The 144,179-nt window shown below is 45.3% G+C and overlaps 4 protein-coding genes and 1 long non-coding RNA gene across 5 annotated transcripts in view; 4 read left to right on the forward strand and 1 right to left on the reverse strand.

The window, feature by feature from the left end:
• Positions 1-1,626: 1,626 nt before the first annotated feature.
• LOC142774404 (uncharacterized) lies at positions 1,627-4,612 on the reverse strand. The gene is made up of 4 exons (XR_012886384.1): positions 4,501-4,612; positions 3,322-3,393; positions 3,211-3,234; positions 1,627-1,653 (listed from the first exon to the last, which is right to left on the reverse strand). It is a non-coding gene; the product is annotated as an uncharacterized LOC142774404 (long non-coding RNA).
• Positions 4,613-24,473: 19,861 nt separating this feature from the next.
• On the forward strand, positions 24,474-48,270 carry LOC142774249 (uncharacterized). Its single transcript, XM_075874637.1, has 7 exons — positions 24,474-24,649; positions 26,538-26,691; positions 31,175-31,296; positions 34,642-34,789; positions 39,324-39,500; positions 43,939-44,040; positions 48,094-48,270. The coding sequence occupies exons 1-7, from the start codon at positions 24,474-24,476 to the stop codon at positions 48,268-48,270; spliced, it is 1,056 nt and encodes a 351-aa protein (XP_075730752.1).
• Positions 48,271-54,938: 6,668 nt separating this feature from the next.
• LOC142774250 (uncharacterized) lies at positions 54,939-89,123 on the forward strand. The gene is made up of 5 exons (XM_075874638.1): positions 54,939-54,942; positions 55,024-55,083; positions 69,352-69,477; positions 85,937-86,188; positions 88,897-89,123. Exons 1-5 carry the CDS (start codon positions 54,939-54,941, stop codon positions 89,121-89,123), a joined length of 669 nt encoding a protein of 222 aa, XP_075730753.1.
• A 7,481-nt stretch (positions 89,124-96,604) lies between these two features.
• On the forward strand, positions 96,605-104,411 carry LOC142774251 (uncharacterized). The gene is made up of 4 exons (XM_075874639.1): positions 96,605-96,772; positions 98,183-98,356; positions 100,663-100,764; positions 104,138-104,411. The coding sequence occupies exons 1-4, from the start codon at positions 96,605-96,607 to the stop codon at positions 104,312-104,314; spliced, it is 621 nt and encodes a 206-aa protein (XP_075730754.1). The 3' UTR covers positions 104,315-104,411.
• Positions 104,412-109,999: 5,588 nt separating this feature from the next.
• The window catches only part of LOC142774252 (uncharacterized), a 73,301-nt gene continuing 39,121 nt past the window's right edge, over positions 110,000-144,179 (forward strand). Inside the window, exons 1-4 of the mRNA XM_075874640.1 lie at positions 110,000-110,032; positions 115,347-115,519; positions 139,650-139,756; positions 142,291-142,434. Of these exons, the coding sequence (XP_075730755.1) occupies positions 110,000-110,032; positions 115,347-115,519; positions 139,650-139,756; positions 142,291-142,434 (457 nt within the window). The remainder of the gene's footprint in view (positions 110,033-115,346; positions 115,520-139,649; positions 139,757-142,290; positions 142,435-144,179) is intronic.

The following is a 144,179-nucleotide window of genomic DNA, read 5'->3' on the forward strand; positions in this document are numbered from 1 at the left end:
GATTATTGCGTTCAAAATAACATGTAATTCATTAGGTATCGTTAAAAAAGATCTAAACAGCGCGCAGAGCTTTTAGGCGCCTTTAGAGAAGATATGCCGACACGAAGTATTGATGCGAATACTTTGCTCAAGTTCGTACATGCACCTTCCCATTTGTATGCTGGGCTTTTGTGCTGGCAACGTCACGGTGTGACGCGGGGATCGTGAACTCTTAGAAACGAGTGCCTACGTTGGCAAATAGCGACGAACCGAGGGCTGATTTCAGGTTAAATGTGAGGGTGAAGGATGACGCTGTGCTTGTTGGTGTGAATAATATAGAACTATGGAAGATAAGTAAATATCAACAGTAGCGAAAAATTCGGATCAATGTCTCTTATGATTTTTTAGCGTTCCTGAAAAGGGCATGCAAATCTTTATGACCACCACGGAAAAGAAGTAGATTTTCAGAGTATGATAATTGTGAGCGTCATCCAATTGGTAATTGAACGCTGACGTCACACCTATCAACTGCAGTGTGAAGGGCTCTCGCAGTGATCTCAAGATTACCTTGTGTTGGCTTAGATAGTGTTTTATTCCAGGAAATCGTTTAAGTTCATCATCGCACTCAACCATGTTCTCTCTTCATCTGCATTTACCATCTTTGATATTCATCCGAATTCTCTCATTGAAGGTTGGATATCTATGGGTGTTATGTGTTACGTGAGCTACTGAGGTCAATTTATCTATCTGGAATATTCGCTGAGCCTGTGTGTTTTTTTTATCCATAGTGGTTGTTCCTTTATATCAAGCCCATCAATTATCGCTTCATTGCACACAGCGTAGTTGAAGTTCTGGAGTCTCTATGCGATCCTCCAGGTTTCTTTTCTGTGGGGAAGAGAAACTGTGAAAAATGAAGTGCTCGTATACTTTACACTTTAGGGATACCGGCAAGATGATATGGTGACAATCTGGCAGTGGTTGGCGCATGCGCTTTAGCCCATGTACTATTCTTCTTGATCGTTTTTTTAATGAGTGGGCTTATTTGCAGTTAATTGAACTATAGTAAGAAATGCTCTCGTGCGGAACCGGAAGTATAGTTCCTGTCTTCATTCTCTTGTGTGGTTGCCACATCATGGCGCTCTTCAACGCTTGCTTATCTGGCGGAACGCATCGAAGAATAGGAGCGTCTGCGCAGCGGCCGAATTTAAGCAGGCTTAGAAGGATGTTGTGACTAAGATGTGTGCCTTCCTGCGAATGGTTCTACGTTTCTGCTATGTCGTAATTTGATTGTGGACTTTGGCCAGCGGAAACAAGCATGCACCTACAAACCTATATTTCATGTTTGTAAACAGGAGTAGGTGCCGTCTACATGGTGAAGCCCTTGTAGTGACGTCAAGGCACGTAGGCCCCGCCCAGCCTAGAGCTCACCACCGCCCTCTACGATCACGTGATAACTGGCCTGCAGCAGCTTCAAGACTGCCTCCGAGCACAGCGCGTTCGGAGAGCGCACGGAAGGCTCCCCTAACACGTTGTTTACAAACCCGAACCCTTGTTTACAAACATAGATTGAATATGTTTGTAGGTCACTGCTTACACAGTGCGCCTAAATAAATAAAACTGAATGTCGCTTTTGCCAGCAGTGCTTACCCGATGACTGAAATTGCGATGACATGCCTGTAACGTAGAACGGAAATAATCCCGAGAACAAGTTTGTTGAAAAGTTACGGAAATCACAAAAAAAATGACACGTGCCAGGAATGAATGTGCTGCATCTGAATTTTCAAATGCAACACATTCGTTGCTGGAACGAGCAATTTTTCGGCCACCTCTTCAATATTTTCAGTCGGCTACCCCAAAATCTGGCCTTCAATCTATTATCATGCACAACGGGGAATAATACTAAACCAAGTTTTGTTAATGCCGGTGATGTGATGCTCAGCAAACTCCACATCTACTACACCAAGCGAATAGTAGCAAAGCACATTGACTCTTCAAGCGCGTTTGCCTTTGCGATTCACGTAACGGTGGACGGTATGGTTGACAGACAGTTAAGTCGTAGGATTTAATTTGGCGCCACGATTTATACGAAACGAATGTGTTAGTAAGCAGTCAAGGTGAATTTTTTCCCACTGAGTGCTAAATGGAAAGTGCAACAGCTGTTTCAAATTATTCGGCAACAATGACCCTACCTATATTTAGTTGACAATGAACAATTTTGTGTATATATACTATACTTAGCGATTACCATACAGTCGACGTCAAAAGTTCGGAGACCACTATGTCTGGCAAATAGTCAAAATATTCAGAAAGATGTGTCTGCATTCGGTTGAACTGCCGAGTAAATTTTGCTAGCGCGCTTTGAAACAAGGTGGTACAATAAGTTTAAGGCTCGCTGCTGAAGCAGTATTTGTTAAAGGCCAACTCCGGCGATTTTTTGAGGTCAATGAATCTTCATGAAATTCGCTGGAGACGTTTCTTTGCACATTTTCATCATTTATGACAAAGTACAGGTTTTAGGGATGCACTGATCGTTTGCAAAGAAATTTTAAATATTGCCTCTAAAAGCTCACCTCACTTGCCAGAATTATTGGCAACACTGGCTGTGTGACGTCATGTTTGACATGTCAACGGAAGTGACGCAGCCGATAGTATCGCTATTTTTGCCGTTACAGCATTTATTGTGCTGTCCACAAGGTGACGGCGGCGGTGTCGGGCACGGGTATAGCACGGGAATGCTTTCTTCTTTCTTTTGTAGTGTTCAGGTGATGCTTTACTGGACTGGCTTTCACAGTTTTTATACTCCGTGCCGGTGGAACCAGTATACGGCCTCCGGCTCTACCAAATAGTACGTCATACGCAGACAGGGCGCTCGGTTGGGTTTCGGTTTCAATATTGCACATTTTTGCTTATTAAAATCATTTTCAAATTTCCTGAGCATTTCAGCTGTTGGGCTCGTGAGAAGAGTGTCTAAGGAACACAGAGACATCATAAGCTTGACGTGGTAAAAAAATCGCCAGAGTTGGCCTTTAAGCTTTACTTTTGTTTTGTGCTGTTTAAAATTTCTGACGCGGACTGCACATGCAGCATGTATGTATGGCTCATGCGTGCATGCGTGTAAAAGCTCATATTAGCTTTCAAGATTAGAGCAAATAATCGAATTCACGACTGAAAAATTTTGCGTTAAACGAGTGTAAGCGGCAGAGGAGCAATTCGGTTTCTGAAATAACTTACCTGATTGCATCGTTGACATCTGAGCTGTAGTGCAAGAAGTTCATGAATTAGATACCTTGTAGATTGTATTTGGTTGAAGTTAATTATTCGACAGGGGCTGCCGGTACTTACACATGTTGAAGCCGGTTTACTTGATCAATGTCGGTGAAGAGTCAATAAGTTCACACAGAGTTGCCGGGCACTCTGCGTGCGTTGAAAGTTGGAAACAAAATTTTAAACAAATACTGGAGCGCCCGACAATCAGCGGCTAGGGCATTGTCTGGAAATTATTGAGTATGTGTCAAGTTGCGTAGATGATTGATTAGAACATGGGGTCTACATGCGATCCCCCCCTCTCCCCACACTCACACACATGCACACGCGCACAGAATCGCTAGCACAGCTTCGATTCTCAATGCCTAAATAAACTCTTACCCTCAATAACTAAACTGTGCGTGCTCACAGGCTCACAGTTCTAGCCATTACTTTTGTAAAATGGTGACGGGTTACAATGAACGAATTCACATAATTTGTAGTAATCAATCTAACAACTCATTCGCCCTTATTTGAAATAAACGGATGCTCCCATGTCGTGTGAATGGAATGTAACTTTTTACTCTAACCAGAACCGCCGACTTCATGCCAGTTTCGTATTTTAGAAGAGTTTTTTTTTGTTATTATTGCGAGAGCCGGAAGTTAGTGCTAAACCGAAAGTGCTTGTAAGAGCACTTCCGGTTTCAGCGTCATTTGCTTCTCGTGCGAATAAAAAGATGACACAAGGTGATGAAAAACGAGGATGCTATCATGCTCTGCTTTGACAGCTTTGCTTAGTCAAATAGACCTGAAAGCGAACAGTAAAACTTGAAAAGTGAGGGGTGGCCTCGCCCAGATGACCGAAGCGCGACTTCAGCGAATAACGAAATAATCCCACTCTTGCTCTCGGCACGTCCTCCGTAGGCGAGGCGAACGGCCATCCTGGTCATGAAGCCAGTGTGATGTACACACCCATTGGCGCCAGGCTTGTCTGCATCCGCGTTTGAGGAGGACATGTTTCCGACTGTTAAAATACTAAGCGACTCCCCTTGCTCCGGTTTTTGTGTAGTAAAGTACATTAAAAGTGACCATGTAGATTATGGCTGCGACCACACTTAGGCGGTGGGCCCAACTGGACGTCGCAATACACCGCCCGATACGACAACAACAGGATGCGACCTGTGAAACAAGATACCTAACTCACAGTCCAGTGCTCACTAGAGCACTGGCATGAAAGAGAAGAAATGATTGGTTTCGGATTGATGAAGCGATGCTCACAGTTACAGGCCGACGCTTTCGAAGTGGGGGTGGGGTGGAGGAGTCCTCGAGTCGAGACCAGTATACCGTCGCGGTTGACAGAAGCTCAAGGAACGAGATCCAACGGTCGCAAGAGGTGCGTGCTCCGCGAGGCTCACGAGCGGTGGCTGTTGCTGTCGTTGTTTACCCCTAGACATGACTAATATCCAATAGAGGGGATTGACTCATTGGTGGGTGAAATCGTTCAATGATATCTGTACTTTACTATACGTAGACGCTATATAGATAACAAGTTCACTTGAAGTGGTAGTTATTGATAACGAAAAGTTCAAAGCAAGAATTCAGTTAGGTACCCTTTTAGTCTCGCTTCCACAATGGCGAAGAAAACATTCCCATGGCTTTATTCCGCAGCAATGACCCCCAACGATAAAATATTTGATTCTGAAACTTCCAGGTTCAGCTTGCGAAGAGGAGGTAATATTGTTTTTTTCCAGAATGGCGCATTCCGGTGACAGAATAAAAAGATATGGCCGATAGTTTCCTCCAAAAGGTGGTTGGTGTGGTTGTTGTCGCGTGGTGAAATGTGGTTTTTACCAACAATGGGAGATCGACTAGACTGTAGTTTCTAACGAAATATTAGTAATGGTCGGGAGAGTTTGCCCCGCAGTGACAAGATATGATAGTAAGAGTCTTTGTATGGGAGGGTTCTGAAAATTCTGACCATCTATTGTTTTTGATCGTGCGCCCAAATACAAGTGCAGGGGCCTTTAGCATTTCTCGTCGAGCAAAATGCGCTAGTCGTTATCTACGAGTCAACAGTTTAGCGCAGGAACCATTAGAGCTCCGTCGCGGAAAGTGTATAAATAAAAGGCCTGACATTATAAGATTAGAAGCCCTTGTTTTGCGGCTGAAAGAGGGAACTAGTGAAGCTCGGCGCATGGGTGACTAGTAAACAAATTTTGATTTCTTGGTTTCCTTTTTTCTTTCTTTCTTTCCTTACTTCTTTCTAGTTTTCCGTATTTTGTTCGTTCGCTCTTTCTTCTTTCACTATTTCGCTGTTTTTTAGGGTATGACTTTGTTCGTGTTAATTTAACGCTTCCAGCCTGTGACCTGCAGGGTGAGAGGCATACATGAGTGAGTGTGTGAAACAAGTTTATTTGATAAGCAACAGACGTGAGTTAACTCGTACTTCTTAAATTTTCCTTTGACCACTGCTGGTTACTGCGTGAAATAGAAAGTAGAGTTATTGACCAGAAACCGGGCCCGCCGACCTCCCCCGACATATCGCAACCAGTCTCTTCTTTTTGTTCTTGTTGCCCTTTACTTGTGGCTCATACCTACTGCAGGGGATCCCCCCGCTGGTCGCGGGATCGAATCCCGGCTGCGGTGGCTGAATTTCGACGGAGATGTTGTAGGCCCGTGTGCTAAGATTTGGGTGCACGTTAAAGAACCCCAGGTGGTCAAAATTTCCGGAGCCCTTCACTACGGCGTGTCTCATAATCATATGGTGTTTTTTGGGACATTAAACCCCACATATCAATCAATCACTGTGGGGGATCGGCCAATAATTGAGTGGTCGTACAAACTATTATTTGATTTTAGAGTGTGAGAACTTACCAATTTTTTTTCCCTTTTGTTCTGTGAGAAATAAAAATACCATCGCAGGCTGTAGATGAAGAGGAAGAAGAATGTCTCTGTTACAGAATCGATACTTGGCCGATACCCCTGAGTGGGTATGAGCCATGTTTGTGGAATCATCATTATCCTAATCTGGGTTCACCAGTGTGAAAGCTTGCGTGGCTGTGCGGAATTATCTTAATGAATTCAGCCAAAGGACTAACAGACTAATCTATAAAATTATAACTTTCTATGAAGACTCATGCATAAATTTTATTTTATTTGCCTTTTAAATGGGGTTTTAATTTGTCCAATGTATAACTGATAAAAAAAACAATTTTTTGTATATTTGAGTGAGCATCGATATTTCATTCCTAAATTTCTAATATCTTCACTCTGCCCCCCCCCCCCCCCTCTTACTGAAAGTTCCGTACCATTTTTATAAGGCCGCTCAGCTCTTGGCCATTCCAGGACAGTGGGTATGAGCCACAAGAGAAGGCGAACAAATACAAGAACAAGAGCAGCAGCAGCGCGCGTGACACTCGCGCAATCGTTCGCTACCCCGACCTTAGGACCTCGTACCTTTGTTTCTCTGGACACCAGAGCGGACACCTACTCCCACTTTGTCACTTTTCCGACAAGGACACGTCCCACCTTCCACTGTGAGTGTTTCACATTGGCATCGGTTACTTTGTAGAGTTCTGGGTGCGGCAGTTAGGACTCTGTCTTAACCCGATGCATGCTTTCATATCTTGTTTGTTTTGGGAATTAGAATCTAGTGTTGCACCAGCACCGTATGCTCTCACGACGCTCCAACAGCAGCTCTGCGTAACGCCAAGAGCTTGCGAAGGCACAGCGCTAGAAAAACGTGTTAAGGTCGAAAACTTCGTTGTTTAAATATGGCGAACCCTCTGAACGGCCAAGAAATCTGGTAATTCCAGATCACGTACCAACGTCACTCCTTATGTATGCGCTTTTATGGCAGCTATGCTAATTCCCTTCAGCTTAGGGGTGTACGTACACATATGACAGGTTATTCAGCCAACGTTAACAAAACTTGGGGTGTAAAAAAATTTTCAGTCTTTGAGTCTGTTTAGAAAAATTATTGTATTATTTCAACAGCTAGATTTACGTCAGCTCAAAGTGTCTGGCTATGTATGTATGTATGTATGTATGTATGTATGTATGTATGTATGTATGTATGTATGTATGTATGTATGTATGTATGTATGTATGTATGTATGTATGTATGTATGTATGTATGTATGTATGTATGTATGTATGTATGTATGTATGTATGTATGTATGTATGTATGTATGTATGTATGTATGTATGTATGTATGTATGTATGTATGCATGCATGCATGCATGCATGCATGCATGTATGTATGTATGCATGTATGTATGTATGTATGTATGTATGTATGTATGTATGTATGTATGTATGTATGTATGTATGTATGTATGTATGTATGTATGTATGTATGTATGTATGTATGTATGTATGTATGTATGTATGTATGTATGTATGTATGTATGTATGTATGTATGTGCATTCAGCCGCGAAAGTTTGCGGACCACGTGAGAGCGTGCCTGTTTGCGGTGGTCCTAAACGGCCCGTTTGAATTACGTATCAGCATGCCAACCACAGTCGACCGCGATTCCGGGCAGTAAATATCGTCATCATGATGTATCGATTTCCTAGTGTCACCCAGTGCACTGTAAGTTCTTCGTTTTTGTAATGACGTGTAACCTCGTTTTGTTAAGGCGTAACCGTGGAGTTTCATCTGGTAGGTCATAACATTGGTATTGTTGCAAAAGAAACCAGGCCTACTGACTCCCAGTGGTGTGCCGTTGTTTACAGGTAACTGTATGCGAAGAATATCAGCAAAAACTACGCTCTGATGTGTGTCGAACTGTTACCGGGTTTGTTCGAACGGTTTCGGTACGAACTGCGCCCCATACGCGTACGTTGATGCACTGCTCTAAAAGTGCGTAGCCATGGCTGCCGATGAGCAGGTCGCGTTAACCAGAGCAGCGAACATTTGGGCCCAGTTGTAAAACATACTGGCCGTCGGTGTGAGGAATTGCGGCGGTCTTTGGTCGCTGACGTAGCGGAAATCTCGCTTGCGTAATTTCCGCTACTCCAATGTGTCCCCACGTGTCATGGCCCCGCGTTAGCGTGATACGTGAGCTTTCGCGGTGGACGGTACCGATTGATTGATATGTGGGGCTTAACGTACTAAAACCACCCTATGATTATGAGAAACGCCATAGTGGAGGGATCCGGTAAATTTCGACCACCTGGGGTTCTTTAACGTGCACCCAAATCTGAGCACACGGGCCTACATTTCCGCCTCCATCGGAAATGCAGCCGCCGCAGCTGGGATTTGATCCCGCGACCTGCGGGTCAGCAGCCGAGTACCTTAGCCACTAGACCACCGCGGCGGGGCAGGTGGACGGTACCGTGGCACTGGCCTAATTATTGGAATACAAAGCATCGTGAGTGGCGCATCGAAATAGCCCAACTGCGGTGGTCTAGTTGTTAAGGTACTCGGCTGCTGACCCGCAGGTCGCGGGATAGAGTCCCGGCTGCAGCGGCTGCATTTCCGATGGAGACGGAAGTGTTGTAGGCCCGTGCGTTCAGATATGGGTGCACGTTGAAGAACCCCAGGTGCTCGAAATTTCCGGAGCCCTCCACTATGCGGCGTCTCTCATAATCATATGGTGATTTTGGTACGTCAAATCCAACATATCAATAAAGGCACAACAAAATAGGACACACAAAAAGGAACAGACTACCTTTGCTGTTGCGTGGCGCGTCCGACGCGACGCGACGGAGGGCTAGGGCCTAGCGCCCGGAGTTCTGAAATGTCGCAGAAAGCTTACTTTTGTTTGTGTTTTTATTTTTCATGCGCACAGTGTACGCCTCCGCGGGCTATACTCTTCAGCTGTTGACTGCTTTCACTTAAGCAGTACTGCTTGACCATGGGTAAGTTTCAGCTGCCTGATTTTGTCATGCATGCCAGAAAATTAGTTTTCTTTGTTTTTTTTTGAGGGAGACAATGAAACGCTTCTCACGTCCGGTTACATTTTTACTGCAGGTGACTATGGGGCATCACCCGAGGAGCCTAGTAGGTTCAGTCACTGAAGACGTGGCTTCTTTTTTATCCATTCTTTTTTTTTATCTGTACCTTTGGCTTTGGGTCTCGGCGTGTTTTTTGAGACAGCGTCGCGCTAGGATTTCATAACCCAGTCACTTTACTCAGATGACCACATTAACAGTGAATACTGGCACGCATCCTGAAAGAGTCGCGAGCTTATTTCTCAGTTTCTGCCAAAGACGTGCGTTGATAGTGAAAGAAACGTAACTAACTTGTTTGGCAAGGTATTGGTTGTATTGTTATTAGCCCTACATTTTTTAGTAAGCATTTGCGTAATCGTTGATTATCTAGCAAGTTGACATGCGCGTGCAAAATAAAAGTAGATATTGAAGAACGCGAATACAGACTTTCACTATACGCTTTTCTGATGAACATATGATTACAATACGTGATAACGTGGAAATGGGCGCGGCTTCTTAGGGGCTTTAATATTTCAATAAATTTCATGGATCAACGCATTGTGCTAGACGTAAAAACATTCATGAATATCGCTAAATTCCTTTTTTCAGTCAGTGTATATACAGCCGAGTCGACAGGTAAGGAATGCTTCAAAAACTTTCTTTTTTGGTTTACTTAAAGTGAACTTTGAATATCGCACTATCTATGGATGCAAGTTTCCGGGAGAAAAATTCGCTCGTTCAGGCAAATAATTGAAATTTGCAAAGGTGCATTCAGAAGCCAGGCGAGCGATGTAATATTTACTCAATCTGCACACTCATATGTCTGTTGCTCCATTAGATTTGTCAAGTGCTGACAGTGTGCATTAGACTTGATATCTCTATATTGTTTTGTTCTTCAGCCGGGTTATCTGGAACCGAGTCTACGGGTAAGAAATGCTTGAAAAGCGAGGTCCTTTTTTTTTTGCTTCCTTTGGGGAAAGGGGATGCATGTTTCCGGAAATGTTTAGACTCGTTCAGGTGGTAAAGATAACTTGCAAAGGAGTATGGAAAAGCGAAGCAAGAGTGGCAGAATTCATGCAAGTTTCACACTTTTCTAGAATGCACGCACGCACCTGGTTCTCTGTTGTATTTGTCAAGCACTGATAGTGTGAAGCCCACACTGATTTATATAACCTGGTTAAGCCTCTTGTACCGTTTTAACTATAAGAAGCACCCTGACGCCTTTGCAAGCAGGAGTCAGGAACGGCGCTGTCTTAACCCGTGTGGTCACCTCATATGTCCACAATGTCATATGTGCACTTATATTGTCACCTTATATGTCCACGTTACAATGCCATCCACTGAAGCACGATACAGGACTTTCACTGATGTAACTGCAAGCGCTCGCTTGGTGTACCAACATGATGTGACGTGAAACCATCTAACGTCACGTCAATGTTATTCTTACATCGCATGAGTATAAAAAAAATGTGCCAGGAGCGATTTTTTCACATTTATTACGTTAACAGAGACGCGATTACGCTGCCTTGAAGCCATCAACTACACCGATTCGGAGTATCATAACACAAAAACCATTCGTCCCCAGTGTTCCAGGCTACGCTACCTAATAAGGCAATATGTTTCATTTGTGAGCCATCATTTACAAGCAACGCCCATATTAAAGACGGTGTAGTTTTTACTGGCGCTTTTATAGTTCTATTTCACTGCTGAGTAGTGTGCCTCGATGCATCAATGCATGCGCAAGACAAAGCGCGAATCAAGGCACACTACAGCAGAGAGAAGATTAAAGGGCCGCCCTGTCTACTCGTGTCTCGCGCTGACGACACGCAACTTTGAGGTTTGAAGCATTAAGCCGAGTAGGTTGCACGTTTGCAAGGCGAGTGCGCTTGGCTGTGATCGCCAGCGTCGCCCCAAGGCCTGACCACACGTATACCCGTTGCATCGCGTCAGCGGGTGGCTTGCTAACGTAGTGTCATGTCTTCTCGTAGGGATAGAGCTCCATTGTGGCACCACGCCCTTTCTCTTCATCACGTCAGAAGCCCACCCGCTGACGCCATCTGAACCAGCGAAAAGACAGCAAACTGTGGGTGTCGGAAGCTGTAGACAGAAGACTTTCGAAGGGAGAAGCGTAGGCGATATTTCTGCGTCTAGGAGTTTGATATACTACGCTAGGAGCTGCAAACTGTTAAAAGCGAAGCATGCAGTATAGAAACAAGTCCGCAGGACAGGAAATAAAAAATCACAAAATAAATCTGATAATATCGAGAAAAGAACTGAAAAGGATGTAGAGTAGTAATTCATAATCACGCGAAAAGAACGGAATATAACATAAAAAAAGAATTCAACACACGAAAACAATTTAAAAACAGAAAAGAGCAGTTACGCAGCACAAACACAACGGAGACACAGGCGAAATGATGCTTCGCAGCTCATTAAGCCGGGAGCAAAAGACCCAACATTTTTTCTCCCTGTGTGACTGATCCCATCGTGTTTACATGTGCGTCTTTTTAACCTATCACAAATTAGGTTTTCTTATCAGTTGAAATATCATGGTGAGTAATACATGATTCTCATTAGCATTGTGTTTGCAATAATTTATTGGCAAGCGCAAATTACGGCTCCGAAAGATGTACTCGTGAATATTGTTATCCATTTGATTTCGACCTAATTCGTATCACTCGCGTGCCGAATAATTGCATTTAAAAAAGATTTGCTCATAACACCTCATTAACGTGAGTGTTCCCGGCATGTCGAAAGTGTAGCCTGGCAGGCCATGCCACATATATAGGCCATCCCAGATATAGACTTTAACTAAGATCAGTGCGCTGCTGCTAAACTTTTGTTTTGCATCTCTGTAACACCATGTGCAAGTGCGCAAGTTCCATTGATGCCGGAACATTTGGAGTGAGTCCCTCGTTTCATACGTTTTGCTGCGTCGTGGCCCTGTCTGTACCACTACCATTGGTATGTTGATTGGTTGGATGGGCACGCAGACGGAAGTTCGCTACGGTGGTCTAGTCGCTATGGTACTCAAATGCTGGCACGAAGGTCACGGGAACGAATCTCGGCCGTGGTGCCCTCACACTTCCGATGGGCGTGTTGATGATACTTGAGGCCTATGTACTTAGATTTAATAGGGCGTTAAAGAACCCTAGGTGGTGTAAATGCCTGGAACCGTGCATTACTGCGTCCCGTATACGTAATCATATCGCGGTCTTCGGGCGCTAAAACCCAAAAATAATTAAGGGAGGCAGAATTGGAATGGATAATTGGCCGATGGAAAACTTATGTTCATCCTTTTTTTTCGCTTGCAGTCGTCGTTAGCACATCATACGGTAAGTACAACCGCTGAGCTTTTCTAATAGTCGGATAAGAAGTCAGGAGAGAGGCTCCGGCCAGTCGACTGAAGCAAAAATGGCCGACCGCCTCCACGGCTGAACAAATAGAGCTCACCCACTCAGCAACAAGGGGCTTTCAGTGTGTACCGCATTTCGGTAACCCAAAGATGGGGCATATTACATTACCAGATAACGTGTCCCTCAGCTGTCTCACCACGTCAAGTAGCGTTATCTATTGAACATAAAAGACAACCAACAAACACGCATTCTACGGCTTCCGAGATTCCAGGAGATCCACTTACTTAGCATATACACATTTCCACAGGAAAGAAAAAACACCGCCATGATGGGCTGCGCGCGGCAGTACAAAGGCTAAAGGCGCAGTGTTTTCAGTGCATTTATGAGGGGTCACGCCAATTTGCGCAGCCCATGGAGGACTATGGCGGCGCCCAGGGAGGCATTTTTGAAAAGGTGAATACACCATTGATTATTTGGTTATTTCGAAAACAGTGCCGAATGGACAGAAGTACTTTTCTTACAAAGGTTAGAGGACATGAATCTCGAGCGAATAATACCATCTATCCGAAGCAAGCGAGCTACAGAGCGTGCACGACAGCCACTTGATATATTCTACTTGAAAGGCAACCGTTTTCAGTTACGCGGTCATGTTTACCGGGCGTGCGCATCCACATTTCACTACTAATATTCCGGTACACGCAAAATATTTTGCGTATTGCGGTGTGCCGGACAGAGTGACAACTTCTAGTGTTGTCCACATGAGCGTGTCTGTTGGCGTAATATAAAGCCTTGGTGGCCTTATCAGCAGCACTAAAAGGGAAGCAAAATGCGAACAACAGCAAAAGTTTTCACATAGTGTTCGTGATATTCCCACAAAGTCTATGCACTAACTTGCCCAACAAGCCACCGTAATAGTAATATATCGGTGGCGCCCCCGTTGGCATACGATTGTGTGTGCATCCTCCTTTTAGCAGAAAGTACCGCAGACTTCTAAACGTGTATCCGACTAAACGCGCACTTCAATTCGTTGTGGTAAATACGCAGGGTCTTATATAAGAGGCAACGTTGAGAGAAGACCAAATACTTACCTGAAGATGGCTCTTTATTCCGACGACGCGTGCCAATGTTACGTGAGAAGTACACTTGCAAGTTACACGAGAACTGCACTCTCAAAACTACGCGTGTTGCTTCTCGCCAATGTCACAGTACGTGAGAAATGAATTTCTAAGCACATCACGCAAGGTACAGAAGCTATAGGAAAGTGTTGGGAGCTGTAGAACAAACCGTCGTCGCTGCTTTGCAATACAGTATAGATATGGCGTTGGGGTATTTTGTAGAAGTGATTCAGTAAGCGTAACTGAGCGTGTTAGCTTTGCATAATGATTGATCAAGTGATCATGACAGTGATGGGTGAAACGTAAGCGCTGGATATCGTTTAGGAAAGCGCAAATCGAAAGACAGCCTCGACGAGACACCAAAAGCGAGTACACTCATATGTCTTTCTAGCACCACGAGCGTTATATTTACTGCATAGATGGAGCTTTAGGATTTAATAATTCAATTCACGCGGCTAGCCTGAAAGTTTCCTGCTTGAAAAACTTTACTACTGATGCTTTCATTCTTTCCAGACGGTCAAAAGTAAGTCCTTATGCGTGGTGTTCAGGCATTGCCGCGCATAAATATCGTTTTCTAGTTACTTTTGTGAGCAAGAGCACTATATAAAATATGCATTGTTTTCGGCGTCTATTTATAGCACCACAGTTTGTATCTGTGCTAGGTGAAATTTCTAAACGAAGTTTATGTTCGATGGCAAATGGTGCCGATATGCAACCTCACACAAAATGTCTAAAACTATCTTCGTAATTCCGTGAAGTTTGCATGAAAGCTTACTAAAGTCGTTGCGCTAAAATAATTCTACACGTGAACAACTGTCGCGAATGCAGTTCTAGAATAACCGGACACATTTCACGCGGCGTTGCAGCTGGTAATCTTTGCTGATAATTAGAGAATGCATGGAAACATTGATTCTAGGTTGTTTGTGGCTTTACCGAGGATCAAAAGAAGATTATTTTTGGAGGTAGAACATCCTTCAACGAGATGCGTGCTGTCTGTGTAGAGCACTAAAATGAGATCTACCGCGTCAACACTTAGCGTTTAGGTGTGAGCCGTTCTTCACCTCAGCCTAAAAATAATCGGAATTTCGTACATTGTTCTTTTCAAGTACCCTGAGCGTAAATAATATGTATAAATAAGTTATAGTAATCTTTCATTCATTTGACGTTTGCAATGACAACATGAATATGGCGCAAAGAAAAAGAAAGCTCCGTAGTTATAGTTGCAGAGACTGTACATGCAAGGTGTGAAACATAAATAAGTTTTTGCTTTACATCTTCACTGTGTTTAAGTCTACCAGCTCTGAGAATATATGGGCAGCATATCGCGCATAAATACAATAAATGCACAAAATACATGTAGACTCGAATCAGTATAATAAGCGACTCTCAGAACTATTTAGAAAAAAATGCAAAAAATATCAGTTCATGACACTCACGTCTTCCTTTTCAATTCACGAAGAACGATTTTTTTCATTAGCATTTGTGTATCTATATTTCGCGCACCGTATTGGTTGATTGTTAATGGCCTAGTGTGGATAACACAATTTTTGCAGTATAAATATGTACGAAAAAACAACATTGAATGCTCCGAGTTTTGTCCTTTCTTTGTTTTGTTTTCGATTTTCCTGAGCTCAGGCCCGTATTCATTATGTAGAATCACATGGCTGCCTTTTTTTCTCATGGAAAATAAAGTTGAATCATGTTCGCCATTATGCGTAGACATGAAAATCAGTGGTGTAAGCCGTTGACAGTAATTAAGGAAAGTCATCTGAAGGAACGACCCCAAACTGGTTGGCCTGGCCTTTAATGGACAGAATGAGGCGCAGGATAACGTCTATTGATGAAAAGCAGCCGTACCATCGGCTCGCCGGGAAAGATATTCGCACGTAGCTACGAACCCGTAACATGCGGTTTCAATGATGGGTTGAACAGGCGACTGCACTGTGTGTGCTAGTTCACTGAAAGAAGGCATATTTCGCTCTTTTGCATATTCCAGGGACGATTCCGACGCAACGATGGCCATCTTCGCCGTCTGCGCCGTCTGCGGCTTACTTTTGCTAATGGGACTTGTCGCATTCGTGTTAGCTGGATCAGAAGACCGTAAGAAAATGCATCTGACCTCTTATAGTACCATTCGTTCTTCATGTGTTAAAAAAAAATTGTTCGATAGCCCTTCTACTGTTGACCAGTTTGAGATGACAATCGAGGTTGCATTGCTTTTCAGGAATTTGGTAGCGAAAACATTGCGGTCTCCCCTGCGCATGCGCCATGCGCAACCTCCCATGTTTTTTCGTGCTCGAGCCCGTGTTTTTCAAAAATATGCGTAATCGAGATGTCTTTGAGGTTTACCGTTGAGCCAGAGAGAAAACTAACGTTCCGTCGATTCAGTTTACACCACCGACTGATAGAGAAGAGGAAATGAGGGAGCAGCATTTTAATGGCATGATGCGTTGTTCGTGGTAATTATATTTTGTTAGTTCAGTTTTTTACAAATATAGAGAGCAAGAGAAGGCTGAGGTCGTTCAGACTGAGCATGGCCGGAGGCCCCATTCGCTTGAAGGCATGACTCAGACACGTATATCTAATATATGTCAGACAGCCGATTGAGGCCCTTGCAAAGTTCGCAATCCTCGGGTCTTCCAGCTGAGGTCTGCGCTTTGGATGAGTTAAAAAAGCCACGCGGGCAGTCGCACACAGCCAAAGCAGGATCATTAGTGAAGAGAGATAGCAATTGGAGCACCAGGTACACTTCAGCAGTGCATGCTAGAATCAGTTTAACGCTTACTTCAAACAGGTGTTACGACAGTGCGAGATGTATACGACACGCCTTAACCTTATTCTGATGTTAACCATAAACCATATATCTGTGCAGTGGACGAAGCTGGTGGTGCCGGAGGCGGTGGTGGTGGCGGGGGTAGTGGTCCCTACGGCAGCGGAGGTGGTGGTGGAGGTGGTGGTGGAGGTGGTGGCGGAGGTGGTGGACCCCCTGGTGAGTACATCTCAAGTTGGCAGGCGCATCGTCTGTAAAGGCAGTATGCTAGACTATGATATAGCGTCTAGTGTCATTATACACTGCCCCCTCGCTACGTTTGTGAGAAATGAAAGCAGCGAAGTCAAATTTATTCAGGGAAGCTTCCACATGACTAAGTACAGCTGCTACATTGTCGGGACAGTTACGTATCAACAACTTTCTGCCATGGATGGCTTTGGGAACGACTGGATCCTTTTCATTAACTCTAAATCCATAAAGAAATCGCCATGGTTACCTTTTTAAGTGCGTAAACTAGCGAAAACACTACGTATGTAACAACGAAGTCAACGAGGCGTAACGCTGGTAGCATGCTATGTGTTTTGAGCTTCGTCGGTATATAGCATTTGTCGAAATGCTTCTTCTTGCTCCGACAGAAACAACTCCACCTTTAGAGAAACCCACAGTTTCGCTACCTACTGTGCCGCAACCTCCTACGGGAATGATTACGCGAATCCCAGGGAAGCCTACAACAGTCCAGACGATTCAGACACCTCCCACTCAACCGACAAGGCCTCTGCCAAGACCTCCGTCAAGGCCCACGCCTACTACACAGCGGTATACGAGTCCTCCAGCGCCGCCTGGGACCACAAGGCGGCCTGCACCATCTACAAGGACGCCTTCGACTTCTACAAAGCGGTCTGCACCTACTAGAGCACCGCCTGTGCCTACTACAGCGCGGTCTGCTCCTACTATAGCGCCGCCTGTGCCTACTAAAGTGCGGCCTTCACCTAGTACAGCTCGGCCTTCACCTAGTACAGCGCGGCCTGCAGCTACTACAGCGCCGCCTGCTCCTACTATAGCGCCACCTATGCCTACTACAGTGCGACCTTCCCCTACTACAGCGCGGCCTGCACCTACTACAGCACGGCCTGCACCTACTACAGCGCGGCCTGCACCTACTACAGCGCGGCCTGCACCTACTACAGCGCGGCCTACGCCTACTACAGCACGGCCTACGCCTACTACAGCGCGGCCTACGCCTACTACAAAGCGGCCGATTACTACTACTACAAGGCAGACTTCGACAAAGCTAACTGCGGCGACATCAACCACTACATCCACCACCACTTTAACCACTGCGTTAGCCACTGGATCAACAACCCCAGGGCCATGTAAGTAAAAGTCGTTTTATACTACGAATGCTAAGATAAACTAATGAATAATCATATAATTAATTAAAGGTTAATATTTATTTGCAAAATAACAATTGATTTGCGCCTTCTGATAAATCGAATGAATTGAATGAAACTTTTTGATTATTTGATAACAGCAACTGCTCCTGTGCGAATAAGTGCGAGACGAGTGATGTCGAGATTCAGAAGTGGAGCATACCTAACCTTTTTCACTAAAGCGCACATTTGTAGGCTAGTGTACAGAGCCCAACGCCGTCCGCGGCCCAACCTCAAGAGAGAGAGAGAAACGAAAAATAAGGAAGGCAGGGAGGTTAACCAGATGCTAGTATCCGGTATGCTACCCTACACAGGAGTTGGGGAATAGGGGGTTGAAAGAGAAACGGAGAGTAAAAAATAAATAAGAGAAAAACACCGACACATACGCACACACAAAATCAGTCCACTCAGAGGCGTTTCGACAGGCCAGTAGTTCGTATGAAGCCCAGTAGCACTTGCACGGCTTTCTTCAGTGACGATGAGTCATGACGATGGCGCAGTATACTTTCTTCTGACAGCGGCTGGTCATCTAACCTGTTTAATTTATCAGAAAGGTTTTGTCTTTCCAGGTTGTATTTCGGGCAGTCACACAGGATATGTCGAATTGTTCTTCATCTTCGCAGTGTGCACAGCCGGCAGTGTCGGCCATACCTATGCGGAACGCGTACGCACGGGTAAACGCGACTCCCAACCATAGTCTGCACACAGCAGTAGCGTCGCCTCGTCGAATTTTTGTTGGAAGCTGCGTGCTTAACGTTGGATCGAGGGATCGTAATTTTGCATGCGTAAAGAGAGGCTCATTCCAAAGAGCCAGGGAGCGTTGGCGAGCAAGCATGCGGAGCCTCCTTAGCAGCGTCCGTCCTTGAGAGAGGTATTGACTGGTCGTTGTCTTCTGTATGGGCTGAACGGGCAGCTTGATCAGCTCGTTCGTTACCGATATTTCCACAGTGGCTTGGCCACCACTGAAATATAACGTGGTGCCCTTTCTCTGTTATATGGTGTAGCATTTCTGCTGTTTCAAATACCAACTGATCGTGTGGACCACGGCGTAGATTTGACAGAAGTGACTGCAGTGCCGGCTCGCAGTCGCAGAAAATCGTCCACCGTTGCGTGCTCTGGTCGTTAATGAAACGCAGCGCAGCGCGAAGCGCTGCAAGCTCGGCTGCCGTTGTTGTGGTTGCATGAGCTGTCCTGAATTTGATGGTTGTGGCGTGCGTTGGAATAACGACCGCCGCTGTTGAGCTGTTTGGCAGGATGGAGCCGTCAGTGTAGACGTGGGTGCAGTCTTGGTACTTCTCGTACAGCAGAAGTAAGGCGAGCTGCTTGAGGGCTGGTATTGAGAAATCTCGTTTTTTCTAGATGCCTGGTATTGTCAGGTTGATTACTGGCTGTTTGAGGCACCATGGAGGAATTGAAGGTCTCGCCGCGGGCGTAAACCCAGTTGGTAGGGAGTCACCATGTGTAGTTGTTGTTCGACAAAATGACGTATGAGGTCTATCTACTGGCAGAGAGGCTAGGTGGTGATGGGGAGTCCGGCCCACATGCCTTATGTGTGTTCTCAAAGCTTCAATTTCAATATGGGTCTGCATGAGGTGGTCTTTGGCTATAGCTATAGTCGCCTTTGTTGAGGCACCCTGAGGCAGACCTAGACATATTCGAAGCGCCTGTGCTTGAACGCTTTGTATCATGCGCCAACTTGTTTTGCTGGCGTTTGATAATGCAGGCAGACTGTATCGTAAAAAGCCAAGGAAAAGCACCCTATACAGTCGTAACATAGCATTAGGCTGCATTTCCCAAGTCTTTCCAGCGAGAAACTTGAAAAGATGGCATATGCCTGTCAATAGCTTTTTCAAATACGACACATGAGGGCTCCATGATATGTCTATGTCGACTATGACACCCAGAAATTTGTGAGATCGACGATACGGAATATTTTGACCATTAATTGACACTCTGTAATTCGACATGGGTTTGCGCGTAAATGCAAGAAGAGCGCACTTTACGGAGGAAATTTCCAGGCCTCGATTGCGTAAATACAAAGTAGTTGCAGTAGCAGCTCTCTGTATTCTCGCTCGTAACTGCAGGCGAATTACCGCAGATGTCCAGATGCAGATGTCGTCAGCGTATGTTGATAGATAAATATTGTTTGGTAGGTGCGTATGGAGAGCGATTAGTGTTATATTGAAAAGCACAGGGCTCCGCACACCACCCTGAGGGACGCCACGACAATTGAAATGTGTAGACGTGTTCCCGGTCTCTGTACACACAAAATAGGATCGCATTTCGAGATAACAGCGTATCCACTTAAACATTCGGCCACCCACTCCAATCTCTTCTAGTGCGGTAAGGACGGCTTCATGTGTAACGTTATCATAGACTCCTTTGACGTCAAGGAACAGAGAGGCGCAAAGACGCTTATGGCCTTTCTCGTGTTCAACGTACGTGATTAGGTCGATGACGCTATCGATCGATGATCGACCACGTCGAAAGCCAGCCATAGCATTTGGGTAGATCTCATGATACTCCAAGTACCACTTGAGTCGCGCGAGAATCATTCTCTCCATCACTTTACCAACGCAACTGGCTAGTGCGATCGGGCGATAGAAGGAGAGTTCCAATGGTGATTTGCCAGGTTTTAGTAATGGTACTAGACGACTAGTTTCCCAACTTGAGGGGACAGTGCCCTCTAGCCAACAATCATTATATAGCTGAAGTAGAGCTATTCTCGCGCCCTCAACCAGATGACACAGGGCTCTGTAGGATATTCCGTCAGGTCCTGGTGCGGAGGTCTGTTTGCATGAAGCGAGTGCTGCTTTGAGCTCCTGAATGGTGAACTGGAAGTCCATACAGGAGTCATGTGGTGGCGGACAACTGCTCGAAAGTGGTGAGCTGCTGATGGCTGTAGTTTGTCCTGATAATCCGGCACAGAACTCTTCAGCAACGTCCACATCTGGTCGATTTTGGTGAAGGGCTAAGGCCTTGAATGGTGACTTCTGAATGAGCGATAACCGCAAACCTCTAACCGTTCTCCATATCTGCGATAAAGGCTTACGAGGGTCAAGTGACTCGCAGAAAGTAATCCAGCGTTGGAATTCTAGCTTGTCCAACCGACGTTTGATCTTTTTCTGCATACGTCTAGCAGTCCGTAAATCTTCTAAGTCCTTCGTGCGCCGGTACCTTCTTTCAGCTCGTCGTCACAAGGCTCGAAGCCGCTCCAGCTCTATGTCAATGTCCATGATTCTTACAGGGCATGGGATCGTACACACAGTCTCTTTTACAGTGCTCTTGATGACCTTTTGTAAATCGGATATGTGTTCTTGGCATTGGTCTTCCATACGGGACTGACATTTTTTCCAGTCCACTCTTTTAACGATGTCGCGCACTTTAGGAGGCGAAAATCCTCTGATCTTGACGTATGTTGGAATGTGATCACTCCCGTGCGTTTCTATATCCGTGAACCATTCAGTATGTTTCACTAGGCTTTGCGAAACAAAAGCGAAGTCGAGACAGCTACTGTATGTGGAGCCACGTAAAAATGTGGGACTGCCATCATTCAGTAACCAAAGTTGGTTGTCGGAGGCAAAAGACACCAAGCTTGTGCCATTCATGTTGGTATTCTGACTTTTCCATAATGTATGATGGGCGTTAAAATCCCCAATGATAACACACGGGTCAGGAGTTAACGTTATGATGTCTCGTAATCTTTTTTGGTCGAAACGGCTTGATGGTGATAGGATAGGTATGCGCCAACCACAGTGATGTTGAGCCTCCTCTTTTTCACTCTTAAACATACGTATTGGTTTCCGTCATGAGGTGGTACAGGTTGAAGGATGTAAGTGAGGTCTCGGCGAATGTACACCAGAACCTTGCTGCTTTCAGTAACAGTAGACGACATAAAAGGTTCGTATCCCGACAATCATATTGCACTGGATAAGTTCGGCTCACAAATGACGATTACGGGAAACATATTGACGTACACAAATCGACGAAAGTCACGAATGCGCGATCTCAGTCCCCTGGCATTCCACTGCAGTATTGCTGCTTTACGAACCTCATCCCGGAAAGACAGTGGTGGGTTAGCCATGGTCTACTCTAGGGCTGCTAGCACTGGACTAAGCGCGTCCAGTACTTGAAGGGCACTTTTGGCTGACGGTGTATTCATGTCGCTTAAAAACATGCGAATGGTGTCCACTAATGATCTTAGCATCACCATCACGCGATGATCTGGCTTCCCGGCCGATGCAACAATTTGTGCTTGTTCTTGAGACGGCTTCTGTTGAGGCTCGACAGGTCGTGTAGGCGGCTTCTGTTGAGGCTCAAAAGATCGTCTAGGCTGAAGGGGTGACCATTCTTTTGGAGAGAGAGATCTTCCAGCATCTTCTCTTTCAGCGGAGATGTTTGCCGTGCTAGGAGCCGCGCCTGTCGATTTCACTTGAGCTTCTGACTTTCTCGTCAGATTTTGCACTGTCCTTCGTGAGGACCTTCGACAATGACGGCGCCTTCGCCTTACTTTTTGCGCAGCTTCTCTGTGAGTCGAGTTGTCTCGCACCATTTGCCTCAGAATATAAATCTCTTTCTTAATCTGAAGACAGTCCTTGGAGGAAGCACTGTGAGCTCCTTGGCAGTTGGGGCATTTCAACGTAGTTGCATTACAGTCGTCTTCTGAGTGGTGTTCAGCGCATCGGGGGCACACTGCGGAATTTCTGCAAACGCCCTTCACGTGGCCAATCTTCTGGCACTTGAAACACTGCATAGGCTTCGGAATAAATGGGCGAACCTGGTGACGGAAATGGCCCACCTTCACGTAAGAGGGAAGACAAGTGTTAGTCGCACACAACGAGAGTTGCCTAGGCGACCAGAATGCACAATAACGTTGTTTTCACTCACTGGTTTTATCAGTACAGAAAGATCTTCATTGGCGATCAGTGTCTATGTCATAGATAACTCCTGTCACGGTGTCACCATTCGCTGGTATGATGGATCGGACTTTGATGTTTCCCAGCTCTGACACATGCTGTAGCGTGTTCAGTGCACTTGGGTTCCTCACGTCGATTGCCAAAATATTCTTCCTCGTGTTAATCCTGATGTCCTTAATCTCGTGAGGCACAATGTTTTCAAGGTACAAGGACAGTGCTTGCCTGTTGAGGAAGTGTAGATTGGCAGCAGTAGTCTGCGGCACAAACAGAATGGAGTGAGGCCATCGCTGAGGCGCTGTACTCACAGTGGCTGTACTTGATGCCGATGATGCGTTCATGATTCTTCGTTTGGCCTTGCGGTAGAGTACAGGTTCGAAGTCGTCTTCCTCGTAGTCTGATGCAGAGTACAGCTCGGTGTCCTCGCTCTCACTAGATGGATTACTAAGCTTTCTTGAAGCAATGCCCGTGGATGAACTGGTACTGGGCGGGATCTCCGGGTATTGTACATTCATGACCACGATGTAGGGGGCTGGAGACCCCGCTGTTGCACTGTGGAACGCAGAAAAAACAGCACAGACCGCAAGATGTGTTCCACAAGAGAATCACTTCTTGTTCCTCCCCGCCCAACCTCAAAGTGGCAGAAATGAAGTAGCCCTTGTGTCCTTGTTCTACGGCGTCAAGCTCAAAGCCATCCCCAAAGCTTATAGTGCTGGCAGGAGCTAGAATGCGCGGACATTCACTTCGTCGAGTGAAAGCAACAAGGCAATGCATCAATGTTCAACATGGACGTTCGTTGTTCTCTGTACATTTCAGAGGTGAAGCGCACCTCTAGCTGTTCATTTTATTTGTGTTCGTTTTCGGCTCCGCACTCTTTTATCTTATTTAATCACACAGATTCAGCTCTTCTTGACTTTGAAGATTAACAGTCAATTAACAAGACACGCTAGCAAAATAAAAAAAATGGGGGAGGCAATCGGACCCACACCCTCAGAACCTCTCTTTAGTTTCTGTCCCTTTTTATATGTGTATGCAGATAATAATAATAATAATAATAATAATAATAATAATAATAATAATAATAATAATAATAATAATAATAATAATAATAATAAAGACTTCAACCAGTGTAGTCGCCGAAAACGCCTGTGATGTCTGTGCATTCGAGTAGGTTGGCCTCGAGGAAATACGACGTGCCGCCGAATCCTCTAATTGACGATGGCCATAGCCCAGAGACGACAGTTAACCTCTATCCACTGGATGAAAGTACCAGTTTTCACGAATGCGCAAATGTGCACGTGCAGTCTCTTGTGCGCCTGATAGGAAGACTTCAGTGGAAATAAAGAAAACAATGCGTTCATCTTTGTTGATACAGCATACACGAGAAGACGACAAAGAGCAAGAAACACAGGACAGGTGCGCTAGAGCAGGCAGGCCTCAACACAAGCATGTCTCTATTTCGCCACTCAGAAATACATAACACACATAATACACATAATTTCACAGAAAGCTATAGTAGGAGCGGAGATACAGCGATCGCAGTATTTGCCTGACGCGTTGTCCTTCAACTTTCTTCATTCCACAGGAGAGGGCAGTGGCGTTCAAGAAATATCGCGGCAATTACTTGAGTTTTTTTTTCGCGGTTGTGCCATTTAGTGCCACCCCCTAACTGCTCCCACGTCATTCATGTTTGCAGTGAACGAGTTCATCTGTACTGTCGGCCCTGACATGGTCATCGAAGAAATGGTGCCACCCGATGGTCTCTGCAACTACATCTACTACACTAGTGTGGTAGTTTCGAAAGGGAATATCTATGCCATCGAGGGCACTCGAAGCTGGAATGTATTCCAAAATGCCCTTTCGACTTTCAAGAAAACTTCGGGTGGCATCGGATTCGATGTCAGGTTGGTGATTTACACTCATCTCGAAAACTTTAGGGTTCGTCACTTTCAGAACTAAATCACCACAAAACCTCATAGGGTTGTGAATTACCTGCAGTGCCTGGTGAGAGAGAGAGAGAACAAAAAGTTCTCAAGGGGGAAATCGGATGCTGTTAACCACTCAGGCAAACCTTATAATATGCGGCAAAATGTTGACATGTTGAATAGGAAGTTCCTATTGTCACAAGTGCTCTACGTTCATACGGATGCCATACGTTTTAGTCGCAAATCCTTCAACAAATAACATGATTTGAATTATTCGGATTAGGTGCGCTTTCTACAATGCAGTGCCAGCACGTGTCGGGAACGTGTTCTATAGAATTCATCATCATCACCATCGTCATCATCATCTGCAGCAGCAGCAGCAGCCTGACAAAGCCCACTGCAGAGCAAAGCCCTCTCCCATGATCCGCCAATCAAGCCGGTCTTGTGCTTCCCGTTTAATCTCATCGTGTATATTACAGATGGGTTTTAGCGCCGCTGTATTGGAGTGTTAACTTTCGTGTATTGCATCGTTAATAACTAAGCTAACAGTGTTGGGGCGTGCGCATAGGCATGAAAACGATTGGATTGGTGCACTCGACATTTTCATGATCTTAATCATTCATGTCGCAATATACGAAAAACATGGAAACATCGACTTCACACCCCAAAATAGCGGCGCCCGTGTGTTTTAGGTATTCTATTAATACTGCTCTGTAGTGACACTAACACACTGCAGTAACGATGGGGGAAGAGCAACCGCGCTTTGATGACGCGCGCTCGAAGTCGTGACGCGCGTGTGACGCTGCTTCATTGCGCGTGCGTGATCTTCGCCCATGCAGCTTCTAGCTCCTTCGTCGGGAGGAGAGGGAGAAAAAAAAAAGCAGAAGCGCTCGAAGCGTGGACATATTCCTTTAAATCCAATCTTGATTGAAGGATTAAAAAAAACGTCTGCGATGCTCATTTCAAGAAGCATTGAACACAATCTGGGGGCAATTGATCATTGCCTAGAAAAGTGTTTCAGGACACCAATATCACCCGACAGAACGCCTATACCATTCTATGTACTTGGTGCAACACTCATATTTGCATAATAATAATAATAATAATAATAATAATAATAATAATAATAATAATAATAATAATATTAATAATAATAATAATAATAATAATAATAATAATAATAATAATAATAATAATAATAATAATAATAATAATAATAATAATAATAATAATAATAATACTATTAGTGGTAGTACCATAACCAGATTATTATTATTATTATATTTTGATTGCTTAATAAAAAGTGAAGACAGCTTTCATTGCGTTTACGCCAACATAAAATAACCTAGTCGACCCAGAACACTCGTGAGGTGGCGTCGAGGCAAGCCCTTATCGTCCCCTCATGGGAGGCTGAACCTGTTGGATTCTCATAATAAGGTTTATTATTCCTCCTACATTAAATGAAACTTAAACTATGCGAACAAGGTTTTAACTAAGAAGATGAAATAACAATGAGTCTTAGGAAAACAGATTATAACAACATAAGATTATAACAACATCATACATGTGAAATATAATGTTTGTTATGGGTAATACAAGGCACACCATACATATGCCCTCGGCAAGACTACTTTCGTTGCTTCGACGGTGTTTTTTTTTTCATTCCGAAAAGGCTGTACATGGATATGCTAAGGTGTTACAGAATATTGCTCTAGGTTTTTTTTTCTTTTTTCACCAGCAGAAACAAAAAGTGGTCAGGCAAACTTCATCATTTACTGCAGCTGTTATCTGCAGATGCGTGAAAGTACAGCTTTGCAGATGTCCTCGTCACAGATGCGCAACTTCTACCCCGTGTATTCGTTCTCAGGTACGTCACCGTCCAGGACCTAGACGCAACGCTGGACAGCAAGTGGCTGAAGAACCTCACTTCGAGAAACGTGAAGCACTACGGTGTCCTCAACGTGCTCGAGACGTCTGCGAAGGTCAAGGGAGTCTTCGGAAAAGCTAAAGACCTGCTCAAAGTAAGTGCGTTGCACTGATCTCGCTAGTTTACGAGAGAGAGCGCTGGTGCCACTTTTTGGTGCTCGGCATGGATCACGGACGAAAAAGAAAAATAGAAAGGAGAGTCGAGGGATTTTCTATAGTGCACTCGAAACACAAAATACAACATAACACAAGCGCTATCAATTGAAAGTTTATAAAAAAAAAACTTTCTTCCTTTGATTTTATTGGTGCCTATTTTTAACGTCATTTCTGTGACGGAAGTACGTCACTAAATTCTTGGCGGCTCCCGGCATAAAGCACTTTTGTGTCAAAAAATGTCACACCTTTAAAAAGGAAGGCATGCACTGACCATATCTTGTCACCTCCAGCGGATAATGCGTAAGCATGAATGCGGCACGTTTGTGCCTCGGAGACGCTAGTTTTACTTTCATCGAGCTTGAAGTTAAGATTCGTGGAACCAGCCGTTGTCTGTGTTGTAGGAGTGAAACCATCGGTCTGTTTTGAGAACTAAGCGCTTCTAGAAATGCAAGGGTCGTGAGTCTCTGCAGCAGTGTTTGCAAGTATTGCATTACGATATTACCACGACACGGCTCGATACATTACCTAAACATTTAACTTACGGATTCAATAAAAGGCCGCGTGATAGATCACGACAGCTTTCTACTTGCGGTGCCAAGCCTGCAAAAGTGGAGCTGGGAGGCCTTTCATGTTTTTCTTTTTTTTATGCGAAGCTTTTCTTTGCGTACATCTGTCTGTCTGTCTGTCTGTCTGTCTGTCTGTCTGTCTGTCTGTCGATCGATCGATCGATAGATAGATGGATAGATAGATTGATAGATAGATAGATAGATAGATAGATAGATAGATAGATAGATAGATAGATAGACAGACAGACAGACAGATAGATAGATAGATAGATAGATAGATAGATAGATAGATAGATAGATAGATAGATAGATAGATAGATAGATAGATAGATAGATAGATAGATAGATTCAACCAGCCCTTTTTGTCTAGATGCTCTCATGATCGCCTAACTTGGGTAAACCAGAGTTAACGGAGGAAGGTAAACCGGCTGGACGAATATGACCCGCTGGCCATGCCGTAATTAATGTCACAATCTCGTCGTGTATACGTCGACAAACCCTTTCCACCAGCTGTGGGGCACGTAATCACAAGTGGTGCTATTCCAACAGCTATGCAGGTATGTGAAACAGGTGATTGACAGCTCATATCTGCGGAGGAATGTCTAGAACAGACATTTGTAATTTTAACTTGTGTGCGTTAAGAAAAAGCTGACATCAGCAGCGTTAACCCGGCAAATGCGAACAATAAATGCCAGTGTCCCAGCACGAATCGAACCCAACATTCTGCGTGGCAATCAAGCATTCTACCATAGAGCCAGGCCAGGTCTCAGAACGACATTTAAAGTAGACCCTAATGTTTCTGAAACATCGATTGTGGTTGCTGTGCTGGCCACCCAATTTTATAAACATTACATATGTACTCCTGTAATGCAGACGTCACGGCGGGTCGATGTCAGTTGTAGTTAGGCGTCATCCAATGAATAAGATTTATTTAGGAGTGTCCAGGGCTTGCTTACCCGTGAGCACGAGCACGTTCACATCAGCTTACCGTTTCTAGTGCAGCTAATACCCATGTTTCTGTAAACAACTGATTATATTAAACATGTGCGGCTGTTTAACAAGGGTCCGCTTTAGCGTCACTTCGTTATGTTTCACTCAACAAAAATTACAACAGGCGACTTTCATGCACATGCTTCGCATAACTATAATTTTCAAGGTACGTTGGATCTGCCATTGTTTTCGCTTTCTGTTCTCTTTCTTTCTGTGTTACTTTTATGCGCCTCTCTCTACTTATGCGCCTGTCTCTATTTATTTCCCTACTTTTTACCCTATTTCTTTGCTGCTGCTTTGTTTATTTGTCTTCATCTGTGTTTTGCATTATGGGTTTACTCTCTGCATCAAATTTTTTGTCTGCATTTTTATATATTTTTTCTCTCGGCATATGAAAGATAGATACGCCACTTCAATGCTGGCACCGGATGTATCGATTATTAGGCTTGTCGTATTATTGTGTCGCTACCAACCTGTGGACCTTCTCTCAATGTAGCACAGGTTATATTTATGTTAAACCAGTTAAACACATATTTAGCAAAAGTAAAGTTAAACTGCATCACTGGTGGTGTTGCCAGAATTATGCCAGGGCAACTACGTGAATGCCACCTTCGAGGATAAGTTGTCTATAAACACGATTATTATTGCTGTCAGCGTTTTATTTAGGTGGGATTCAGTAACTAACATTTATTTACTACAGTAGCCGGCGATGTTTTCGTGTTTCTAAACAGCTGCATTCGGCTGATTTTTTCTCTTTATTTCCTCGAGGACATCCGGCTATACGAAGTTTAATTGCGGTTTGCAGTTTTTTTAAACGTAAAATTGTTTGATGCCAGTGTCCACCGCGGCTCTGCTGACGTATTACTGTCGCGAATAAGATGTTGTGAATTGGCAAATTGCGAGTAAAAAAAAGAGAAGCAAAACTTTTGTCGTGATCATTGAACCAGCGACCTCGTTTGATGCGCTGCGCGGGGTGCTGACCACTAAGCCACAAAACGTAGGTTGTCAAAAGTGCTAACAGCAAGCCATATATATACACCACACACCATCTGGCGGTCCTCAGAGCTTCGACACTTCAGCGCGTTTTCGTCCTCAAAGGCCAGATGGCGCCAGAGGCGCGCGTTAGACCTGCTCTAAAGGTCGTTGCTTCTCGCATTTGGGAGAGAACCGCCTCAGCTGAGCATGATTTCTCCCACGCTCACGTATCAGACTCGTGAGTCGAGAGAGAACGAAGGTCACTTCACTCGCTGCCGCGGCTGCGTTTGCGGAAGGAGCACGCTGCTCACGTGCGGAGATGTAAGAATTGTGACAGTTGCTCGCGCGTGTCCTGCGCATACCTGGGCGTTCATTTCGTGCGTCTTTCTTTCTCTGTGAAATGCGCGCTTTGAGTGTGGACCTGTGACAGTTGTTAGTCCACGCTCGTCCGGTGTATTCTAAATATGTTCGTGCTTTCTGTTTGAGGTGCGTGCTGAAAGTATTGAGCTGCTTGCCGTTCTTCGCGTGACTTCGCAGCTTATTGCTGTATAGCATTTATTCTATCGCCCTTGTGACGGAACAATGCACAAAAAACGCTCAACTACCTCTTTGAGGCCACTTCACTTTCGTGTTATACCGATTTCTAAAAAAGAGGAATCAGTCAAATTTTTTTTTCAGACAATCTCCTATACCTTCAGAGCCCAAATTATATTTCTTTTGTAGCATGTCAAACAAGCCACCTAAATATATTTCGTTTAGGTCCTTGGTATTTGCCATGCTTCGAGAGAAATAGCAGATTTCGCAACTTTATTCAATTTTGCCGTGTGAAATGCCTTCGAAGAATTAATATACTTAAGTCATTATATTTAGTTGCATAACTTCATTAGGCCTCCGCAAGTACCATTTTGAGTGCATTTACTAAACGTCTTTTTTAAAATATATATATATATTGTGTCATGCCCTCTAGCTCAGTGGGCGTCAAATGACAAAACCTCACCAATAGGTGGAAACATTTTCACGACTAAAATCAACGAGCAGAGCTAGTTTAGAATTATAAAAAAAATGCGAAAGTATTTGTAGCCATATTAGGCATGGTTAGAAAAACGCTGGTTGATTTGGCATCGAATGACACAAAAGCAACTCCTTTGTAGCGCGGACCTGACCGTTGACTAACATATTTGTAGGCTTACAGAAGTCTACTTTGTATAGTAGTGAAGAAGTGTATATTTAAGGGTTCCATTATTTTGCTGTATGTCATATTATTGAGTATCTCATTATATTGCGTCGGACAAAAATAACGAGCCCTTAAATGTATACCTCTCTCTATATTATCATTCATATAGAGGGTCTCGTTCTGGCAGACTTGGAACGTTCAGGTAGTATACGAGGCTTTATTGCTCAGCTGTCAGCTCGTAATAAGTTCAAGTGCTACGTGATGCCAAACAGGCAGATAATGAGGGTTCCACACTCGCCACCATGCCTACTGGTGGCGCTGACTGACGCTCCCACGTTTAATACGTGGGAGCGTCATATAATGCCCCATTAAGTGGACGGGAGGATAGCTGCTAGCTGCCGTGGTAGCTCAGCTGGTAGAGCTTCGGGCGTGTTATTCGAGGGTCGCTGGTTCAGTTCTTGCCATCGGCAAGTTATCGTTTCCTCCACTTTTCTTTCTTGACAATTACACTACAATAACTTATAAAACAACTCCTATACTATTCTTAACGCAATCTACTGTCAAGTGTCATTTTGCATGGTAGACCTTTATCTAGCAAAAAAAAGTGGAGGTCAGCACACGTGCGTTGTAGCACTAGTTTAACGGTTTAACGCCTTTTTGTGTTTTTAACAAACTGACTCAAATGTTTTCTTGAATATTTTCAATGCACGTTTTCAGCAAATGAAGACCCTGCAAGGCAGCGACGGCAACAGGCGGACGCTGATAGCTATGGGCATATATAATTATCACGAAAAGGACGCCTGGTCGAACCTTCAAGAAATGTTTACCGAGGCTGTTGAGTGAGTTCAAAAAAGGCTTTGACGCTAGGCACTTTCTTTTGTTGTGTTATGTTCACTATGATTTCCAAGTTCGCCGTGAGTGATAACGTTTGTGCGGGAGGAGATTGATTTGCGCTGGTCATTGTAGGAAATTGACTGAAAAGCGTAGCACAAAAAAAGAGATTCTCTTAATATCGCGATAGATCTTTACCACAAGACATGATGATGGTAAAGACTTTATGCATAATTGTTCGTGCTTCTTCATATGAACACGGTTGATAGCTAGCTCTCATAGGTTGTGTATTCTTCTGTCCTAATATTTAGCGCAAAGTTTCTCACTTCGCAATGCGTATAGTACGTAGCTAAGTACGTAGCACATTTAGGCCAAACACGTCGAGCATCCATAGTTGATATTGCGTGGTCATGAAGTGGTCAATGCAGGTCTACACTAAAGCTAACACAGCTCGAAACCACTGAAAACAAGACCTCAATTATAAAGCAAAGAAACAACCTTGAAATAATAATACCATTCTGACTAAAATAACGAAAAACTTGCTTGAAGTGCTAAGCTCACACCCACGCTGCCCCATAGAGGGCGCCACCACCCCAGCCAGTGGGTAATTACCAACGGAATCGCTCGGTCGCCCGCGCCGTGCACTTTTTCAGCTTTCGCCGCAGTAGACGTATATTAGTCACTTCAGGTGCAGTGTCGACGTACGTGGACAAAGCTTGTTTTTGCCATTTCCTCTGAACATGGAGTTCTCTATAAATACACTGTAAATAATCTGGCACTAGTATCTTTGGTAGCTGCTGACGCACTGCGCTTCAGCGATCTTGGAAATGTAGGCTAGTATTCTGATTTGTCCTAATTTCGTGCTTTAGGCTCTGTTGATCATCACGTAGCTTCAAGCATCTTTGTCACAAAACGACAATACGCAATGGTTCAGCAGTTGCACTTGACAACCTTAACCTTTGAGGCTTGCCATTTCAAATCGGGTCACAAAGTTTACAACGGTACGTTCTTTGATTTGGAACAAAACAAAAAAAAATGGCAGCATATCCACGGAGTGAATGATGGAGAGTGGGGCGAAGCATTCGTCCGTCCATGCGTCCGTCTGTGTGACCGTCCATGCGTCTGTTTGTGCGCCCGTCCCTGCGTTCTTTCATGCATCCGCCCCTGCGTCCGTTCATGCGTCCATCCATGCATCTGTTTGTGTGTCCGTTCGTTCATATATTCAACACTCCAAGTCCCACCATCTCGCATCTTTTTATCATATATTCCCCATATAGAAGCACCGCCATCCAGCGGACATTCCAAGGACTAAACGAGAGGTGGCACACGCACACTTTCTTACGGCCTGCGCTTTGGGTCCACTTACCACCTTTAACCACCTCGAGTTCATGGTATATTCTAGTTCACTGTATTCATGGCACTGCGACCAAACGCTCGCTAAACCTTTCGAAAACCAAGGAGGTTACGCCCAGCGAGTATAACGTAGCAACCTTTCCCTGTAAGATAGGGCTCAATTTACATGCCAATGGCTGCTAATGAGAAATGAGAGACAGGAGAATTCGGCTTTTGCTTTCTTACGGCTTGCGCTTAGTATCTACTTCTCATTTTTAACCACCTTTAGTTCATTCATGGTATATACAAGTTCATTGTATTCATGGCACTGCGGCTCAACGCTCGCTAAACCTTTCTAAAGCTAAGGAGGTTACACCTAGCGAGTATAATGTAGCATCCCTTTCTTGTCCGATAGTGCTCAATGTACATGCCAATGGCTGCTAATGGGGATCGCAGCGTGCGCGTTGACTAAAAGCCGAATGCTCATGTCTCTCATTCCCCATTAGCAGCCATTGGCATGTACATTGAGCACTATTTTTTATTGTTAAGCAACGCACAGAAGAAATCTCTCACTGGCACCACCTTGGAGGTCAAGTGTTATACCTATTTCGGGTATGTGCCACTGGTGGTTACATACGAGGGACGCCCAAGCCACGCCATAAGGAGCTTCGCCCCTAAAATGCAGCAATAAACAATTCCACGCGTCCAATTGAAGCCCGCAAGCACGAAGACTTAAGCAAATCCGTGTACTATTCATCGTTCCAATTTCCGTTGAAAAATTACCTCGCCAGAGTTCTGTCTACATAATTTTTGTAGACTCTATGCTTCGGACTTGTGAGAGATAAAGGGCAAGACAGCTTGCGCGTATAGGATCAAGTGGACGTTCTGCCTAGTCAAGGAGTCTTGTCTTAGTCCCATTGTGCAACATATGACTGTGCCAATCACATTTAATAAGGCACTACTGTGTTAGACAGGTCAGTTAACATGCCTCGTTCCAAGACCTGCTTCATAACTATTATGTTTTCTTTGCCCAAAGTGCTTTCAGACAAAAGCGATCGGCCTGTTCATTTTGAAGCGAACATTTCATTGTTGTGTAATTATGGATCATGGCTTGCTGCAGAATAACTAGATATTTAAGAGTACGCAAATCCAAATTTAGTAAAGTTCGGGGAAAACATGGTACGTCTAAATTTTCTTGCTTGCAATGTGATTACGAGTGCCTTAAAATTCTGTTGAACGAAATATATATATATATATATATATATATATATATATATACATATATATATATATATATATATATATATATATATATATATATATATATATATATATATATAGCCATTTGCAGTCAGTGTATCAAAACTCGTGTCTGAAGGGGAGGATATGGCGCGTCGTTTATCACTACACAAACTATAGAATAAGCGATACACTAAGGTAAAATAGCATCTAATTTAGTGCACGCATTACAGCATGTAACAAATATTGTAGTGGTCGATTTTTTAATATTCTCTTTAATTTGGAACGAAAACAAAGTGTTGCAGAGCGTGCTTGCAATCATCGTAAGTTTGTTGTAGCTTCTCAGTGAAGTTGAGTTGCATGTCGAAGACTGTATCTTTAGCCCCACCGCTGTGGTCTGGTGATTACGGCGCTCGAATGCTAATCCGAAGGCAGGAGGATCAAATCCCGGCTACGGCGGCTTCATTTTAGACGGAGGTAAAAATTTTTGAGGCCCGTATACGTATAGATTAAGGTGCACATACAGATCCCCAGGTGGCCGAAATTTCCGGAGCCCTTCACCGCGGCGTCTCTCATAATCATGTCCTGGATTTGGGACGTTAAACGCCAGATATTATGAATATAAGACTGCAACCTTAAGTGAGTGCTTAAACCTGATTTCTCGTCATTATAACGTTACTGGCTTCACATACCTATGCTAGATCTTCGTACCCATGCTAGACCAAGCTTTTTCTGCGCAGGAACCTTTGATAAGATGTGCCTCCTTTGTCTCTCAACCGCAGACAAAGCGTGGCGGATACGGTCATCGCCTACAGCTCGGTGGGATGGATCCAGAGTGAAAGCGAGTGCCTCAGCGTCCCGCCGTCTGTATGGGACAAATCAGTATTCCTCGAAGATTCTGCAAAGAATGCCGATCGCGTCCCGGATATAGTGAGTTGCATGCATCATTCAAAACTCTGCTAAGCGACCCAGGGGGAGAAAGACAACGAACAAACAAAAGTTCACAAAATTTTTAGTTTGTCGGCTAAGGCATAGAGTTTCCTGTAAATACAGTAAGGATACTCTGGTGCTAGTGTCGACGGGAGCTGCAACGCGCGGCGCTTTAGTGAGCATGTGATTCATCGGTAGTGCGCAAATATGTCTAATATTCGTACTTACAGCTCCATTCGCCCTCGCGTGGCTTGGAGCTGCTTAGTGACGAGACGACAATCAGCAAAGCTTTAGTAGTTAAGCTCCACCACCACCACCTTAACTAATTAAAATTGAGTCATGAAGTTCACAATGGTTTGTTATTTTATTCGAAACAAAAAAAGGCACTGAAATAAGCAAATCCTCGAGTGCGTTCGAAGCTTTTAAAGCCCCAAAAGTAGTCAAATTTGTGCACTGCCCTTCATTTCCCTGGTGGCCGAATGATCTTAGTTCCTTCTAGTTAGTTTCAGGAAACTATATGGGCGGAAGCAACTCGACTGCGACCGCAATGGGCTGGTTCTTCTTGGTCAATGTAAGGATTCGACCCATCCGAAACTTTTCTGCACCTAACGCAATTTTGCATTGCCTACATGCCTGGTTCACCCAGCTTTTCGAAAGTGATGGTGTAATTTGATGCCATCATCTCGTGATGTCACATGCCGGGATGTCATCATGGGAAGTCACAAATTTTAGCAGTCTGTGACGCCAGTAACGGTACGCGATGATGCCATCAAGTGATCATGTTTTATATTATTTCTGTTTACGCCGGCGATGGTGATTTGCGATCGATGGATTGAAAGCGCTTGCTTTGATATACCCCGCACGTGAAACAATTCCCGGCATTAAAAAAAAAAAAACACGCAGCACATTGATGATGAAAGCTGAAAGACAGGCATATGTACTAAAACAGCTCGTTGTATAAGAGAACACCAAATAAAAGAACAGTTACAAGGCATCCTCTACACCACAGATTGTAATTTTTTATGAAGTAAGGAATCACACACTAAGACATAATCAAAATTCTGTGCAGAAGCGGGGCACCCACTACAAATACGTAAAGCAAAAATTTTAGTCTACTTTGCGATTACGAATTGAGGCCAAGCTTTTTGTAGCAGGTTTGCAAGCTTCAAACAGCACACTTATTCCACAGTTTTTGTTTTATACAGCGTGGTTGCCATTTTGCTTCTTTACCACACTTTGCCGCATATGTTAAAACAACGCTTTGCCCTAGCATGAGCTTTTTATGAATAGGCATGTGGAGGGTTCCTTTTCAGAGTGGAGGCCGCGGCTGAAGTTTCATAGCATCCCCCCTCCTACGCTAAGAAATGAGTGTATGGGGCCGCTTAGCGGCCCCCTTCTCGTAGTTGACTGGGTAATGTGCTCACGGCCGTTTCGCTTGGTTTATATATAGCAAAACTTGTATTGCAGTGGGCTGCATTTGATTGATATATTTGTGCGGTTTAACGTCCCAAAACTACTATTTGATTATGAGAGACGCCGTAGTGGACGGCTCCGGAAATTTCGACCACCTGGAGTTCCTTAACGTGCACCAAAATCTGAGTACACGGGCCTACAACATTTCCGCCTCCATCGGAAATGCAGCCGCCACAGCCGGGATTTGATCCCGCGACCTGCGGGTTAGCAGCCGAGTACTTTAGCCACTAGACCACGGTGGCGGGGCCAGTGGGCTGGATGCACGTCTGTAGAGTTACCCCAGCCTAACAAGACCACGTTTTAATCTCTTATACCTTGGTATTGTCATTCATCACTCTTTCACTCCGCAGTCACCTTTCCCCAGTGTATGCCAAAGCTAAACAGTAGCACAGGCCAACCTCTCTACCTTCATGTAAATAAATGTTACCTCTATTTGTATTGCATGACGTGACTGTATGTTGAATATATATGACAGGTGGCAGCATGAAAATAATTAGAGGCATGTCCTGTATGTCATCACCTACTTGTCTTGCTCATCGTACGCTCGTGGTTGTTTCACTGTAGCTTGATGACACCGGAATCGGTATTGGTCGGCATGGCCGTATGACGAATCTTGTACAACATGATTTACGCGCCACGCTGTTTGTGCGCTCACGGCTGTATCGCTGGCTTGATGTACACCAAATAGAGTACTGCGTGACCGGACTTTATGGCGAACATAAATGACGGATCGGAAGAAACAAATCACGACATGCATGACGCGTATATAGCATCGAATTGTGGACCTTGTCCACAATCTGATGCTATACGTCCTATATCATATTTACCACAATACACGCCATACGCATACCAGATTGTACATGCGCGCAAGCTTAACAAACGTGCGATATGTTTTGACTCTCGGGTTAGGGTTTGAATGATGTCGTTTGCCTCAAAGAGAAGCATGGCTATGTACACAGGTTTTTGCTGGTTGCTTCCCATTACGTCGATGGAGTAGCCGTTACGGAAGCCGTCGGCGGCGGACAGATACCGCCGCCACTGTCGTAACTGTGCACCGGGTGGGCTTGGGTAGATCACGCATAACTCTATTACTGTTAACTACCTTTAGCCTTAAGTGCCCCTAAGTACACATCATCTTAATCATCATCATAATCATTATAACTGGACGACGCCATTGAAGGGCAAAGGCTCTCTCATGTTGTCATGGCTCGCGCTTGCGGCTGTCACTGTCAACATCTCATTTATCCACCCAACTTTCTTTGTGGAGGGAATTTACGAAAGCAAAAAAAAAACACCAACAAGAAGGTAGAGAGAACAGAGGGGCGCGGGATCTGCCCTCATAACCACGTGTCCCTGCTTTTCGTACATGTGGCATTTTCTAAAAATTGCCTTAGTTATAACCCACCTGTCCGAGCTCTCTTCCTTTTCGGTCCTGCTTTTTTTTTTTCTCGCAATTTCTCATCCGCAATACAATATCATCTCGTCCAACACTAAGTTGTTCTTTGCTTTCTGTCTCACTATCTTGAGTTGGTGTGAGGAGAGTTTCTCGGCAGAGTGGAACCCTTGAAAGACTCACAAATTATGGATGAACCTGATGGCGTGCGTTGATGGTAGTGCGCTCTGGGGTGTGTCCGCTTTCGGTTGGTCACCCGCTGATGTCGCAGCCATTATTGACGCTATGGCCATGTTCCAAGCGCCTGTAATCGATACCGCACGCAGTATGTCTCATGTCTTGCTTGGCGCATGAAAGGAGCGTACTATACATCACCTGTGCGGCACACGAAACGAAGGGATTTTCACCCCTTGTGGAATGACCTAGCTTTGAGTTAGAATTGTTTATTCTTGCGGAATCGGGGCAGTTTTTTACGGGGCAGTGGGGTGTGTCTAATTGTAGTTTTCTTCTCTCATTGCCCATTAGCAGCGATTAACATGTTCCAGTAGGATACACCAGTCCACCACTGCGTGCTTTGCGCCTCTCCATGTTTCTCTCCTGCGCAACGCTGTGATGAGCGCCAGCGTCAACGTCGCCGACACTGTAAACGCAAGCCCCCACAGCTTCGCATCTATGCATGGTTGCCTTTAGTCGGAGATGGTGATGGTGATGAACAAACTTTATTTAATTAGTAGAAAGATCCTCCTCTCCTTTAAGGTGCGAGAGGAGAAGGGAGGACCAAACCTAGACGACGGCCATGATCCCATTGGTGCTGGCGGCGTCTCGTATTTTTTTTTCTTTTCGCGCGTTTTACTGCTTACCAAGCGTCATGTCGTGGTAAGAGTGGGGCTTTCATGAGTGTGAAATTGTACTTTATTGCGGTGTTAAAAGTACTTAAATTTCGAACGCAAACAGGTAAGCGCCGCTTCCCTAAACGGATATCTCTCGGGAACTCAGCAGTTCGGAAAGAAGAGCTTCCATTCTTCGGGTTAAAAGTGACTACAGGCACATCGTTCTATCAATTTCTCGCGAATCCCGAAAACGCCCGTCGGTCACGTGACATTACGCGAAATGGATACGACATCCACGGATCCTGTGCCACTTTCGCGGCAGTTATATTCAGCGGTGCGCTGAATTGGGTGGAATGCGATGCCAGGGGCGCAGTTAGCGGGAGGCAGTTTAGGCTCATGCCCACCTCCCTCATGCAGATTTTTTTCGCCATGCATACATTACGCAAAAGGACCATTTTCCTTCTCTCCAGCTCCCACTTTAGATCAAGGAGATACCCACCCCCTTCCAAATAATAAATAAAATTATTGAATATAACCTTGTGCTAGGTTTAGCGGCGGCGTTTCGTCAAAGGCAAGAAGCGTGTTTGCTCGTTGTTGCAGTGATTATATGTGAATTGGTATCAGAGATGTCAGTGATGAAAGACTGGCCATAGTCGCGTTATGCGTGCCTGAAAAGGGCAGCTTATTCGGTGGTCCACCCCGCGTCTATCTTGCTTTTATCGAACTTCACACATATAGAATTGATCTCATTTTCGTCACCCTCATCTCGCATTGCAAACGCATGTCAGCATGTCCGTTCATATTGTGTTCATTATTTATTTCTTTTTTTTTTGCGCAGCAAACTGTCGTAGGTATGATGAAAAAAGACCGGAAAATCAAGGAAGGAATTAGAATAGGTTTCTCCTTTGAGCTGGCAACCCTGGCGTATATATTATTGAAGTTGGACGCTGCGAACCCGTACAAAAACATTAACGCACCTTGCTCGAGAATGTTCCTCACCGACCTCAGCCAATTGGTAAGTTGTCATGCATTGCTACACTATTAACCGTGTCTTCTAAGGTACGTTGCCACCTCTGTGAAACGCTTTTAGGGGCGAAGCTCCTTATGGCGTGGCTTGGGCATCCCTCGTAGTACGTAACCACCAGTGGCACATACCCGAAATATGTATAACATTTGACCTCCAAGGTGGGGCTGGTGAGAGATTTCTTCTGCGCGTTGTTTAACAATAAAAAATAGTGCTCAATGTACATGCCAATGGCTGCTAATGGGTAATGAGAAACAGGAGCATTCGGCTTTTAGTCAACGCGCACGCTGCGATCCCCATTAGCAGCCATTGGCATGTACATTGAGCACTATCGGACAAGGAAGGGTTGCTACATTATACTCGCTGGGTGTAACCTCCTTGGTTTTAGAAAGGTTTAGCGAACGTTGAGCCGCAGGGCCATGAATACAATGATACCATGAATGAATTCGAGGTGGTTAAAGGGGGGAAGCAGATACGAAGCGCAAGCCGTAAGAAATTAAAAGCTGAATCCTCCTGTCTCTCATTTCACATTAGCTGCCACTGGCATGTACATTGAGTACTATCTTACAGGAAAAGGTTGCTACGTTATATTCGCTGGGCGTAACCTCCTTGGTTTTAGAAAGGTTTAGCGAGCATTGGGCCGCAGTGCCATGAATACAGTGAACTAGTATATACCATGAACTCAAGGTGGTTGAAGGTGGGAAGTAGATCCGAAGCGCAAGCCGTAAGAAAGTGTGCGTGTGCCACCTCTCGTTTAGTCCTTGGAATGTCCACTGAATGGCGGTGCTTGTATATGGGGAATACATGATAAAAAGATGCGAGATGGTGGGACTTGGAGTGTGGAATAGATAGACGAATGGACACACAGACAGATGCATGGATGGACGCATGAACGGACGCAGGGGCGGATGCATGAACGAACGCAGGGACGGGCGCACGAACAGACGCATGGACGGTCACACAGATGGACGCATGGACGGACAAATGCTTCGCCCCACTCTCCATCATTCACTCCGTGGATATGCTGCCATTTTTTTTCGGTCCTCATCCTAGAATGAATGCTTAGTATTGCCCTGAAGAAAAATCTACTTAAAAAGACAACTTGAGAAAGGTTAGGCAAACAAAGTGCAAATAATCGCAATTTATTCACTGAGATTAGCGAAGTTTTGCTCGACACACGAAATTACAAAATTAATGCTTAGGTTGCCAAAATGCTCGGCTGCTGAGCCGAAGGTCGCGGTTTTGAACCCGGCCTTGACGGTCGCATTTCTGTGGAGGCAAAATGGTATAGGCCCATGTACTCTGTGATGTCAGTGTGTGTTAAATAATTCGTGGTCAGAATTTGCGGAGCCCTCACTACTGCGCCTCTCATGAGCATATTGTGGTTTCCGGACGTGAAACACCAGATAATATTATTGAGATTGCCCAAATGTCTTTTCGTAACACAAGCAGGCATAAGTACAGATCTTTTCATAAAAAAAAAACAGAAATGACTTGAAAGCAATGTAGCTGTAAATCAAGCCTATGCAATTAACTATTATCGCTGCACTCTGCTATGGTAGGGACGAAAAACCAGGAAAACATAGTATAGCCGAAAAAACCAAAATGTGTGATTTCAGGTGCTTGTATTCCAGTGGAAAAATTTTAATATGAAAAGTCACTCGTGGTTTCCAATTGTCCGAGTTTGTTAGATAGGTTGGTGTTCGATAGGAAAGGGCATGCGAAATTTTATCGAATTATATTGATTGATTCAAAAGTAACACTTTCTTTGCAACAAAAAGCGATCAAAAATAAAATTTTGAGAAAAACAAGAAGTTCGATAAGTGTGTCACACACCTCATTGGATGGTGAATACACAAAAGGTCATGCACCCCCCCCCCCCAAAAAAAAAAATGAAACCGCCGATGATGCGCTTACTCTTAAAGAATCGGACACTTTTACGGCAACTGAAGAAGCCGCCAATAATGCATGCCGACACCTGAAGAAGCGAAATGTCACCGGCATAATCCACGTTGCTCATAGTTTGCCAACACAGCTGCCACATCTATAGATACGAAGGCATCCGTCCACCCCCAGTTCCTGCTGCGTCCCAGAATATTGCGTGCATAGGTCATCCCAAAGTTGAAATTTTATGTAAAAGTTTTAGCGCAGGCACGTGCCTCAGCTAATCCACGCACGATTTCTCCAATCTAGACCGTCGCACGCCTGGAACTCGTTAACGCTGGACTCCAGGTGCCCTGTCCAGTCAGCAGACATCTTATCTGTCCCAAAACTCGCCCCCCCGTCGTTGTTTGTCTCCGGGAGTTGCAGTCCGGTGCATTGTCTGCCATTCTGCGTTTTTAGGGTCCAAGCACCTTATTACCGCACAATTTACAACCGTGTGCGATCCATCAGCGCCGTGCACATTGAAAGTGCAGGTGCTCCATCTGTGCAGCGCTGCACGAAGAACAACCGCATCAATTCACTCCATTTCAGCACATCGTCCATGCGTCATTCACTCTGTCCGTTTGTCCATCGTTTATGCAAGTCGGCGACTTCAACGTAGACAGTATAGACCTTAGTACTTCGCCCACGCGTCATCGCTCAATTTTGAATGCAAAGTGTTTCTTTAAGTACTGCAAACTCTTTTGGCATCTATCTATCTATCTATCTATCTATCTATCTATCTATCTATCTATCTATCTATCTATCTATCTATCTATCTATCTATCTATCTATCTATCTATCTATCTATCTATCTATCTATCTATCTATCTATCTATCTATCTATCTATCTATCTGTCTGTCTGTCTGTCTGTCTGTCTGTCTGTCTGTCTGTCTGTCTGTCTGTCTGTCTGTCTGTCTGTCTCTCTCTCTGTCTGTCTGTCTGTCTGTCTGTCTGTCTGTCTGTCTGTCTGTCTATCTATCTATCTATCTATCTATCTATCTATCTATCTATCTATCTATCTATCTATCTATCTATCTATCTATCTATCTATCTATCTATCTATCTATCTATCTATCTATCTATCTATCTATCTATCTATCTATCTATCTATCTATCTATCTATCTATCTATCTATCTATCTATCTATCTATCTATCTATCTATCTATCTATCTATCTATCTATCTATCTATCTATCAATCTTTCTATCTATCTATCTATCTATCTATCTATCTATCTATCTATCTATCTATCTATCTATCTATCTGTCTGTCTGTCTGTCTGTCTGTCTGTCTGTCTGTCTGTCTGTCTGTCTGTCTGTCTGTCTGTCTGTCTGTCTGTCTGTCTGTCTGTCTGTCTGTCTGTCTGTCTGTCTAGTCACTTACACCTTGGCACTCTTGTGATCACCACCTTAACTTGGCGTTAACCAAAATTAGTATGGAAGGGTAAGATGATTTTACAAATTGGACACGCTGGTCAAGACACGAATAATGCCACTATCACGTCGCGTACCTCGTCAGACAATACCCGTCAGACAGTGACACATACCCATGAGTTTGTATCTGCCATTGGTATGCGAGTATGTGCCACTGGTGATTGACACTCGATTATCTACCCATGAACGACGGGAATACACATGGGCCATTTTCCCGCGTGAGCGTTAAAAAAATCTGATATCAGCAGCGTCGACCCAACAAATGCAAAGAATAAATGTCAGGGTCCCCACAGTAATCAAACCCAAGTATTATGCGTGGCAATCAAGCACTCTACTACAGAGGCACGCCAGGTCTCGAAACTGCTTTTCAAATAGACCCTTATGTTCGTGAAACGTCCATTGTGGTTGCAGTGCTGTATATCCAGATATTTAAACATTGCAGATGTATACTCCTTTCATACAGCCGTCACGTCGGGGTAACGTAGATTGTATTTAGCTGTAACGCGCTGAAGTCAATTTATGTAGTAGTTTCTAGGGCTACCATCCTCGCGAGCAGCAGCGCATCATATCAGCTTAACGCTTCTGGTGCTGCGAATACTCATGGTCCTGTCGGTATTGTTGCGCAATTGCAAATAACTAGTTATATAAACATCTGCAACTCCTAAACATATGTGCATGTTATTATTGCGTTATTATGGGTGACGGAGCGAGAGGACAAAAATAAAAACGAAGATTAAAGCTAGCACAGCAAGTATTTAGAGGGAATAATTCGAGATGCATTGCCACGAGGAACTCAATGAGAAAGAGAGAGATAGATAGAAAAAGACATCAAGACGGGAAAAATGAGAAAGAAAGGCAAAATAAGAGAAATATATATAGAGAAAGAGCGACAAAGAGAGAGAAAACAAGCATACCATAACTATGAGTAGGGTTGCGTAAGAAGGAATTTGTAAAGTAAAACCGGGAGAGGACACTGTTTACCCACCTGGCTCCACCCCCCCCCCCCCCTGTTTCTTGATATAGCGTTCATTGTAGTGGTCTTGATGGCCCATTTCTCTTTTTTTTTTAGGAATGCCGCGCCGGCAACGCATTAGATTGGATTCACATAACGCATGTCGGGAGCTCCACTGCAATATTAATGGCAGACGACGCTTTCAGCCTCGAGAAAAAGGCGAGTATTTTGCTGGTCGAACAATTGATGCGTGGACTGATTTTGTTTTGCTTCACGTGACTCTGTCGGTGCTTGTGTGTTTTTTTGTCGTAACCGCCGCGGTCGTTTAGTGCTTATGGTGCTCCACCGACGACCCAAAAGTCGCGGGTTTGAATCAAAGGCGGCGGGGGTGGCTGCACATTCACTGGAGGCCAAAAAGCTCGACACCTGTGCACTTAAATGTATAGGTGCACGTTAAAGAACTGCGGGTTGTCAGAATTTCCGGGGCTCTCTACCACTGCGTCCCTCGTGATGATATCTTGGGTTCGGGACGTTACACCCAGGTGGTAATGTTCACTATATGTCGAAGGAACCGACAATTTCTACAATGCCGGGACGTGGGACGAAAAGCGAGATTGGCGCCATTGTTTTGTTGTTGTTGTTGTTGTTGTTGTTGTTGTTGTTGTTGTTTTGACACGCAAAGTGCGCTTTAAACATGGACACTCGTTAATAGAGTTTCCGAAATGCCAGAATAACACTAAAAGCCGCAGTGTAGCGCCAATATAAACTGCGAAATCGGACCCGTCAATGCAATTTTGTGGGTGGTCAGGCATAATTACAGCAGTCCGGAGGCTGTTCTGACATAATTGCGTAAGACGAAGACTCGTTAGTGTGTGAATGTGTACTGCGACCCTCTTAATTTCATGTATGCATTGCGCCTGATGCCGATGGCAATGAGATAGCACAGATGGTCCGTGTTGCGTCTTCTGGTTATGCTCTTCTATAGTTGATGTCATTGCCCTTCCGCCTCGGTGGGACAGTGGTGACGACCGGTGAACGGCTGCTTGCCCAATAATTATAGCTCACTTCTACGGGCGACGTGCAAGGAGATCGGAAAATAGGTCTATATAAAGTTCGCAGTCGTAACGCTGCTTTAGCTGAGCCGTTTCTTCTTTTTGTCGTATTCTTAAATCGTGTCGATCGCAAGTCGGACTTTTTTTTTACGGAACGCGGTTGAAGAATGACAAAGACATTAGTAATAAAGGACCGGATCTTTTGAAACGGGAAATCTACGCCGCGTCCACTCCGTGAGGGTGATCTTTCATCAAAGCCATTTTTCAGTCATTATTATCCCGGGTGTTCTTCACATACAATCGCCCTTATGGGCCTTAGAAGTGGAATCGCTGTTCGTTAATGTGCTGCCTCAGCTTTGAGCTCGCGTTTCCGACTATTGGACTCTTTGATGCACTTGTACGCTTGGCGAGCCCGTTTCTGTGCGCTTTAAGCATGGCGACGTCTTTACGCGTGAGTGTATACGATTGGCTAGTGAAATCACGTGTAGTTAAGAGAGCACGTGACTCGTTACGGCTGCCTTCCGAGATCTCGTGATTTCATGAATTAGCCACTGCATTCAGAGTGCTCGCGTTTACACACGATTAGTCAAAGTGAAATTGAATGAACTGCCGGCTAAAAGATTGAAGGTTCAGTGAACGCCTCCCGGTTCTAAGTGCATGCATTTACACCTGTCAAGCTGGTCAGTCGAGATGACGTGATCTACTGTCTCAGCCCATGGTCCATGATTTCCGGGAAACTAAAATATGTGCGGACGCTAAATGACCACTACAGCAGCATATCTAGGGAGATTGGCGATAGAAGGCATTGCCTATCTCAAGGAATGTGTGGGACGCTAAATGACCATTGCTGTGGCATATCTAGGGAGATTGACGATAAAAGACGTTGCCTATCTCAAGGAATACTTGTTCCTTGACTATGCAGGCTGAGTGCGTATCTTTGCATATGAGAATTAGGTACACCACGTCAGCATAAGTGATTTGGTGAGCTTAGCGGTGACGGCGATCACGAACCACGGTCACCGCCGTTGAACATGGTGGCACGCATTACAGTCTTCTCTACCGCGACATTTCCCATTATAAGCCGCCGTGGTGATTCAGGTAGTATGGTGCTCATCTACTGACCCCATGTGTCATGAGGTGCAGCACTATATGCTGCACGTCATGGCACACATCACCATATGTGGTGACGAGAAGGTGAACCGCAACTTCAGAACTGTCACCAACGGGCGCCGAGCTCCCAGTTGGCGCTGCTAAGTGTTGGCGTATATTTTTCCATTCCTTTTTGGGCATGCGCCAGTACGCTCCTAGTTGAGCCGATGTCCATGGTGAATGAGCCGATGTCCGTAGTGAATGTGCGGCAAGTGAAGAAAAAAGTTGTTGCTAAGGAAAGTGTGTTGGCATCGGGCGACGACAACGTCGAAGATGGTGGCGCAGACGACGTCAGAAGACAATGCTAGCAACGAGGAAGTGTGTCCTAGTTCCACCTACCCTTTCACACGCTTAGGTGGCGTTATTTCAACCCGATGGCTTGTCGTTCGTGGAGCTGCCTCAAAAAAAAAAAAGAACTGGGACTGGTCGATAATAGACTCATTGATTGATATGTGGAGTTTAACGTCCGAAAAACGCCATATGATTATGAGTGACGCCGTAGTGGAGGGCTCCGGAAATTTCGGCCACCTGGCGTTCTTGAACGTGCACCCAAATCTGAGCACACGGGCATACAACATTTCCGCCTCCATCGGAAATGCAGCCGCCACAGCTGGGATTCGATCCCGCGACCTTCGGGTCAGTAGCCGAGTACCTCAGCCACTTGACCACCGCGGCGGGGCTCGGTAATAGACTGTAACAATGGTCGGTGATAGACTGTAACTACCTGCAGCACGCTTCAACAAGCTATGGGGCGTGTTGTGAGAATTATGAAGCCCACAAGCCCACACGCGCAGGGTCTGAGCCAGCCGGTCTGAGAACTGGCGAATCTCCTTGTCCTTTCTTTCGCCCTCTTCGTGTGTGACAAAGAAATTTTCAGAAATGCATTGCGTACCACTCTAAACAACTTGAAGGGCGTGCGAGTGGTGAATATATTCTGGTGGCCTGCGTAACGCCGTAAGTTCTGTACCAAAAGCAAGTCGATATCTTAAAGGGGAACTTAAGTGGAACATTCACTTTGATTGACAAAGAGCTATCTGGAAACTCTCATGTCATATGTTTCACAATCATAAAATTATTATCAGTGGATAAAATCAAGGTTGAAGTTTCATTTTTAAAAGTGGCACCAAAATATCCGCGCTTAATGTTGAAATCTTTAATATGTGTAAATCACATTTGTGCGACATTAGCCGGAGAAAACTTTCTCAAACTTCGTATGCTATACCTATGGAGCCCATAGTTGACAATGAACTTCATTTTTATCGATTGCAAGTTATGTAGGACCCAGTGGAAGCTTTTACAATTTGACGTCACGGAATTTAGTGCGGTAATCTCAGGGTGGTGTCTCCATCGGTATTTTCATCTCGCGAGTTTTCTCGCTTACCTAGAGTCATGTCGAGCTATTAGGGGTGTTTTCAGGGTTCAGAAATTGTACTTTACCACTGCGCTAAAATTTGGTCGCTCTTTGGTGTCCCTCTAAGTACAGTATAACGTGTTCAATACCTTTTGAAACGTAATATAGTTGTGTATTTTAACCGGGTTGGTTGTGCGACGCTAAGCTTAAACACATCAAGTTGGGCATCATAAACGATCACACCCTAATGACAATGTCTTTTCATCCATAAACCACCACCCTGCAGCGTCTACAGCAGATGTATAAAAAAACATATCTGTGAACGACAAAAGTGCTACCAAATTGCTGTTAAGCAGAACAAAATGAAAGGCCACGACATTCGAAATGCACCGGTTTTAACCACACTTAAAAGGATATGTTTGAACCAATGAACCGGTCTTTAACCACACATAAAAGAATATGTTAAAACCAATGTTTAACATGAGCACAATAGAAAGCTGTTAACCAGAACAAAGTAGAAGGCAACGATTCATGATCAGATGTAGCTCTGTTTCGCGCCATCATCAGCATTCACTTCGTGGATATGCGTGGATTTTTATTGGGTAAACTGCGCAACGCTGCAAATGAGCTAATACGTACAAGCACATCTTGTGTCTTAATTGTGTGTGCCTCATAACGCACTAATTGACTCGAGGCTCTCATTTCTCGACGCGCGCGCAGTGCGAAGAACTGAGCAAGAGCTCGACCTCGCTCAGGCAAGACGTGTCGGTGCTGCTGTTGAACGCTCACCTGGGTGACTTCAGCAAGAACGGAAAGTGCTCGAAAGAAAAGCACGAGGACCGGAAAGACCCGTTCTATCGGATCCGCGCGGTCAAGACCAAGCTCAAGATTCCGTGAAGCCGCGCACCGTTTAGGGAACCAACTTTGTCGCAGGACGATTGGAGGCAGCGTTGTGCAGTGGCGTCTTTGTCACGACCGGGAATAGAAAGCGCTGTCGCCTTGACGTCCATAATTATCAATTAGTATACCTATCTTGGACTTCGTGTATTATGAGTCTGTTGTATGTTCAATAGTATTTTGCTACTTTTTATGCGAATATTTATACAAAACTTACGCGAAGGCCATGGAAGCCGCCGTGAAATAAAAAAAGAAATGCCAGATGTCGTGAGTGCTATCAGCTATGATATGTAATCCACCTTGGCCTCGGCAACGAGCTCATGAAATACGCCATCGCAACGGCACCCCGCCACATCTAATTGTGAAGGCCAGGACGTAACTTGAAACTACGTTAGAGGTACGGTTGAACGGGTTTTCAAATTTGGCTACAGTATTATGAAATCAACTGAATCGTAAATTAAGTGACCCACTTTCTACCAAGATTAGTACGGGATATGTTACTCTATTCTTCACTACTCTCTTGTCTCACTGACTCTGCCAAATGCCCAATCATCACCGGTGACTGCAGCGAACAGCAGGGTTGAGCTACATTGCCATTTACGCGGTCGTCGCAATCAATACCGGCAGTGCGCCCGCCGAGCCCCGTCGGGAAAAGATACGCACGGCATGGTCAGCATGAGGTCACAAATTTCTGTAAGTTCTAAAGACGTACGTAAGGCGAAGTACACAGGACCAAGCCATTGGACAGGTACACAGGACAGGCTTTACGTACGTGTATTTTGCGTTTACTGAAGTTATGGATCAATACATAGTAGTCCAATCTGAATAGAATTAGACCAGCTCCACAGGATGTGGCCACACTACTAGCCATCCTATAGGGCCGCTGTATATGGTAACCTCACAGTAACTCAGTCATTATTTTATCACCCTGTGCGTCCACAATCTGTGAAAGCAGTCATAAGGATGCGGAATTCAAAGCAGCTATGGCAGTTCTTGTTGCTCGAGAAATGCAATGACGTAAAGATGCGGTGCTCTTGCAGGCGAGACGACATCTATTGTGCTGCGTCTTTCGCCCCGGCTTTAGATCTGATTTATTTTGCTCGACGTTAGCATGCTTTGCGCATCTCATCGCAACACGGAGCCCGTTTTAACAATATAGATCACACTCGCTGTATAACGAAAGTTCAGTGACATGACCAAACGTGTCCAATCGAATCCGTCACAGTCGCTAGGGATCGTCCAGCAATGGTATACGTTTAGTGGACGCAGGAAGCTCAAAATTTGTTCGGCTTTCACTAGGGTACATTCGGAATTTCTCGTGCGGCGTTGTGTAACAGGGTGGTAATAGGATTTTCCTACCATTTCGTTTGCAGCATTTTGTTTGCAACCGATCAGCGAAAGTGGAAGATCGACACGACGTCTAAGAAGGTGGCATAATTAACTATACCCGGGGAAGAAAACATTTATGGTGTAAAGCTTGTAAGTGAAGGTGGAAGGGACCTCACTTATTCCGAGAACCCTTTGGCCTGGACCACCCGCCAAGCCCGAGCGATGAGTTGACGCTGGTCGACCAGTTTTGGCTGCTAAATCACCGCCCCCCCCCCCCCCACGCTTCACTGAGTAGGTTTGGGTCCACATTTGTTGCAGCTGTCTTAATTTACATTTCACCACCTTAGGACTGGAGCGAGAGATAATGCGTCAGTTTTGCAAGGGCGGGGCGATCAATAAAAGCAATTAGGAAGACGGAAATCAAGATGGTTTTTGCCTAGGAGTGATCTTGATTGAGTACGAAAGAAATGATGCGAGTTTCTTCAATGACGGCGAACGGTTAATGAAAGCGTCCCATTCATGACGGAGGCACTGCCCTGCGCTTTATCAAGCTCGAGTTTGTTTTATTAACAACAGTAATAACACTAATATTGCTACTTCTTAATAATGACGATATTATTACTAATAAAATATTTATTAGAAACAGAAGTAGTAGTGGTATATATTTATGGCCCAGAGGAATCATGGATTCCATGACTATGATGAAAACTTCATTTGGGCCAAGAGAACACGCAGGGGAGACCCCGCATCACCTGGCTAGTCCCACGTAGGGACCACCAAGTAGACCTTGGTGGCCCGTTTGCGGGCAAGCTGGACGGCCAGAGTCCCCCCCCCCCCCCCCACACACACACTTGATAAATTTGCAGGCCGATCTTTTGAGCGTTAGGGTAGATAAACATTAATTTATCTGATTTTTTTTAAACTAATCCGCTAACTTTCCCCTCCACCAAACCCCCAGTCATCGTTTCTATTTCTATCTCCGGCCTATCTACTCTTCCAATGTTGTCCCGAAAACCCGATGGTTCTTGTAGCCTAGTGCTAAAGCACGCACACGGGTGTATATTTTCACACTCAATTTAAAACGCACCTTTGTTCCCTTGCTTGCTTGCTCCTCTGCTCTGGGCCCTATCTACTAAGGGGGATCGGCCAAAAGCTGGTGTTTAATGTAAGTGAACAATTAAGGACTATGCAGGGCAAAAGGGAAAGCGATTACTTTGTTTTTACTCTACCCTCCTTACACGTGAATATTCCTCTTCTATGGATCTCGCTTCGTAAGTATGCGTTACAAGACATCCCGACCTCGCTTAAAGCAGCAAATCATAGCCCCTTGAATTACCGAAAAGTGTGCCCTTTCTTATTTCACTTCACAATTTTGTGCTCACCCAGATCTGGCTTTTCATCACTGCTACCTCAATGCTATCACATTCTCGCCAAAAAACAGCGCGTTGTGATAAGCGGAAAAGCGTTGGAAGTGGCAAAAGAATATGTCTATTTAGGACAGGTAGTAACCGCAGAGCCACACCCTGAGAGTGTAGTAACTAGAATAAAGATGGGGTGATAACATTCGGCAAGCATTCTCAAATAATCCATAGTAATCTACCGCTAGCCTTTGCCGCATCTTGCCGGTACTTCTTGCCTTGCCGCATCTTGCCGGTACTTACCAGTGGTGCAGAAACCTGGAGGCTCGCAAAGAGCGTTCAGTTTAAATTGAGGACGACACAGTGAGCGATGGAAATGAAAATGATAGGTGTAACTTTAAGAGACAGGAAGAGAGCAGAGTGGGTCAGGGAACAAAGCGGAGTTAAAGATATATGATAGTTGAAATCGAGAATAAATGGACATGGGCAGGGCACGTAGCACGTAGGCAGGATAAACGCTGGTCTAATATTAAGGGTAACCGACTGGATTTCTAGAGAAATCAAATGCACAGAGGGGAGAGAGAAGGTAAGGTGGGCCGATGGTATTAAAATGTTCGCAGGTATAATGTGGTAACGCAAAGCACAAGACCGGGTTGATTGGCGCATCACAGGAAAGGTCCTTGCCCTGCAGTGGGCCCAGTCATGCTGCCGCTGCTGCTGGTGATGATTATGATAAATGATGATGATGATGATGATATAATACATCTTTACCGCTTTTCTGTAGTTTCGTATAACACTCTTTGTTACCACAACGCTTACACTACCAGTCGTATCTACAGCTGATTAGTCTCCTAGTTTTTTTTTCTCTCCACTGCGAAACAACAATGTTCCCAACTATAAAACGACAAGGTTCTCATACAGAAGACGGAAGACTCTCTGCTCATATTTCTCTGTCTTGTTCACTTTTTGCTTAAAAAATTCTTCGAACTCCTTATAACGTGACAGCGTTAAAGAGCTCGTTTGGTAGCAATTGGTATCGGTGTTGGCATAATTGATTGCGAGTGGAAAACCATCTTGGGTGTTACAGAAAACATGAGAGATATGCATATAGAATAAATATAACAAACGAAGTGATCACTCTTCCTTCTATCCTGCATATATCCTTTAATTGTTCATTTACATTTACCGCTGGCTTCTTGGCAATTACCCCTTAATGGGTGGGAGTCTGAACAGAAGAAGCAAGGAAGAAACCAAGTACAGTCTTCTTGGTCCTTTTGCAATGAACACGAAGCTATTCAATCGTTGTTGCTGAGCTGCCGACGCTTTTCTCACACAACCTGGCAAGTGTCTGGCGAAAAAAGGTGAGCCTTTAGATGTACACTTATTTCCTTCAAAGTGTGCATTAGATGGTTGAAGTACGCACTAGAGACAAGACATAACTATCACGTTCAACTTTCAGCGACGAAGCTTCTCCCAATTGATTTTGGCGCTGCTGAATGTCTAGAAGAATATGGAAAGAACTTTATGGTCTGAAATTGGGCATGGGCCGACAGTATATGCTTTTCTAGCTTCATAGATATTTAACGCAAAGTTCCAGCAATGATCACCTTTTACTTACTTTCCCACGTTTCACAAGCCACAGGAGAACAAAATACATCAAGAAAATCTAGTCAAGAAACTAAGACACATTCCTATTTCTTAATATATCCTTTCCCTTAGGGCTTCTTCTCTGGGATGCAACAATGAGAGCGAATTTATTAGAGATACTAAACGATTTACTTGCTGGGTCACTCCTCATGTAATTCTAGTTCTTTCAAATTTTCATTTATTTATATATTTTATTTAACAGATTTGTACCCACCTATATCGTGCGTAACTTTATGACTATCCAAGTTTATATTCTCTAGAAGACTCAATAACTCTTCTTCCTTCATGAAAATTTTGAATTTATTTTCATCCGTTGTATTAACCACTGACTTAATACCCAATCCCCTTTAGTGGGCATGAGCCTAAACATATGGTCAAGCAAGAAAGTGAGATCGCGTTGCCCGGTTCTTGGCCCAGTCTCGAGGACGATTCACGAGCGGCTGAAAAAAGTACGTGACCGTCCGCTGCCTCAATTGTAGAATCTAATTCAATCGGATCCTGGAACGCCAGAGTGGACGCTCGTTCCTGCTTCGCTGCTGCTCCGGACAGGAAGCATCTTGCTTCTTTCTCACTGTAAGTTACGGCAGCCTTCAAGTCCTTTTTATTTCTCATTTCTATCAGTTGTCTTCCAGCCGAACTGGCTGGGGATTCAGGCCTGTCCAATTATCCTGTGCTCAGAGCCATTGTTTTTGGTTGAATTCTGATGTAGCGTCCGAATATTCGAGATTTCTCCGAAATAGGAAAGGTAATTGCAAAAGAGATGGCGTTTATTTTGTTACGGCAACGTCCTTCACCGCTCATTTGTAGGTGTTTGGCCTTCCCAGTGGTCCATATGTTTTCAGTTATATCGCAGCCTATAGTTTCTTTCTAATCGTGAATTTCGATACCAATTTATTTCGGCTTAGCAGTTAATTAGTGTGCGAGAAACATGCAGTGCAGCCAACGTTAACGAAGTTTAATGTAATAAGACAACACTCTCCGCAGCGCCTGAAGGCGAAGCCCCGCTTCACAGTTGGGAAATAACTAGGTGAAATTGTCGGGTACAAGACCTCGTATATAACAACTATCTGCAGTTTGAGGAGCCCGCATTACATTGCACTGACTTTCTCGATATATTGCAGGGCTCATTCTCCCTATCGAAGATGTTTTCAGCGTCTATAACTTTGGAGTTTCTCTTCCTGGAATCGACCCTCATATGACCAAGGGAAGGCGTCATCTGATGTGGTGATATGACGTTATCGTCGGGCTTCGTGTATTGGCGTAGCGATGACATCACGTGACGTAAGAAAAGTAATGACGTCATTTGCGGCGTAGGTCACGTGCATTCTTTTACAACTTCCTCACCTGTCGTGTTCTGCCCCAAGAACCGAGCAATAGGGCAGTTCAGTCCTTAACGGAACCCTCAGACAAGACTTTTCCACATCGTCTTTTTTGTTGTTGCTGCAATAGGTAGTTTATGAGAGACTTACCACGACCGGAAACCTCGTTTGCGGAAGTGCGCGATAGTTATTTATTTAGAGGCGCCTATAGAGCCCCCTGTCGCAGTTTCAGTTTCAAAAAAGCACTGAGCTAGGCAGGAGCTGTTTCGGCGCAAGGTAAATACAGCCGGGCACCTGACCATGCAAAACTATGACGTGGATGTCCGGGCACCGCACTGACAGCCTGCGCAGTCAGCGCACGCGAAGCTACAGGCACGGAGGAGCAAATCACGAAAGCGCAACGCGAGTGCCAGCAACCACGCAACACATTTAAGTAACGTAGGTTTGCTTACAGTCTCACAGCGTTGATGTCGGCGTCATGAAGCTCTCCGCATTTCACTCACACACCTTGTGCTCCAAATTTTCATTTAAAATATGCTGTAGGTTACACTGGCACTTCATATTTTGTATATTTTGTGCATGTCTCCAAATTAATCTCTCACTCATATAGTCTTCGAAATTTTGTGTCAGCGCTTCTTACAAATACCACCACAAGAACTAAAAAAAAAAATGCCGACAATTATTGCATACAGTGGTTGGTCACAATACCTTCTTTCCTAACCACTACAGGTATTGTGAAATTTTTTTTTGTAACATAGAAATATGATTCAGCTCTGCTTATCCCTGCGTATTTCATAAATGGTAGTACGTGCGTTGGCGCTCACGTATTTTTGTTTCAGTGTTTTGTACGCAAACACAACCTGTCCTTGGCGCTATACTGCTGGGCACATAGGAAATCACTTTGGCGGTGACCTTGATTTATTGTAGTTCGATATCTTTACACACAGAGTGCACGCCCTCTATACCAGCTCTTCTGAAACGGTCACCGGCTTCGATCAAGCAACCCAGCCTAGCCATGTGTAAGTTCTAGTCGGAATGTTCAGTCGTTTTTTCGGAGCGCCACGCAATGCCCCTTACGCCCTGCTGTCTTTTTATTGCAGCTGAGTCTCCAGCTGAATCTCCAGATTCGACCATGTCTCCAGATTCAAGCATCGATGCTAGTAAGTTCGACTGCTCAACACGTGACATTTCTATGAGTCGATATTGTGTATACTTTTCGCTTAATATATCACCGGATCGGGGGAAGCATTGTAGCACACTAGTTTCTTAAACACGCCATTTTTGTTGTGTTAGCAATAATACGAACAATCGAGGTGCGTTTCGTAGGCGTCGCCGTTACGTTACGTATAAACTCTATATCGATAACGTCATTCTGTGCGTCGTATGTTTAGTATGGGAGCAAAAACAAGCGAAGGCTGGATACAGGCGTGGCTTAAGCACAGCTGAAACGCTCCGGCCAGCTCCGTCGGGAGAACGAGCATGGAATGGTGCCCTGGGGTTGCTGCGTCGCTCGGCCGCTAACTGGGAACCTTAATCAAAAGGTCGCTCGTGCCTGCAGTTTCTCGAATGAAATCAGAAGAGGTCTCTTGCTTTTGTACGTGCTGTGCTTTCAAGAGATGAAACGGCATCGAAACCCCATCGCTTGCTGGGGCGGCCGTAATCCTTTTCCCAGTGTGTTGTAGGGTTAAGCGAGATGGCGTTGTATGGAGTTGGCTACCAGCTTTACCTCGAGAAACATTCTAGTTTTATCTATCCCATTCGTAGATTACCGTTACCTCGAGACTGACTTTTCTTTGAATTTTAAATATAGGTAGCCAGTACGCTTCCTAAAGCACTCAAACATTACTTATTGGGTCATTGTAGTCGAAAATAGTAGCAGTTACAGCAATAGGAGTGGCTTTGACGGCTCAACAAGAAAGGGTTAATATTGTTACTGGCTAAACACGCCCTTATTCGCAGCGAGGCGTGTTCAGTGTGCACACAGACAACGTAGTACGCCCGTATCACCACGAATACTGGCTTTTCGATAAGCTTCCTTGATAAAAAGTTAGAAAAGAGCCGAGAATGCACCTCGGGCCGTGTCACGAACTTTGGCTCATGTGAGATTCAAAGTTAGGCGAACGACTAATTCGGAAGATCTCATGCCTCGTGGAATCGGGTTACATGCGATACAAATGAGGAGTAATTGCCTTTGTGGCATTTTTGTTTTTTGTTAGTGCAATAACTGCATGCACATTGTGGGCTTACTGGGTACGTCGACCACACAGGAGTTTAAAAGGGAACTAATGGTCTGACGTAATGTTCAGCACTCATAGTAGAGCTCGAAAACTGTTAATATTGAGACAAAGTGCAGTTTATATTGCAATGATGTAAATATGATCGATAACTCAAGTTCGCTTTCCTTTGAGGTCATGCAGTGCTTGAACACAGCTTGATCAATCATACAAGTACAAGCATGTTTATTAGGCTGCTAATAAGGCAGAGCCAACAGTGGCAACACAACTGAGGGTAACTCGACCTGACGCCTGTATCACAGGTGTACATGTGTGTTGTCTTGTGCTCTGTAATAAAATTAGATGGCACCTCAATTTTGATTCACGTTGCACGGACATTACGCTGCGCGAGGGTCTTATAAAAAGCAGTCGCACGACCTTTCATGTGTCTGCGGCATTACGCTCACCGTTTGTCCATCACGGCACAGAAAATGCGAAGCACCACCCTCCGTAACTCTGGGGAAGTGGAGTAGCAACCACAATGCTTGTATGCCAATCATCATTATGCTGATAAGCGAGGTACTTGCTACACATCTGTAAGACATAATGGGCTCTTTGTGCTGTGGCTAACCCACCCCTATGGAAGATAAAGAAAACGTGAGTAGATCTCGTCTTCGCCAACCTCAGGTTAGATCCCATCGAAGAACCATTAACTCTATATTTCAAGGCACACAAAGCGGTAACAATGAAAGCAAGACGGACGGCAGAACTCAACACAACATACGAGTTGTGGCCAATAAAGCATTGTGTTTACCGCACACACATTATCGCTCGTTTGCATGCCCACGTATTTGGGCGGTTGGAAAGCTCCCTAGAGATTCACCCACTTGTTATGATTGGCTGCATGGAGATGCCTGGGTTTTATTTTCCACCCCTGTATCATTATTTTATAAACTAATGGCAACATAATAATATGAATAATGATATTATTATTACTTGAGAACAAAGAATGGTAATCTAAATGCGATGGTGTCATAAAAAACCGACATCGGCAGCTCTCACACAACGACTGCGAAGAGTGTATGTGAGGTCTCAGCAGGAATAGAACACAACCACTCTGCGTGGTGATCAAATGCACTGCCACAGAGCTACGCAAAGTCTATAGGAACTCCTTTGGAAGAATACTTTATGTGGGCGTAGTGTTAGTGAAATGTTTGTCGTGGTTGCTGTGTAGGCCATAATTTTATAAACATAACATATGTACTCCAATGATACAGGTGTCCCGTCATGTTATTAAGGTCGATTGTACTTAAGCGCCATTCATTGGAGTTGGCCTACGTATCGCTATCTAGTGCTACCATCTTCGCAACAACATTGACTACATTTCAAGTGTTCCTTTTTAGTGTTCCTCAGCCTAGTGTTGCATCTGGCATCGCTACGCTGTAGGGTAAAAAAAAAAACTGGTCATATAAAGTATATGCGACTGTTTAACATACAGGCCTTTGCGTATAACATTTATACATATATTAGGCACCTTTTCTTACCGTTTCACTTCACAAAGAAATTACACTACAATCAGCTTCCCTCCGCATGCTTCGCATAATATCGATTCCCGTGGTACGTGGGATATGCCAAATTTGTCATCTCGTGACTAGACTGTCAGATTTTTCAAACCCTGCCAAGTAAGCGAACTCGCTGCTTATGCTTCATTGGGAACGAGGCTCCCGTAATAGAGCCAAAGAGACTTTTTTTACTATTTTTTACCTTCGTCAGCACTGCGTTATTTCGTCGACTATTACCCTCCCATACCAATTTTGGTTTACATCAAGATGAGAAGGTGACTAGAGATAAATAGGTCAATCGATCTACCGATCGATCGATCGATAGATAGATAGATAGATAGATAAAGATAGATAGATAGATAGATATATACATAGATAGAAAGATAGATAGATAGATAGATAGATAGATAGATAGATAGATAGGTAGATATAGATAGATAGTCTGATAGGTAGCAATGCTGAAAGTACGTTTGGTTGGCTAAGAAACGCTTCGCATTTAAAAAGTGAAGCACCCAGCATTATCGGTTCTTCGAGGCATGGTATCCGAAAAAAATTATTAGGACCACCGGCCGCATGTACCGACATTGAGGACCGTATCCTCGCGGGGTAACGGCGTACTTGCTCTTTCCCACGGAAATTTCAGCCCTGAACATTTTCATGGGGCCTCTCTCGTACAATTGCTCCCCCCCCCCTTATTGATCTGGCCACTCTCGCAGCCTTCATGTGCGCTCCCCCCCCCCCTTTAATATAGCCATCCTACGCAACCTCCCCCCCATCCACGAATCTGAAGCCATAAGTTGAACGAGATCAACAGCAGGTGGTCGAAATCAATGCTGTTTCCTCCACTTTGACGAGCCTCATCGAAATCATCCTTTATAAACCTAAAAGAACTGGTCACCAACATTTCTGCTGCATTTATTATGCGTAGCTATAGAGCACGTGCTTTGCGTTTGATTGATAATTTCGTGTGACTTTGCTTCGAAATTCCAGTTGGTGTCTCTTCAATCGGCCTTTCAGCTAAGAACGTTTGCGAAAAGCGCAGCTTTTTTTTTCTTGTTTGAATTGCAATAAATCCAATATCATACACGCGTCTGGCCGAATATTTAGGACTTGCTTGAAAAATTACGGTGAATCAACTCCTATAGAATATTCTGTGCTGAACGAAAGGATACAATGTACTATATATGTACATTATTATCCAACCCTGATCAATTCTGCGCTGCTTGCGACGTAAAAATATTTGTGCGGTGAGAAGCGGCGCTGCGGTCACGGCCCCCAGTGAACCAAGTCGAGCCGCGTTGCATGCGCGCGGAGTGCACTGATGCCCTGTGAACCACCGCGTTCGAACACAAATAACTCTATAGCGCTCGCCGTTTGCTGCAAGTGAGTACAAGAGTTCATATTCGCTGTAGATCGACAATTTGAGATTACAAATAGTTCGCGGCTTATTCCATTTTGCCATTCCGTGAGGACACTCACTGTCCGGTAAGCTTCGCCTTCCTCTATAAAAAAGTGACACCCTAAAAACTGATTGCTGGTTACTTTAGTGTAACCTGTTACGCATTTGCAATAAAGGGGGGTTTCCACAATTACTTCAACTTTGAATGCATCAAATGATTACCGGCGTGAAAAAAAGAGCCAAAGGAGAACTGCACAGGACAAGTGCTGACTGCCAGCTGAAACATTTACTGCTTCTAACAAATAACAAATCTTCATACCGCGCGTACTTGAGGGACCGGATGAAATTCCACGTATCAATGTGATAATATGAGGCCAGCTACGGTGGTCTAGTGGCTAAGGTACTTGGCTGCTGACCCGCAGGTCACGGGATCAAATGCCGACAGCAGTGGCTGCATTTTCGATGGAGGCGGAAATGTTGTAGGCTGGTGTGCTCAGATATAGGTGCACGATAACGAACCCCAGGGGGTCGGAATTTCCGGAGCCTTCCACTACGGTTTTGGGACGTTTAACCCCACATATCAATCAATCACAATCCTAAACGATTGATTGATTTGATGATGCATTGTTGTGTGAAGTTTAACGTCCCAAAACCGCCATATGATTATGAGAGACGCCGCAGTAGAGGGCTCCGGAAATTTCGACCACCTGGGGTTTTTTAACGCGCACCCAAATCTGAGCACATGGTCCTACAGCTTTTCCGCCTCCATCGGAAATGCAGCCGGGATTCGAACCCGTGACCTGCGGGTCAGCAGCCAAGTACCTTAGCCACTACACCACCAGGGTGGGGCTGTAGGAATGTGAAGCAGCACTGGTGTTCACTTGTACGTGTTTTCATTTGTATGTGTCATGTATGTTTCATTGGTCTGTCAATTTATGTATATGTTGTGCACTGCTCATGTTACCCGCCCCCCTCCCATTTTTGTTTAGTGCCATGTGTGTGTCATCAAGTGAGCACCCAGCGCTGCTAGGAGAGTGCAACGGAGCGAGCGCACGCTGCATGATATACGAGCGCACGGCTGTGAAAGAGAGAATAACGGGAGAGAAGAAACGAAGTGGGGGCAGTGCTCTGTTACCTACAGGCGCCGTGCTCCCGACCGGGTTGCAGAAATTAGGTGCTTTTTTTCATCTTCTAACCACTACCACCACCACCACCACCACCACCATTCTCATCATCGCCCCTCCTCGCGTTCACGCGAGGAGAAAGCGGAGAGTTGGCGCATGCGCAGTGGGGGATCGGATGGTCACCGAGAGACGGACGCAGATGCTAGTAAATGCTGCATCGCATTAAAAAAAGCCAGATTGAAAAAAAAACTATCTGGGTATCCTCAGATGGTTGAGCTCCCGGGCAAGCAAGGCAATCGAGGGCTTAGTGACTCATGTGCCGGACATACCCATGACGTGGCCAGCTTCCACCATTTTCCGCTGCGTTAGACTCCCGTGTTCATACAAAATAGCGGCCTTATCGAACAGCGAACAAAATAGCAATCGCTACTGTTATGCGACAAGTGCGAGCTAGCGTGGTCTTTTAAATAAATTGGCAGCTTATCCACGGAGTGAATGATGGAGAGTGGGGAGAAGCATTTGTCTGTCCATTCGTTCTTGCTTCCGTCCATCCATGCGTCCGTCTGTGTGACCATCCATGCGTCCACCCGCCCGTCCGTGCGTGCGTCTGTTCGTGCGTCCGTCCCTGCGTTCGTTCATGCATCCGCCCATGTGTCCGTTCATGCGTCCATCCATGCATCTCTCTGTGTGTCCGTTCGTCCAGCTATTCAACACTCAAAGTACCATCATCTCGCATCTTTTCATCATATACTCTCCATATAGAAGCACCACGATCCAGCGGACATTCCAAGGACTAAACGAGAGGTAGCACACGCACACTTTCTTAACGGCTTGCGCTTCGGGTCTACTTCCCACCTTTAACCACATCGAGTTCATGGTATATACTACTTCACTGTGTTCATGGCACTGTGGCCCAACGCTCGCTAGGCGTTTCAAAAACCAAAAAGGTTACGCCCAGCGAGTATGACGTTGCAAACTTTTTCAGTCAGATAGTGCTCAATGTACATGCCAATGGCTGATAATGGGGATCGGAGCGTGCACGTTAACTAAAAGCCGAATGCTCCTGTCTCTCGTTCCCCATTAGCAGTCATTGGCATGTACATTGAGCACTATTTTTTGTTGTTCAAGAACGCACAAAAGAAATCTCTCACCAGCACCACCTTGGAGGTCAAAATGTTATACTTGTTACACTACAACCGTTACGACGGACGAACGGGTGCCGCTATAAGGAGCTTCGCCCCTAAAATGGTTCTGCTCACGCAGGCGCACATCATCGCTTCTCCTCTGTAGTTCTCATTTGTTTCTCGTTGTTCTCTCGCTGACAATGACTGTTATCCATTCATACTAACTAGACAGGTTCATCACTTTTGTCAACCGAATTCAGCTGGGGGTCATGTTTCACCAGAAGGAAACGATATTCTTGCCTGCGTTGCTGAAAATAACATGACACCCAAGTTTCAGCCACAATCCGTGTTTTGTGGGTTCATTTCTGTGCGTTCGCAGATAATTTGGTGAAATTTCAGCAGATTTCGTTAAGCACCCAATATAAAAATGAGTATTTTGATATACGAGCCAGTTGCTTGAAACTTAGTGGCGAGAAGTTTAATAGCGCATTACCAGCTAGCCCAATCCCACACTTCACTGGAAACTAATGCTGGCGAGCTTGCGAGCCGCAATGCTACGAGCAGCTTGTTGTGCGAGCGTCTTCATTGCGACAGACGATATTGTTTCGTGATCGGCTGTGCGTTAAAGGGAGATGAAAGGGAAAATTTTAGCTTTATTCAGCTTGTCACTGAAACTGAACGATTGGATTGGATAAACTTTTATTGGGTCCTCCAAAACTCAGAACTGAACAACTTGAAGCTGCTGAAACTGCTGTGTACACAGTGTTCACAATAGCTTCGCTGCGTTCAGCGTATGACGTCATGGATCACATGACAAAATTGTGGTCCATGGCGGGGGAGAGGGGGGGGCGGCGTGGAGTGCCCTCGACTTTTCAGGTTTGTTTTGCGGTGACAAAAACATTACAGCCCACTTTTTGCAATATCTAGGCGTAATAGGCCCTCTGCTGGTTTTCATTGAAACCCCGAAATTGTTATGTCACCATGTTATGACTCCTTTAATAGAACCTGTTGGTTAATATGCAGAAGCACCAGCGAAAGTAAAAAGGATGGTGCAACGTTCATTTTTCTCTCTCATGGGAGCAATGCATGTTTATTGACCAAGTTTTTTTTTTCATCGCTAGCCAATTAATTGTATGAAAGAAATAGCATGCCCTATAAAGTAGAGTTTTCTTTAACTTCGCATTCATGTGAATATTGTGACGAGACAAATTATTCCTCGATGGAAGATTTTCCCGAATATTGTTGCCTGTACATCTTCCAGTTTAATATTGACTATAATTAGAACGATTGGCGTGTTCTCGAATTAGCTTCGAAAGCATACGCTCTATTATTGTAAATTTCGGTGTATGCATACTTTTTTGGCGTAACTGTCTACTACCTGCTTCAACACGCAGAAAGCCGAAATCTAGCTTATTGCACACGCTTGAACCCCCTAATGTTGCATGGGCTCGATGCTGTGTACAATGCCTGAACGCCTTCGGTATTATTGAGTAACTATAGTATCTCGTTTTAGAATTTACTATGGGTATATGTGCAGTTTAGCACAATGTAGTGCCATTCAGCTTGTCGAATGGTAGACGAAAAGAAACGCGGTAGCTATAAGCTATAGATTTAGAAGCACTTTTCACAGCGTATATCTCTTATGCTCTGTCGCACAGGTGTCAGTGGTGGTAAGTAGCACCAACTTTTTCTCGGAAATTCGTTTTCCTTGTGCTTCGCAGAACGACGGAGTAGCATGTACTTCCATATAATTTTATACTGCACGTGTTAACTGGGAGGTAAAGTTTTTGAAAAATAATTCAGGATATTTGTGCATTCTTCCCATGAATATGTCATTTTTGAAAATCATCCGTGGAGCGACGAAGCGCCTCATTTATAATCGCATTCTCAGGATTTTGGGACATCTTTACGTGGCGCCATCTCTCGACGGCAGCAACGGTGTTCAGCCATAACTGAATGGGAAATGAATGAAAACGTGGTAAATTTTGAAATAAGCTAGTTATCAAAAGCGACTCGGAGATCCATATAGAAAAGGTCAACTTGTTCATTTTGTTGAAATTTCAGTCATGCAATGCAAGGCGTGTGGCTTCCCAGGACAAATATAACAACGCTCATGGGAAACACATGGGGCTCATTGTAAAGTAATAAACAATCTGAGAAGCCATGCGCTTTGTAGTGCTTCACTCAAATTTCACCAAAATGTCCCCGAAAAACTCTCCTATATAGATCCTGGAGTCGTTTTAGATGTGATCCCTTTTATGGTCAAGCTGAATCCGGTGTGCGGCGGTCTCCTACACTCCACCTCTCCCCCTCTCTCCTCGCAACGCCGACGCAAGCGGTGTCTGCTAGCCTAAGTTCGCTCCGTCCTTTAGGCACCCCTTCTTACGGCGTTTACATCTCTGTTGGGTGTCCCTTTGCCTCTCTCCCCTTGCGACTCCGATGGAGAAAGCGCCCCCTAGCGAGCGTGTTTAGAAAGAGTGGTTAGCGATTTAGAGAGAGAGAATTATTTTAATGGGGAGCTGGAGAAGTTTTCCTGGTTTTTCACCGGAGAGGCTACTCCAGGTGCCGGGTGATGACAATGACATATGATAAACACACAACACGTACAGTTACACGCATAAAAGTCACATAACACATACAGTCACTCACACGCACTGCACTATTTGTTTCGTTGAAGCCTGTGGCCCGTAAGAATGTCAGTAGCACTTTTGTGAAGTCTAACGCACTGGAGCTGTTCTGCCATGGACCTGTAATATTTTTCAACTTCAAGTTTGTGTCCTGTTGTATTTTGAAGGCCATCTTCAGAGACTGTCTCTCTGACGCGTATATCGTCCACTTACAGAGAGCATGGTTGGTGTCCTCAACGACGTTATATTGTCCACGAAATTTTGAGTCATACAGTCGAATTTCTTTTCTGAAGTAGTTCGTATATGGAATGTTTAGTCAGATGCAGTGTAAACATGTTTCATCTTGGCTGTTGTACAGAGATCTTATACAGAGGCCCATACTGTAGGCTAGGGTTTGTCCAGAGGTGTCGCTGGAGGCGCCAGGCGTGTGCCGACACTAGCGTTGCTGCGTCTTGCTTTGAAAAAGGTACCTTGACAATTTCAGCTGAAGTGTCATGTCCAGCTTTGGCAGCGTCATTAGCCCGGACGTTGCCTAGTATTCCGCAGTGGGCAGGTATCTACTGCAGAACAATATGGGGATGGAGGTCACGGGCTTTCTTGCATAAGCGTTTGATGTCCGTGACGAGTTGGTCCTGCGTGCATGGAGACTTCAGCGACTGCAGCGCTGCTCTTGAGTCAGGGAAGATGACCCAGGACTCGGCTGTCTGGTACACGATGTAATTATTGGCAGCCCGCAGTGCAGCCTGTTCAGTGGCTGTAGATGAGGTGCAGTGACTGAGAGTGGCAGAGATGGTGACATTGGCAGATGGAATCAAGACGCCAACGGCGGATGATGTAGACGTAACAGAGCCGTCAGTGTAAATATGACGATGAACTCTGTAGAAGTTTTACAAATGCTCTAGAGTAAATTATGTGAGTGCTGGTCCTGGTGTGGGTCTCTTGCTCTTGAACCCAAGCACGAAGGTGGCTATGGTCCACGAAGGAGTTTTTCCACGATGGTTCTGCATGAATTGATCCTCTCGCATAGTGTAGCAAGAAAAGACTCCGCACAGGACTACTGTCTGAATCAAGCGGATGACCCGCCACTCTGGTGGCATGACGCAACTGGACTCCAAGAAACTCCTGCTGCCGAAGAACAGGAGCTGAAAGGCGCCTACTTTCAGCAAGGGTTCCGATGCTTGCTGTGTTCTTTGGTAGGCCAAGGCACACCCTCAGAGCTTTTGCTTGAGTTCTAGTCAGGGCTTGCATGTTGGTTCGAGAAATTCCATGTATCGCAGGAAGGCTGTAACGTAGAAGACCTTCGCAGTGAGCGGTATACATACGTAACATGGAATTAACGGAACAGCCACCGGCATTGCCTGTTAACAAGTGAAATATGCTCGCGTGTGACGCAACTTTTTCCTTTATCCGAACGTGGGGAGTCCACGTCATTAGCCGGCTGATTTTCACTCCCAGAAACTTATGATTCGTCACGTACTTAATGGGACAAGGAGCTTCCTTTAGTGTATAGCGTGAGACATACGCCTCGTAAAAGCAACGGCGGCACACTTATCTGGGGACATCGCTAGACTTCGTTCGAGTAAGAGTACTTCATACCCTATTATGGGAGAGCATAATTGTTTGAAAAAAAAGTGCTCGCGCAGCACAACCGTCCACTGGTTTACCCCGTATATATAGGCACTGGATAATGACTTCCTAGTTAGTGCCGGTGGGAGATTTCTCCTGTGTGTTCTTGAACAATATGAATTCGCATCGTGCGCATTAACTAAAAGTGGACTGCGGGTCTCTGTGTCCAATCGTAGTTTTTTATCTCTCATTGCCGATTAGCAGTGATCGGCATGTTCCAGGGGAACACACCGGTTCATGATTGTGTTCATTGCACCTACCCAGCTTTCTGTCTTGCGCAACGTCATGATGAGCGCCAGCGTCAACGTCACTGCCAGTGTAAGAGTTAGCGCCCGCTGCTTCGCATCTGCACATGGCTCCCTTTAGCGGTATAGATGGTGTAATGTTTCCGAAAGGTAGCTTGTTTCAATGCCATCATTTACCCACTGCCGCTATTCCTCGAAGACAACTGCGGAAAACTGCTGTGCCGAAAAACAAATTCTCTGACGTACCACACGAGCACTCATACCACCTTGTGGTTACGACCTCTCTGGTGAGCTTACCCACTTAGAGGAAGTAGCGCTTCGGATTCTTCGAGATGGGGTCGCACTCACGCCGGCAATTACCGCCTAATAGACGCAACAGTACCGTGCAGCATAGGAACCATATGGCATTTTTGCGACGCTCCCATACTGCAGTGGACGTGACACTCTTGCTCTGGTCGTGTCTGGGCCTTGAGCAAGCGTGCCTTCGTCATCTGAGAACAACCAGTCACCGTGCCGGTTACCCTCAGGACTCTCAAGGGTAAATAAGAGGACCTTCTCACTGGTGCCTGTTAAGGTTTGGTTACGCCCAGCCGCCGCCAACACCAACGAGAGATGGCGCTACGTGCAAGTGTTCCCTTCATGAGAGCTATGTGCGAAGCTTGAACTGAATATTTTTGCGCAGAAAATACATTCCTTCAGTATGTTTTTTTTCTTGGCTAAAGTCACAGTCAAGTCTACGACACTGCTTGAATAGGGAATAGGTTGTTAGAGTGACGTTGGACTCGACAGTAGAATGTTGCCAGTGAACAATGCTTGCCTAAGAAGTGGTGTGGTTATAATGCAGGAATGTTTCATTTATTAGTCAATTTCGAGTCAACGAAATATCTGACTGTGGCCGCTTTTCTTCTTTCTAGAATCTGGAGAGTAAGTCAATATTCCAGCTGTTTGGGCACAGCAGTTCATTTATTGCTTGTATATTTTTTTGCTTTTGTTGTCAAGGAGTGAATTACATGAAACGCACAGTGTGTACGCACAATACTTGGGGTATTTTGTCTGCATCTAAAATAATTATCAAACCCTGTTCCATCAAACAATAATGCCCAGTGCTGGCACAACATTTTCTTTAGATTGGTTTGCGTGGAATCGCAAAACTTTTTCAACTTCATTTTAGGAAAAGCTAATAGCTCAGTGTTTAGGAGTAGGACTGCTATTTCATGCAACTTTGATCGATGGCGCATTTTTTGAAAATTTGTTTTTCTGGAAATTTTGAAGAAAAATTTTCTGGAGCCTTGCAAACAATAATAGTGATTGAACATTTTTTGTAATTTCTATTTGGTGATCGTAAAAAAAGTTATTCAGACTCGCAAATATTAATATTGATAAGTTAAGGGATTGCTTCTGACGAAAAGTAGATTCAGTATCACGGCATGTTGACATGAGATACCGCAAAACTCGGTATCTTCAACAAGGTACAGAGTTTATATCTGCATTGATGCACATAAATCTGCATCAATGCCGCTTGCCACGCCAACGCATTGTGTTGCTCCGTGAGCAACTTTCAAAGTGCTCCTGTGGGTGCTTCTGTGGAATCTCCTAAAGAAAACGTAATCTCCGTATTTGAATCTCATGTTTGAATTCCGTCATTTAGCGGCAACAAAACACTGTTCCCCGATCACCGTTTATAAGGAGGAGGTATTACCTATTATCTCAAGATTGATCGAACCTTGTCGCACGAATTTTTACGATTTTATGGTGATAATACCTGTTTAAAAGGCGATTATTTGAGTATTCACAAAAGAAAGGACTGTAAAAATTGTAACTCACAAATGGACATTACCAAATACCTTTCAGTTTGTTAGAGTACACGCACGAGGAAATCATTGTTACACTTGACTCAGCTGTGACAGACAGTGGGCTCGTTAATAAGAGCTACGCGTCGGTGCAGTTGCCGATGTCGATCTCAATTTTGTAGCATATGAAATATGTTATGCAAGCTGAAAAGTGTTTTACTATTGTTTCTGAGCTGACAGTAATAGGAAAAGCTGTACGATATGATAAGAAAGACTGTTGTTCATTTTGTAAAAAAGTGTAACTGACGATTTGTTATCATAAAAGCACGAACAACAGAAACAAAATTATTGAGGCGTCCAACCAAGAGGTAATGGTCCTGTGTTGGGGGCAGGGGCAATGTTAATGTTCAAAATAATTGCGGCTCTAAGAAAGAGATCGAAATTTAGGCGGTGGGAGGCTGTTTGAACAGACAAGACGTACATTCCGTGATGAGCTTCTGCAGCAAACTATAGCGGCGTGCTGCTGAAGATGATCCCGGAGGCCACATACTAAGGCATAAGATTGCATGTATTGACGTTCAAATGGTGGTACCATGGGATTACGCCGTGCAATGCTGGGCGCGAAAACCTAGAGTTGTTCCAGTGACATCCGTATTTCGGCACACTGCATTGTATTGCTATCAATTTTCTTTAAAGCTTTTATGACACGTATGCGATTTTTTCCCATCTCATTTCCAGTCAAGACACAGGCACACAAACGACCATCGCTGCCGTCTGCGGCGTCTGCTGTTTGTTATTTCTCATTGGCATTTTCGCGTTCGTGTTCATCGGATCGGAAGACTGTAAGTCAATGCGTGCATAACATCATGGTATAGTTTTTCAATAGGTGCCTTACTTGTCAGTAAAGAAAAATCACGCTGCGCGAATTTTGTAACCAGTGGGTTTGTCGTAAACGCCCATAACATCAGAAAATCCCGAGACATAACTTCTAATATTTTAAAGCTTGATATTTAGTATGACAGTAATAGCATGAACACCTATGTACAAAAAAGTCTTGGTAGCTAAACATTCTACGGGAACCCTATACAACACAAAACATCGTTTGGAGCGGCATAAAAAACAGCAATATATTCAGAATACATGGTTTAAATTGAAATGACCAGATGGTTCGCATATTAGAGGTAATAATTAATTCAACTGGAAATATAAAACAATATGAATAGGAAGCTGTAGTCGAGGCTCAGTAAGCTGTCGAAACACAGCTTTTATTCACCGCTCATTTGTATGTTTACGAAATAAACACATATAAAGTTGACTGATTGATTGATGAAGCAAACAGTAATGAAGGTGACAGAGGTGGAGTTGTGTTTGGAGGACATATTTTATCGTTGATGTCATAGGCTAAACATGTAATTCCTATGCTGATAATTGGATGACGCATATACTACTACTACTACTACTACTACTACTACTAATGATAATAATAATAATAATAAAACATTAACAGCGTTCATTTACTCATGAGAATTCTGAAGCTCTGATGGTTACGGTGACGATTCTGTTGAAATAGGTCCTCAACATGGCTTTAGCCTTCGTGTCCAGCATTACGGACCCTGCAAATTTCGCACTTTAAGGCGGGCTTTGCAGAATGTGTGCAGCAGTAATACGGCAATACATGCTTCGTCCAGCGTAGCTTGTGGTTCTCCTCATGTGCGCAGCTGAATATGTGGAGGATGAGGACCTCTATGGAGGACGCGGTGCCATCAGTAGTGGCGGCGGTGGTGGCGGCGGTGGTGGCCCCTACATTCCACCTGCCGTTCCAGGGCCTGCGGCGGCGACTACCGGTAAATAGGTTTCAAATTAAATACAGCCATAGAAGTGTTTGGTAACGTAGGCATCTGAGTAATTGGAAATTTGACAGGTGACTGTGGGGAGAACATTTTAAGGAAGCTTCCTTTGTTCAGGGGCTACCAGATGGTACTCAATGATTTTGTAATATTCGCGGACCCAGACGGTAGGATACAGAGATTGACACAACACGTAGTTCCATGCGGTCTGTAGTGTGTGTTCGCTGGTATTACTGATTTGTTGTGGCAGTGTCAATTTGTAATTATTTGGTGTCGCTCATAAAGCAAGAGGTGGAGGTTTTCTCAAGGTCGGCTGCCCGCTCATAAATAGATCGTGCTCTAGGTGACGCCTGCTGACAAAAAAGTCTTTCGCGAGAACCATCATGACTTTGAGCGGCACCTAATGACACTCCCAGGTTCACATGCGCAGAAGTGCCCGATAAACTAGAAGGGAGGACAATTGCCACCGTTGCTCAATTGATAAAGTGTCGTTTTATCCGAAGGTTGCAAGTTCAGTCTTTACTGGTGTCAAGTTACCTTTGAATTTGCTGTATGTGTTATATATATATATATATGTATATATATATATAACACATACATATATATATATATATATATATATATATATATATATATATATATATATATATATATATATATATATATATATATATATATATATATATATATATATATATATATATATATTTATAGTCTAGTAGATCCTCCGTGAGCGGTCACAACGTGGTTTATTTCGACGTTTCGGCCTAGAGTCTGGCCTTCATCAGGAATAAAGATACAGTTTGTCGGTGCTCAGCTTTATACAATCTCAAATCAGAGGGCAAGGTAAGAGGAGAAAGAAAAAAAGAAAAGAAAAGAAAAGGAAAGAAAAAAAAGAAAAAAGATAAAAATAATATACGGTGAACGCCCCTCGGGTGCCCCCCTTCCACTCTTCCCTCCACTCCCCCCCATCTCTCTCCCCCCTCCCCCTTCACCTTTCTGATGTCAGCGGTCTGTGTATGTTTCCGTTCACTAGCGCATTCCTCCCGATCAGACGGTCCCTCCTGGCACTGGCGGTTCGGTGTGGGGCAAAAAAGAGCTTTTCAGGAAGTCCTAAGCCTTTAACTGCTCGGGGTCCCGTAAACAATTCGTCGTAGAAGGACGGGGGCCGCGTATTGTGACAGAGGCTGGTCAGCGGGCATTTTAGGAAGTTCTAAGCCTCTAACTACTCCGCGCCCTGTCAACATTTCGTCGTAAAAATAGGGGTGCCCCGTATTGCGGTAGGCTGTGCAAGCGCGTGCAATGCGAATTCCTGGCCCGCTTCTAAATTACGCGTGTCGTGGGGGCCTCCCGGCTGTGCACATGGTTGCTGTTGGGCATGTCGTGCATGGCACAATTGATTGGGTAGTAAAATAAAACAGAAAACAGACGACAGCTGCACTTAGGAAGAGTAGTTACACTTGGAATTGTTTTAGGTTGTCCAGTGCCCTTCGCAGCTGCAGTGCCGTGAACTCAGTTACTATTTTCATCGTTGCCGTTATTGTTTTCTAATGCTTTAATTGCTGCAAGTGTACCAGGATTCTCATTTATTCCTCTATCGAGGGTGTTAAATCGGTGGATAAGGTATGACTCTCGTTGTTCACGTTCTCGATTTGATTTAAATCCCGTCTCTAAGAGCGTTACTGATAATTTGTCGAATGCATGGTCGGGAAGATTGAGATGTTTTGATAGAGGTAGACTTGGGGCTGATTTCGCATGGGCTCTGTGATTATTGAAGCGAATCCTAAATGGTGTTTCTGTTTGTCCGATGTACTGCATACCACACACGTTGCACTCGAGTAGGTACACCACATTAGAAGAATCGCATGTTAGGTTTCCTCGTATGTTAATCGAAAACTTGGACTGCGTGCTGGTTGCTTTGTCTGTTTCTCGCATCGCCTTACATACAAGACATCGTGGCTTTAAGCAAGGGCGGCATGAATTATTGGGGGGTGATGTGTTAATTTGGGAGTGGACAAGGGTGTCTTTGAGGTTACGTGGTCGTCGGTAAACGACGCCTGGAGCGGATGGGAATGCGCGTTTCAGACGTTCACTTTGTTCCAGAATGTTGTAATGTCGTTTAAGGATGTTGTTTACATTGGGGAAGTTTGTGCTGTAAGTCAAGCAGAGGTTTGTTCGTTGTGGGTCTTCTCGTGGTGGTCGCTTCATAAGTAAGTCTTCACGCTTTAGTTTTTTCGCTTTTTGAACAGCGTCATTAATTACATGTGGGGGGTATTTTTGTTGCTCGAGCATAAGTTTTAGCCTCTGTGAGCTCGTGTCAAAGTCAGCGTCTCTAGAGCAGATTCTTTTAAACCGGTGAGCCTGGCTGTATGGAATACTGTTTTTACAGTGGCGTGGGTGATCGCTTTGGTAATGAAGGTATTGTTGTCGATCCGTTGGTTTGCGATATAGGGTTGTAGAGAGCTTCTCTTCTTCTATCGTTATGGTAACATCAAGAAAATTTACGGTAACTTGCGAGTATGTGTGTGTGAAGTGTATGTTCGGGTGTACAGCATTGTAAGTGTCTATAAAGCTGAGAAGTTCGTCCTCGCTGTGGGTCCAAATAAGAAAGATGTCGTCTATGTATCTTCTGTATAACATTGGTTTCAAGGAACTTTGTGCAAGAAATTCAGATTCTAGCTTTCCCATAAATATGTTGGCATAATTAGGTGCCATTTTGGTGCCCATAGCGGTCCCGCTGATTTGTCGAAAATACTCTTGGTTAAACTCGAATGAATTTAATTCGAGGACCATCCTCGTCAATGTTGCAATGGCAGAGAAATCTGGGGTGTTAGATTGTCTATGGTTTGTGTACATGTTTCTTAGTGCAGCTATGCCGTCATCGTGAGGAATATTTGTATATAATGAAGAGACATCAAGGGTAACCAAGTACGAGTTTTTCGGCACACAGATACCCGCAATGTCTCGAAGAAAATGTGTGGTGTCTTTTATGTACGACGCGAGGGTGCATGGAATGTGGCTTATTAGTTTGTCCACGTACCCTGATATGGGTTCAGTTATTGTACCGATGCCTGATATGATTGGTCGACTTATGATTACCAAAGCGATCACCCACGCCACTGTAAAAACAGTATTCCATACAGCCAGGCTCACCGGTTTAAAAGAATCTGCTCTAGAGACGCTGACTTTGACACGAGCTCACAGAGGCTAAAACTTATGCTCGAGCAACAAAAATACCCCCCACATGTAATTAATGACGCTGTTCAAAAAGCGAAAAAACTAAAGCGTGAAGACTTACTTATGAAGCGACCACAACGAGAAGACCCACAACGAACAAACCTCTGCTTGACTTACAGCACAAACTTCCCCAATGTAAACAACATCCTTAAACGACATTACAACATTCTGGAACAAAGTGAACGTCTGAAACGCGCATTCCCATCCGCTCCAGGCGTCGTTTACCGACGACCACGTAACCTCAAAGACACCCTTGTCCACTCCCAAATTAACACATCACCCCCCAATAATTCATGCCGCCCTTGCTTAAAGCCACGATGTCTTGTATGTAAGGCGATGCGAGAAACAGACAAAGCAACCAGCACGCAGTCCAAGTTTTCGATTAACATACGAGGAAACCTAACATGCGATTCTTCTAATGTGGTGTACCTACTCGAATGCAACGTGTGTGGTATGCAGTACATCGGACAAACAGAAACACCATTTAGGATTCGCTTCAATCATCACAGAGCCCATGCGAAATCAGCCCCAAGTCTACCTCTATCAAAACATCTCAATCTTCCCGACCATGCATTCGACAAACTATCAGTAACGCTCTTAGAGACGGGATTTAAATCAAATCGAGAACGTGAACAACGAGAGTCATACCTTATCCACCGATTTAACACCCTCGATAGAGGAATAAATGAGAATCCTGGTACACTTGCAGCAATTAAAGCATTAGAAAACAATAACGGCAACGATGAAAATAGTAACTGAGTTCACGGCACTGCAGCTGCGAAGGGCACTGGACAACCTAAAACAATTCCAAGTGTAACTACTCTTCCTAAGTGCAGCTGTCGTCTGTTTTCTGTTTTATTTTACTACCCAATCAATTGTGCCATGCACGACATGCCCAACAGCAACCATGTGCACAGCCGGGAGGCCCCCACGACACGCGTAATTTAGAAGCGGGCCAGAAATTCGCATTGCACGCGCTTGCACAGCCTACCGCAATACGGGGCACCCCTATTTTTACGACGAAATGTTGACAGGGCGCGGAGTAGTTAGAGGCTTAGAACTTCCTAAAATGCCCGCTGACCAGCCTCTGCCACAATACGCGGCCCCCGTCCTTCTACGACGAATTGTTTACGGGACCCCGAGCAGTTAAAGGCTTAGGACTTCCTGAAAAGCTCTTTTTTGCCCCACACCGAACCGCCAGTGCCAGGAGGGACCGTCTGATCGGGAGGAATGCGCTAGTGAACGGAAACATACACAGACCGCTGACATCAGAAAGGTGAAGGGGGAGGGGGGAGAGAGATGGGGGAAAGTGGAGGGAAGAGTGGAAGGGGGGCACCCGAGGGGCGTTCACCGTATATTATTTTTATCTTTTTCTTTTTTTCTTTCCTTTTCTTTTCTTTTCTTTTTTTCTTTCTCCTCTTACCTTGCCCTCTGATTTGAGATTGTATAAAGCTGAGCACCGACAAACTGTATCTTTATTCCTGATGAAGGCCAGACTCTAGGCCGAAACGTCGAAATAAACCACGTTGTGACCGCTCACGGAGGATCTACTAGACTATATGCAACGCTACGGCTACTCAACCACCATGCCTGCCTATATATATATATATATATATATATATATATATATATATATATATATATATATATATATATATATATATATATATATATATATATATATTATGCACTTCATCCTCATCTGAACAGCAGTCAATCATTATCATATGTTCTGGCTGACAATCATCATCTTTGAACGTGTGCTTCATCTTTGGGTCCGTTGCGCTTGTTCGTTTCCGAGTTCACGGCCAATAAACCTCGTTAAAACCGAGTCGTCATACGTGGTGGAGGTGAATTGACGCTCCCAGTACCTCTCCTTACAACGCCTACTCGCTGGAGCTCAGTTCAGGCCGCCGCTTGGACCCTCAGTGCGCCAACATGTCTCAGAGTGAGTGGGTGGATGCCCTTTCTGCTCCCATCTCTGCGCCGCAAGCCCCTCCTTTTTACATGGTAAACCACCAGCGTGACCCTCTGATCTTCGCTGGTCTCCGCGGCGAAAATGTGGAGGACCGGCTCAAGAACTACGAGCGAGTAAGCGCAACTAATCACTGGGACGACTCTAACAAGCTCCGCCGAGTATCGCTTTATCTTACGGGCGTTGCCAAGACATGGTTCTTGAACCATGAGATCGACCTCACCGATTGGCCTGCCTTCAAGCAGCAGCTTCGCCAAGTATTCGGCACGCCAGCCGTTCGTTCCGCTCTAGCGAGGAGGGCCCTAGATACTCGCCAACAACATCCCGGTGAGTCATACACATCTTACATCGAGGATGTCATTGCGCTTTGCCGGTGCGTCCATTCTTCGATGTCCGAGTCGGGCAAACTGCGCCTCATCCTGAAGGGCATCGGAAGCATTGCCTACAATGCCCTTGTTGCCCAGAATCCTTCTACTGTCGCTGACGTCGTCTCTACGTGTCAGCGTCTCGACGAACTTGATTCTGTTTGCCTTCAGTCGGGCAATAGTGAACACCGTGCAGCAGACCGGGACCTGCGTGACATGATACGGGAGATCATACGCGAAGAACTTCAATCAATGGGCATCTCACCCCCTTCTCTATCTGTCACACAGCCTTCAAGCATGGCCCTGCGTGACATCAAAAGGGAGGAACTAACATCATTCACCGGTCCAGCCTACGTACAGCCACCTCCGTCTAGCCCTCCAACGTACGCGCGAGTTGCGGCCGCGCCTCCTCGCAACGTAAACTCTACTTCGCCGCTCCCATCATTCACGCCCGTTGCTGCTGCGCCACCGGTCCACTTCCGGCCAATGCCACCCGACCCTCCGTCTGTCCACTTGAGTGCGCTATCTCCCGGTGCGCCGAATGCTCTCTACTACCCGCCTTGGCGCCCGTCTCGCCCAACATGCTTTTACTGTGGATATTGTGGCCATATATCGCGCTTGTGCCGCAAGCGCCAGCAGGACGAGCGTCGCGGGTACTACATGCGCGAGCGGGACTTTTCCAGTGGAAATTCTTACGCTCGGCGTTATTCATCTGGACAGCAGCGGTCTCCATCTCTGCCTGCGTCAACTGAGACGCGGAACACTTACCGTACAAGCCGACGCCGATCACCTTCGCCCTTCCGTCGCTCCTCCTCTCCTCTTCGGCCAGCCTCGTTTACGACTGACAACCGGTCGGAAAACTAAATGATGCAGTTTTCGGAGGAGAAACTGCATGTAACAGTAGGACTCCTACTCCTGCAGCACGCTCGTTCAACATGGTTTTTGTTACGGTAAAAGGAGTTCTCGTGGACGCTTTGGTGGACACCGGTGCTACAGTTTCTGTGATTATGTATGATTTGTGCAAATGCCTGGAAAAAGTAATGACACCTTATAATGGACCCAATCTAGTTGAAGCCCAGGGGAACACTATCCGCCATTTTGCTCTTTGTACTGCTCGTGTGTTTATTGATGACATTTTTGCATTACATCGAGTTCACTGTGCGCACCCGGTGCTCTCACCAGCTAATTCTAGGGTGGAACTTCCTATCTTCTTCTTCAGCTGCTATATGTTGTGGTTAACGGATTCTGCACCAAACTAATACGGACTCCATGTTCGACGAAGGCGTCTACAAGCCACTACGCCTGTTCGCTCGCGAAGATCTCGAACTACCGCCACATCAAGAACGAATTGTGACCCTGACCTCTAGACAGCGACCACGGTGACGTCTTGGTGTCTCCTTCGTCGAATGTTGTCACTAAAGGCGTAGCCCTTGCATCAGGTGTCGTACGCTTTCACCATGGCTCCGCGCTCGTCATTGCTACGAATGAAACGCCAGAGAAAGTTCTCCTGCCAGAGGGCACTGCAGTAGCCTGTGTTGTGGATGCTGAGCCTGTCAGCGTCACGCCACTTAAACCCGCCTCTACCGACGACCGTTCTATGAGTAGGCCTGAATAATCCTCTCCCTTCACAGCCCTTATCAGTGATGTTTTAACAGCTATGCAGGCGCAGCAGTTGCTTGCGTTATTAACGAAACACGCCGATTCTTTCGACATCTGCTCCTCAACGTTGGGCCGAACTATCACTGCAGCGCATCGCATTCAGATGGAGGGAACATCTATTGTACATCACCGCCCGTACCGCGTGTCTCTCGCTGAGCGAAAAATCATCGAGGAAATCATCGCTGACATGCTCCAATGAAAAATAATTCGTCCATCAACTAGCCCTTGGTCATCCCCTGTTGTTTTGGTACGAATAAAAGATGGCTCCGTGCGCTTTTGCGTTGATTACCGGACACTTAACAACATCACACGCAAGGACGTATACCCCATGCCACGCATCGACGACGCCCTTGATTCACTGCAAAGCGCCGAATACTTTTCGAGCCTTGATTTGCGTTCCGGATATTGGCAAATTCCCATTCACGATGACGACAAAGAAAAAACGGCATTTGCAACTCCCGAAGGCCTATACGAATTTAACGTGATGCCTTTTGGGCTCTGCAATGCGCCCGCGACGTTTGAACGCATGATCGACACCGTCCTGCGTAGTCTCAAATGGAAGACGTGTCTCTGCTACCTTGATGACATTATCATCTTTTCATCAACGTTTTCTCAGCAGCTGAGGCGCTTGGATGACGTCCTAACATGCCTCGCCGGTGCGGGTCTGCAGCTCAACACTAAGAAATGCCGTTTCGCCACCAAATTCATCAAGGTTCTCGGTCATGTCATCGGCAAGGATGGTATTCGCCCTGACCCCGACAAGATCGCTGCCGTCCTTCGATTTCCACGCCCTACAAGACTTAAGGGTTTGCGAAGTTTTCTTGGCCTCGCATCCTATTTTCGTCGCTTCATACGAAATTTTGCTTCAATAGCTGCGCCACTTCACAAACTACTTGCTTCTAATGCACCCTTTGTGTGGTCCGAGGAATGTCAGTCGGCGTTTGACCTATTGAAGGAAGCTTTGACGTCAGAGCCTGTACTCTGCTATTTTGATGACACCGCCCCAACACTCCTGCATACCGACGCCAGCGGTTGCGGTATAGGTGCTGTTCTCCTCCAACGCGATAACTCTGGATGGGAAAGGGTCATCGCATATGCTAGCCGAGTGCTTACTTCTACCGAAAAGAACTATACCATCACTGAGCAGGAGTGCCTCGCTGTGGTTTGGTCCATAAAAAAGTTCCGTCCTTATCTGTACGGCCGTCAATTCACCATCGTAACGGACCACCACGCCTTATGCTGGCTTTCTACAATGAAGAACTTGTCCGGACGCTTGGGTCGTTGGGTTTTACGCCTACAGGAGTATCAGTTTGAGATTATTTATAAACCGGCCAAAAAACATCAAGAGGCCGACGCTCTTTCTCGTTGCCCACTACCTACGGCTTCGTTCGACACTACAGCTGCCACCTCCAATGACACCAGTGCGGACGTGACTCCCACTCTGTTGCCTTGCTCTCCTCGCTGTACCAACTGCCAATCGACGATGAACAACCCTTCAGTTCTCGCCAGCAGGCTGACCCGTATTGTCGGTGCATTATAGACCAACTCTCAGGAGCTACACGTCCACCCAATGCACGCCTTCGTCGACAACTCGAGCACTTCAAGTTTCAGGACGGTGTGCTGTATCGTCACATATATCATGCTGACGGCCAACGCTGGGTACCTGTTCTTCCACGCGCTCTTCAACATCATGTACTTAACGCCTTCTATGACGATTTGACTGCTGGCCACCTCGGCTTTCACAAAACCTACAACCGCATTCGAAGCCGCTTTTATTGGCCTGGGATTTCCACCAGCGTAGCAAAGTACGTGGGTTCCTGCTCTCCGTGCCAACTTCGCAAACTTCCAACATCTCCCCCGGCTGGTCAGTTACAGCCAATGACATGCCCTACAACACATTTCGAGGTCGTCGGTGTCGATCTTTATGGGCCCCTTCCTGTTACTGGTGATGGAAATAGATGGATAGTCACCGCCGTAGACCATATGACACGCTACGCCGAGACAACTTCAGTAGCTACTGGTTCAGCATCGGAAGTTGCTGACTTCGTCCTTCAGGCCATAATACTACGTCATGGTGCTCCTCTTGTACCTCTAAGTGACCGTGGAAAGGTGTTCTTATCACAGCTTTTAGGTGAAGTTCTTCGCGTTTCTGGTACTACACACAAGATGGCGTCTAGCTACCATTCTCAAACAAACGGTCTGTCCAGAGATTTCATCGAACCCTAGCCGACATGGTCGCCGTATACATTCAACCGGATCAAAGAAACTGGGATAAACTTCTACCGTTCCTCACTTTCGCCTACAACACCGCTGTTCAGCGCACAACCGGATACTCACCGTTTTATCTCGTTTACGGACGTTCACCTACTTTATCAATGTTTTCTTCTTCACCAGCAGTGGCCCTTCATCACCATCTTCTTGCGAAGAATATATTTCTCGCCTTGCCCAGTGCCGCCAGCGCGCTCGTATGAACATGGAAGCTACGCAACAAGCAAGGAAGGCCGTCTACGACACCTCTCATTGTGTGGTATCATTCCGACCGGGTGGCGAGGTGCTGCTACTGACACCAATTCGCACACCTGGTCTCTGCGACAAGTTCCAGCCTCGACTCATCAGCCCATATGTTGTTTTCGAGCAGACTTCACCTGTCAACTATCGTGTGACGCCTCTTGTCGTGCCAACTGACCACCGTCACCACAGCACCGAAATTGTACACGTTTCCTGCATGAAGCTTTTCACACGACGTTCCTCGTCACCTTGACTACCCGCCCGCAGCGGCCAGGCTGGCCGCTTCCACGGAGGGGGGGGGGGGAATCAGTGTAGGCATCTATTATGCGCTTCATCTTCATCTGAACAGCAGTCAATCATCATCATATGTTCTGGCTGACAATCATCATCTTCTTTGAACGTGCGCTTCATCTTCGGGTCCGTTGCGCTTGTTCGTTCCCGAGTTCACGGCCAATAAACCTCGTTACAACCGAGTCGTCATTATATATATATATATATATATATATATATATATATATATATATATATATATATATATATATATATATATATATATATATTTGAGTCGTCGCGTTAGGGCTTCATTAGGTTATGCCAAACAAAAAGCGTCCTTACTTCATTTACCTTCTTTCGTTTAGGGTTGACGAGTGGTTTATGACAGTATTTCCTTCGTTCTGCGTATGCAAGACGCGGTGTGTGTACCCCAGCCGCTTAATATGACGGGCTTTCTTTTTTTTAACCAGTCACTAAAGCTTCGTTTTGTGTAGTCGGACAAGATCAACAACTGCTGCAAGTGCTCTGACAAGTATCCGAAAGATTACATAACTGGAAACTAGGCTCTAGCAAAGCGACAGTGCTGCGTTGTTATTGTATACGCGTAGTCTGTTTATCTCCTAATCGTCACCCTTCATCACTTTATTCCGCTGTCTGTCCCTTTTCCCCTCTGCTGAGTATAGTAGGCTAGACAGAAGTAGTTCAGGTTGACTGCTCTGTCTTATAATGAATCATCTCTCTCTCTCTCTCTCTCTATGTGAACTCTCGTTATTGTGAGGAGACAAAATTAGCCTCAGCGAGATAGTGAATGACATAATGAGCAAACAAATGCACGTTGTTGTCCTCGTTCAAGTTTGGATGCAAGCAGCCCGTTATGTACCGTAAAATAACTATTCATATGTTCAGCACACTTACAAACTTTCAAAATTTAAGGAGCGCCTGTTGGCTACGAGAGCTGTCGATAATTGTTCCACACATGGAACTGCTTTGTGAGCATCAAGAAACGGAACAGTGGATTCGTATTAAGAAGTCGCCATGATTGCGCACTTTCAGGGCACCTTCAGCACTCGCTCATGATGTTAAACAAAGTGATATTTACTGGACTCGACTTGAGCCACTGGGAGTATCATCGTGCCTATGTGTAATGTCAGAAGCGATTCACTCTGATCTGTCAATAAATAGACGTATAGTTCAATATATTAATCTATCTTTGATTAGCCATTGCCAGCTGCCACCGGAGGATATCTTCTTTACGTAAATGTGTTTTATTGCGATAGCAAATATATAGGCACTTTCGACGGGTTTATGCTGTGGCCGGCTTTCTCCGTATATGAAGTCAGAACATATAACATCCCCACGGCCATCGTAGATACCAGCCATGGTTAAAAGGACGCAAAAAGAGGGGGAAGAAATTATTGAGATCAAGCAGAGATGAAACGAGTGGACCACAATCAGTCAATCACGGAGGGCGCATGCGATAACATCATCGTATGTGGGAAGCATGCCATCCAGGCTGCTGAAGCAGATGGGAAACGGTGTGGCCACCTTGAAGGGGAGTGAGACACGTTGGGAGGAAGGGGGGGTGGCATGTGGAGCTAAAGCAGTAACTGTGGACTTTGAGCTTTTATGTTCCCCAAACACTGGCGATATATTTTGAACATTTTAACACAACGTGCGCATAGTGTTCAGAATGTCCCCACGATCAAATGAACAATATGCAAACAAGAAAGTGTTACGAGCAATGAGAGCTTTACAAATTCCAAGAAATATTCCCTTACTGTCTCCTGTCATTTTGGCAGTGTTCATCCTCTGAAAAGTTGACCTTGAGGCCAACACATCAATGGATCGCCATCTACAAAGCTGTTTGTCCGCTCACAGGTGCGTGCACTCGCCGCTTTTTCTTCTGGCATGCTGAGGAGGAGCACTTGGCCAGGGAGAAAGAAGAGCCGATGAACAAAAGAAATAGCGAAATGAGCGCGGCTCTCTTTTGTATCATCAAAGGAACCTCACTCCGCTATTACAGCCCCGATTCGAAAAACTCCCATGTTTGTTGTGGAATGACGCACAACGACAGCACCAGTACTGAATTTCGACCTCCGGGTGGTTTAAGGGCCCTTGAAGGGCGCGGATATGATCACTGGTGCATGCACTATCTCGGAAAGCATAATACGAAGAGTTCTATGCACTTATCTTACGCGCGTCTCTTTTTTTTTTCTCGCAAAGGGAAGAGATTGCGAAAACGGCACCTGTCCCTGTATCAGCCGTATTCTTTGAGGCTCGTTGCCACCAAGACAGACCAACCAAATTGCATTAAGACAGTCGGCCTGCGGTGTCTGAATGTGAAGCTTGGAGAGCACTACAGCTTGACTTAAGGCACTGCCCATATACTTTGCGCTATATCGCTAAGATCGGGGATGTGAACCTGCGCTATCTCACACCTACGTCATTTTTAGACACGAAAACATTCTATGACGGGAGATTGTCGGAAGTCAAAATATGATTAGGGCAAGCTGATCCACGGCGAATCTTCGTGGGAGTGCAGCGCTAAAGGCATATTTTTACTAGAGTGACACGACACTGATTTTCGTTTGTATACTGTCTTTTGGAGCGTCTTTTGTTCTGTCGTCGTCTAATTTGCACTGCAATGACGTCAACAGCAAACCAATGACCTGTGGAAGACTCCCTCTAGACCTTGTCGAGCCCACAACTTCTCGTCGGCTAATTCTCTAATCACACTAGAGGAAAGCGAGGTGACCCAGACATAACTTGCACGAATTTCAAACAGTGCACCACCTGCGCCTTATTTTTAGCCGTGCTCTCTGCTCTGCCGTTGTACCTCTCGGACTACGCGGCGCAGCCCTTGTGGCGACGAGGGATGGTCGTGAGGACATACAAAGGGGAAGCGGACAAAGGAGTTACGTGGGCTGCACAAGATGAACATTAATGTGCTGTTGGACACATGGTGCAAATACGGATGTAATTTGCCGTACGCCTGTTCGTGCCAACAGTCCCATCCGACAGACCTCCAACAGCTTTCAACACCATGCAGTGACGATTGGCGCTCCACGTGGGCATGCGGCCGCATGCGTGCTGAATGTAGCCGCACGGCAAACGTAACAAGGAACTGCATATGTGGGTGCCCGCTGCTAGTTCGTTCCTGGCCACCCCGATAGCTCGATCGCCCTGGTATTTGTGGATATCGCCATTTCCGGTGGCATAGAAAACATTGAACAAACTGTTTCTCACGTGAAATAACTCATAATAAAATAAAGCGCGCTATTTCTGCAAGTGTGCAATTTTTTCTGAAAGTGTGCCCTTGAAGTGCACCATTTCTGCAAGGCAACGTCCGTTTCCGAACCACCAAGTTATTGAGCCGTGATGGAAGGCCATTTTTCTGGTAAACAGTGGCACGGGCTCTCTCGGTGAACTAGCCGGCTTCGTTCCCACCTTTGCTCTTTACAGCGATGCCATCGAGAAAACCAGTTCCGCGTGGAAGAGTGTCATACAAGTGCACAAGATTTTATCGTGTTGGCAAAAAGAAGGGCTCGACAATGACCTCACGCTGGAAAGCGGGCAGAGTTACCGATAATGCTGGCATGGCTAGGTCTACACACGCGGAGTCTGGCATGAATGTGGGCTGCGGTGATTTTTGTCGCTCGTGAAGGCGTCGCTTTGTTGGCATTGTTATTAAAGAGCAAAGGATGACTGTGCGAGATGTCTTTACTTAATAAAGAGGATATGATGTCGCCTGAGTGTGAAAGCTGAGGTACCGTATGTGGGAAGAGTCTGAGCGCTGATCTCTCATTCACTCCCACCCCCCAATGTGTCGTGGATCATCGTATGCCGCATGCGGGGTCGCACGCCAAATCACATGCCTTAGCGCATTGCGTGTCCTCAAGACGTTTTGGTGGCTCATGTGGACCCTCCTTGTCTGACCCCAATGTCTGCCCCATTGCCGTTGTAAGAAACGACCCAGGTGATTTTCCACTTGGCCACCGATCTCCCGACGACCTGCCAACGACATGTCTGCCGGTGCATTTTGCTGTTGCTTTCAGTCTGCCATCCCGTTACACGACGACACCATGCTGTCTTTCGAAGCGTCGTCGTTGTCGTCAGTGTTCAGTGACCAGATGGTCTGGTGACAAAGCCGACGGGTGACTCATCGGCCTCGTGTTTGCGTCGGTGTCACATCGCTGCAGTGTTGACGGGCGTTCAGGAATTTAGACTGATAAGCGCAGTAGTCACCATGAGCACTTATTTACGACTAAACTTATTCCATTTGCCGTTGCAAATATATGTGCCATAATCACATTTGCAAGATGAGATTCGAAAAAAAAAGTTGCGCTAACACGTAGCCTGAGCAAATGATAATATTGCTGTATATGTATGCTTTTATGACGATTTTATATATGTATTTATGCTTATAATGAGTTGCACTGTTTTTGTTTTATGCAATGCGTATAGTTCATATTGGACGAACTTCTTTGCGACTGACCTCTTTTTGTTCTGAGCCATTCATGGCTTACATTGCTCCATTTCAACTGCTTGTTGCAAACAAGTATCAAGAAAGTGCTTATAAGACAATGCAATGCACAATGGAACTTGTACTGTGAGATTTTTACAATCGTCCTCCCGTATTAATTGTTCGTAATATTTAGGTAGGCAATATCATGTTTTCAAGAAGATACTTGCACCTTTCACATGTTAAAGAATATGTTGGCGATATTTTTTCGCGATCGTTCTATTATGAGTACTGAAACACGAAGTCTAAATAGAAGTAATTGCCCATACACGAATCTTGACAAAAAAAAAGCATTTTAATGATGTAAGTAAAATATAATTTATGCGCAAAATATGTTTTTTTTTCAATATGACTTCTTCCATCATAAGACCTTCGCAATCATGGTTATTTTGAGCATGTAGCTTTACTGAACGTTTCATTTGAAATGCAATGGCAAGCAGCTGTGCTAGAATTTCCAGGAGACTCTAGACAACGCGCTCTTCTTAGTTTTTAGTAACCAGCTTGTGTTCATTTAAAATGATTGTACGCACGTAGAATCAAACTACAATATTCAGTTCTTTGTTTTGTTGTGAAAGCAGGGAAACTAATGTCATGAAAGAAAATAACAGCAAAAAATATGTAATTTCGAAGAAAAAAAAAGCGTTGTTTGACTGGCGTTTCCCCTTAGTGTGTTGTTTTTCCTTGCAAATCATGGTTTTAGTGTAACCTAATTTCTTCATCATGGTGATTTTTTTTCTACGCGACACGACGCTGAGTCGTGACGTTGTTTTGTTTGTTTGCCCCTACAGTGCTCTTTCATTCGTGCGCGCATGCCTTATGTGAAAATTCCTGAGCCCACTAAACAAGTTAAGATTGTTTTTTAACGCTGTTTATTAGCTCCGGTAAAACGTGGTTGCCACAACAAATGTTTGAGTGTGCAATCGGACAGGCAAAAAAAAGTTAAGATTTACGTCACAGCCAATTATGTTTACTGTCTCTCTCTAACCGTGCACGTGTCTCTTCGCGCTGCACCCCCCCCCCCCCCAAAGAAAAAAGAATAACTGCAGAAGCCTTTTTATGGAAAAAATACAGGCAAGGAATGTGTTAGTACAGTCTCATTGTCGGCTGAATAGCAAATTTATTCTATTACAGGAATGTGGTATCATAGCACTGTGATTTCCTGAATCTATTTTTTATTTTTTAGTTTGCGTGAGGCCTCTGCAATAGCGTGGCCTCATGTGTGTCTTGCACAGGTGTTTTCTTTCGCTCTTTATTTAGCAGAAAAAAAAAGCTTTGTTTCAAAGAAGTGCCACTTTTTCGTCCATGTATAATTTTCGGCGCCGTCAAGTTATTCTGTGAACAAATTGAGTTCCCTGTACTGTTACAATAACATCGAGACCTAACATCCGAACCACCAGTTGCATCCCATTGAATGATCCTCATATTCTATCATTTATGGCTTCAAGATAGCACAAGGTAAATGCATAGTTTGTGTACAAAATATTGCGCACAAACATTACAATACCCAACACCATATTCAACATCCCACATGAAAACTCCCGAAAAACAAATGAGCTAAATTTACATTCCCCTCTCTGTAACAGTGTTTATGGCGAACTATGGTTACAATTTTTTAAAGCTGAAGTCTGTAGCACTGTGCCTGTAGAAATAAGAACTGTGCTTAACTCGAACCTTTGTAGAAAACGCATTTGTTTGTCTACCGAAATGTAATCACCTTCTCAAACGTGCATTTCTAAGACTTCCGTGGGTATACAAGCAATTCCTTTCGTGACCAATCATGTGCGTTGCTAACCTTTAGGTACTCTCTCCGCTGAACCAGCTACTAGCCATGTAGGCTATTGGTCGAAAGATTGTGTGCGTGCCTTTATATATACGAGTCTTAATGAACTAATTTTAAATCGCACCCTGGCGAACCAGCAACTACGCAAGGCAGTCCGACGAGGCCCACGCGAGGTCCAAAAACTACGCAAAGTACGCTTCCGGCACCAATACCCCCGACTGCAGCGCCTGGACCTCGCCCGACGAAAAGCCAGCCTCCGACGGCAAGCGAGCCTCCGATGGCAAGCCAGTCTCTGGCGACAAGAAAGCCACCGATGACCACTGCAATGACGGCGGCTACCAAGGAAAGCAGGACCACCTTGACGATCACAACGACGGCGCCACAGACGAGTAAGTTTAATACCATGCTCTTCGCACGCTCTGTGGCTCAACAGGCACGAGCAGCTTTGACGCCTTCCACTGGCCACGATTGATGAAGAGGAAAGATATTGCGCTGCTGGACTATAGGATTCGGGGTCACAGCAGCGGAATCGACACGGGGGGGGGGCGCAGAAAAAAAAACTCGTATACCGGAGACACGTTAACGAATCTCGGGTCACCGAAATCATGCGATGATTAGGGCATGTGGAACGGCGTACATAGCTCGCTGTCCCATAGGCATGCACCAATATCAATAGCTCCGTCAACGTCTATTCAAAGCACTCATTTATAAGCGAAACCGTTTGTAACGTGCCCGAAGGCAATTTTTCGGTATTTACGAGCAGCAGCGTTGTTAGTGGTCAGCTCTGTTACAATATCGCCGCTTATGCACACCATAGAAATGACTAACTATCGAAGCTGAAACGTGCGGCTAAGATACTTGTGATTGGGTTCATTAAATGCTTTCTCAAAAACTGTTTACGTCGACCCAGAAATCTTGACAAGTGTTCGCGACCTGTTCACTTCATATTCAGCGGATCAGCGGTCAGAACAGGGACGGCTTGCCATGTTTCTGTGCCACATAGGAGTTAGGAGTTTTTCATCATAAGGACGGCGAATTTTCTTTTCGCCTAGCCATAGAAAGCTTCACTGTAAAACATTGCAGAAAGAAACAATTGAGTCATCTACTTTTGGCAGCTTTATGGAATGAGGGGTGTTCTTGAATTGGCAAATGCGTACTACGAACGGTGTTCGTACAACTCTGTAAAACGCTTGACTGAGTCAAGTGCTTTACGACAAGGTGCTTGACTCAGTCGAGACATCAACAGTAATGCGGGCACTGAGGAATCAGAGCATCGACGAACACTGCATAAACCTTCTGGAAGGAATCTAAAGAGGATCCACAGCCACCATAGTTCTCCATGAAGAAAGTGACAGAATCCCAATAAAAAAGGGTGTAAGGCAGGGAGACACTATCTCTTCAATGCTATTCGCCACTTGTTCACAGGAGGTTTTCAGGGCCCTAAATTGGGAAGAGTTAGAGATAAAGAGTTAATGGCAAGTATATTAGCAACCTGCGATTCACTGATGACATTGCCTTGAGGAGTAACCAAAGGTACGAATTGGAGTTCATGATTCCTGAAGTGGACACGGAAAGTAGTAGAGTAGGCCTGAAAACTAATATGCGTAAAACTAAAGTAATGTGCAACCGTTTCGACAGAAAACAGAACATTGCGTTAGGTGAAAAGACACAAAAGTTGTAAAGGGATATGTTTACTTAGAATATGCAGTAACTGTGAAGACGAACCGGAAGACCATGAGAGTGAAAGAACTCGAAGAATAAAGGCGGGGTGTATCACATTCAGCAAACGTTCTCAAATCATGTATGGTTATTTGCCACTAACGGTCAAGAAGAAGGCATATAACAGCTTCATCTAGCCGGTACTTACCTACCTCGAGACTTACCTCGAGACTTACAAAGAAGGTTCAGCTTAAATTGAGGACGATGCAGTGATTTATGGAAAGACAAGTGTTAGGTGTAACCTTAAGAGATAAGAAGAGAGCCGAGTGGGTCAGGGAACAAACCGGGGTTAAGAATATCACAGTTGAAATCAATAAACAGAAATAGATATGGGCTGGGCACGTAGAACGTAGGAAGGATAACCGCTGGTCATGAAGAGTGACAGGATTCCCAAAGAAGGCAAACGCACATAGGGGGGGAAAAAAGGTTAGGTGCACCGATCAGATAAAAAAGTTCTGGCTGCAGAAAAAAAAAGACCGGGTTGATTGGTGGATCATGGGGGACGCCTTCGTCCTGCAGTGGGCGTCGTCAGACTAACCATGGTGATAATAATCTTTAACGCTCGTTTTGTCTCTGACTCACACTGCTTTTTTCTTCTCTCTTAAAATTACGCCTGTCATTTTCCTTCCCAACGCCAATTGCATCGTCCTCAACTTATGCTGAACACTCTTTGTAAGCCTGTATAAATTTCTCCGGCGTAGCTATAAGCACTGTCAAGATGCAGCTGTTAGATACTTTCCTCTTGAGAGATAGTGGCCGTAGACTACCATTCATGATTTGAGGATGCTTTCCGAATGTGCTCTACCCTATTTTTATACTTGTAGTTATTTCACTCTCATGGTCAGACTCCGGGGTTGCTACCTGTTCTTAGTAGTGTTTTACAGCTTTCCGCGGGGGCCTCATTTTCAAAAGTGGAAATGCTTCAGGCTCGTCTACTTAGATTTATGTTCACGTTTAATAACCCCCAAGTGGTCGGATTTTTGGAAGCCCTCCACTATGGCGTCTTTCATAATCGTGGGGCGGCTTTGAGACATTAAACCCAAACAATTGTTAAATTATCCTTTAAAACCTCTATAGTCACGCCACGTATCGTGAAGCGCTGTTCTCTGCTAAGATGCGCTGTTCTCTGTACTAAATCAAAGCCATTTTATGACGTCTGTCCAGAGTGGACATGCCAACTGGATGTACAGTTCGAGAATCGTCCCTCGTTTCCGTGTTTCCGTGGAGAGGCACGGTACATATGACAGTGTGCCTATTTTTGTGGTATCAAATTTGCTGCAAATGCCGCTTGACCAGTAGCACTACATTCGGAAGTCCGTTATTGCCGTATACTTTGCGTAGTTTCGCCCTGACCTGGCCGCTGTTTCTGTGTTTGCAGACGTGGTCGACGAGATAATCTGCACTGTCGGTTCCACCGCCGTCTTTGGTCAGATGGTCCCACCGGATGGTCTCTGCAACTACATCTACTACACCAATGTAGTACCTATAAAAGGGGATCTGTTTGCCGTCGAGATCAATCGAAGCTGGGAGGTTTTCAAGGAGACCCTTGCGACGTACCAGACAACTTCGGGGGGCATCGGATTCGATGTGCGGTTAGTGATGTAATGTGCGCTGTATATATAAGACTTAAAGGTATACCATCACTAAAGTCAGAAAACTTCAAAGGATACTCTCTGGCACAAACTTGTAATGAGAAAAACTTGCAATATAACAACTACTAATTTTCAATTCGATTGAAGTATAAAACGGATGTTTTCGCTGTGAAACTTCGAGGTTTGATTTGCGTCTTAGTGCGAATGTACAGACGGTTCCACTGTTAAAGGGAGCACTTGCGTGAGCAGCGTGTTTAGATTTCGCTATCTTACAGAATCATAGCGGCTTAGATATGCATAGGACTAGTGGTGGTTAAAAGTTCTGACTCATCTAAACAGAATATTGGCTTGCATGAAGAATGTTTCTTAATCCACTTGCTCTTAGATGTCTAGGAATATTGATAGTGTGCATTCGAGTGTTCCTTTTAACAGTGGACCATACTGCACATTTCTCAAATTTTTTACTCTAATTTTCCTAAGAGTTACAAACTTTTGTGGACTGAAAATGTTGCGATCGCAAAATATGCCTTACCGTAGTTAAGCATCAAGTGCTCACATACTCACATTTGGCGCAATTTCGCGAGCTATTTTCTGCAGATGTAGGAAGACGATGGTTCGGCTCATCCCCTCGCCAGAAAACGCGCGCCTTATACATCGTGTATATTTACCCAGGTACGTGAACGTCGGAGACCTTGACGCAGAATTAGTCAAGAAGTCGCTGCAGAACCTCACGCGGGCAAACGTGAAGCACTACGGTGTACTCAACGTACTCGAGATTTCAGCGAAGGTCAGAACACTGTTTACAAAAGCGAAAAGCCTTCTTAAAGTAAGTCCGTCGTTCGTCTCACCAGCGTATCAACTAGAACAATGCCACCGCGTTTTAGTGTATGTAGTTTATTAATGTGCTATGCTTTATACAAATCTGCCTTTTCGATTGTAGACGAAAAAGAACGTTTGAGAAACTCATCACATCCACCATCATCTTAAAACATTTTCAGGAATCGGGGACATCTAAACGTGGCGCCACCTCTCGGTGGCAGGAACGTGAGCCCGCCATACCTGAAAGGGGACATTTGAGAAACAATCATGAAAAAGGCTACTTATCAAAAACGACTCCACGTTATGAGTAGCAGAGACAAACTGGAACATTTAGGTAAAATTGCCGTACCGCACAACAAAGCGTGTGCTTTCCCGGGACAATTGAACACTGCTCATAGAAACATATGATATACCATTGTTTATTAACACTCTGGGAAGCCATGGTGTTTTTAGTGCAACACTAAAACTTCGCCAGGCTGTTTAAAGAAGTCACTGCTGTATAGAACCGGGAGTCGTTTTTTATAACCAGTTTATTTCGTCAGATATGATTTTTTCGCCTCTCAGTTACGTCAGGCTGCCGCTGTGACCAACGAGATGTGAGGCTATGTGCAAATGTTCCCTAATCCAGGTCATTGGAGCTCGCAAATGAAGTTAACTGCAATGTTTAAAAGGAACATAGCAAGATTACTATCTTTCGCTAGCATTTCTTTCGTTAGAGATGTACGATTCACAAATATTCTCGTTACCATTCAATGCGTCATGGTTACTACTTGCGTCCGTGGCGAGTTAGCAAACATCACTACCTCAAGCGGCCGAGATTTTATGTGCTTAAACGAGGTCACTCTTATGAAAAGCTGCGCGCAAGTACAACTTATTATTGACGTTGAAATAACTGTTTCATTACATGAATTGGAAAAAAATCGTCCTTTCGCTCTCCTTAATGTACGACGCCCGCGCTGGTCAGGAGTTGAAGCTGTACTTTGAATGTCGTTATTGGGCATTATTGCCGAGTGTGTAGACGGTGCAGCGCTTGCCAACATTTGAAAGTCCTTAGAAATGAAATCAGGCTGCAGCATAGCAAAATTGCTGAAAAGAATTGCACCACGATCGATGAGGAGGAGGAGGAGAAAGGGAAGAAATGAAAGGCAGGGAGGTCAACCAGACGCACGTCTGGTTTGCTACCCTGCTCTGGGGGAAGGGGTGAGGGGATTAAAGGAGAAGAGAGAGAGAAGTGAAGGGCAACGTGTTTGTAGATGTGACCTTGTCCATTGCACGCTTATAAGCGGTCGCGTAGTCCGGTCGTCTTTAGAAAAATTAGCAGTGCTCGCGTCGCTTTGCCGGCCTGCGACGCGTACAGCCATGAACCAAGGATCTTCTCTTCGGAGAAAGGTCTACTGTCAAGGGTCTCTAACGTTTCGTATAGCAAGTTGCGTTCGCTCGAAAAACGTTCACATGAACACAGTAGATGTTCTATTGTCTCGTCAGTGTCACACGATTCACATCGGGAGCTATCCGCCATTCCTATGCGAAAGGAGTACTCCTTTGTAAAAGCTACTCCTAACCACAAGCGCTCGTGTATTTCGTGTCCTTCTTGTCTCTGTGTCGTCGTTTTGTTCTCGCGCTATAACTATCGTCATCGGCACAGTAAAGTTGCATCCTGGCGGGACAGGTTCGATAGAACTTGAAGCTTTCTCGATGGGTCCAATTTGTGTAGGCGTCGGTTCCTGACACTGGGGTCACTCAGCCAAGTTTCCGACATGGTGTTAGCGAACGAGTGAAGGCCCCTTGCAGCGTCGGATCTCGACAATGGAATCGAGGTTGTCTGGGCGTCCGCGTGGGCGGATCGGGCAGCATTATCAGCAAGGTCATTACCGACAATACCACAATGTCCCGGTAACCATTGGAAAACCACGTCATGTCCTCTCGATAAAACCTCGTGAATCACTTCTCTTATTTCATCCACTAGTTGTTGATGCTCCCTTTGTCGTAAAGCTGATTGCAAGCTCTGAAGGGTTGCCTTGGAGTCGCCGAACACAGCCCATTTTTGAGGTCGGGCTTCCGCGATATAAAGTATAGCAGCACGTAAGGCGTAAAGCTCCGCTGCTGTAGATGTTGTCCTGTGCGACAGTTTGAGTTTTATAGTGACCTGGTACGCCGGGATGACGATCGATGAAACATTGCGTATACTTGGCGGCATGTACCTAACAAAAGAAACAAGAAAGAAAGGATGGCAGCCTTAAATGCATACGATTGACTTCGACAATGATTGAAAGTGCGAGGATACTAAATTTTTTAAATACTGTTTCTGCCAAAACAAAGCTTTCACATTTAGCTGTTATCAATAAAATACCCGTGTATCATTCCTTTGGATTGCATTTCCTCTGCATAATAAGATAATGAGGTGATTTGTTCGCCTATCTGCTTAATTGTTGTGCCAGAACTTCGAATGTTTACCTTACATTTTTTGTGCTAGAAAGTTTCAAGTGTGTACATTAAGTCAAAATTGACAACGTAGAAGGAAGTGATTCCTCAAAAAATGGTATTCGTAGTGAGATACATCGAGGAATATTCCATCGCTTTGGAGCGTCCAAATGGGACAAAAGTTGCGCATGCATGAATTTTGTGAATGCCCTTTAAAATCATTAAGAAAGTGGTCATTGAACACGAGGAAAAATGCGTGGAATGTATAGGGCATGCCCTGGGTTCTTACGAAAAGGCGGAATGCCGTGTACTTTGAGCTCTATAGCGTGTTCACGATCCGATTAGCTTTGCCACTATCGGTGTTTCTGGCGTTAGTCATTTGTCCTCTTTCCTTCTTCCAGGCACGGTTCCAGAACCCCGCCTTGCAGTAGCGAGTACAACGTCTAACAATTAACGCCAAAAGACCGCACCCAGATGCCACAGCTGAGCGCTATTTCGGGCTTTGAAAAATTAAGCCCCGCTGTTAAATGCCGCCACTGATGAGCTATGATTAGATGGTCACGCTAACCGTCAAGCGCCAAAGGGAATCTTGAATGTCTTCTATGCGGCCATCTATAGCCTCGCGCTGCCGGGTGTAGCTGCTGACGCTACTGCGCTAACCATAACGATGATAAGGATGATGATGAAGATGATGATCCCGCGCGAGCACAACGCCACCTGCAGCTCAGCAGCTGTGAAACCTAAATGCGGCTTATGTGCGAGGCACTTACGCATTGAGGCGTAAACCACCTCGCAGGGGCTGAAAGAACCCTCGCAAGTCGTCAACGCGACAAGCCAGGTTCAATCGAGGAAAGGCGTGAATCATTGTAAACGCGTGTTTACACGCCAGTTTTTCGTCTTCTGATGTTTTTTGAAGAAACTGTTTCCGACATCTGTTATTTTTGTGCTTTTTTGCAGCAAATGAAGACTTTGCAGAGTAAGGACCAAACGAGAAAGACGGTAATAGCCATGGGGATATACAATTATAAAGAAAAAGACGCATGGCCTAACCTACGACAAATGTTTGCCGAGGCTGTTAAGTGAGTGCAAAAACTGTCTTTCAACCACCTTCTCTTGTACTATATTTTTGCATCGTTTGGCGCAAAAAGTCTTTGCGCTTTGTGATCTTCCAGTTTCGGAGGATTTGAGACTTTGCGATGTGCAATTTATGATAGTGGGCACTCTTGCGTACAATAAAGGAACTGTCTGCCATGCTCCATCACTTTGCTGCTTTAAGCCCACCGTTGGGTGTGTCCAACTGCAACCATTTTGTTTTCGCAGGCTTCATTAGCACTTGTTTAGTAATACAACAATTACCGTAAGTGTCTTTTAGAGCCCCAGAACTGCAGATTATTATTATTAGAGTGTCTCCAGGTTTCATTATACAGCTTTTTGAGGCTGACTAATGAAACCAGCGCCGTCGAACGTAAAACCTTGTTTAATATTGCCTGGTATACGCCGGCGTAGTAGTCTCACCGCGGTGGTCTAATGGCGAAGGTACTCGGCTGCAGACCGGCAGGTCGCGGGCTCAAATCCCTGTGCGGCTGCATTTTCCATGGAGGTGAAAATGTCGCAACCCCGTGAGCTCAGATTTGGGTGCACGTTAAAGAACGCCATGTGGTCGCGATTTTCTCTTCTCTTCACTACGGTGTCTCTCATGTAATTATACGGCAGTTTTGGCAAAACCACCGTATGATTATGAGAGGCTGATATATGGGGATTAACATCCCATGGGATGTTCAACGCCACATCTCAATCAATCAATCAATCAATCAATCAATCAATCAATCAATCAATCAATCAATCAATCAATCAATCAATCAATCAATCAATCAATCAATCAAGCCGTTGTTTTAAAACTAACTGCAGTGATTTTAATCATGTCAAATGTGTAATTAAAACGAACATAGTGGCTGTTTTTTTTGTTACGCCTAGGTATTGTCTGTTTGATATGCGGCACGAATGCCAGCATGTGCACGCCTTGGGGAACCGTTACTTGGAGGCGAGATGTCGTTGAATGTAAAAATCACGGGGCTCATGAAGTGACATCAGCGTCGGTCAATACTGATATGCACTTGCACTCATCAGAACTCATGAGCATGGTTTGAAAATTACGTGAAGTCAGTCGCGCAGATCGTCGCCGAAGACGCGTTTGTTGCTTCCTTATGAGTGGCGCCAGCCATCATGCTCGCGTGGCTCGCAGTTTTTCGGGGCCGAGCCACTGGAGGTCTCTTTCAACGGCATGAAAAAAAAACAAACATTGCCTTCTGACGCCAAGAGAAGCTGCCTCAAGTGCTTAATGTAAAATTTTAAGTACTGGATATTTGTTTTTAAGCAAAATGAGTTTACTTGCGAGTTTTCTTTTAGAGCAAATATACGGACACGTGCGACGGGATTTTGCTGTGGTCGTCGCGGTAATATTTCGTAAAATCGGAATGGATAACATCCTCCCGAGCGTCATAGCTGTTGTTCGTGCATAACGCAGCTGAAGCAGGAACGATTCATCTGCGATGCACGGAGTGCGCACGTGATGTTACCCTGAGGGCCAGGCTTGCAGTCGATTTCTGCTCGCAGAGGAAAACGACCCGCGCGTTCTCAAGAAGCGGGATTGAACGCAGGTCGAGGGGAGTGGGAGGATGTCGTTTGAGTGGAGTGCTGTGAAAGTTTCAACCATTTGGGGTTCTTAAGTGCACCTCCAAACACAAGGATCTAGCAATTTCGCCGCCATAGCGGTGGGGCGTGAGAGATAAAGCTAAACATGACTAAAGCAACTAAAGCTTTCTATTCACCTATTTAGCCATAAATAAATGGCTAAATAGGCCATCACATTGGCTCATCTCACGCCGACGAGTAAATTATAAACATGCTTGTTATTAGCGATGCTGTCCGTTTGTGGAGCGGTGTGTGATATGTTTGTCATACCAGTAATTTGATAATGGTTCTTTGAAATTGGGGAATGTACTCACCGAATGAGTTTCCTACACTGCCCTAAAACATGGAGAAGCGGAAAGGGTACATCATATGCTTCTGTAGTACAGTAAAGCAAGAGGGCGAAAGGTGAAAATGAGGAGGAGGGCAAGGAAGTATTGAGTAGGTACAACATAACGTAGCCGTGTGTTGCTTATTACAGCTAGCGGGCGAGAAAGGAAGGAGATGTAAGGAGGAGTGATGTGTGAGGGGCAGTGTGAGTGTAAGGGGCAGTGACAGGCAGGAGGGATGAGTGTGAAGGGCTGAGGGTAAAGCATAGCATAGCCATGTGTAGTATAGCAAGGCGCGTGAAAGGGAAGTGAGAGTGAGGTTATGTGGGGTTATGAAAGGCTATGTGTTAGAATGAAGAGAGTTACGAGGACAGTGTGAACCATAGCTAAACAGTGTATACTGGAGCATACAAAGACGATGAAAGGGGGGAGTAAGGGTGAAGAGTGATGAGAGGGATGATGTGGCGGTGAGGAAGAGGGCAACCCGGTGAAGCAGAGTGTAATGCTTACCACAGCCGCGTTTTTCTAAGAACAGCAAGGAGTAGCGATATGAAACGTTGGGCAAGGAGTGGTGTGAGATATGAGGAAAGAAATGAGAGAGGGTAAGACGTAGCGTAGACTTGTGCCGTAAAGTATAGCAAAAGTAAAACAAAAAGAAAGTTAGTTCGAGTAGAAGGGTAGTGAGGCTGAGGGTGATTCCATGGAGAGATGGTATACAATGGCCATGGTAGCATAGCTAGTATACATTATGAAAGGGTTGGAAAAATTAAGGAGTCCACCGCGATGAAGGAGTGGCTAAGGTGCTTGGCTGCTGCCCCAGTGGTTGTGGGTTCTATTCCGGCAGCAGCGGTCGTATTTCGGTGGAGGCCACGTGCCGTAGAGGCCCGTGAACTGTGTAATGTCAGTGCACGTTTAAAAACACCAGAAACACTCCATTACGGCGTCTCTCACAATCATATCTTTATTACGAGAGACGTCATAGCAGAGGGCCTCGAATAATAACCTGGGGGTAAAACCACAGAAATGATTGGGAAATGGAATCGAAGTGAGAAGTGGTGTGAGAGTGAGGCTGAGAAGGGTAATGAGTATGTGAGGGCCATGATCTTTGCCGTTTCTTCGGTGTGCGTCCCCAATAGTCCGCAGCTGCCGCAATTTTCGTAGTGCCCAGGCACGCTGGAACTCTTTGCTCTTGTGAACCAAGCCGAATTTAGATCAATGTTTGAGAAAAATTTGAACGATGTGTCTCCTGAACTGCAGCCAAAGCGTGGCGGATACTGTCATCGCTTACAGCTCGGTCGGATGGATTGAGAGCGAAAGTGAGTGCTTCACACACCCGCCGTCTCTCTGGAACAAATCCGAGTTAAAAGGAAGTTCAAGCAAGGAGGCTGGCCGGGCCCCGGATATCGTGAGTAACGTCTATTAAAAACTGCGCTCATCAGCTTCCTCGGCAGTACTGCGAACTTGCCTTTGAGGAAGAACACAAAAAAAACATTGAGAAACAAATTAGATCCCCCCATGCATCGTACACGTAAGTTTTCTGTGAAATGAGTGTTGCACAAACCAGGACGATTGGTAGCTTCGCAAACGTTCGCGCACATTAACAGAGCCTTATCCAAGGTGTAATAGCTGACATCGATGTTTCTTGGGGTTATCAAATTGTCTCTACAATTAACGCGCCACCCATGAAGCGTCCCTCATTGGGCAGGGCGACCGATCAGCCATTGGCGCCTTTAGAGCCTGTTCATATTTTCTATGAAGACAATAATAAGAACCATCTCTACAAATGCACAACGCCCTAGGCAAAGAGGTGATAATGGTTAATGGGGGGGGGGGGGGATAATAGATAATGGAGGCGAGAAGGGATAATGGTAATGGCGATAAGCGCAAACAGCGCGACGTGCTGTTTTCGCAGTCTCATCTCGGTAGCAGTAAGATGCTAAAATCATGCGTTTCGCTCCTTCCGTTCTTTTGCTCCTTTTTCAGCGTTTGATGCATTATGATAATATTTTGTTTTTTTTTCATATAAGGGGTGCGTAACCGTATCGTAAAAACCAGCAATATGAAAAGAATTTTCGTGGATGTACATCTTCTATTTTGCTTCCTTACAACGGTTCATCGGAGCCGCAGCCACCCTGTATACATTCGCGCGCTCTTAGCCATTTGAAAGTAAAGCCTGCGTCTGCAGATGCGGGTGCCCACTTAACACTGTTAAGCAAGTAAACATGAACGTCACCCGTCAAAAATACTCCGCGCATGCATGTCATCGGAGTGCAGAGATGTAACTGGATGAAAGCGTGCGTTTTTTTTTTTTTTCAACTCAGCGGCAGCATTCGCAGCATCTGTAGCACCACTCGCTTTGAAAAGCAGTACCGCGACAAGAATTCCGCGTCGCTATACATCTCTATGGGGTTTTGTTGATCCCCGAAAAATGGGCGTACCGGCGTGGCGCTGCGTTATCGTACGTCCTTGGCAATTGATTCCACAAATTAACGCAGTAAACGAGAACGCGAGTGGTCTGACATTTCGTGGGAATAACGAACGGCGAAAGTCGTGCTTCGGGTAGCCAGTGATGGTACTTTATTTTTCGGTAGTCAAGTACTACCGGAAATTTACCTCAAGTATACGAGACTGGTCTGTGAAACGCATTGAGTACCGATCGGTTACTTAAGCCGTAAGTTGAGGGGAAGTTTTGTTTGAAAACGCAGGCCTGACTTTCAGCGATTTCGTCACTGATCTCGATCGGTCTTCGCACGCTGGTAATTAAACCCAAAAGTCTCCGTTTACGTTTTATGGTGTTTGTTAATTCTTTGCGCAGGCTACTGTTGTTCAAATGATGAGAAAAGACTCGAAGTACAAGGCCGGAGCTAAGCTGGGCTTCTCCTTCGAGCTTGCCGCGCTGGCGTACACGATGACGAACCTGGTGATGGATTTCGCCGATTCCGTCAACGCACCTTGCACACAATTATTCCTCGACCACCAGAACCTTCTCGTGCGTTGTTTCTATGGTTTACTCGACAATTGGGCGAGTTTTTTTACAATCATGCTGAGTGCCAGTAAAAAAATTACTGCGTATCTGCGTGTTTTGTTGCAAAGATGATAGTTTTCTGCCGGCCTTTTTTTTTCTGTATTAGTCATACTTTCAGCGCATCATAAGAAATACTGGAGTCACATGTGTGAAATACTGTGTGAAATACTGTTCACATGTGTGAAAGCAGCCACCAGTTCAGGATGGCTGGGCGTTGAGTAAGTGCCAGAAATTTGCCCGTGTCACTGAATCGTGTGAAAGACAGACATTTCAGACAGACAGACCAAAGATTCTACGTTCAAGTGTCCCAAGAAAGACTACCGTCTGTAAAAACAACTTTGCAGCGTACTAGGTAATGCCATTTGATACGGCTTTATAATATTATTAGTATAAGCGCATATCTGTGCAACCGAAATTCGTTAATTGTGGACAGCACATAAAAAAAGAATGGCGTAAGGTAACCTAATATTGTAAAGGTGTATATACACCTGGAATGTACACCTGGTGTATGACCTCTGGAATGGAAGTGAAAGTGATGCGAAGCTAGGCGAAAGTGATAATAGTTTAGTTCTGAACTGACCTCCTCTCCACTTGTGTACCTGCATAACTCGCCGCCCTCCTGCGCCCTCTACTTTGTTATGCAATACCCTCGCACCTCCTTCACCTTCTCCTGGTACTCAATTCCATTCCAGGCAACAGTGAACATCCAGCTAGCTGTTACGTGTGGCCTGGAATGATAAACTTTATTCAAAGGAAACAAATGAATAGAAGTGGACGCTTGAAGTTGAACGGAATACACATCATATAAGAGCCCACGTGTAGCTGAGATAAGAACCAATTAGCTCTTAGCGTCAATCACCAATATAAGTGGCAATAATTGTATTTTGTTATTTATTTAATACACACTGTGCACGCAAGGTCCGTGCAGGGTACAGAGAAAACACATTCAAACAAGTAAAACAATCTTGTTAGTTTAACTACGAAGTCCTTAGCATACAATTTTAAGAAACCTGCAATATGCAATAAATGCGTGCAAACAAATGGTACAGTGTGTTAGGAGTTGCGATCAATATTGGTGCGTGAAAAAAAGAAAGAAAATTTGAATCAGTCAGTACGGGCGATATTGGGGGTTAGATCATTGTGATGTTGGTGAGTAGGCCTCGTCGATAGTCGTCTGAAATATTCTGCTAAATCGAGGGCGAGTTTATTATTAGGCAGCTGTGACAGAAAGTCAAGCCACAGTTTTTTTCGGCATGATTCAAGACTGAGGATATCATTCGACTGCATCAGTTCAGTTGGCGAGTCGAAAGTGGAAAACCTATTGAAAACAAGTCGGATAGCCTATATTTGGATTTGTTCAAAGCTTTCTATGTTACATTGTGTGCAGAGGTCCCATGCAACAGGGGTGTACTCGAGCTCTTCGGATGAATTAAGTAATAAACACAAGAAGTTTAACGGAGACCGCAGCATGTTTAAGTTGTATTTTAGAAAGCATTGTTTTCTGAAGGCAGAGGAAGATATGTTTTGAACATGAAGGTTGCAGGAAAGGTTATTCCAAATTGTGACACTTGTATATTTATTGTTAGTGACTTCTTTAAGTGGAGAGGAGCCCAACATATAATTATATTAAAGGGACGTTTTCTTTCGGAAAATTGGTAAAAGAGCTCATTTGTCTGCATTCAAGGTCCATTGGTATGTGGGGTTTAACGTCCCAAAACCAACATATGATTATGAGAGACGCCCATTCAAGGTCCAGGTCTGCATTCAATTGTACAGCTTCATTAAAAAGGCAGATTATGATTGCGATTAGCTGGAATCTTTTCGCCACCAGACAAAAACAGATGATATAAATTACTCCTTCCTTTGCGTGAGGCATCAGCAATACGCTTCATTGGAGTCACGAAACGGTGCTGGAGTCAAGATCACGCCGGAAGTTCTGCAGCTTATAAATAGATGAAAACACTCTGTAAAAGTTTCTGCTATTTTGCATTTGCCATCAAGGTGACAGACAGCTACTACAGCACAGTCTCCCACTTTAGGTCTACCGAAAAAAAAAGTTCGTTGAGCGTTAGTGGTTAGCACCGCTAAAGACAGTTGAGTTGGATATAGTATTTCACTTGTCTTTGATGACGCTAACAGCTTGCATTCGACGAACTTGATGTTGGCAGTGCATAAACCGCCTTGCGTTTTTTTTTGTTTTTTTTCTTGTTTGGAACCCTGCCATGATGTGTACGAAGAATAACTCTACTTTTCTTCATTTTTTTTTTCAGGAATGCCGCGATACGAAAACGCCTACCCTGATTCAAACCGGTTATGACTACGATACCCAACGCATCTTCATGGTCGACGATGCCCGCTCTCTCGAGATCAAGGTGAGTGCTAACTGGCCGAATATGGGCTGCCCGAAGTTAGCGTTTTGCGCTCACCGAGGCTTACTCAGTTTTTTTTTTCTGTTGGTGGGGCCACCAATTTGCAAAACTCTGTGGCCGGTTTCGAAATCTGGAAATCAATGATTTTAGAGACGTGGCAGAGTGTGCCTTTGCTTCCTTTAATGAGCGATGCTTCGACTGTCAGGTTTATTCGCTTACGGTGCGGTGAATAAATAAGCCGTGCATGGTGAGGCTGGTAGTGAAACATTTATTCTCACACTTAAACGGCGTTCTGCAACAGCACGCGCATAGAAGATATGCACGTCTGGCTGACGATCTAGTAGGCTACAGAAAATCGATCGCCAAACTCTTCTGGTGGGCTTGACGAGCCAATATGGCTTGGTGGGCAGAAGGGCCAGTGATTATAAGCCAACTGGTCAGGCTGGCTGGAAGCCGGGGACCTCAGGTACCGGATGTGAGCAAGACCTAGACGACCTGCAGTCACTTGCGCCAGCGGAACGTCAGCCTGTTGATAGGCTACCGATTCATTCTCCCGGGTAGGCCTCTAGAACGCCTTGAAGCAGCTCCCGTGGTAGCTACTACGATATCATGGTTGCTTCTTTATCCTTATTCTTCCGCCATCACCCCTATTTCCTCTTTTTACCTAATACGTGCCGTATTTGTTCATTTCTAATACGTGCCATATATCTACATTTGCCGCACTTGAAACTTGGGCCATGTGTGCACCCGTCAACTGCTTTGTACAAGATGCGACCGTAGCGTAAGAACACACAACCTAACGAGTAGACGGAGCTAAATTGGGTGCGGTCAAGCGGGCATGCATGCAGACTGGGCATGTAGACTGCTCAAGTGGGCATGCATGTTCATAACACTCCAGAGCAAAAAAAAAAAAATGTGGCCTCAGAAGCAGAGGAAAAGCGTCCCAAAAGGCACGCGTGTAGCAATTCCGTGTCTTGCTCGAATGTGTAATTTTCTCGGTATACCCAGTGGCCGACCTTGGTGATACTAAGGTGGTGAGTGAGAAATATCTTGTTCCCTCTTAACAGTGACGAACGCCCCCAGCGGTCGGCCCTCAGCCGGCGGCTTTAACTTGCGACATCTTTCTCTGGCAGCTCAGCCAAGACTATGGGAGTGGAGCTACTGTGCATGTGCGCCAACTAGTTCTAGATTTAAGAGCACGTCTAGCGTGTGTGTTCTCATACAAATAATCCGCGGTTTATGACGTTATTTTGGAAACATTGTTACGAAAGATCATTTACGCATAGCTTGATTCGAAAGCTACCATGAATCTTGATGTACCTATAGCTGCAGAATAAATACCTGCTAAACTACTAGTCTGCCAGTGGTTCAAGTCCATGCGCAACGCGAGCACCATGTGGTCTGGGTAGAATTTTTTTTTTTGGGAGGAGGGGGGTAGAATGTTGTGTAGGGCCACTTAATGCAAAATTCCGCTTTATTGAAGTGGTTGGTTTTATTTCAAAAAGAAAAGAAATGGCATTGTCAAGAATTAACTGCGCGGTCGAAAATTTCATAGATAAAGAAGCCATTTCCTAAGTTTGTAAACATGCAGTGTCGGCATTGTCGTTTCCCTTTATTGGGAGGCGAGAAAAGTTTCCTCAGATGTTCAGGTGATTTGGCCGACGAGGTGGCATTACATCCACCATACACGCGATCATTAGCGTTAATAGTAACAATCAATAGTAGTAGCAGGACATTGAAATATTGGCCATATCGTAACGTGATTCACGAAGTGCGTCACTTATTTTACGTACTGTTTTCAGCAGCAGTTTTGTTTTCAAATGAACGTTTTTGAAGAACAACAGCAAATCTCCAGCGTCATGGTTAAGTAGGTCTTTCATTGCTATTGCAATGAGAGACGCTCTTGCAGTGGTGTTGTCATTTCTACACAACTTTTTTCTCCGTGATTGGACGCAGGCAAATTAACAAAGAACTTCCAAACGCGCCGGTGCCGCCATTTATTTCTGGTTTATGAATCCTCTAATGAGCACGCGCTCGTAACAAGCTTCGATGTGCACTCGTCGCAGCGCAGCGACGCCATGGTTGTTATTTGGGGCAACAAAACATGACATGAAAGCCACAAATTGGAAATCTCGAAAGAGCGAAAATAGCAAGACCTTCACCGTACAGCGTTTTCTATTTATAATGCAAACAATATTAAACATATTACTTGTGCCTATTGTTTTTATGCACTGTTTTACGCTGCGTAGTCTACAAAAAATTGCATTCGTGGACTTTATGCAGAGGCGTATACAGTGAAAGAGTGTGTGTTTCGGTTGCGTAGTCTTGGCTGCGATGCCACAGAAACATATCGCCAAACATAGTAACCGCAACCAGTGCGGAAATGTCGTTATCGTGCAGCGATAAATTACTCGAACGAGAAGTTAGACAGAAGCCCAGACGACATAACATGTGTCTGAAAACGTATACTGCAACCAGCAACTGCAGAGTGACACACATATCAAAGTTAAAGTTGGAATTTCAGAGCTCAGCGATTTTTTACAATGCACAAGTTGTAAAGACTTCAAGGCGAATATTTGGCGCAGCTTGTAGCGCCTGCCGGCGTGAAAATATCGGGTTCCCGAAGACGCCGGCATAACGTAGTTCAATTTTTTCGTAGCCAATTGTTTGGTTTTCGCTCAATTTATCATTTCTTTCCGTTCGCATGGCGGCATTTTAAGTTGCTTCAGTAAAGCAGTACAGGCGTTCGTAGAAGCCTAAGAGGCTTCCTTAGTTATACCATGAACACACTAGAGCACTGACGCGATGCTCTTCAACGAGAGCGCACGTGGTGTCTTTCCTCTAGCCCATATACATGGCCAAACTCGCGAACTTCGCCAAGCTGCAACAATTGTAGCGAGGACGCAACAAACCCTAGAGCGGTGACTGGCACATCGTGAAAATGTATGTTACTGAAGGCGTGAATGTGAACATACATGACTGCTTGCTACGCAAACAGATGTTGCGTCACACATGCGACTATATAGTCTAAACGCGGTGTAGCACTCCAAGGGGTTTGAAAGGCGAAACAGCTGTATCACACTGTGAGTGGCTTCAAAGAAAGGCGAAACAGCTGTATCACACTGTGAGCGGCTTCAAAGCAAACGAGTAGCGTATTTTAATCGGGTGCTCTGCGTAATGCCCTAATTGACTTGAAAGGCAAGCCAGCTGAGTATCTTAGTAAGAGTTTTACGTAACGCTCATAATTACTATCGAACGAGGGAGCTGTGTATCCTAATCATTTAGGCTGAGAATCGCTCTAAGGAATCTCAGATGCAAGCAAGATGCGTATAATAATCGGGCGCGAGGCTAACACTGTTTCTGGCCGCGCGCGCAGTGCGGTGAGCTGAAGAAGTCGTCGACCTTCCTGCGGAGCAACTTGGCGGTGCTGCTGGTGAACTCTCACCTTGGCGATTTCACCAAGGATGGCCCGTGCGCCAAAGGAAACTACGAGGACAGACGCGACCCCTTCTATAGGATTAAGATGATTAAGACTATGTTGAGCGGCCCGTGAAGCGGCCGTTGCGAAATTTGGCGTTTTGCGTCTGATTTGGAGGACGTGGCGCTTCACTGCGCTCCCTTTGTTGCAGCTGAACGATAAAGACAATAACTTCGACGTGTACATTTTTATATTAATTACCATTTTGTTACAATAAACGATCTATTGCACTTTGAACGTATACTTTGCCGTCATTATTGTTAGACTGCTGTACGAACAGGCGGACAGCATGCGTAGTTCAGTCTTCAGTCAGAAATAGAAAATAAAAAAATGGCCCGAAACTACATGTTACACTCTAAATGTCGTCGAAAGACGATAGTCTTGCGTCTGGAGAGAGTGAACAAAACGTTTATTTGATGTTCTGCGCAAGAAAATCGGTGAATGGTATTCTGCAGGCGCTGCGTTAGAGTGCCTCGAGCATGTGGCAGAGGTGAACGAGCGCATCTAGGCACGTCAGACACAATTTACAACATAAGGTAACAACGGACCTCCTGAACGATGAAGGGGAAATTGTGTTAGAAAAACTGGCAACCTTATATACGAAGTGTCTCTTGATGAGAAGGATACCGGAATTTGGAAGAACGCCAACATCACCTTAATCTATAAGAAAGGAGACTTCAAGGACTTGAAAAATTACTGGCAGATCAGCTTTCTGTTGGTTTTCTACAAAATATTTACAAAAATAATAGCTAATAGAATTAAGCGACAATACAGTTCAATCAAACAAAGAACCAAGCAGAATTTCTTACAGGATACTCTACAATAGCCCATATTCATACTGTCAATGAGGTAATACAGAAATCCGCCGATTACAACCAACCCCTGTAGATAGTCTTCATTGATTACGAGAAGGCGTGTAACACAATCCTAATGTCTGCAGTAATGCAGTCACTGTAGAATCAGGGTATCGAAGAATCCTACATAAACATACCGGACGAAATACACAATGGATCTACAGTCACCATAATTATCATAAAGAAAGTGACAGAATCCCAATAAAGAGTGGTGTTAGGGAGGGAGACACAATCGTTTCTAATATATTTCCCGCGTGTTTACAGGATGTTTTCAGGACACTAGATTTAGAAAAGTTTGGGATAAGAATTAATCGAGAGTATATAGATAACCTGAGATTTGCTGATGACGTTAACTTGATGAGTAACTCAGGGGACGAACTGCAGTTTATGGTTAAAGAGCTGGACACAGAAATCAGAAGAGTCGGTCTGAAAATATTATGCACAAAACTAAAGTAACGGGCTACAGTCTCGGCAGAAAACAGAACTTTGCGATAGGCGGAGAGACGTAGGTAGTTGTAAACGAAAATTTCTATTTAGGACAGGTAGTAACCGTGGAGCCCAACCATGAGATAGAAATAACTGGAAGAATAAGAATGGGGTAGGTCACAATCGGCAAGCATTCTCAAATCGAAAATAGTAATCTGCCACTAAACCTCGAGAGGAAGCATAACAGCTGCATCTACCAACGAAGCAGAAACCTGGAGGCTTACAAAAAGGGTGCAGCTTAAATTTAGGGCAACGCAGCGAACGATGGAAATTAAAATGATAGGTGTAAAACCAGAAGAAAAGGATAGGGAAGCATGGGTCAGGGAACAAACCATGGTTAAAGATATATCATAATTGAAATCTACAAGAAGAAATGGATATGGGCTGGGCACTTAGCACTTAGGCAGGATAACCGCTGGTAATTAAGGGTAACTGAAAGGATTCCTAGAGAAGGCAAATGCATGAAGGGGAGACAAAGGGTTAAGTGGGCCGATGAGATTAAAAAGTTCGCAGGTATAACGTGGCAACGGAAAGCACAGACAAATCATGGGAATGGTCTTTGCCCTGCTGTGGGCGTAGTCAGGCTGATGATGATGATGATAATAATAATGATGATGATGATGATCATAATCATGATTGTAAATATGCATAAACGCTATCTTTGCCGAGTTGCTGCGCGGCTGCCAATGAATCAATCAACCCTTTAGCATGGTTGTGTTAAAGTGTAGGCGTAGAGTGAAGGTCTGCCACTTGTGGTGCCCGTTGGCGGTGGCTTTCTATGTATTGGCTACGAGCTTGAGCGCAAAGAAAACATCAAGCTGAAATATTTTATTCATTCGCAATACTCAGCTTGTTCCTTTGGTGTTGGATTCTGAGCAGTATGGGCGCATTCCACTTTGAAGGCGACCATTTGCGAAAGCACGAATACAGCACAGACAGAAGGGCAACAGCGCACAGCGGCTCCCGCAACAAGCGCCGTCGAATATCTAGAGCTTTTTGCTTTGCCAGCGACACGTGTCCTTAAGATTTTAAAAGACTACCGCGTACGTGCTGGCAGCATCGTACCGTATCTGCCCCTCTAACTATTGTCTTTAAGCCACAAAAAGCCATTTATATTGTACATTGTGCACTGAGTCTCTGTACACAAACGTTTTTTGTAAGGTTTCCACCACCAGAACGACAAAAATGTCATTGCGATGTAGCTTAAAGCGCCTCTTAAAAAGATATGAAGCACTTTCAGCAAGACAGAGACAATGTGCGATCAGCAACTAATCACCCATGATAAGTAATCGCATTACTCATTGTAGGAGTGATGCAATCGCTCGCATAACAGCGCGTATAGTGGGGTTAATTCGGTAGGTGACAATGTCCATTGGGCATCTGGAACAGCCCCGCGAACGCATGATACTGTTGGAAATGGCTGGCAGCGTACTTTCGCAGAGCTGCTGCAGACGCCTAGCTGGCCCTCTTTGATTAGTACCTACGAAAACAATATACTCATCGTTTACCAGGCGCGCATTGTCAGTGCGGCAGCTCCATGAATATGGAGCGTACATTCAAGTTCGAAGCCATGCGTGACCGCTTTCGAAGATGGGAATTTTCGCTCTAACGCAGAGCTACGAAGACCCGCGACCAACGCAAAACATTTAAAATACTGAGGAAACACAGAGAGAAGGAGGAGGCACTGGCGGTGGCACCGCAACTGTGACCGCACTGGTCGCGACGCGCGACACCCAGGCTACCACGGGGTAATCGCTAGCGTGGGTGAGCGGGGAACCGCCAAGACGGGGCCAAAAGCCGAACGTGCGATATTTATGGCCTATACGGCGGCGCCATTGACTCGGAAGGGAATAGAAACGCGTTTCATGACAGTTCTATGACTCTTTTGTAAATGGCACTCCCTTTTCTGCTTGTGCCTTCCAAAAGTGGTCAAGTGATTATCCGAAGAGAATCAGCGTGTCAGAACTCTCTTCGGACTCCCACTTTATTTAGAGTACTTCCTTTGTCAGAGTGAGGACCTCATCATCAAGAACAAATCAACTTCTAAAACCCTGACTGAGATCCACCCGACTTTTGACCAATCACCCTCAGTGGGTAGTTGCCAATCATTTAAAGAGCATCATCATAATCATAAAGTACCACCTGCTTAGCGGCTGATAACTGCGCTGGTTCGCGCCAGGTCACTTAGGCAACAATCGAGCCATTAACCAGGCAATTGAACACTGGCTGCCTCGAACATTAAATCTAGTTACTTCAACTTCCTGAACACCAGTGTGGATGCCTGCTCCAGCTTAGTTAATTCTACGCCCGTGAATCATCTTACCTGTCAGTATAAGTTTCAACACCATTAAAGTTCTTTCTTTCTCGCATTAACATCAGTTGCTTTCTAGCACTGCCGACCAGAGACTTGAGGCGTCTGGAATTACGAACTGTGCCAGTTGCCTTTTCTGGGCAAGCACGAAATTGTAAGGGCATTGGATATAAAAAAAAAGAACGTCGGGTTCACTTACTTGCGGTAACGCCCTTGACCTGACAATTGATTTGTGGGGTTTAACGTCCCAAAGCCACCATATGATTATGAGAGACGCCGTAGTGGAGGGCTCCGGAAATTTTGACCACCTGGGGTTCTTTGACGTGCACCGAAATCTGAGTACACGGGCCTACAACATTTCCGCCTCCATTGGAAATGCAGCTGCCACAGCCGGGATTTGATCCCGCAGGTCAGCAGCCGAGTACCTTAGCCACTACACCACCGTGGTGGGGCCTTGACCCGACAATTTATAAATCTCGTATGAACCTCGCTTTTTATTTATATTAAGTGATAGTACGCGTTGAGCGTTGAGTCCGCGACGCGTTTATTAAAAACGAACACAGGTCAAGCGCTCAGTGATCCAAATCGGAGCTGTCACGAGCACGAACCACGGTCCTCTTCCTCGTCTTTTGCAGGCACTGCTATATGCACCCTATCCATTCTACAAATCCCTCCCCCGCGGAAAAGGAGCCATCCTGGCGACCTAAGGCACAGGCACGACTGGTGGGTCATATCGTGGCTTCAGTCGGTCGACGTGAACAGTCTCACGGCGGCGACGGCGGCGGTCTGTGGATGACTGTACGGGCTTGACAATATAGTTTACCGGGGATGTTTGACGCAGAATGCGGTAGGGGTCTTCATACTTAGGCAGCAGCTTTGAAGAAAGGTCTGGAGCTGAGGAGGAAACGCGAAGCCACACCAATGTTCCAGGCGAGTATGACTGGGCATGCAGGTTGGCGTCATGGCGGTCCTTTTGGTGTGCTTGGCCTTGTGTTGTTAACGAAGGTGCTAGCTGCCTGCATTCTTCGGCTTAGGTGGTGACTTCTGAGAGAATTGCAGACTGAAGTATCCGGGCGATACAACAGAATAGTATCCAAAAATGTCCAAAAATGAGGAGGGTTCACGGCCATATAGAAGAAAGAAGGGAGAAAATCCAGTCGTGGATTGAGTGGCGCTGTTCTACGCATAGGTGACAAACAGTAGTGTGCGGTCCCAGTTGGTGTGGTCAGCAGATACATACATGGACAGCATGTCGCCTAATGTGCGATTGAAGTGTTCAGTCATGCCATTGGTTTGGGGATGGTACGCACTGGTCGTTCGATGAACAACATTGCATTCACGCAAAAGGTCTTGTACGGCTTCTGAGAGGAACGTGCGACCACGGTCGCTGGGTAACTCGCGAGGAGCGCCGTGGCGAAGAACAAGTTTGTGAAGAATAAATAAGCCGACTTACCGTGATGTAGCCTCTGGCAGCGCGGCAGTCTCAGCATACCGTGTCAAATGATCAATAGCGACAACCACTCAGCGATTCCCGTCAGGTGTGCATGCAAGTGGGCCGTATAAGTCAATTCCGATGCGATCGAAAGGTCGGGATGGGCAGGGCAACGGCTGGAGCGGTCCAGTGACGGCATGTGGTGAACTCTTCCGGCGTTGACATTTTGAGCATGAACGCACGTATTGGCGGACAAATCGGTAGATTCCACGCCAGTAGTACCGCAGCCGGAGGCGCGCATACGTCTTTATTGCACCAGCGTGGCCGCATTGGGGGTCCGCATGGAACGAGGCGCAAATATCAGCACGTAGGTGGTGAGGAATCACCAACAACCACTTGAGACCTTCACTGAGGTAATTGCGGCGGTAAAGTAGCCCATCGCGCATGGTGAAATGGCGAGCTGTGCGCCGCAGCGAGCGACTGGTGGTGCTCGGTGATGGCTTCGATAGGAACTTCATTAAAGACACTATCCAAGGGTCTTGACGCTGCTTGGATGGTATGTCAGCGTGTGTGAGGGAGGCAGAATTGTAGGTAAAAACAGGCGCATTTGCACTGTCATGGGGAAGGGGAGATCGAGAGAGAGCATCGGCGTCTGAATATAGAGAAGCTGCGTACTGATGTCCAAACAGTCTAAGCACCAGTCGTATGCGGTAGGTCGGTGCTGCTCGTGAAAAAAAAAAAAAACCAACGGCCAAATAGATTTTTTCGTTACAGGTCAGCCACAAGTGTTATCGTGTTAACTCGAACATATTAAAGGAATATTGTATTCAGTGACTACATGTCGCTGCGGCGCCCGAAGTATGTAAACGAATTTCACAGAGACGCGGTGCGCCATGTGCCTTACACCCACAACGCGGCCACTTCAAGAACGCCGCTCGTGCTTGCGGGACCATTGGTGCGAACTAAAATAAGATGCTCCGCGCCAACAACCCGCTCCCCTTCTACAAAGCATCGCGAACTACAATCACACTGCAAAAAACTTCAATATTTGTGTTAGCGACAACGAACGTGGTGACCTCCGTGAATCCGCCATGCTGCAACACCGCAGCGCCCTCTCATGGTCATTAGAGTTGCAAATATATATTACGACGTCATATCCTTGACGAAACTACGCCCGCAGAGTCGTGGTAGACACGGCATAAAACACTTTCCTGTTAAAAAGCGAAACACTACAGTAGTGTTCATTCAGGGAATTATCTTTGTCAATTCACCACACTCACAACCTCAGATAACAATGTATGCGAACGCACATGCACAGAATAAGCACTCAAAGTTGAACTGGTCGATCGAGCTCAGTGCTCAATCGGTTAATGGTTCAACCAATGCTATAAATACACTTTGTCTACAGCTTTGTAGAGCGGGGTACTCGTCGTGCACATAAAAATATCAAGGCCTCTACGCCACAGACACTATAGAAGCAACGCGAAAGTATGTATACACTGAAGCCACACTTTGGAAAACGCACGTTGTACAGGCAAGTTAACTATACAAGCCTTTAATGACTAGAATTTGATGTTCTGTACACCGGTTTTCAGATCTGATTGCATAGCACAGGCTTTCGCCGTACACACTTCTCCAAAGTGTGTACGGCGAAAGCCTGTGGCCATTAGACTGACTATGCCATGTATAATTTTTGTTGTTGATTTGTTGGGAGAATATATAGCATTCGGTAGGCGATTGGAATCGATGGAACCCACATTCTCAGGTGCTTCTCCGAGTCACTTGTCGAGGAATCGCTAGCAGGCGTACCTGCTCTTCTCCGGTGAAAGGTCATCACGCTGCTGATTTCCGCCCATATTTCAAGTGCTGATTGATAGCGATTAAGTATATACACTGCGCATACTTTTAAATGAAGGTTCGTCGTTTCTGGTACTATTATTTTATTTGGCTGAGCAGCAATGTCAAATTAGCGAAGAACCTTTTCAATGAACTACAGGTTTCCAAATAAACCAGTGACATAAGTGTTGCTATGCATCATAAATACACAGAGCACAGCACGTATATACACTGCACATACTATTAATTGAAAGTTCGTCGTTTCTGGTACTATTATTTTATTTGGCTGAGCAGCAATGTCAAATTAGCGAAGAACCTTTTCAATGAACTACAGGTTTCCAAATAAACCAGTGACATAAGTGTTGCTATGCATCATAAATACACAGAGCACAGCACGTATATACACTGTGCATACTATTAAATGAACGTTCGTCGTTTCTGGTACTATTATTTTATTTGGCTGAGCAGCAATGTCAAATTAGCGAAGAACATTTTCGATGAACTTCACGTTTCCATATAAACCATTGACACAAGTGTTGCTCTGCATCATAAATACACAGAGCACAGCACGTATATACACTGCACATACTATTAATTGAAAGTTCGTCGTTTCTGGTACTAATATTTTATTTGGCTGAGCAGCAATGTCAAATTAGCGAAGAACCTTTTCGATGAACAACAGGTTTCCAAATAAACCAGTGGCATAAGTGTTGCTATGCATCATAAATACACAGAGCACAGCACGTATATACACTGTGCATACTATTAAATGAACGTTCGTCGTTTCTGGTACTATTATTTTATTTGGCTGAGCAGCAATGTCAAATTAGCGAAGAACCTTTTCGATGAACATCACGTTTCCAAATAAACCAGTGACACAAGTGTTGCTCTGCATCATAAATACACAGAGCACAGCACGTATATACACTGCGCATACTATTAAATGAAGGTTCGTCGTTTCTGGTACTATTATTTTATTTGGCTGAGCAGCGATGTCAAATTAGCGAAGAACCTTTTAGATGAACTACAGGTTTCCAAATAAACCAGTGACATAAGTGTTGCTATGCATCATAAATACACACAGCACAGCACGTATATACACTGCGCATACTATTAAATGAAGGTTCGTCGTTACTGGTAATAATATTTTATTTGGCTGAGCAGCAATGTCAAATTAGCGAAGAACATTTTTGATGAACTTCAGGTTTCCAAATAAACCAGTGACACAAGTGTTGCTCTCCATCATAAATACACAGAGTGCAGCACACACCACCAACTTATTCATACAATGGAAGAATGTATGTGTCTACTTATGTACAGCACGATGCAATGTTTTACCTGTAACTGGGACGGCTACTGCTTTCTCGTAGTTCAGTACAAAGTACTCGAAATCGTCAAATACATCTGTCGCGAGGCTAGTCAACCCACAAGCTCTCGTGTAGGTTCTTGTGCATACAAACCGATGAGAAAATCCACATCGGTAAGGAGAACACGAGACCGTTTATGCACACAAGAAAAACAACTAAATATATTTTCAATAAACTAGACAAAGAGAAAGAAATAAGAGGAAAAACAAACAAAGCACACCATTTCGAGGAGAAATGAACCTAGTGACCGCGAAATGCTAAGGATGCGTAAGCTCCGCAATAGCAAAAGCGACTGTCACCGTTCGGTCGCGGCACTCTTGTAGACGGCGAGGGTTGATGCGATGGGGTGCAGACAAGGTAGATCAGAAGTCCAAGCGTTGCTCGGGTTGAAGGTAGCTCCGGGCGCACCAAGGTCAGTGACCTCTCAGCGTTCGTCCTCCGACGCTGGGACGTAGCCCTGGAAACGGGACGAGCCTGGCTAACGCCGAACGACGAGCAGCCTGGCCAACGCCAGACGACGAGCGGCCTGGCCAACGCCAGACGATAGATGATGCTCGGGTTCCCGACCAGGTGGGAGCCCGCAGCAGCCTTGCCTCAGGAACTCGGCCGCCACCCCCGCGCCCTGGTAGCCTGCTTGCCTCCGTCGCGTCCCGGCCATATCTGCCCCGTTCTTCGTTCGGGCTTCTTCCAAACCAGCGTGGGGGTCTCTCATTGGTCCGAACTTAACGCGCCTCGTCTGCCCATCGTCTTCCTCACCGAATACATCGCGAAAACGCGCGTCCACACCATCGGTCGTCGTCGTCTTCTTTCCTATGTCGGTGCACTCGCGCACATTTTAAACCGAACACTGGTTGCACTCGCGCACGTCACGAAACGCGCACTTCACTTATCACAACATCTCAACCGAGCTTATTGCGCTCCAAGAGTATAGAGTACATTGTAGTTAAATTGTCTAACGTGTGTTCGAAACACACCTCTCTTCCAGTAGTCTGATTGACACCAGGGAGAGTTTAGCGCTATCTTCTAGGGAAACGCATGGTGCTCTAAATTGTCAGTCTAAATTGTCCAACGTGTGTTAGACACGCAGATCTCTTTCGGTTTGACTCTCTAATTGACATCAGGGACACTTTAGCGCTAACGTTTAGTGGAGTACACGATGCTCTTAATTGTCAATCACTTTTTCTAAAGAAGTAACAAAATTTTGTGTATGTGCATGTTCTGTTTCGTTCAAATGTTCTGTTGAAATTTCATTAATGTCCACTGTCTGTGATGGTAAATTTCTGTAAACACAAACAAAGGTTGAACAAATCGCGCTGGCATTACTATAAAGAAAGGCTAGGATTACTATAAATTTTGATAAGGGTTCTTTTCATAAGGATTCGCAAAATTCGGCGAAGGCAGATTTTAGGAAAACATTTGCACGAACAAAACATGGCAAAAATGAGTGGTGACGTCATGGTCTGTACAAAACTTAGTAAAAACGCTAAAACTCGACATTCTTGAAACAAAAAAAAAAGGCAAGCATTGGGTTCTAATGAAAAGGTTTGTAACCAAGTGGCATCGAGACTGAAAAAAAAACGCAACCACAAACAATAAAACATAACAGAACAAATAAAAAATAAAGGCATGTGATAATATACTGTGTGGTCACAATTGACGCTCAATGTATGTGATCACCGTGGCAAGAAGTGCAAGTAATGACATGCACCCTTTTCTGGATTTATGCACGCCACACTGATTTCACTTGCACATTTTTGCGAATATGCCTTCAGAACTTGCAGCTTGTCACGCAAAGGGGAGCATCCGCGGGATGTACAATGAGTAGCCCGGTTATACTGTCTGTTTATTGCGTGAAGAACGTTGTTTATTGCCTTGAATCATCATGCGGAGAGTCATTGCGTAAGACAAGCCACGCAGTGCCTAGGTACCAGAGGACGTGAGCGTGCCAATTCCCTAAGAGCACCAACAGGGCTGGCCAGGCCCGTAGCACTTGTTCAAAGGCTTCAAAAATCACCTATACTTTATTGTTTTCTTTTGGTAACTCACTATGTCCATCGGGATTTTTGAACTAAGCGGGCACTACACTTTCCCTTTGGCTACGGGCCTGGCCCTGGCTATCTACCCTAATTATGTTCCATTGTTGTGACAATTACTATGCCACAGTAAAACACTCTGCAGTTAATACGAAGACGCCAAACGTAGCTCCGTTGTGTTATTCTTAGTTTGAAGCTACAATGTCCTCTGTACTTTTTTTAACTTAGAATTGCATACAGTGGAGCTGTAACAGCGAAGCTGAAATATTCTGTGCAAAAAAAAAAAACGTACAAATGCGGTAAAAAAGAATATAGGCAAAAAAGGTGAATGTCCGCTTTTATTGTTGGTAATGCTTCCCGCCCCGGTGGTCTAGTGGTCACGGCACTCGGCTGCAAACCATAAGATCGCGAGATTGCATCCCGGCCAGGGGGACTGTGCTTTCAATCAAGGCAATCATGGTTGAGGACGTTTAACTTCACCTGCTCGAAAAGGAACCCTTCGTACACAAAATTTTCGGAGCCCTCCACAAAGAAGTCTCTAAAAGGCATATCGCGTGTTTGGGACATTGAACCTCAACAATCACTATTATTTACCTACATCCTTTTATCCTGTGATTGTAGCTTGATTGTAGATTGTTTGCACAACACTATCCTACATATGCCCAGACTCGCCGAGCAATACGTTCTCAAATGGTTTACCTAGGTTACGTTTAACAAAGAAAACAAGCTCTTAAACGATTCCGCTCCTGTATAACGTTTAATGCATTTGGGGTTGTGCGTACACGCAGTGCAAACAGCTGGCCCTGAAGTCCACCAACCTGCGGCCAGCCATGGCGCTGCTTCTATTGAATGCGCACCTGGGCGATTTCTCCACCGCAAGCCCCTGCATGGGACAAGGCGAAAATGACAGGAAGGATCCGTTTTGGCGAATCCGCGTCATTAAGACCGAGCTCAACATACCGTGAAGCCCGGACCCGAGGACGTTGTACGCGAGTGGTGTTACGCAACGTCGTTTAGCCTCACAGCTGGATCGCTGCAAACAGAACTTGCCATGATCCTCTGTTACCCATGATTCGTTAGTCCATTGATAATTTCAGATTTATGCTAAAGGCTTATAGTTTGCGATATTTCAAGCCAGTATCGCAAACGTTGATTGCTTGCATACTGACCAAGAACTGAGACACTAAGCAGACACACATGCATGTGTGTTAGTGAGAGTGTGTGTGTTTGTTTGCGTGCGCGTGCGTGTGAGTGTATATATATATATATATATATATATATATATATATATATATATATATATATATATATATATATATATATATATATATATATATATATATATATATATATATATATATATATATATATATATAGTCCGGTAGATCCTCCGTGAGTGGTCACAACGTGGTTTATTTCGACGTTTCGGACTAGAGTCTGGCCTTCATCAGGATTAAAGATACAGTTTGTTGGTGCTCAGCTTTATGCAATCTCAAATCGGAGGACAAGGAAAGAGGAAAAAAAGACAATAAAGAAAAAAAAGAAAAGAAAAAGAAGAAAAAAGAGAAGAAGAAGAGAAAAATAGTATACGGTGGACGCCCCTTGGGTGCCCCCCTTCCACTCTTCCCTCCACTTACCCCCTCCACTGTTCCGTCCACTTCCCCCTTCATCTCTCTCCCCCTTCTCCCCTTCACCTTTCTGATGTCAGCGGTCTGTGTATGTTTCCGTTCACCAACGCATTCCTCCCAATCAGACGGCCCCTCCTGGCACTGGCGGTTCGGTGTGGGGCAAAAAAGAGCTTTTTAGGAAGTCCTAAGCCTTTAACTACTCGGGGTCCCGTAAACAATTCGTCGTAGAAGGAGGGGTGCCGCGTATTGTGGCAGAGGCTGGTAAGCGGGCATTTTAGGAAGTTCTAAGCCTTTAACTACTCCGCGCCCTGTCAACATTTCGTCGTAAAAAGAGGGGTGCTCCGTATTGCGGTAGGCTGTGCAAGCGGGTGCAATGCGAATTGCTTGCCCGCTTCTGGATTACGCGTGTAGTGGGGGCCGGGAGGCCCCAACTACACGCGTAATCCAGAAGTATATATATATATATATATATATATATATATATATATATATATATATTGTGAGCGCTGACTATGTACTTTATCTCCACCTCTATGATCAAACTATTGTAGTGATCATAATCATATGTCACGCGGGCTGAGTCTCTGCCTCGTGCATCTGAATTGACAAAGATAAGCTGGTTACTGCCGTACCGGACGTGGTCTTATTAGTGGTGTAGCATGCTTTGGTTCCCACGTCCTCCTGCTCTACCCGTCACCCCTGGAGCTCCGGTCTGGTCGACGGTTGTGCCCTCAAGCAACAGCGATGGCAGAACCCAGCGTGTCCGCTGCTGCGACCGCTCATTCTCAGCCACTTAGGCTTCACTACACCGTGAGTACCTCTCATCGAGACCCTCCGGTATTTTCCGGCCTTCGCAGCGAAGACGTTCAAGAATGGCTGGACAGTTATGATCGAACCAGAGTTTGTAATTATTGGGACGAGGCGCGCAAACTGCGCTGCGTTCCTTTTTACCTCAATGGCATCGCTAAAACCTGATATTACAACCACGAGAGCGACTTCTCCAATTGGTCGGCCTTCACGGGGCATCTCCGTCAGGTATTTGGCACGTCTGCAGGATGCTCTGCGGTAGCGAAACAGAAGCTCACTACCCGCATCCACGGAGACGATGAATCGTGTACGTCCTACATTGAAGATAATATGGCTCTCTGTCGCCGAGCACTAAACGACATGACGGAGGTCGATCGCATACGACATCTACTGAAAGGTATCAACTCTGTGGCCTTCAATGCTCTCGTGATCCAGAATCCAACTACTGTCCGACACGTCATCACCACATGCCAACGCCTGGACGCGCTTCATTCCATGCGCCTTCCACATGCCTCCTGCGATGCTCGCTTTACCGGAGAGCATGAATTGCGGGCTCTTATCCGTACAATTGTCAGAGAGGAACTCCACGGCCTCATTCCAGGCAACCCAACCATTGCGTCTGTCCGCACGCCTCCTCCCAACCTGCGTGAGATAGTCATGGACGAACTGGCATCAATTGCAAGCGCTGCACATGCCCCGTCTCCTGTGCGCTTCCCAGTGCCTTCGTACGCAGAAGTTGCATCACGGGCCCCTGCACCAGTTCCGACCGTGTCTGCGGACGTCGGATGCGACCATTTGGCTGCGATGACAACGCAAGTGCCAAGGCCGCGCCACTGTTCTACATGGCGTGCTCCGCGCCCCATCTGCTTCTACAAAGGCATAAGGGGTAATATATCCCGCTTATGCCGCCGCCGTCAGCAGAATGAACGACGTGGTTAACCAGCTTACGAAAGAGACTTTGCCCCGAGACCTGATGAATACGATCCCGCACCGTATCCGTCCACCTCCCGTTGGTCGCCCTCCCCTCCACGGTCTCAAGCTGGGCTTCATCCTTCTCGTTCATGTCACCCCCGTTCTCCGTCACCGTTTCGGCGTACGCCATCACCTCTGCATCTTGCGCCGATCTCTCTGAACTCGGAAAACTAGAAGGTGCAGTTTTTGGAGGGGAAACTGCGTGTTGTCGGAACGTTACAACTCCTCCGTTTTGTCCAGCTAATTTACTGCTTGTTTGTGTGGAAGGTGTTTTCGTTGACGCCTTTATAGACACTGGATCCACCATTTCAGTAATTGATCGTGAATTGTGTTTTCGCCTGCGTAAAGTGCGAACTCCTTATGCTGGTCTCATGTTATGCGGGGCTAATGACAGTCCGATTTGCCCGACTGGGTTGTGCTCTGCTCGTGTTCTCATCGATGGAATCCGTCATCACATACAATTGGCTGTGCTGTCTTCATGCGCTCGTCAGATAATCTTATGCTGGGAATTCTTGTCAGCTGCATCTGCTGTAATTTCGTGTGGTTGGCCCCTCATTCGTATTATGGACACTAAGCTTTCTTCTGCTGCCGACCTTTCGTCGTCAACCTTGTGACAGCTGCGGATTTCCTCCTGCCTCCCGGACAAAAACATGTCCTTACGATCAAATGACGAGACATTCTAGATGGTGACGCTGTGGTTGTTCCTCGCCAGCGCTGCATTTTTCGAGGGACCACCATCGCATGTTCTTCAGTGCGGTTCTCACGTGGTTATGCAAGCATCACCGCCTGCAACACGACGCCAGAACCACTACTTCTGCCAGAGGGGACCACTGTTGCCAGCATTACCGAAAAAGCACTGGTTTGTGTCGTTACTGGTTCGTCTGTTTCGTCATTATTACAGTGCATGCCAGCGGAAGATCCATCTCCCGCTCTTAAGGCCACTTTGTGTGAACATCTCAACCCAACGCAAACTGATGCCTTGCTAGCGTTATTATAGGAGCACAAAACTTGCTTTGACGTTCATTTCAAAGGTCTGGGTCAAACAACAGTGGCCGCCAATCGTATCGACACCTATGGATCCCGTGTCATTCACCACCGCCCTTACCGTGTATCAGCTCTTCTGAACGCAAGCTTATAGAAGAACAAGTCAACGAATGCTCGCGCGCAACGTCATCATGCCTTCGACAAGCGCATGGTCTTCTCCTGTCGTACTAGTAAAAAAAGTATGGCTTGGTATGGTTTTGCATTGATTACAGATCACTCAACAAAACTACTTGTAAGGTCGTCTACCCAATGCCTTGCATTGACGACGCTCTTGATACTTTACAAGGTGCCAAGTGCTTTTCAAGTCTCAACGTGCGCTCTGGTTATTGGCAGATTTCAATGCACGAGTCTGATAAAGAGGATTTTTGAATTCAATGTGATGCCTTTTGGCCTGTGCAATGCCCCAGCCACATTCGGACGAATGATAGACACGGTACTGCGGGGATTAAAATGGAAGACCTGCCTTTTCTACCTGAACGACATTTTCATCTTTTCGTCCAGCTTCTCACAGCACCTGGAACGGCTAGACGAAGTCCTCACGTGTTTAGCTGAGGCCGGTCTCCAGCTCAACACTAAGAAGTGTCGGTCTGCCAGTCACAGGTATTAGGTCACGTCGTCAGTAAACATGGCGTTGAACCCGATCCCGACAAGGTTGCCGCAGTACTGCCCTTTCCTACACCAACGACACCCAAATACCTCCGAGCTTCCTTGGCTTGGCGTCGCATTTCCGCCACTTTGTACGTGATGTCGCTACTATTGCGGCTCCTCTGCACAAACTTCTGACCACGAGCGCACCCTTTGTCTGGTCGGATGACTGCGAAGCCACTTTTCACACCCTCAAGCGGTGCCTCACATAACGGCCAGTGCTTCGCCATTTGAAGTGAAGTGAAGTGAAGTGAAGTTTATTTTCCTTTCACACAAAGGGGGTAGCCGGGGCTAAAGGCTGGAGTGCCTGACAGAGGCCTCGGCTTAATTTCGACCCTGCAGCACCTACTGTGCTATACACTGACGCAAGTGGACTTGGCATCGATGCTGTCCTTCTTCAGCGGAACCACGCTTTCGAAGAACAAGTCGTGGCCTGCGCGAGCCGTACTCTTTCACCTACTGAGCGAAATTACAGCAACACTGAGCAAAAATGTCTCGCCATCGTGTGGTTCGTACAAAACTTTCGCCCTTATTTATACGGCCGACATTTCACAATAGTGACTGACCATCATGCTCTGTGTTGGTTATCTTCCCTCAAGAATTTGTCGGGATGCCTTGGCCATTGGGTACTACGATTGCAAGAGTATGACTGCAGCGTCACATATAGGTCGGGTCGAGATCACCAAGATACCGACGCTTTGTCACGTTGCCCGCTCTTCCAAAGCGCCGAACAGTCACCTTCCATCTGTTCGTCACCGCCCACCACAGTGACCAAACAGACGGCTGCTGCTTCGAAACAGTTCGTTGCCTCGGTGGACTTTCTTTCGTCCACAGATCTCGCCTCGCTCCAGCATGCTGATACCTACGGCCGCACAATCATCGATCGGCTCACTGGCTTATCGCGTGCTCCAAACTGCCGCCTAAGACGACAACTTGCCCGTTTTAAGCTCCAAGATGAAACATTATGTCGGCAAATTTACCATCCTCTCGGTAACCAATGGGTTCCCGTCCTTCCTCGCTCACTTCGTCTGGAAGTTTCACAAGCGTTTCATGACGAGGCGACAGCTGGGCACTTAGGGTTCCACAAGACTTACGACCGCCTCAAGACTCGCTGCTTTTGGCCTGGCCTCTCCACTTCTGTCGCCAAGTACGTCGCTTCCTGCGCGTCATGCCAGCACCAATAACGTACCACGTCTCTCCCCGCGGGACCATTGCAACCACTGCCATACCCGTCCACTCCCTCTGAATTTGTGGTCATGGACTTATACGGACCTCTTCCGCTTACGTCAGCCGGTCGCCGTTGGATTGTTATTGCCGTGGACCACCTTATTGGCTACGCGGAGACAGGAGCTCTTTCGTGTGGTGCTACCTCTGAAGTAGCCAATTTTTTCCTTCGCGCCATTATTTTACGATGTGGTGCACCATGTGTGCTTTTTAGTGACCTTGGCAGGACATTTCTTTCACATGTCCTTGCTGAAGTCCTCCAGGCCTCTAACACCATGCACAAGACCACATCAGCGTATCACCCAGAAACTAATGGTCTCACTGATCGTTTTCATCGAACTTTGTCCGATATGATCTCTATGTACGTGCAACCGGATTACAAAAACTGGGACACTATATTTCCTTTCGTCATGTTCGCATATAATACTGCCATACAGTGTACGACGAGTTTCAGCCCTTTTTTTCGTGTGCATGGCCGTGTACCGACTTTAGTTCTGGACACCACCTTTTCGTCCACATCTTCCGTTCCATCTTTATCTTTCCCGGAAGAGTTCGCTGCTCGCGTCGCCCGCTGCCGTGAAATCGCCCGCGCCAACACTGCTGTCATTCAGGACAAGAGAAAAATTGACATTGATGCAAAGCGTCGAGTTGTTGTGTTCCGCCCAGGCGACCAAGTCCTTTTGTGGACACCTGTTCGTGCACCCGGGCTCTGCGTAAAATTCCTTCACCGATATCTCGGTCCATACAGCGTCCTGGAACGAACATCTGAAGTCAACTATCGCGTTGCTCCTGTCAACGCGGCTCCTGATCGCCGTCGCCGCCGCACCAAGATCGCCCACGTCTCTCGACTGAAACGATATATTCGGCGTCCCAACTCTTTCTAACTGGCTGCCCTCTTACGCGAAGAGGGTAAAATAGTGTGAGCGCTGACTATGTACTTCATCTTCATCTGTATGATCAAATCATTGTAGTGATCATCGTGTGTGACGTGGGCTGGGTCTCTTGCTCACGCATCTGGATTGAAAAAGATATATATATATATATATATATATATATATATATATATATATATATATATATTCAGCAGGAAGTTCAAGGGGTCTGGTACGTATAAAGAACACAAGCGAGTACACGTACGAAAGAGCAATACTTTTATGCCAACGTTTCAGCCGTGGCACGGCCTTCGTCCCTGACGAAGGCCGTGCCACGGCTGAAACGTTGGCATAAAAGTATTGCTCTTTCGTACGTGTACTCGCTTGTGTTCTTTATATATATATATATATATATATATATATATATATATATATATTGTAGCGATGGTGACGCCGACAGGTTAAAGAAACAAGCGTCTTTATTAGGGCGAACTTGTGCCCACGATTCTAAAAACTATGGTCGTCAAGTTCGAGTAGCCGAATGGCACAGATCCGACTATCTTCCTCTTCCTCGTTGTTGCAGCGTAGGAACGCGTGGCGCATGCCAGCCGAGCCGGGTCTTGCTGCTGCTGGTGCCACGATGATTGTGGCGGGCTACTTGAATGTGGCGAACCTGTCGCAGCATTGCCCCCCTCCTCAGACGCATCGTCCCGATGCTTAAGACAGTGAAATGATACACGCGCACTCTCACTGGTTTTTCGACGATCTGTCATGATAAGGCTTCATGCGGACTACGTGTACCACTTCCGTGGGATTGCGGCGTCTTGAACTCACGTGTCCAGCGGATCTGACTTCATAAGTGACGTTGCTGATACGGTTGAGTACTTCATAAGGGCCGAAGTATCGGCAAAGAAGCTTTTCAGACAGTCCGCGGCGGCGCACTGGTATCCATATCCACACTTTGTCACCGGGATGATAAAGTGCGTCACTGCGGCGCTTGTTGTAGCGACTAGAATCGACGTGCTGTTGGTGGCGTATTCGGTATCTTGCCATTTGCCGTGCTTCTTCGGCTCTTTGCAAAAAGTCATCTAAGTCAGGTGGATAGCTGCTTTCGTCCTGTAGTGGTAACATGGCATCCAGCGGGGTGGTCACTCTTCGGCCGAATACTAGTTCGAAAGGGGCAACGTGGGTTGTTTCTTAAACGGCTGTTTTATATGCGAATGTTACGTAGGGTAATATTTCATCCCACTGTTTATGTTCAACATCGACATACATTGATAGCATGTCGGTCAGAGTTCTGTTGAGGCGTTCGGTTAAGCCATTTGACTGAGGGTGATACGCCGTTGTTCTTCTGTGATCGGTATTTGTCATGCGCATCAGGCATTGCATTAGGTCTGCAGTAAATGCGGTGCCCCGATCCGTAATGACGACGATGGGCGCACCATGTCTGAGCACTATGTTTTTCACAAAGAACTTGGCGACTTCGGCAGCTGTCGCATTGTATAGAGAGTCAGTTTCAGCATAACGGGTGAGATAGTCTGTGGCTACGACTATCCATTTCTTGCCTGCACACGATGTCGGCAAAGGTCCTAGGAAGTCCATGCCGACTTGTTGGAATGGGGCATCTGGAGGGTCTATTGGCTGGAGAAGGCCGGCTGGTTTTACGGGTGGAGTTTTGCGCCGTTGACATTGACGACAAGTTTTCACGTAGTGCTGCACTGATGCGAGCAACTTAGGCCAATAGTATTTCAGGTGAATCCTGGCGAATGTTCGGCTCACACCCATGTGTCCAGATGTTGGCTCGTCGTGGCATGCGTGCAGAATTTTCTCTCGCATGGCTGTGGGCACGACTAGTAAAAACGTTTCACCATTAGGTTCGAAGTTCCTCCTGTAAAGGACACTTTCTCGAAGGCAGAACGCGGAGAGCCCTCTGGAGAATATGCGAGGGACTTGAACGTCGAGACCCTGCGGGTGTTGTATAAGTGCCAGCAAATCCGGGTCATCTCGTTGTAGTTGAGCAATTTTGGATGTGTCGACAACGCCTAGAAACGGGAAGTCTTCCTCTTCGGGTACACTTGGATCGACGGGAGAGCGTGACAGGCAATCGGCATCGCTGTGTTTCCTTCCGGATTTGTACACGACCGTAATATCATACTCTTGCAGCCTAAGGCTCCATCTTGCTAGTCGACCTGACGGGTCCTTGAGATTTGCCAGCCAGCATAGAGCATGGTGGTCACTGACAGCTCTGAACGGTCTACCATAATGGTAGGGTCGAAACTTGTTTATGGCCCAGTGACTGCGAGGCACTCTTTTTCAGTTGCAGAGTAGTTTGCCTCAGCTTTTGATAGTTTGCGGCTGGCATAGGCTAACACTTTCTCTTGACCATTTTGCCACTGGACAAGGATGGCGCCGAGGCCGACATTGCTGGCATCGGTATGGACTTCAGTGTCGGCTGTCTCATCAGAATGGGCAAGTATTGGTGAACCCTGTAGTCGTTTCCTTAATTCGTCAAAAGCTTTCTGTTGTTCGCTTTCCCATGTGAAGGGCACGTCGTCTTTTGTCAGTTTTGTAAGAGGTTCCGCAATCTTTGAGAAGTTTTCCACAAATCGTCTATAGTAGGCACATAAACCCAAAAATCGACGCACTGACTTTTTGTCTCCGGGTGTAGGGAACCTCTGGACAGCGGCTGTTTTTTCGGGATCAGGACGAACACCATCGGAACTAATGACATGTTCAAGGAATCGCAGCTCTTCGAAGCCGAAGTGGCATCTTTCGGGTTTGATTGTCAATTTCGCTGACCGGATGGCTTCCAATACTGTGCGTAGTCGCTGTAGATGTTTGTCAAACGTTGCAGAGAATACCACTACGTCATCCAAATACACTAGGCATGACTGCCATTTCAATCCGGCGAGGACAGTGTCCATCATTCGCTGGAACGTCGCTGGTGCGGAACAGAGGCCGAATGGAAGCGCTTTGAATTCGTAGAGGCCATCTGGTGTTACGAATGCCGTTTTTTGACGGTCCCGCTCGTCGACCTCTATTTGCCAATATCCGCTTTTAAGATCTAAGGAGGAGAAAAACTTTGCGGATCGCAACCGATCTAGTGTATCGTCGATACGTGGCAAGGGGTAGACATCTCGTTTAGTTACACTGTTCAGTTTTCTGTAGTCGACGCAGAATCTAAGTGTGTTGTCTTTCTTCTTAACGAACACTACGGGGGACGCCCATGGACTATTCGAAGGCTGGATGACATCATCAGAAAGCATCTCCTCCACTTGCTTCTTGATAATTTCTCGTTTTTTCTGCGACACCCGATATGGATGCTGGCATATATGCCTCGTGTCGTCTTGCGTTATAATTCTGTGTTTCGTGATTGACGTGCGCTGGACCTTCGAGGCACTTGAAAAGCAATCAGAGAATTCTTTTACCAAGGCGTAAATCTGTTTCTTCTGACTGTCCGGAAGGCTCTGATTGACGGTTACGGATGTGTCGATGTTGCACGCCACTAGTCGAGTGGTTGATGTCGTTAAGCTGCATAGTTCACTCGCCATACAGAAGTCGTGTAAATAGGCAATAGCCGTGCCTTGAGCGATGTGTTGAAGCTCGTTGGAGAAATTTGTGAGTAGGACATCTGCACGGCCATTCGTCAAGTGAACAAGACCCCTAGCTACGCAGACACTTTTGTTCAAAAACAGCCCTACATTTGTATCTGCTATGCCTTCGCGGTTGTACAATGCATCATTTTCTACGAGCACCATTATACTGCAGCGTGGCGGCACAGTTACGTCATCATTAACAACGCGTAGAGCAGTTAGGCGTCGTTCCTCAGATTCCTCCACAGGTATAACTCGTTCAGTCGAAAACGACACGCTGGACCTACGCAGGTTAATTACGGCGCCATTAGCTCGCAAAAAATCCATCCCTATAATGAGTTCCCTTGAACATTCTGGCAGCACAATGAAATCGGCCACATAAATAAAGCCCCGTATTTCAAGTCTTGCAGTGCATCTGCCAAGGGGCGTAATAATGTGACCGCCTGCCGTGCGTATCTGCGATCCACTCCACTGTGTCACAACTTTGTTTAGCTTTTTCACCATCTTGTGACTTATCACTGAATAATCAGCACCGGTGTCGACTAAGGCATTCAGCTCCCATCCTTCCATTCTCAACCGCAAATCTGAAGTAACGTTTTCGTTGCTGCACCCATCTACTGGAAATACACCGTCATCACCCTCAAACCTAATTGGAGGATCTTCGTAACTGACGTTATCAGCGGCCTCACCTCCACAGGTCGCTTGCTTCAGTTTTCCGGGTGTGGACTAGGAGAGCGATGACCAGGCTGCCTTGAAGGTGCACGTGGGCTGGATGACCGGTAGCGCATAGGCGATAGTGACCGTGACCGGTGTTGGCGTAAAGGTGGCGAGTTCTGGCGCGTCGACAAGTACTCCTCAATCTCCGCTGGTCGTTCGCCGTTTTGGGGGCACAGTGCGTACGACGGGAAGCCTCTTAATCCGGCCTGTCGGTAAGGACAGAATCTGTACAGATGACCCGCTTCCCCACAATGAAAACACAGAGGCCTGCGCTCGTGATCACGCCAGACGTCACTTTTCCTGGGCCTACGCTCCACATAGTGATGTGTGCTACGTGCTCCGGGGGGCAGATAGGTAGCTGTCGGTTCCCGTGGACGAGGTGCGCTGCGTGCCGCAGGTGGGAGAGGAGTCGTCGCCATCGCAACTGCTGCATTGCTGTGTACCGTGGGTTGTCTAACAACCTCAGAGTATGTTCGGATAGGTCGAACCGGCTGCAGCTCACGCTCTGGCTCTCGTATCACCTGCCTCAGTTCGTCACGAACAATGTCCGTAACAGATAGTGCAGTTGAAGTCTGGGGCATATGCAGTGTGCTCAGATCTTCTCTGAGAACTGATCTAATTAGCTCTCGCAGGGCTTCAACGTCGTTTCGCACGCCTCCGGAGAATACCTGTGCATATGCGCAGTTAACATTCCGGTTGTACTGCCGAGCCCGCTGTTCCAGTGTTTTTTTGATGGCCGTCGCTTCCGAGTAAAACTCGGCAACGGTGCTCGAAGGGTTGCGGATGAGAACGGCGAACAGCTCTTGCTTCACTCCGCGCATTAGATGGCGCACCTTCTTATCCTCAGCCATGTTGTGATGCGCACGCTTGAACAGGCGAACCATGTCCTCAATGTACATAGCAGCACTCTCGTTTGTGAGCTGGTTCCTCGATTGAAGAGCAGCCTCCGCCTTTTCTTTCCGGTCTATGTTCGCGAACGTAGCCACCGCTTGTCGTCGAAATACCTCCCAGGTAGACAACGAGGTTTCATGGTTCTCAAACCATGTCTTTGCGAAGTCTTCCAGGGCGAAGTATACGCGACGGAGCTTCTCTCTTTCGTCCCATCCATTCAAGCTCGCTACTATCTCGAACAGGTCCAACCAATCTTCAACATCCTCGTACGAGTCGCCGTGGAAAACTGGCGGCTGGTGCGGTTGGCTAATGAATACTTGTGGCGGTGTTACCTGGCTAGTCATAGTGGTGGCATCCATCGTTTGAATTCCCCTTGCTGTGAAGTTAAGAGGACCGAACTCAGGTGAGTCACCTCGAAGACGGCGACTTGCCCTCTGGTGTACAGGAGTCACTTCCACAGGGTTGATACGCTGGTCGTCGGGGCTACGCTGTCTTGAGCTCGCGGGGCTTCGATTCATAACCCAGCACCTCCACCAGAAATGTAGCGATGCTGACGCCGACAGGTTAAAGAAACAAGCGTCTTTATTAGGGCGAACTTGTGCCCACGATTCTAAAAACTATGGTCGTCAAGTTCGAGTAGCCGAATGGCACAGATCCGACTATCTTCCTCTTCCTCGTTGTTGGAGCGTAGGAACGCGTGGCGCATGCCAGCCGAGCCGGGTCTTGCTGGTGCTGGTGCCACGATGAATGTGGCGGGCTACTTGAATGTGGCGAACCTGTCGCAGCAATATATATATATACATATATATAAGAAATAGAGGAGCACACTTACGAAAATTTGATAGTTTTTTACTCTACGTTTCGGCCGTTGCACAGCATTCGTCAGGACTCCTTCGTTAGAATCCTGACGAAGGCCGTGCCACGGCCGAAACGTTGAGTAAAATACTATCAAATTTTCCCTTTATTTCCTAATTAAATTTGCACCAGACCCACACAACTTCTTCCTTGAATCATATATATATATATATATATATATATATATATATATATATATATATATATATATATATATATATATATATATATATATATATATATATATATATATATATATATATATATATATATATATATATATATATATATATATATATATATATATATATTTATGTGTGTGTGTGTGTGTTTGCGCGCGCGCGTTTCGGTCGTCGTAGAAGGTCACTGAAAGCTGCGCTCCTCCGAACTGGTGAGCTCAGCAGCGAGTGGTGTCGTGGAACAGTGTTCTGTAGCCCTGGACATGACCGAGTCATCGTGCTTGAACACCTTCACTGACTCATGAGTGGCCATCATTGTTTAGAAGTCAAGAAACGTCACGGGAGAAGTTGCCCCTGTTCTGGGAAAGAGAACCAGTATCACTTCATCTCTTGGTTTCCCGCCCACCTGCGCTTTGATACCCATCGTCATATTTCCAACACTAGTGTGCTTGCCCACGACCGTGCACGGAATCTTACACGCCACAGTGGTATGGAGAATGAAACTCAATGCGACGATGCGCCACCCATTTTTTGTGAAAACACCTCTCACTATTAGTTTAGATCAAGGACCTACCTAAAGACCTATACCCGAAACTATGTAGGTCCCCGCCAGTTCAATTCGGAGCGCTCCAGTCTTGCGAGTATTTCTTCATCGTATCTCGACACTAAAATTGCAATGAGATTTACTGCCCCTTGGCTCGCATGCTCTGGCAACGCCCCGCGTAACCGAACTTCCGCCTCACCAGCGATGCTGACTAGGAGGAGACCCTTTGGAGCCCCTTGCTCCAGTCGCAGGTCAAAGCACTCTCGTATTTGTGAATACCAGTTTCCACAACGTCACCTCCAGATGAAATCTTCACTGGCTTGCTTCACTGGCTTGCTTTCTTGCTGGCTGGTTGATGAAGCACATCCTTTCGCAGTATACTGCGGGGGTCTCAAACTAACCTAAGCTACGCTTTCGGCCCTTTGTGGGCCGCAGTGACGCCCCACAAAGGGCCAGAGCCATAAAAATAGTGGGAAAAGGGAATGGGATCGGGTGAGCAGTGGGAATCCGAGCTAAATGTCACCCAACCCTACCATTAAAAAAATTGTCTTTCCCATGTCACGTATACGAGTCATTTTTGAAGAAGTTTGGGCGTCTGCTTTTGAAAAAAAAACAGAAGCAAACTTATTCACACAGCGACTACAATCGTTGAGTAGATAGTGATAGGTTGAGGTGTCATTCCAGGGTGACGTAACAGCTCCTGGTGACTGCATGAAATGTCCCCAAAAAAGTTTGTCAATCTCATCACTGTTACAAAGCGCTATTATTTGCAGTAGCTGAAAAATAATGCATGTACTAGTTAGCAATGCCACAAAACCTAATTATTTGTGAAGCGGAGGAGCAATAGCGAAAAGTCGGCATACTGCGTGTTTGAGACCCGCGATAAGATAGGCTCTTCTTACCTATAGACATTTAAGCACTAATATTTAGTAATAAATTAGTTGTATTGCCTATGTATCCCTAGGTTATAGGAGATGTATTGCGATGAAACACTTAAAAAATCGCGCAACACTAGGCGAGTCCTTTGCATTTGGCTTAGAGCCATGAGAAGAGAAAAAAAAAAGAAGGAATTTCGGCATACGAACGTGCTTGTGGCGTCATGTGCACCCTAGCTGCAACACCCCTTTCTGAAGCATCGTTTTCGTTTTGCTCGCTTCCGCATGGTAGGCCACTATTTAGGTGGCGTGCTTTCTAACGTTACAAAATCTTAAGCCTGACATGATTATATAGTGCATCACCGCCTTGTGGCGCTGTAGTCGGTGGCAGCCTAAGAATAAATAGAAGCTATACGCAGAAGCCCTCAATGCCCTTACTTTTTATGCCTCCACTCTACAAATCGAGTATAGCTTCTAAACAATTAAAGTAACTTTCATGAATATAACTATTTTCATCCAATGCTTCATTCATATTGAAATACCGAACTCAAAGCTGGATAAAAAGCTTGTGAAGGCACGGAGTTCACTGTCAGCTTAACAATATTTTCTTGTTTGAATCGCACCCCCGCTGCGGTAATCTTGGAGTCTACGGAGAAGTAATTCACATCTCCAAGGTGATGTATTAGTGCCTTACGTATTGGGGTACCAAAGCAAACAATGCCGCATGTAAAGTAAACATTAATATAAACAAATCGATCCTTTACGGCTTCACAACATGTAACAGGGAGAATAATCACATTTAATCAAGTCGTTTGTATTGTTTGTTTTACGAAACTTACGCTGCTAGGTTTCATCCATGTCTGCTGTAACCCAGGCAACTGCGACACGAAGTTAAGAACGCGAATGGATCCGAAGTTGCCTTCGCGAATTTTGATTTTTGTGCTGTCGCGAATACCGCATTTGCGTCTCAAGTCGGCTTGCTTGTTATCGCATTTGAGCAAAATGCCATTGTTTCATATCACGTTGTTCATATGCGTTTCAGCGCCAGCTTCCCTACGAGTTCTGATCTCGTTCAAGTAGCACGAGGTATTTCGCTGCGTTTTCGTCCTCGATTCAGCCGCTGCACTGAGACTGCTTGTGTCATGCTGCGCTCACACTGCAAGAACTGCTGTGGCACTGGCATGGTATTCCGTTAATGACGACGAGGAAGTGCAGCAGAATCAAGGTGACTTATTCTCAGTTGGTCAATGGTGTGTCTGTTTACTAGTCGCTGCTTTGCAGTGTGTTCTGTATAGTCTACACAATAGTTAACAAGGTTAGCAACTGTCAGTGCACGCGACGCCATCCTAGTAGTGAGTGGACAGTAACGTCTAACATACTATTCATTCTCCTTTTTGCCTTTGGAAACACTTGTACCAAGAGCTAAGTCAGCTGCTAATAAACCACAGTTATGCCTGCACTACTGATTGCACGCGTACAATCTGCCGAGAAAAAAAAGGAAGAACTTTGAATTCGCGCTCGATTCGCCTTCGGTGAACGCCAAAGCGACAGTTTGACCTTTTCATGTAATCCACGCCTTCCGGTGTCCAGATTATCCCCCTTTGTGCATAGGTACCCTACACGCGAAGAATTCATAGCCTGCAAGTGGCGATAGACCACCATTCAAGGCTGATGAGATCAGGTGAATCGACGATTCGGCCACCATAGCACGGTCGCACAGTGAAAACAGAATTTATTTCACATTAGCAAGTATTCTTTTTATTTATTTTTCTTTATCGTTCATCATTGCTCGAATGAACTACTATACTTATCACAACAATCTCGGACGATCCTCCCCTAGAGGGTATGTGTCATATTCAATGAGGTTCAAACAAACAAACGTAGTGCGCAAGTCTCGTGCAACCGCTGGCTGGTCTGACCGTTGGAACTCGTTTCGCCGGCTCACTGGCCAGCTGCGCGGACGCCTGCTCCTGCTTGGTCGCGCGCCGCAACATCTTGCCTTTCACTGTAAGCTATGACACCTTTGAAATTCCCTGTGTCTCTCACTGGCACCTGCTATTGTCAGAGTGCTGGCAATGGATTCAGATCTTTCAGATTCCCGTGCGCCCACTGTCGTTTCTGGTAGATTGGCTTACACTGGCCCCGACACCGTGTGCGTTAATATCAACAAAGCTATACCTATTTGTAACGCCCGAATATTTTATGCCGCTGCGGAGAAGGGTGTCGGCAGACAACATCGAGTTCATTCACTGAAACTCGTGGGTAACCGGTCAGTCTGTGCTCCACGCATGCGGCTGAAAATTCACGTACAATTATCTGCTTGCGGCTGCGATAACTCCATGACGATTGAATGCAGAGGTATGATTTTTGTTGTAAAAAGTAAAGACACCCAGGATGATACCTGTATAATGTAAAAAGCTATGACACACCAGTGGACCACGGTGGCCTCCCTAAAAATTATTTTTTTTGCGCAATGATATAACGAAACCGTGAACCACGGTGCCCTCCCTAAACTTTTTTTGCGCCAACGATATAACGAAACATTATTGCTTAGAGTGCAGGAAATTTACCTTGTCACATTATGGACTTAACAGGGGTTGGGGTACGTTGTACGTACCTCAACCCCATCGTCATCAACAAAATAGTCCTGACTGCGGGGTTTTAATCTAATGTAAAAAGAGTGGGGGCTTGCTCAATTTTGAACACATGCTCTGGCACTGCTCAGCATTGGCGCATGCGGCTTCTCATGGTGAATAGTGGTGGCAGCGAAGGCTGCATTGTGACTCGCTGGCGGACCAACTCAGGGCTGTCCAGAGAGCCTGTGTGATGGCAGAAGGGCTTGGCATCTCTGTCCCGTCGTGGGAGCAGAGTCAGTCCTGGACTGATCTTGCGGACCACAATAAAGTTCTTCATACCATACCTTGTGCGGCGTGACCCACAGGTGACCCACGCTCGGTAGCTCTCCATCTTGTGCTACCATCTTAAGTTTGAAGTTGAAACTAATATACATTGTCTATTCCACTGAAGGCGAGGTAGCGTAATTATTTCTAAGATCCAAGTGGTGGCACGTTTCTTCGTCTTGCTGCTTGCAGACGTTTCCCACAGTTTTTGAAATGCGTGCCATTGCTTTAAGTTTAGGAGTTTTCCCTGCTTCTCCAAAACTTTGGAGCACACCTATTGGAGGTTAAGGCCTCTTACGGGCACCGAGTGAAGAAACCAACCTATCGCAGAAATTGATTTCACGTATTTTTTCGTCGCAAGAATTATGTATTTATTCACAGATTCTCGCGGAGAAGGTGGTAAGTGGATTTGCATTTTTCAAATAAACGCCCCAAACACCTGCTGCAGACATGGCAGCGTTATCTTGTTCGCAAAAAAAAAGATAAGAGACATAGTAGCTGTCTCACCAATGGGTCATGACGTACATGGGTGATATACCTAACGGCCCACTAATGACACACTCGCATTAAAAACGAGACCATCAAGAAGCATGCCGCGGTAAACGTGTAAGGTAACAAGTTTGACCGCCAATTTGGAGATTTCGCGTAAACGTCCCACCTCATGTAGAATCACTTATATGGTAGCGAATAACGTAAATCAAGTCATTCAAAACTATAGCCATTAAGTTCATTATAGTTGTACATACATGTGGGCTTAATAAAGTTTAACAAAGCATGTGCGGTATACAGCACCTAAAGGCGAAAGCTTGCTGCACACTTGGTTTAAACTCAAACTTTACGTTTGCAGAGCTTCCTTCTTTGCAAGAGGTAAATATGTGAAGTTTGGAAGACTCCTTAAGCTGTTCTGAAGTTTCCGATCTGTTATGTTTACCTCGCCCTACGAGCAGAAGGTTCTCTGCACGTCACTTGATCCCGTACATCTTTTGAAATAGGGCCACCTTTGAATGATCAAAGTTGTGACCTATCAGATGACAACTTCAATCAAACCTAGTTGATGTCACAACACAACAGGGTGACGCCATTAGTCAAATAGGTCATGAAAGTTTAACTAGTTTCGTTCTCGGCGCCCATAGGATCTAGCAACGAGACACTTAAAGCTTTACTCCTAACACAGACACATGAATTGCATGCAGTGGTCGGTCGCACACTTATTTCCTTTATCAGCTTAGGTATAAGATCGTTCTCTCAAATTTGAGAAATTATTGAAATATCTCAGATTGCTGCTTATAGAATGTGAACTAGGCTGGTTGCTGTATTATGCATGTGGTTATGGTAATGCCAATGTGTACATTGCACGCCTCTCCAACTTGCCTTTCGTGCTGGTGTTGAGTGCTTAATTAAGTAATATGCTGGGGGCCTATTTCATCATTCAACGCTTTTTTGCGCGCAGACTCCTCGCCTTCTCACTAGGTCGTCCCCACACGTGCACTGTTTCGACCAAGTAATCGAAGACCGCCATGTGTAAGTCTCAGTTCACTTTGGCAGCCTTCTTTGCACAACGCTGCGTGAAGCCTCTAATTTCCCATTCTGTTTTTAACTGCAGCTCAACTGTCTCGAGTATCAAGCATCGGGGGCAGTAAGTATAATCGCTGACCATTTGAGCTTCAGCTCAACCACTTTTCTTCAAGCGTCTTCGACTGGAGACGTTTGCGTTGATATTGAGAGCTCAGCCCCGCTGTTCCATGACATTTTTACCATGATTTCAATTATGTGGATCATCGAGGCACTATTTTACCTTCGCGGTCACCATCATGTCCTGTAATATCAATAATGCCGGGCGGCGCTGTCATTGTTCTAAGTGCGAGGGAAATGTTGCGAAGGTTGACAGTGGGTGTGGCCCATGAGTGTGGAGATGAGCGTACCAGTTGTATTCGTTCAGTGAAGGAGCAAGAAGGGACGCCGGTGGGAGGGATGGACTGCGTTGCTTGGGTAAAAAATGCAAACTTTCTTCAAAATATCAGTAAATGGCTTATACCTTTGTACGTGCTGTGCTCCCACCACGCTGAATGAACAGAAAGCACGAAAACCGCTTCACTCTCCGGAGTGATCTTTTACCAGGATTTTGTAAAGGTTCACTAAATGAGAATGCAGGTAGGTGCTAGGCATACTTCGTATAACATTCAAATTTTTGGTATGATATTTAATGTTTCGTGCTTACGGCAAATGTCTGACTTTTTTATTCAGTTCAAATACACGCACATTAACGAACACCCTCAGAAAAGCTTCTTGAAGCAATAGTATACAGGTTATCTCAAATCACTATTGGCCCCAAAAGGAAGCGCTGTTGGCGATAAGAATGCGCTAAACGACTGCACAAAGCGAGCTTTCTATTGTTATTGCCAGTAATTACAATCTTCTTCCTCGTAATAAATATTATGTGCACCGAAAAATGCTTCCTCATCACATGATCAGTGCCACGCGATCTCACAATCTGCTGGATGAGGCGTGCGAAAATGGAGAAGCGCTTACCCTCATTAGCCCTTTTCGGCTTTCTACCTGACCCGCATGGATCGCAGGCAACACACCGACATTAGAGAGTTTTAGTACTGCGGAATGGTGCTGCGTACGCATCACGCAAGCGCCTTGCGTTACGTGGCGTCGTTTGCCACTAATCAACTTTTAGTACGCCGTAGTACCCACGTACATAACGAGCGTGAAGCGTGTTGCGTCATCTGGTATATAAAAATAGAAGTACGTGTTGTTGACAGCCAATGTGAGCCAATCCAAGTGTTATAGCCAGATTATGGCTATATTTTAGGCCACAGAGCCGGTCGGTGCTTGCCTTCGATGCCGCCATTTTGCAAAATGAAGTCTCGCGCAGTCGCGAATTTGTTAGAGAGTGGCGCGATCACCTCATACGTACGCACGCACGCATCTCATAAGTGCGTACGTAGCAGCTGCGTACGTAACGCGATACGGGCGCGTTACGGTCTGCGCATGCGCACTACGCAGAACGTGGCGTCCTTACGTACGCAACGCCGCCACGTACGCAGCGTACGCAGTACTAAAACTCTCTATTGACGAGTGTCTACGCGCGGAGCAGTGGCCTGGTTCCCCGCAGCACGATGTGCCTAACCTAATGTCCCTAGATCTTCCTCTCTTTTTCTTTACGTACCGGCAACCATTGAAGCGTCACTGAAATGTCTCGTTGAATAACGCTCGTTTTCGGTAGCCATGTTCTTCCTAACGCTTTTTCTTGCAGCTGGTGAAGTGCGTCCCCCGCTGAAAAACGATGGAGGAGTGACGTTGGGGGAGTGGGGGGGGGGGGGGACGTCGCGTTACCGTGTCTACTAAACGATGCGTGGCTAGTGTTTACTTCGACGTACGTGGCTTTGTATAAATTTCAAGATAGGAAAAACATGGCGGCAGACGCCAGCTTCGCGTGAAAAAAGGGCCAGGAGAAGAGGCAGTTGTCGGTACTGAGGTAAAATAGATGTATCTACAGGAACCTTATGATGAAACAAGTGCCAGTGAGTGCGAACACCCAGAAAGGACACAGGACGAGCTCTTACCTCCTGCTTACATACGACTGTCACTACAAAAAAGCCGCTTCATCATTTTTGTTTGTGATGAACACTTTTACGCTTTGTAGCAAGGGGCCGTGCGGAACGGAATAGTACAGATCCGTAGAAGCTAATCACTCGTCCTGTTTACATGCCGAGTGCTTGCACTTATTGGCGCTTGCCTCATCATGAACCTTTACCAACATGCCCCCCTAGAACTTACCCTATAGAAACTTTAACTAGACCTTTTTCCTTAGGCTGTCCGTGTGCTTCCTTTCCATCGCTTGTCTGGCCGCAACTCCTGCTGTTTCTCTATACCCATTAAGGTGTGCCAAGTCTCATGAATCTGACCTTCGTCACCTCTAAAATTAAAAGTGATGAGTGGCGCTAGATGACCCACTCATGATTTATTATTAACACACGATTCTTCGAGAATGATGAACCTCCTATTGATGTCGTTGTTTACGTGCACAAAGCTTCACACCTACGTTATTACTACACTACCTAAAAATATTTGCAGTACGTACATTGCGCATGTTGTACAATTGTGTGGGTGAGTTTGTGCCTTCTGTATTGCAGGTCAATTCTCTTCTGTCCAGTCCTCCGGTAAGAACTGCCTCGAAAAGTGGCGCACTTTTCATTTGCTTCGATTGAGTCGTGCGTACTGTATCATGTGCAAATATTCGTTGCCGGAAGTCACAGGACTTTTCAAGTTACTAAGGCCAACTAGCGTAGCCGCTACAAAATGTAAGTGCTGGATGCCGCACTACTTTCGCCAGTGCTATCCAATAGAGGTATTTTGGCTAGCAATACAATACGATATAGAATTATGTTACGTTCTTAACTTACCGCGTTTATTTTCCCTTCGTTGTGCTGAAGCTACTCCAGTTCTAGTGTTAATGAGTTCCTCCAAAATGCAGCTTTCTCGTTAACAATGCGTAGGTTGAGAGCTGGCTGAGAGGCAGCATTCAGGAGTGACATACACATGGTAACTTTTGGAATGACATCTTTAGTGATAATGTACTTTACTAGAATCAGAGGTGACACAAACAAAATAAGAGTAAAAGGCGAGACGCGACGATAAGAAAGTGTTTATAAAAGTTCATAGGGTAGTTATTAAATTAATAAATCACAGCTCACGCGCGTAGCACCAAGTTCATTTACTCGAGTTTCGTTCATTCAGTTACGAAGTCAATAAACTCATAGCACGTAAAAAGAGACTTTCACAGTTGCATATACATATATTGGTGGGCCGAATCGGCCTTACGTAAGATACCTTATTATCTCCGTCGTTACGTGTCGTCCTATTGAATGCAAACGCACGAAATTGCCGGCGGGACTTCACAACATCGATGCAGAGGATCCCATAGTCACATCTATGATACACACACATTTTGCGTATAATTAGCGGCTGGAATGCGAACCTAATGGCTGTTAGCGCATGATGCGTGTGCAGCGGCCACAAGCCAAGTCTAGCCGGATCACTGCACACGCAGTTTTCTGGGCTAGACTTTTCTATGACTATTTGACGAACTCTGCTGAGCAGGTATACGTACTGCGTAGCGTCATTTTCATTTTGCCAGGAGGAAAAGGTCTTCTCGGCTACCTCGCTTAATAGAAAGTTTTGATATAGTCAGGTATAACAATGATACAGAAGCTGTGTTATTTTCCATGTCTTACAGTTATATGCAGAAGCTGTGTTATACAGTATTGTGCTATCCTTTTTTTAAATCAAGTTGATTACTGTACAAATATCTGTGCTGTTTGAGCGGGCTACGAGGGTGTTGGGTCCTTTGTGAGGGTGCATGCCTTTAGCCCGAACATCCTTTTATATCTTGTACATAGAAACAATAAAACAATTACTAACAAAGAAGTTTCAACATTTTGAGATGCTATTTCTTTCACGAGTGCATATGGTGAATATATTCAAATTGCGAGTTCACTGAGATAGTATTTTTTCAACTTCCTGCTCGTGTGAAGTCTATAACAATACAAATTCTTTTTTGTGGTGACTCTTGCGAGCACCTCTATCTGTTTACAGCTTTCAAAAAGATATTCGCTATAATTCTCGTAATTTAACATTTCTTAAAATAGATTCGTAAGTATTACATTCAGTCGCCGTAGGTATATTGTCGTATTGTATAGGTTGTAGCCTAGCTGTCCACGTACATGGGTCACTTCTTCCGAGATATTCACGTCTAGTCGGGCGCTTATGGCGGCGCGCCGCTTTTGCGCGTTTCTGGGGTACATTGTACAACTTTCTCACTGCATTCGAGCTTAGAAAGCTCCGGGGTAATCTCTCAATTGACTGCAGCTACGATGGCCAATCTAGCTGAACGGGGTTACCTTGTATTGCCGTTTGTCCATGAACAAAAGCTTGGGAAGAATGCGCTGTAAATTCAGAAGTGTAATATCACCTTCTAATTATTTATTTTCCTCGCTTGCAGGTGTCAGTGGAATATCCAGCATATCCGGTAAGTATAATGCCTACTGTGTTTCTATAAAGTGTTAGCTTCACTTGGCTTTCATAAGACGATGGCGTAACGGGAAGTTTGATGGTGATGCACTCTGATTGAATGTAGACGGCTTCAGCCAACAGCCTACGTTTAGAAAATTCTGTTTAGGACATTCTGGCCTTCCTACCTTGAAAAGCTTTTTTTTTCTTCTTTGTAATTCAGGTGAGCAAGCGCTTTTTTATTCATATTTATTTGCGAGCTTTTCAATGAATGTCAATGCGCAGAAAACTCCTTTCAGCGTATTTAATCTTGCTAATCTGACGGAGAAGCATAAAACACTTGATGTAGTGCAAAAGAGTTGTAAGGCTTATAGCATCGACAGTAGAATATAGCCTGTAAACTCTGCTTCCCCGAAAAAAAAAATTACTCGCAGTATCGCGGCAAACTTTACGGCGCTGAGAATTTCGACTTCATGAAAGTGCTGACTATTCCAATTATTGCGCTTTCCAGATGGCGAGACGTAAGTCAATATACGATCTCTTCAAGTACAACTGCGCATATTTTGCTTGTATGCGTTCGTCTGTGCGCTTCTTCTAGTGCTTGTTTTTTCGCCAGAGCAAATACTTATCAAATTCATTTGTTCTGCTCGACGCAGAATGCTAGCACTGTGAACTCACACTCTAAAACGAACTTTGTGCAGCCGGGAAGGTTGTTTCAATATGTACTGAAATCACTGTAGGCAAAGCTAAATGTATAGAACATGCATTGCTTCAATTGAATGACGTATTTCCGTAGCTTAGCAATATTACTGAGTCTCACTATAGCTAATATAAAAACATATGAAGCACTTTGAGAATATGCAAAGTGACTTCAGTAGTATACAGCGTGTTTCAACAAAATAGCATGCTTCTGCATAAATATTAACTAAATAAATAATGTCTGTCACGATAACTCGTTGCAGTTACTCCTGAGACACCTTTGATGTCATTTTGAACGTTTGTGGAAATTTTCTATTTGGAAAAAAATTTCATCTCTGTGCTTTGAACACCTGTTCAAATTTCTTCATTTAGCTGCCATTTATTGCGAGGCACCGCATTTTGTCATGATCATGGCGGTACCGTGAAATCATCGGCTAGGAGTAGTGGGAGCAAGACATATATGCTTGAAGCTATTGAATACCCTAAAGTCACAAGCGCATTCTCCTTGCTAAAATGCTAATAGGGAGGTATTACCTCATTTCACAATTGCATTCTCTTGGCTAACAATGTTAAAAGAAAAAGTTTACGGCATCAATACAAAGTATTTCTTTTCTATTCGCGTTTCCAGTGGAGAGTCGCAGGAGGCGCAAAGGACCATCGTCGCTGCTTGTGCAGTGTGCTGCTTGATATTTCTCATTGGGCTGGTCGCCTTCTCGTTGCTCGGAGCAGGGGACAGTAAGTATTTGTAATGATTTCACAGCGTCGTGTTGTCACCTATTAATAAGGCTACAACCTTAAATGTCCACTTACCAGGCTGTCAAAATAAATTGAAAAAAAAACGAGCGACATATTTTCTTCTGATATTGCTTGTCCTTCTTGTGCACTTTTATGAAGCAGACAGTAGTTTCCGTGACGTCAATAGTGTACATGCTCGCGATTGGTCCCTATACGTGATATTTAAAATGTGATTTGTCTTCTGAATTGCTTTTCCATGCAGCTGACCATCTATTCTCGCTTGTCTCGTGTGAATAACATGTGCGATCAACCGATCACACTTCATTTTTTTTTTGCGTTTGCAACTGAGCAAGCGGCGTTGACAGCGCGTAGCCGAGAAGCGCGATATACCTTCCTGCCATGGTGGTCTAGTGGCTAAGGTACCCGGCTGCTGACCCGCAGGTCGCGGGAACGAGTCCCAGCTGCGGCGGCTGCATTTTCGATATAGGCGAAAATGCTGTAAGCCCGTGTGCTCAGACTTTGGTGCACGTTAAAGAACCCCAGGAGGTCAAAATTTCCGGAGCCCTCCACTACGGCGTCTCTCATAATCATATGGTGGTTTTGGGACGTTGAACCCCACATATCAATCAAGCGCGATATACCGATAGGCTATAGAGTTTAGTGCTGACTATAGTGAACTAATATATTCTAGTTCACTATACCAGGTCCCCTCGTGACGAATTGGAATGGGGCCTCCCGTGCATTACGCCGTAGTAAATATTACAAATAAAATAGCGAAACAAAACCTTAAGCACCACAAAGTCAGATTTGATAAAGCAAAAAACTAACCTAAAAAGAGCGTTGCCGAAAAACATAGAGCAAAAAAATATATCCCACTTTATGACTGTAAAAAAGACAAGGTGGCGAACAGTTCGAAGAAAAATCAACAGTATTTACACTGCGCTAATTACCGCAAATAGCGTTAAAAATAGTGTAAGAAAACAATACAAAGATTGTAGAAGATCACATTATAGACAAAACGCTAATGAAACAAAACGCCTTGTACAGTGGAAAACCAGATGTAGACATGTCTAACGCAACATGGGTGAATTAGGAAGGAAATTTATTAGGATTTAGTACTTTTCGAGAAGACGGAAGCAACTTGCAAAAACCAAGTACAGAAAAATGCGGTCACTGTTTGCCATGCTTGTTGCGAACGATGGTAACGTTAAGCATTTGTTAATAGCAAGTCTAGTATTATTAGGAACTTGTTCGGTAATATACATGCAGGAATAAACCAAAATAGCGTGACTATATTAATTAGGATTGGACACACCTAAAATATTATTGGCATGCAATGGCTGATTCGCGTTAAGGCTACATTACGAAAATGGTATTAGACGAACGGCTCGCTTTTGATGACCTTAAAATACGCCAGATGCTTATTCTACGCGTTCTGCATGATTCAGTGTTGTAGTTTTGATGAGAATGAACGAAAGCATAATAAAGTGACATGAGAGTCGAGAAGAAAAACTACAATCGAGCTTGGATTCCATTCAGCTTGGACGCTTATAGCCTAACCTATTCTTTTCTACGTTGTGTGCATGACGATGATTTTTAAAGTGGCGTTAATGCTCCTAGCCTGAAAATGCACAATCGTCAGCTGGAACAGTTTCGTGCCACTTGGAAGCAAGACAATCACTCTTTAATTCCTTTAAAGTGAAGAACTGATCGCTATGAGTATTCTTTCACTTCAAGAACAATTTTAGACTGGAATAATGTTTATGAATACTACAAAGACGTTATTCGTAACCAGCCTCACCTAACATTCACTGATGACGGCTTTGTGGTGTATACGTAACAATTCTGTAATTGCGTTTGTTTCATTACATTGGCTTATGTTTAATAGTATCCGGTGCTTTACGTCACGAAACGACGCGATTGTGAGAGACGCCATAGTAGAATGCTCCGAAAGTTTCAACTATCAGGTGCTCTTTCAGGTGCGCTGACATAGCAGAGCACGTGGGGTTCAACCATTTTGCCCACATCGGCAAGCGACCGCAGATGCCGGGATCGAACCAACGAGCTTTGGTTCCTGCATTTCCGATGGAGGCGGAAATGTTGTAGGCCCGTGTGCTCAGATTTGGGTGCACGTTAAAGAACCCCAGGTGGTCGAAATTTCCAGAGCCCTCCACTACGGCGTTTCTCATATTCAAATGGTGGTTTTCGGACGTTAAACCCCACATATCAATAAATCAATCATCGACCTTTGGTTCAACATCAGAACACCGTAGCCATTGATCCACCACGGCAGGCTTATTTCGGCATATAGCATTCTTGCGTCACTGTAGTTTGCTCGTTTTTTTCAAGCCTTTACCCAGATGCAATCCTTCAAAGATCGCAGTGTTCAAGAGATAATGAAACCTAATAAAAAATTAATAGTAGCATTCATAAGAAGCCCTGTCACTTTTTCACTTCGGCCGGAATTTCACAGAGTTAATACCGCAGTACAAGGTTCGTCCAGCCTAGGTGAATTGTAACCCTCATCTTCGCAGTTGAGGACTCAGAGGAAGCGGACCTCCTTGGAGGAGGTGGCGGCGGCGGCGGTGGTGGTGGCGGCGGTGGTGGTGGCGGCGGCGGTGGTGGTTTACCTAGCCCGGTTCCGATTGGGGTTGTGGTTGTGGCGCCCCCGACTCCCGGTGAGCATTTTTAGTATTAGAAACGGGCAACAGCTGTAGAACTTTATCGTCCCTTAGATGTCTGAGGCAGTAGAATGTACGGCAGCTGAATGTTGAGATGAGAACGTGAAGTGGTAGCTCGCTGAACAGCGCAAAAAAAGGACCGAATGCCCGAGAGGGAGTCACAAGCAAGCGCTAACTAACAACTGGGGCTTTATACTGGAGGCCAGCCAACGTATACAAGAAAAGAAAATGTTGCGCAAGTGATTCAGGGGAGAGGGAGAGAAACGAGGCGGCAAAATTCAAGTGTGTAGAACCATCGGCACATTACGGGTGGCACACATTTGAAACGTGTTCAAGATGCTGCTGTTCTGTTTCATACAAATTTCATACAAATACAAGGTAGTTTCAAGTCGATGCATTGAGTTGGTCTAGTTTCAAAGCACTAATTATTTCATATTACCAGCCAATACACGAATGAGTTCTACAGAATGGTACATGACTGTGTCATTATCTGCAATAAATGATTTCCGCTAGTATTATCGCTTCATAGAAGTAGTTTGAGTTTTAAACTGTGTATTGTTTACCGTGGTCAGCCAGCTAAACACGAATGCTCCGTCGCGTCTCCTGCAATAAATTGACCGACGAGTGCGCTGGGTTCTGTCACCGACATGTTACCCATGCGTGGCGACGTACTATCCAAGCACAGCGATGTGTTATCACGGCAAACAGCACCCAGTGATTTGCGGCTGACGTCCTTCAAACCAGTTCAGGCCACGCTACGGAGCGTTCGAGGTAAGCTTGCTGGCGCCCGTACTTCGTGCAGGTGGATAGTGATGCGGGTTTGTGGGTGTGTCTTGCTTCTTGGATAAAGGCGCAAAATGCCACAATGGGCGCAAAATGTCAAAATGAAAGGTGTACGTGTACTCATAACGTGGGTCGTGCGTACATCTGCCTAAATCTCCGACTATCGTGCGCCAGCGGGGACTTTTCTGTGCGTCAGCGCCGTTCAACGGAGCCGAGCTGCAAACAAAGCGATGGTTAGTGCATGCCCAGAAAGCGGGCTGAGCACAAAGTGCGCCTGCTAGGCGCCTCATTTTTTTGAACGTTAGCTCATATGATTCCGATAGCAATTATGTTGACAGTCTCGGCTGGAGTTTTCCGCTGGCGTCACCATCACTCACCGTATATGTATACGTATCTATAAATATGAAAATGCAAAATAATTCAGAAAAAGACTACGGTGCGCGAATTCGAACGTGGGAACTATAAAGTGCGAGGCGCTAAAGGGGTACTGAGACAAAAACTTTGGCCTCGCGTTTTTCTGTTGCAATGTGTTGCTGGAGGGCTGTTAGTCATGACAAGACACATCGTTTGCTGCAGCACGCGACAGATAACTATTTACAGGCGCCTCATTATGAATTCGTTTTAGTTTTGGTTTGAGAGAGCCCCCAAAACTGGGTGCAACTGTCGCCACCTAGCGTGTGCAGTTTTTGACCACGTCAGCACACAGAACGCTGACACACTTCCGCACGGTCTGCATCAAGAATTACATTTGAATACGAAACGGGACTGCGATTTCGCCAAACAGAAATTTCTAAGCCTGCACCACAGCCACGCACTCGCAACCGGCCACCGAGAAATATAGACTACGGTAACCAACACGGCGAAAAAATGGCGACTATGACGTCATCATAACTTGTTTTGTTGACTGCAGCATGGTGACATGAGGGTCACTTAGGGGTCCCCTTCGATGGTGTCAATGG

The sequence above is a fragment of the Rhipicephalus microplus genome, chromosome 10 (assembly GCF_043290135.1).
Source record: "Rhipicephalus microplus isolate Deutch F79 chromosome 10, USDA_Rmic, whole genome shotgun sequence".
Classification (NCBI taxonomy): Eukaryota; Metazoa; Arthropoda; class Arachnida; order Ixodida; family Ixodidae; genus Rhipicephalus; species Rhipicephalus microplus.

Excerpts from the sequence above, each read along its gene's own strand:
- LOC142774250 (XM_075874638.1), top strand. Across the intron at positions 55,084-69,351 it reads AGATTCAAGCATCGATGCTA|CTGAATATGTGGAGGATGAG; the intron begins GTAAGTTCGACT and ends TCATGTGCGCAG. Across the intron at positions 86,189-88,896 it reads AACGACGGCGCCACAGACGA|ACGTGGTCGACGAGATAATC; the intron begins GTAAGTTTAATA and ends CTGTGTTTGCAG.
- LOC142774251 (XM_075874639.1), top strand. The coding sequence starts at position 96,605 with ATGTGTCTCCTGAACTGCAGCCAAAGCGTGGCGGATACTGTCATCGCT. Across the intron at positions 96,773-98,182 it reads CTGGCCGGGCCCCGGATATC|GCTACTGTTGTTCAAATGAT; the intron begins GTGAGTAACGTC and ends TTCTTTGCGCAG. Across the intron at positions 100,765-104,137 it reads CCCGCTCTCTCGAGATCAAG|TGCGGTGAGCTGAAGAAGTC; the intron begins GTGAGTGCTAAC and ends CCGCGCGCGCAG.
- LOC142774249 (XM_075874637.1), top strand. The coding sequence starts at position 24,474 with ATGGTCATCGAAGAAATGGTGCCACCCGATGGTCTCTGCAACTACATC. Across the intron at positions 34,790-39,323 it reads CCGATCGCGTCCCGGATATA|CAAACTGTCGTAGGTATGAT; the intron begins GTGAGTTGCATG and ends TTTTTTGCGCAG. Across the intron at positions 44,041-48,093 it reads CTTTCAGCCTCGAGAAAAAG|TGCGAAGAACTGAGCAAGAG; the intron begins GCGAGTATTTTG and ends ACGCGCGCGCAG.